General features: G+C 41.9%; 9 protein-coding genes across 19 annotated transcripts in view; 6 read left to right on the plus strand and 3 right to left on the minus strand.

Moving 5' to 3' along the window:
- The first annotated feature begins 6,090 nt into the window (after window positions 1-6,090).
- Window positions 6,091-10,729, plus strand: LOC125374055. The gene is made up of 6 exons (XM_048384794.1): window positions 6,091-6,197; window positions 6,437-6,730; window positions 7,709-7,822; window positions 8,045-8,110; window positions 8,674-8,862; window positions 10,202-10,729. The coding sequence occupies exons 1-6, from the start codon at window positions 6,176-6,178 to the stop codon at window positions 10,336-10,338; spliced, it is 822 nt and encodes a 273-aa protein (XP_048240751.1). The 5' UTR covers window positions 6,091-6,175; the 3' UTR covers window positions 10,339-10,729.
- A 5,552-nt stretch (window positions 10,730-16,281) lies between these two features.
- LOC125374056 lies at window positions 16,282-26,935 on the plus strand. 2 transcript variants are annotated; one of them, XM_048384796.1, is made up of 6 exons: window positions 16,282-16,448; window positions 17,661-17,852; window positions 18,222-18,326; window positions 19,685-19,750; window positions 20,243-20,431; window positions 24,990-26,935. In XM_048384796.1, exons 1-6 carry the CDS (start codon window positions 16,427-16,429, stop codon window positions 25,127-25,129), a joined length of 714 nt encoding a protein of 237 aa, XP_048240753.1. In that variant the 5' UTR covers window positions 16,282-16,426; the 3' UTR covers window positions 25,130-26,935. The 2 variants fall into 2 exon arrangements, with proteins under 2 accessions (XP_048240753.1, XP_048240752.1); XM_048384795.1 differs by lacking the exon at window positions 16,282-16,448 and having other exon boundaries at window positions 17,516-17,852.
- Window positions 26,936-29,970: 3,035 nt separating this feature from the next.
- Window positions 29,971-34,176, minus strand: LOC125374051. The gene is made up of 4 exons (XM_048384763.1): window positions 34,090-34,176; window positions 33,235-33,400; window positions 32,194-32,397; window positions 29,971-31,394 (listed from the first exon to the last, which is right to left on the minus strand). The coding sequence occupies exons 1-4, from the start codon at window positions 34,123-34,125 to the stop codon at window positions 30,565-30,567; spliced, it is 1,236 nt and encodes a 411-aa protein (XP_048240720.1). The 5' UTR covers window positions 34,126-34,176; the 3' UTR covers window positions 29,971-30,564.
- Window positions 34,177-38,690: 4,514 nt separating this feature from the next.
- Window positions 38,691-64,254, minus strand: LOC125374034 (dual specificity mitogen-activated protein kinase kinase 6-like). The gene is made up of 9 exons (XM_048384730.1): window positions 64,122-64,254; window positions 60,432-60,483; window positions 58,297-58,474; window positions 51,451-51,570; window positions 46,471-46,587; window positions 44,104-44,283; window positions 43,195-43,323; window positions 42,691-42,830; window positions 38,691-42,198 (listed from the first exon to the last, which is right to left on the minus strand). The coding sequence occupies exons 1-9, from the start codon at window positions 64,132-64,134 to the stop codon at window positions 42,069-42,071; spliced, it is 1,059 nt and encodes a 352-aa protein (XP_048240687.1). The 5' UTR covers window positions 64,135-64,254; the 3' UTR covers window positions 38,691-42,068.
- Window positions 64,255-73,819: 9,565 nt separating this feature from the next.
- Window positions 73,820-87,504, minus strand: LOC124120967 (protein unc-50 homolog). Its single transcript, XM_046483906.2, has 8 exons — window positions 87,361-87,504; window positions 80,534-80,773; window positions 79,922-79,947; window positions 79,466-79,531; window positions 77,485-77,605; window positions 76,290-76,429; window positions 75,262-75,363; window positions 73,820-74,685 (listed from the first exon to the last, which is right to left on the minus strand). The coding sequence occupies exons 2-8, from the start codon at window positions 80,758-80,760 to the stop codon at window positions 74,549-74,551; spliced, it is 819 nt and encodes a 272-aa protein (XP_046339862.1). The 5' UTR covers window positions 80,761-80,773; window positions 87,361-87,504; the 3' UTR covers window positions 73,820-74,548.
- Window positions 87,505-87,539: 35 nt separating this feature from the next.
- Window positions 87,540-93,017, plus strand: LOC124120957 (cytochrome c oxidase assembly factor 5-like). 5 transcript variants are annotated; one of them, XM_048384791.1, is made up of 4 exons: window positions 87,540-87,600; window positions 89,344-89,569; window positions 90,689-90,793; window positions 91,967-93,017. In XM_048384791.1, exons 2-4 carry the CDS (start codon window positions 89,456-89,458, stop codon window positions 92,006-92,008), a joined length of 261 nt encoding a protein of 86 aa, XP_048240748.1. In that variant the 5' UTR covers window positions 87,540-87,600; window positions 89,344-89,455; the 3' UTR covers window positions 92,009-93,017. The 5 variants fall into 5 exon arrangements, with proteins under 5 accessions (XP_048240748.1, XP_046339838.1, XP_046339839.1 ...); XM_046483882.2 differs by having other exon boundaries at window positions 87,544-87,600; window positions 89,383-89,569; XM_046483883.2 differs by having other exon boundaries at window positions 87,548-87,600; window positions 89,445-89,569.
- Window positions 93,018-105,649: 12,632 nt separating this feature from the next.
- LOC124120945 lies at window positions 105,650-112,041 on the plus strand. 3 transcript variants are annotated; one of them, XM_046483862.2, is made up of 2 exons: window positions 105,650-106,077; window positions 108,614-112,041. In XM_046483862.2, exon 2 carries the CDS (start codon window positions 108,754-108,756, stop codon window positions 110,641-110,643), a length of 1,890 nt encoding a protein of 629 aa, XP_046339818.2. In that variant the 5' UTR covers window positions 105,650-106,077; window positions 108,614-108,753; the 3' UTR covers window positions 110,644-112,041. The 3 variants fall into 3 exon arrangements, with proteins under 3 accessions (XP_046339818.2, XP_046339817.2, XP_046339819.2); XM_046483861.2 differs by having other exon boundaries at window positions 105,650-106,064; XM_046483863.2 differs by lacking the exon at window positions 105,650-106,077 and adding an exon at window positions 106,138-106,277.
- A 15,042-nt stretch (window positions 112,042-127,083) lies between these two features.
- LOC124120966 lies at window positions 127,084-129,705 on the plus strand. Its single transcript, XM_046483904.2, has 2 exons — window positions 127,084-127,264; window positions 128,459-129,705. Exons 1-2 carry the CDS (start codon window positions 127,127-127,129, stop codon window positions 128,855-128,857), a joined length of 537 nt encoding a protein of 178 aa, XP_046339860.2. The 5' UTR covers window positions 127,084-127,126; the 3' UTR covers window positions 128,858-129,705.
- Window positions 129,706-131,779: 2,074 nt separating this feature from the next.
- The window catches only part of LOC124120950 (histidine N-acetyltransferase-like), a 12,922-nt gene continuing 522 nt past the window's right edge, over window positions 131,780-144,179 (plus strand). Inside the window, exons 1-5 of one of the 4 annotated variants that reach the window (XM_046483871.2) lie at window positions 131,780-132,022; window positions 132,702-132,783; window positions 134,114-134,370; window positions 136,008-136,238; window positions 137,159-137,756. In XM_046483871.2, coding sequence (XP_046339827.2) covers window positions 134,128-134,370; window positions 136,008-136,238; window positions 137,159-137,746 — 1,062 coding nt within the window. In that variant the 5' untranslated portion in view covers window positions 131,780-132,022; window positions 132,702-132,783; window positions 134,114-134,127 and the 3' untranslated portion in view covers window positions 137,747-137,756. Of the gene's footprint in view, window positions 132,023-132,701; window positions 132,784-134,113; window positions 134,371-136,007; window positions 136,239-137,158; window positions 137,757-141,882; window positions 142,396-144,179 lie in introns of those variants that run through there. The other 3 variants (XM_046483868.2, XM_046483869.2, XM_046483867.2) reach the window with 3 other exon arrangements.

The following is a 144,179-nucleotide window of genomic DNA, read 5'->3' on the forward strand; positions in this document are numbered from 1 at the left end:
TCCATTGACAAGGTTGGCTATGAATCCACAGACGACCCATTTTAGAAGTGACAAAGAAAATGAACGCGGTGGGCTGAAAGATTCTTTCAAAGTAAATTAAACAATCTACGCTTCTTGAGGTCAGTTATGTCAAGTTTCACCCCTGAAACAGTATCTTGCAGACATGAATCTAGAACACTCATGTTTTGACATTTTGCAACAGCAAAAACAAACTAGCTTCCGTTAGCTGACACTGTTTGGTTCACTCCTGCCTTTCAGATGGTTCAAAGCACCAGTTCTGTCCTGACTGTCACCTACTTCTTCAGTAATAATTAGGCTGAACGACTTTGGCCACAATGACTGTCAAGTCAGTCGTGATTCAGTCAGTACAGACGAGTCCATATTAAGGGAGGTAAGAGAGATATTTGTATACTTGATATTCCATTTAAAATATGAGTGAGTGAGTGAGTATGGTTTTACGCCGCTTTGAGCAATATTCCAGCAATATCACGGCGGGGGACACAAGTAATGGGCTTCACACATTGTACCCATGTCGGGAATCGAACCCAGGTCTTCGGCGTGACGAGCGAACGCTTTAACCACTAGGCGACCCGACCGCCCCTTTAAAATATGAAACATAGCAATAACATGTTGACTGGAAATAAAACAAACACCCGTGTGTGTGTCGGTTTCAAGTGAATTTGCAGTCGTTGTATGACAATAATTCGGCAAAAGTAACAAACGTACCTATTTACCTTCTATGTGAACCAACGCTTATAGTGGAGTAACGCCGTTTCGAACAGACGTTCATTTATTTCACAGCTTTTGGCAGTGTTTAAAGTATATCACGGCGTGTCAGCCTGTTGCGTGAGGAACGCCGGATGTAACGCAGGTCTAAAATGTTTTCGGTGGGTACGGGGAGGGAACTGACAAACCAAATACCAAAATCAGGTATTATCTGAGATTCGAACCCACAATCATTGGAATGTCCCAGGGACGCAGTCTAATGCCACTGAGAAACCAATTTCCACACGACTTTATCAATATGAAATGCTTACAGAAGTATCTGTAGATGTAGCGGCTATAACGTTCCAGAGTTCCGTGATGGTATTCGTCCCACGGACCTTCTGATCCGATGGCGGGCGCCTTGTCCACATGACCAAAGAGGTTAACTCCGTCAGCAAGCTGACAAAGTAAGGATGTCATCTGTGGGATGACTCCACGCCCTGCTCCATACTCCCCCGTCTGAGACATATGTTGCTCAAATGTAATATGAACGTGCTCAGCCCCACGTTGGGCGCCAATGTAGAGGCCATTAAATTTCAGAGTTCTGTGTTGGGATGCAAACCACGGACCTTTGATCCGAGGTCGGACGCCATGTCCACATGACCAAGGAGGTAAACCCCGTCAGCAAGCTGACAAGGTAAGGATGTCATCTGCTGGATGACTCAACGCCCTGCTACCTATAGAAAATAATTTAATCGATTAGAATACAAGTTGTATTTGAGATTGGTAGTTTAACAAAGCTTTGAAAGGTTTATCACCTGTCGGCTTGATGTGGAAGAAAAGTTAACATTGACTCAGGTTGGTGCGTTTTCCTTCTACTTAACCAAGATCCTGTAGAACACGCAAGGCAGTCTTGACCCACGTCGAGCAGATCCTGGTACGGTTGAGCAACCCGACTCTCCTCAGCGAATTTCCGCTTTGGTGAAATCAGCGAGCAATCGGGCCGAATCGGAAGCTGGAACTAAAACCACCTGTACACATACCTTACATTGATATGACAGGTTTGAATTTAATAGCAATATAAAATCGAGAAAGAACATGTGCATCATCATGAGAAGTCGCTATACTAAAAGCAGAGTGCAGTGTACGATTCCGACTATATATTACGCATGTGTTACTAAAGGGGTGATACCAGGACAAGTAAACGCGGCTTTAACGGAATTGATATGGCGATACTAGTATTTTAGAAAAAAGACTCTGCAGTAATTGCACACATACGCACATATGATCACTTACATGTTATCTATATTAATCGACCTTATGCGAATGTTACGTGTAACACCAGACCCATGGAGATCCGGGGTAGAATTGGTGTTCAGCAACCCGTGCTTGTCGTAAGTGAGTGAGTGAGTATGGTTTTACGCCGCTTTTAGCAATATTCCAACAATATCACGGCGGGGGACACCAGAAATGGGCTTCACACATTGTACCCATGTCGGGAATCGAACCCGGGTCTTCGGCGTGACGAGCGAACGCTTTAACCACTAGGCTACCCGACCGACCGCTTGTCGTAAGAGGCGACAATGCGTGTCGTAAGAGGCTACGAACGGAATCGGATGATCTGGCTCGCTGACTTGGTTGATGTTATCGTATCCAAACTGCGTGGATCGATGCACATGATATCTATCACAGGATTGTCAGACCGCCGTCAAATAGATCGAATATTGCTGAGTGCGGCGTTAAACAACAAGCAACGTGTAACACCATAAGCTCACCTCATTATTGACTGAATATAAAATCGATATCACAGGCTTAAGTTTCAAAAAGGTATGACTTATACAAAATTCATACACGTGTTATTATATTAAAACCGTGAATTCATTTTAACATCCATGTAAAAATGAGACAATATTAACGCTACCGGTTACAGCAGACACGCTCTCCCGTTTCGCGAACACCCGGTGTCAATATTGTAATTTACATGAACTTTTTGGAGGCAAACCCGTTCATGTGTCTGTTCCTTTTCGCGTGACAGAAATACACATTTGACTTTTGTAACGTTTGTTAAAAATGATTTATCATCCCAGTACCCAAATGATTCCCATGAATATGTTTAATTCTCAGTTTAAACGGGTCGGTGGGGTAGCCTAGCGGTTGAAGCGTTCGCTCGTCACGACGAATACCCGGGTTCGATTCCCCACATGGGTACAACCATTCGTGACCAACTCGTGTTATACCGGGACAAGCCGAATAGCGACTCGTGCCCCTCTCGTGGCCATTTTTGCGACCGGGTTCCGTCTTAGCGCAAACGGGCATACCTAAAACAATTGTCAACTCGTTGCGTAATGGTTCACACATTTTCCCCATTTATTATATATATTTCAAATGCAATTTAAAGCACATCGGGACGTGCGGAATTATACAGTATGATTGAACACATTTAACTGTGTCTTTGGTATATTTTTAGATGCAAGACATATGTAAAATCAAAAATTATTTCTGAGGGATTCTTTGACGAAGAACTTGAAATCATACGCGCATTCTGATTGGATTGTCGTATTTTCGCATATAACATTCATCGATAGGGGGACGAGTCTTCTTGCAGGTGACGGAAAGGGGCGAGTGGTGACGAATGGGGTACAACGTGTGAAGCCTATTTGTGGTGCCCCCCGCCCTGATATTGCTGGAATATTGCTAAAAGCGTCGTAAAACCATACTCACTTACTCAGTATAAATGCCCATAGCTCACGCACGTGCCTTGCCTTACACCTACCATGACCTTGTAGGCGCAGGAGATAGCGTCACGGGACTGCTGACAGAGCATACGGTACACTCGTGGAACACACACGTAAACACACACTTGGAAAGTAGAGCTGTGTCAATATTGTGTAATACAAGTATCAATATCCCCCTCCAGGCGGCACAAGGAAGTTTGAATTCAGTATTGATAAAAAATACCTGACTTGTTGATCAATAAATTCGCATATCTACGGTGGCGTGGAAGGGACATGGCGTGGGCTAAGAATTATATATGTATGTTGAGACCTCGAATGCCTCGTGGCCATGGCTGAACCTATCGAGGCCATGCCCTGCGTATACCAGCATTCAATTGTCAGTAATATTCTGTCTATGAACACACAATGCAATTTAAAAAGTGGTCAAATGTAACAAATTGACCACTTTCTAAATGGCATTGTGTGTTCATAGCTTGCGGCCATGGGAGCTGTGCCAATTTACACTTGTCAGAGGGGTACACAAAGTACGTGATCTAGACTACCAGTTGTCGAACTCTCATTTTTGTGAAAGCCTCGGTGGCTGAGTGGGTTAGATTGCTGACTTTGTGTGCTGGCGATTAGGTGCCTCACACTGGCAGTGTGGGTTCGAATCCCGGACGGGACTTAAACCCAAAAAAAGTACGAGAATATGTACTTTGCCAAAACGTGTTATCCCAAATATAACATTTGTTACAATGTTCTATCTATTATGAATTGTTAAGTTCCTAACACTATAACTAATAATGATGACCATTGGTATTGTTGTCTATAAAATAAAAACAAACTTAAAACTATATTTTTCTATATATAAAGAATTTCTCGAAAACAGTCGACAGAAAAGAGTCGACATTTCGTGTCAATGATAATTAATATGAGTTGCTTACATTCATCCGTATGTCGTCAAGCAGAGCATGTCAGTTGTGGACAGGGATTAACATTGAAATGTTGGACAAAATGTTATCGAGGTTTAGATGTAAAATGTGTGACTTGCACGGATAAAATACAAACTATACTAGTACACTGATTATAAGTGATTAACAGAGGGTTTGACTGGTTTGAAGAATGTAGCACCTCATGCTGACAGATCAAGTTTGTTTGTTTGTTGTTTAACGCCGCACTCCAGCAATATTCCGGCTATATGACGTCGGTGTGTAAATAATCGAGTTTGGACCAAACAATCCAGTAATTTACATCATGAGCATCGAGCCACGCAATTTGGATACAATGACATGCATCAACCAAGTCAGAGAACCTGACCACCCAATCCCGACAAGCATAGTCGCCTTTTACGACAAGCATAGTCGACTTTTACGACAAGTATAGTCGCCTTTTACGACAAGCATAGTCACCTTTTACGTCAAGCATAGTCGCCTTTTACGACAAGCATAGTCGCCTTTTACGACAAGCATGGGTTACCGTAATGGGATCTTCACGGGTCGACAGATCAAGTATAATTTGTGACCCTGACAGCGAATTGACCAGTGTGCTTTGACAACTGTTTGTTTGTTTGTTTGTTTGTTTGTTTAACGCCGCACTCAGCAATACTCCAGCTATGTGGCGGCGGTCTGTAAATAATCGAATCTTGACCAGACAATTCTGTGATTGACATCGTGAGCATCGATCATGAGGCAGCCACGAACAAAGAACACAATTTCTTTTAAAATACATTGATAGTACAGTTATAACTGTAGATATCTCGAATTCCCAATACAGTTCTAACAGTTCCGAGTTCTTTGTGGTTCCATAAGTTCTTGTTGGCAAACCTGACTAAATAAAAGCGACAAAACCGTCTCCATATTCATCAGAAATCTCAGCCAAAAGCAGAGTCGATTCCAAGATTCCGCCTATATCATGAGCAGTGTTTATGAATCACCATCGAATAGTCATTATACCAGGTGTTCGCGAAAAGGTGAGCTTACCCTGCCACACCGGTGGAACTCATCACAAACACATGCAAAGACAAGTCAATTGTTCACCCGAAAACCCACTGGAACATATGGTATAAGTCAAAACCGGATATCATTGGATATAAATTTGGAAGTGTCATACCATTAATCATTTTGAAAGCTTTACTGAGGCCTTGAATATTGTAACCTTGATCAAACCTCTGATCAAGAGTCGTATGACGCTCTTTGAAATCTCGGTAGAAGGTGCATACTCGATTATACCTTAAAAGGCGTGAAAGGTCACCAAGGACTGGAGCTGCAGGAATATTGCTCGACATAAAGGAACAAATTAGAAGTCATCCATTTTTTCATAGTCTTGTGGAGAGTTTTTTGTCACTCAGAATCTTTGACTTAAATCTAAACATGTGAGTCCGTCTCACTGGCCTCCGGGTAAATCAGTGGAAGGGGGCTGGTTATCTGATGGTTATTGAACGATATCAAATCCTCTATATACTTCAATATTACGTTAAACGTCATGGCCATGTTACCTTGTTTGATGTTGACAATCCGAGCACACATTCCGATTCAGGGTCATAAAGAAACAGATCAGCGGGGAGAGGAGCACAGTTGCTGCAACGGGAATGTTTACTTCCCTAAAGTTTACGACTTGCTGGTCACAGAACCAGTTACAGGTGAGCTAAACGTGATTGGTGAATGTACTACTTCCTTGTTCAAGAGAAGGCGGGGCAGGCGACATAAAGAGTGGTTGTACATATTGACAACCGAATCATTTCAAGACAGACAGCAGCAATGGCAGATGTTGTTGCAGCCGGTGAGTATATGTTTTAATTCTTTTATTAATGTGTGTATGTGGGGGGTTGGGGTTTGGATGGGGTGGGGTTGGGGTGGGATTGAGTTGGGGTTGGGGTCGGGTCGGGTTGGGTTGGGTTGGGTTGGGTTGGGGTTGGGTTGGGTTGGGTTGGGTTAGGTGGGGTTGGGGTTGGGTTGGGTTGGGTTGGGTTTGGTGTTTTTATATTGGTATATATGCGGTTTGCTTCACTTGGCCTACAGGAGTTCAGCGCCAATTTGACCTCGACGAGGATGGGAAGATTTACGGAGTAGAGAGGCACACAGCTGTGGCGCAAGATAACCAGGGCAACACTGTAGGCCTCGTGGGACACATTGGAGTCACACAGGACGACGAGGGCAACACACACACAGCTCAAGTCACACGTGACGTCACGTTACCCGGACAACAGACGGGTACTAGTATTTATACTGTGAACTCTACAACACAGGACGACGAGGGCAACACACACACAGCTCAAGTGACAAGTGTCGTTGCGTTACCAGGACAACAGACGGGTACTATTACTTAAACACTTTCTCCGACACACAAACATGGCCTTGTCGTATGTCCAGCGTTTGGACCTTCCTATGTATTGTAACATTTTGGTTTTGGTTTGAGATCCATCCGGGATTCAAACCCACACTCTCAGAGTAAGGCTTGGCTGAGTGGGGTAGGTCGCTGACTGTGTTTGCTGGCGATTAGGTACCTTAATTTGTGATTGTGGGTTCGATCCCGGATGGGACACAACACACACAAAAACTAGACTGTGTACGTGACTATGGAGGTGTAATCACAAGTATAACATATGTCACATTTGACCACTTTCAGAAAGGCCTTTGTCTATTTCTCTGTTGTTTATTGTTTATTTGATAGTGAAGAAAAGGTCTATTTACGTTTCTTCCCACGAGAAGTACCTTAATGTGTACCTTTAACCTAGGACACCAAGGTACATAGCAATGTGCTTATACATTTCAGCTGCATGTAATGTATACCCCAACTGTAGTTCGGGGAGCGCATGTGCACTTGATGGGTAAATATAAAACGTCAAGGCCAGAGAATATCAGTCTCGATCATCTGGCGAAACAGATTCACTTTGGCGTAAAAGGCAAAATAGCTCTGAAAATTATATGAATGGATCACTGAAAATCAGTGATGACACAAGGTGCTGGCGTTAACATGTCCCGACAGAATTGCGTGTGTTAGGTTGAGATCATAGATATAATAGTAGTTCCATCTCTATCTTCAAAGTTTCAGAACAATTTGTCAAAAAGGAACCCTACGTTCCCGGGTAAACAATTGACTTGCCTAAGCATGTGTTTGTGACGTGTGCCACCGGTAGGACAAAATTACTCACACCGTTTCGCGAACACCAGGTATCTTCACTATTTCACAGTGATTCATAGACACATGACTATAAAAAAAAAGGAATCGCACAATTAACTGAAGAATGTTCATTATGATTATGGAAAGGGTTTTGTGGGTTTTATTTTCAGTACGTCAGCAGCCAGCTCTGCCCCCGCCCTCTGCTACAACTACCACTACAACTACCACTACTACTCCTTCCCAGGATGATGTGACCGTTCTAGACCATGACAGATGCTCCTTAAGTTAGTAAAACATAATAAATATTTTTTATTGAATTCCTTATTCAGAAACCTGTAACTGGTGTAGATGGTTAACCACAGGATCTCTGGTGGTAATCGCATAGCCTTTACTCAGTCTTCAATTGACCATATTTTTAACACAATATTCTAAGCTGCTAAAACAGTATTACTGTATTTTTCAACCGTATTTTCAAATGTGTACGTTTCTGTTGATATTCATTTCAGCGAGTATCATCTTCTTCATCGGATGTATTCTGTTAACTGTCATCCCTCTCTCCATGATGATCTTAGGTAATAATTGTTTATAAATGTTTTGTTGTGCGGTTACATCGTAATATGTATGTGCTTGTATGTATACATCCATTATTACCTGGATACTAATAAACGAGTCTGGACCAGACAATCCAGTGCATCACAACATGAGCATCGATCCACGGAATTGGGATACGATGACATGCATCAACCAAGTCACCGAGTCTGACCACTCAAGCCCGTTAGTCACCTCTTATGACAAAAAAACATAGTCGCCTTTTATGGCAAGCATGGGTTGCTGAAGACCTATCCCCCCCCCCCCCCCCCCCCCCCCCCCCCCCCCCCCCATCTTCACAGGCCTACTTTCTTTTTATGAGGATGTCTCCACACATCATTAATTATGCAATCAATATCAAGTTACCTGAAGTTGGAGAGTGTGAGCCAATAACTATTCCTCTCAGTATGTTTACCTATCAACATATACTTTCTTTTCTCATGGGCAACCCCTCACAGCGCGTGTACAGCTACAAGACATAAAAAACAATTGAAGTAATAAAGCATCTTATGTTAATATACATATTTACGTATGCTTTCTTTTTCAGGGGCCATGCACATCAACAGTTGTCCTGGTGACCTCAAACTGGGGGTCTATATGGTCGTTCAGGGGATTGTCTCAATGAGCATCCCCATCGCAGTTGCCATCTGGATTTGCTGTCACTGTATTGACGGAGAGACCCTCCTGAAGCTCATTGCCCCCGTCGGCGTATTTATCTTCATATGGTTCATTATCGGTAGGTTTTCTCGTACACTTTCTTCTTTAAAAACCAAACACGAAAACAAGAATTCACATAAATTCCTGTTAAATAAATAAAAGGAATTATTGCCAGAGTCTTGTATGGAATTTATTTTAAGGTGTATGCCTGAGTGTACATTACTTTGGACAATATGGTAAATTGTTACTTGGTGTAAGGGGGCACGGGTGGCCCAGTCGTCTCAGGTGCCGCAATTCGCTGTGCAGAGTTGCGTCCCTTGGCTATGCCAGAAACCTATGATTGTGGGTTCGAATCCCGGTTCGCCCCGATTATGTTTCTAGGATTGTCAGCACCATATACCTGCATCACTTCGGGCTTTCCTCCCACAATAAGCTGACACGCCGTGATTTAACTGGAATATTGTTAAAAGCAGCGTTAAACCAAACTCACTCACTCACTGATGTTATATGTTCCTTTACTGATTAGTTTAATTTTCAAGTTTAATTTTCTGTTCAAATTAAGAGAATTTTAATATTATTTTATTTACTAATGCTACTTACCCTGATATAAGGTGAGGTGAAATGGGGTTTAGCGTCGCGTCCAAGTTTATTGTACTCATATAGTGACGTGCATTCGCGCGCGTGCGTGCGTGCGCGTGTGTGTGTTTCTGCTGGTACTAGTCCGGATTGATTCCGATTTATCGTGCTAGCTCACTGAGATATCAACCCGCAGTTTAACATATTTTAGCTTCATTATGAGCGCCAGACAGAGTAAAACAAGTACCATCTTTAAACGTATTTTGGTATGACGCGGACGGGGATCGAACCTTCGGCTCTGCGGGCGGTCACTCTACCACAAGACCACGGAGGCGGTCCTTGATATATAGAGAATCTCACCAGAGTGTCTTTTGATATCAAATATAACAACACGAGTTGATAAAAGTGGGAAAGTCCGAGGCTTGCCGAGGAGTTTTTCCACTTTTATCAACGAGTGTTGATATATTTGATTTCAAAAGACACGAGGGTGAGATTTTATTTATCATCCAACATCATTCTTCCAACTTTTTCAGTTTGTAGACAGTAATAAGCAGTGTCTTAGTCTAAAAAGTACTGCAACAGCTTCAGCAGCAGAGCCTTTAGTGTTGTCATTTGATTGTGACGTCATGTAACCATTGACGTCACAATGGTCTGCAATGCATTGTGATGCAATTTCATTGCAGCGATATCTACAATGTAGATATCGCTTGATCTCACCCAAGCGATATCTCCTGTGTGAGCCAGTTTTGGATGATAAATTCAGTTGTACTGGTAATATTAATATGCAAATACTAATCATTGCGACTGTTTAATGTTGTGCCTCACCCTTTCCTTCCTGGCAGGGGTTGCGTGGATTATTATGTCAGACTGCACGGACAGCACGGTGCACAGACTGGCCTGGGGTTATACTGCGCCTTTCTGGTTTATTCTGTCAAGTGGAATCATCTGTTTGTTGTGCAGCCCGTTTTGTAGTGATTGAGTGTGTTGGACAGCGCACGTCTTTAACGAAGTAACACTCATAAAGATTCAGCGACTGAAACACAACTTAAACTACACGATCTGCCAATAGTATTGTACATGTGTGTGATGTTGTTTTTAATATCGCCAACTATCATTAGTTATATTTCAATTCAGACGGTCCCAGTTTTGTTTGGGTAACATATTAATAAAGATTGTTAATGACATGTAAATGTTTATATCATGTAATTGTTTTAGTTTTTGTTCCGTTGTGAAAGAAACGAATAAAATCCCAATATGAATCAAATACGAGTTAGTCACAGGACGCTTCAGATCATTTAGATCGTTGTGAGTGTTTGTGTATTGTAATCCTAGAATATTATTAATGTTAAATAAATACATTTAGATACTGACTTCAGTTTGGGCTTATAAAGGTGTAAACAACAAACCCGTTGTGCATACCTCGATGATACGGTGTTCCTGCAGGGAAATAAAACTGTTGGTGGTTCCTGATATTGGAAATATTGCGGGGCACTTGGGGAAACTTATTTTTGCCTGAGAATGTTCAAAACATTTCATTCTTTGCAATTTTCAAATTCAGAACCATGCTGTCATTTTTCTTTATTTAGTAGAGTCCGTTTTCACACATTGTTCGACGACGTAAAATTACACAGTCTCACGCACTAATCATAACTCACTAATCTTTGCAATACGTTCTCTGACCTCTAAGAATGTAAACTGTACGTATTATCAATGCTTTGAAAGGCATTTAGAAGTGATACACACAAGGAAGAGAATTTATGGATGTCAACTTCTTTATCATTACTGCATCATCTCCATGTTGATGAAGAAGTTGACATCCATAAATTCTCTTCCTTATGTACGTAGTATGTCTTCTGGGCATGGGCGAGACAGTTGTCTATCCGCTGTGAGTCCCGTTCCTTAGTCGGGCAAGAATCCCATGATCGTGGATTTCAATCCCGATTCTCCCTTGATATGATTTTTTAGTTAGCCTATTATATCAGATTTGTCAGCTTCATACCAGTACAGGTGACTTTCAGATGTAAATCCGCATTGTTCACATCACTCCGTGACATACCGCGAATGAATTAAATGATAAAATGTTCGAAGCCAAACAGACTGACTCACGAGCTCATCTCGGTTATCGCAGATGTAAATTGTATCCTGATCGGTGACAATGTAACGGTTATACTGTTGACGTATTCGTGGTAAAAGGAATGTTAGCACGTAAAGCTCCCCGTCGTTCTGTGTTAGGTTCATATGACATAGAGGGCAGTCTATCGGGTCTGTTTCCTTGTTCGCTGAGCCAAGGATCTTACTCAAATGACAATAGCACATCTTTTAAAATTAATAGGAAGAAAAAGCATATTATATACATATTTATTAACGAGGACGGCATTCATCTATTCCGTTGGTCAACTTCCGTGGAAATCGATTGCTAGAATGTGATAAATAAAGTCCTTGATATATAGATAATCTCACCAGAGTGTCTTTTGATATCAAATATAACAACACAAGTTGATAAAAGTGGGAAAACTCCGAGGCTTGCCGAGGATTTTTTCCACTTTTATCAATGAGTGTTGATATATTTGATATCAAAAGACACGAGGGTGAGATTTTATTTATCATCCAACATCATTCTTCCTACTTTTTCAGTTTGTAGACAACAATAAGCAGTTTCTTAAGTGTAAAAAGTATTGCTAACAGCGTCAGTAGCAGAGCCATTAGTGATGTCATTTGATTGTGCCGTCATGTAACACAATGGTCTACTATGCATTGTGATGCAATTGTGATAACTGGGATAACAAGTGTATATAATTGTAACGGATAATATGTTTGAGCGTTGTCAACCGAAAGGAGTTTGAGACATACGCAGCTGTGGGAAAGTTTCCTAATTCAGCACGAATTGTTGCGCGAATATCGTCATTGGGGATCGACCATTTGATATTCTTTAGATATTCACTATATACTTGATAAATATCTTGGTATATATTCGACTTGTTTCAATGATACCAATTTATAAGTATTTCTTTTTCATTTCAATAACTAATAATAAAAAAAACTGAGGGTGGACATTTCGTGTTAACGACAATGCCTACTATTTCAAGTTTCTTGTACGCACAATGTAGACTGTAGATAATACCAGTCAATGTCGTGTTGCTGCTTTCATATTCTGTTGAAGAAAAAGTCCATCTATGTTAGTCTTTGAAGAAAAAAACCGAATCCAATAAATGGTGTAAAAAACTCTCTTTAAAAAACAGATATTTTTATATTACAACTGTAAGCCTAAATATTCTTTTAAGAAAAACACCTTACAAAAATGTCTTCTTTTTTGTGGCAGATAAACTCTACCCCTATTACTGCAACAATGCCATGTTTAGTTTAACGATATTCAATGTTGTCATTGTTGCCAGTTTATGGTCACCTAGTTCTGGGAACTACTGTTGTGCAAGGACATTTTCTAAGAAAGCTTTGTGGCTCAATTCATAACTATAAGTACATACACGCCGTGTGTTGTACAATGAGTCACAACTTCCGTTATCTATCCTGTATGACAACTGCAAACAAACTTAATGGTTTAGTAAGCGCTACTTACCACCAATACCCCTGTACTAGAATATAGGTGTAGAGCTTTCCGGGGTCTGGGTAGTCAAATGGGAATAACAAAAACAGCAATAGTTAGGTATATTTGATTACATTGTCGTACATTCAGCCCTTTCAAACATACATTTCACACGATACACGATGAATCTATGTAGGCATGAATTTATGCTCTTTAATATGTATATATTTCTTTTTACATTTTATTCACCTTTCATTCTTTCTCACTAACATACATATTTCACATGCAAACATAATAGTAAAACATTCACACGATACACGATACTCCTATGCATATATTCATTTACTCCTCCGTGGTCTAGTGGTAGAGCGTTCGACCGGAGAGCGGAAGGTCCGGGGTTCGATCCCCGGCCGCGTCATACCAAAAGACGTTAGAAGATTGTACTTGTTGTAACCCTGTCTGGTGCTCGGTATTAGGGGGCTCAAACAAGGACTGGTCGGCTCGGAGTCAGTATACTGTGTCTGAGTGAGGTACTGAGTGGGGTATTCATGTTAAACTGCGGCATGGAATCTCACTGGACTAGCACTATAAATCGGCATCAGTACCAGCAGAACAAGCAGATAGGTGCATGTACGTCGCTATATAAGTGCATTAATATTGGACGCGACGTTAAACCCCATTTCACCTCACCTCACCTCACCTCACCTCACCTCACCTCACCTCATTTACGCCCTGTAATATGTATATATGTCTTTGTACATTTCATTCACTTTACATCCTTCCTTAATGAGGTACATATTTCACATACATATTTTTATATTCACAAATCATGCGCTGTCATATACACTTAGCAATTATTACATTTTATTAGTGTTGGAAAGAAATCATGATTTTATTATCGATTTTAGCTTGTCAAATAGTTTAGATCAAAATTGTTTGCTTATTGATAGGGGAAACGTGTATATCCCAGCGCAATAACAAGTCTGGGCTTCAGTCTGTACGTTGTCGGGTCAACAAAACCCTAGTGACATGACCCCAATATCTCAACGCGTGAATATATACGTGTTGTGGGTGTCGCAATGACATTCTATGGAAGCGCAGAAGGGACATGTTATCTCAGTGCATTGAGTTCGTGTCCAAGTGACCTTGAGGGAAACTATCTTCTTGTTAATATTCTGAAGCCATGACTCGGGTATACGGAGTGGTCAGTAAGAATCCGTCTTGTGGAAATGATGTCAGTACCTGATTATGTTACATGTAGAAACAACTGTAGAGACGCATGCTGCGATCTTGTAGCAAAACACTACTAATACTGTCTTACAATGCATATAATACAAGACAAGGTTACACAGCTATTCGAGGTAAGGTGAAATGGCGTTTAACGTCGCGTTCAAGATTATTGCACGTATATGGACGTGAATGCACGTGTGTTTTTTGCTGCTTGTACTAGTCCGGACTAATGCCAATTTTATAGTGCTAGCCCACTGAGATACCATGCTGCAGTTTAACATGGGTATCCCACTCAGACACAGTATACTGACTCCGAGCCGACCAGTCCTTGTTTAAGCCGCTAAATGCCGAGCGCCAGACATGGGACTTCCCATGCGGACACAGGCTTATTAAACATGTACATGCTTTGATAGCCTTCGTCTGTGTAATTCTACGTACATTTGTACCCAACTTTTGTTATTCAAATGTTTGTTTGACGCATGTTATGTCATGTTATGTCATGTTATGGTATTCAGATTCGCCTTTTCTGTGTGTATTTGTACGTTGATCATTTAGAGCAAGTCGTTTCTTTTCCAGCTACAGACGGTACGTCTTGATTATCTTGTATATACCCACCAAAAGTTGCAAATTAACCAAAAATGATACACACATTTCTAATACAAGTCTGTAAACATTGGTAATCGATAAGCCAGCGGTCAAAAGTTTGATATCGATTCCCTGGTCGTGTGAGTTGAGGTGAGGGGAAATGGGATTAAACATCGCAACCTAGATTATTGTACTGATATAGCGACGTGTGTGTGTGTGTGTGTGTGTGTGTGTGTGTGTGTGTGTGTGTGTGTGTGTGTGTGTGTGTGTGTGTGTGTGTGTGTGTGTGTGAGAGAGAGAGAGAGAGAGAGAGAGAGAGAGTTAGTGTGTGTGTGAGAGAGAGTTAGTGTGCGTGCGTGCGTGCGTGCGTGCGTGCGTGCGTGCGTGCGTGCGTGTGTGTGTGCTTGTACTAGTCCGGACTGATGCCGATTTATAGTGCTAGCCCACTGAGCCCTTGTTTTGGCCCCTTAATGCCGAGCGCCAGATAGCTAATCATACAGGGTAACAACAAGTGCCATCTTTTAACGTCTTTTGGGCGGACGCTCTACCACTAGACCACGGAGGCGGTCAACTATTGAAGAAGCAGTTAGTGCCTGATTATGTTATGGCGAAACAACCGAGCTCTACATCCACCACACTCACAGTAGAGATGCATGTTGCGATCTTGTAGCAAAACACGTCTAATACTGTCTTACAATGCATATTATTACAATATAAGGATACACAGCTGTTGAAAGTTATGTTAGTACCTGATTATGTTACATGGTATGTGTCTACAAACATCTCTACTGATGATAATACTCGACCTGCTCTAAGGTTCCAATCCTTAACTCCTTTTTTTTGCCTACTGTTTGTTCAACGCAGCAGGCTGTGGTGATGATAAGATCTGTTTATTACAAATCAATGCTTTTTTGCTACTGTTTATTGTCTGTTGAAATTTTATGAACATTTGTTTGTGTTTTTGTCTTCTTTTAAAATGAAGCTGTTTAATAGTGTAAAACTGAAAATTAAAAAAATATGTTCATGAAGTTTGAGAAGTTAGTGAGTGAGTGAGTATGATTTTATGCCGCTTTTAGCAATATCCCAGCAATATCACGCCGGGGAACGCCGGAAATGGGTTTCACAAATTGTACCAATGTCGGGAATCGAACCCGGGTCTTCGGCGTGGCGAGCGAACGCTTTAACCACGAGGCTACCCCACCGCCCCGAAGTTTAAGAAGACAAAGCGCAATGGGAACAAGCAAGAAATACTCATATCCCTCACCACTATGCCATGTCCGGTTGTGTGCAAGGCAGTAAATAGTGTACGGTGTTCAAGATCTGCTCCCGAAAGGAGTACTACCCCAATTTTCAGTCTAGGTCAAAGTCGTTGCCATGGAAACTCAAATATTTATTTTTTTTAAATCCCAAACTATCAAAAGGCACCAGTTCACCACTAGACCTATCTATGTGTCAAGTGTGATTAAGATATCCCAAAAGGTTTTTGATTTCAGTTCCTGAAACGAAACGTGACGGACGGATAGCACCCATTCCTATATCCCCTTTTCACTTCGTCCAATTCGCCACTTCCTCATATAGTTCCACGAACAGATTCCCAAAATGGCAGGCCAAACCTGATTGGAGACCTCACTACTTCCTTGTACAAGTTTACAGGTGACATTCGCTCAGGAGTGCATATTGCTAACCGATCGCTTTCAAGACAGTCACCAAAATGGCCGATGCTATAGCAGCACGTGAGTATATGTTGGTGAAAGATAATTTTACTATTGTTTAATAGGCATTTCTCAGAAGGTTGACAAAGTAGACACTTTTTATGTCTTGACAAAGAATCTACACCGAAACGTCGCAATAACAGTATAATAAAAAGGTTGTTATTAAATATTTTTGTCTACTTTAACATGTTACTATTCTGCCTATCATACTATATCATTCAAAATTCTTACAATTGTGTGTGTTTTTCTGTTCGAGTCACGGCACTAACCGGGTGACAGGCTACCGTCACATGGCAGGAATACTGCTGTGCGGGGTCAGGCAGTAGATCATTTTTTATGCAAATTGTATGAATGGCGGTTGCCACCGGTAGGGCAGGACATGCTCACCCTTGTTGCGAGCACCTGGTGTCATCACTGATTTCACAATTTCACAATTTCCACAGCTTTTGGACCTTTACGCCAAGTTGAATCTGTTTCGGCAGAAAATCTAGGCTGGTTATTCTCTTGCATTGGCAATTTATATTCACTTTGACAAATGCTGTTTTTACCAATTCATCTGAAGAGTAGTTGTTTTTTCTCCGCCTTGTCCAGATGTTCTAACACCTTTCAAATAAATCTGAACAGTTAGCGTTTACCATGTTGAGAACATCTTCCCGAGGTAAGAGAGTTAACTGACTTTAAAAGTCCAATTTCCACACTTGCCGAACTAGGCTGGAATTCCTGGGCTCGATCGTAGCGCCACCAGTGGCTATTACGAGTTATGTCCCTTCTATGCCTCTCCTATGGACCAATTAGATGCCACCTCTCGTATCACTTGCATTTGCTTCAAACAAAATGGCGGCGCCCAGTCAAGACGATTTAATCGATAATCAAGATCTGTATTGTGATACAACGGGTACATCAAATCACGTCAGCACCTTGATTAAAACATGAAAGGATTTGGAAAATATCTGTTGACAACGAGTTGGCGGTGCACATGCTTTACAAATCCTGCAATCGACCGAAATCTGCACGACAGTTTACGAACCGGATTTCGATTCCGTTGCGCGATTTTGATTGGACTATGCAAAAACTCGTTAGTCCAGCCAAAATGTAACTCCATAATACCAGCCTAGTTCGGCAAGAGTGGAAACTGGACTGCGATAGTCAGTTAACTCCCTTGCCTCGGGAAGATGGGGTATAATACACATGAACATATTGTTGTATATGCGGTTTGCTTCACTTGGCGTACAGGAGTTCAGCGCCAATTTGGCCTCGACGAGGATGGAAAGATTTACGGAGTGGAGAGGCACACAGCTGTGGCGCGAGACCCTCAGGGTAATACTGTAGGCCTCGTGAGACACATTGGACTCACACAGGACGACGAGGGCAACATACACAGAGCTCAAGTCACATGTGTCGTCGCGTTACCCGGACAACAGACGGGTACTAGTATTTATACTGTGAACTCTACAACACAGGACACGCGTACACTTTTGTCGAATGCCTGGTGTCGTTACCAATTTTCAGTGATCCATTCATATAATTTTCACCGCTAGTTTGTATTTTACTCAATGGAATCACTTTCATCGGGTATTCGAGACTGGGTATTCTCTGGCGTTTGACGTTTTAAATATTTGTATGCCATATATTGCCTTAACGTTTTATCTTAAAATATTGATTTTGAAAAAATAGTTTAATTTTGTTTTTCCTATAGAAGCCTTTATGTATAATTCAGCTGATGTAGTTTATTCCTCACAGTTTGGGTAGCGTATGCCTCTTTGTGAGTAGTTCATGAATGTTTGTGTTACACAGTACGCCAGCAGCCAGCCCTGCCCACGACAGCCCGACCCCCGCCAACTATATCTACTCCTGCAGGGGACAATGTGGCCGTTCCAGACCATGACAGATGCTCCTTAAGTCAGTAACAGTTAATTATGCATATTGTAGACTACTTTTATCAGTTTAATGGTTACAATGATTTCTAGTTAGCAGAGAAGTTATTGGCGACATTTAATCTGATGATAAGCTCTTAAAATATTCAACTGCATTTTGAAATGTTCAGGTATTTGGTATACATTGATATACATTTACATCCTTAAATTACGTTCTGAAATCTGGGATGTAGCACGGGGTAGCAGGGGGTTTGGGTGATCCTGGCACAGTCAGGCTGGTTAGGCTCATCATCAGCTCAGGGCCCTTGCCCCCTCTACACGCAGCCCAGACGGCGAATGAGACTTCTCCCAGGAAGCGCTGCCCAGTCAAACCCACCCAGAACTTTTCGTAGAATGTGAAGACTCTCCAACAATGCAGCCTTCTGCATTTCCCAGATTGTCAGAAGGGCTGTATTCCTGGTACAAACCCGGGTACTCCCAATGACAGTCAACAGATTTGGAGGTACCAAACCTAAGGCCCCGAGAACAATGGGGAGTCGGACAACTTGGTACTTGGGATGAAAGGGTAACATTTCGAAAGCCAGGTCCGCATTTTTACCATGTTTTTCCTGAATCTTGTCAATCACATTAGTGTCAAGAGGGACAGAAAATTAAATGATATAAATGATTCCATTGGATTTATCAAAAACGACAAGATCAAGTTTGTTGGCCTGGACAGGTCTGAGACTGTATACGGGCCTGTTCCAAAGAAATTTGTATTTATCATTTTCCCACTACATATTGTGGGTCGTACTATGGATGGACCTCTGTGTCAAAACCAAAAGCATGGCGAAGACGGTAATAAAATGATCGAGCTACTCCATCATTTCGGTTAAGATAATGTGTTGAACAGTCTCATTTAATGCATTGCGTAATCTATATTTCATATTTACATTTTGATGAACACACATCAAATCACACATTGACGATTTCGAGTGGGAAGTGACTGGTCCTGAACAGCAAACAGAAAGCCTTCTGTTTCACTTTTCAGGCCAGCCGACCTCATCCAAGCCAGGGACTCTGCAGGGTTGCTAATCCTCTCAACACACTGCACATTAACGCGATGCAGTGGTCGTTCAGATGTCCCCTCCTTGAAAAACGTAATCTGAGCCGATTTGATATGGCACTTCGCTTGGTTGACACGCATTTCTGTAGTACAGTACAGAACCATCAACAAAATCAACACTGGCATTGAGATTATGTCCCACATCTTTGGCTCGTTTAAGAAAACTTTGGAATGCTTTGTTTTTATTATGACTTTTGACATGGTTCATAAGAGGATTCGTCAAATAAATGTGTGCCAAAGTGCACAATATAATTGTTTCGTTTTACTTTTACTTTCAGGTAGTATCATCTTCTTTATCGGCTGTATATTACTCACTGCCATCCCCTTCTCGATGATGATTGTAGGTAATGCTCTTCACATTCTTTACATGTATGAACGACCCGTGAAGATCCGGGGTAGAATAGGTCTTCAGCAAACCATGCCTGCCGTAAAAGGCGACTATGCTTGTCGTAAGAGGCGACTAACGGGATCGGGTGGTCAGGCTCGCTGACTTGGTTGATGCATGTCATCGTATCCTAACTTCGTGGATCGATGCTCATGATGTCAATCACTGGATTGTCTGGTCCACACTTGATTATTAATAGACCGCTGTCCTATTACTGGAATATTGCTGAGTGCCGCGTTAAACAACAAACAAACAAAACAAAACACGTATGTACAATGCATGATGAAGATAGTGATGTCTGGGTGTGCATACATAGCAACATTATATAACTCTTCAGGTGATGTTTTATAGTCACTCCAACAGCGTGTGTACAACTACAAGAAATAATGAACTGATGATGATGCTTCTTATCCCGTGCATATGCATATTTAAATGAACTTTCTTTTCTCAGGGGCCATGCACATCGACACCTGTCCTGGTGACACCAAACTGGGGGCCTACTTGGTCGTACAGGGGCTTGTCTCAATGAGCATCCCCATCGCAGTTGCCATCTGGATTTGCTGTCACTGTGTTGAAGGACCGACCATGCTGAAGCTCATTGCCCCCGTCGGCGTATTTATCCTCATATGGGTTATTGTCGGTAGGTTCCATCACACCTTTGTTGGCAGATATTTGCTTATCATTAATTGACACAGGTGACTGTTAGAAGGTTCCTTCGTGGTCTCTGTTGTATTAACGGTACCTGATATCCCAAGGAATGAAAAATATAATAGCGGTAGAACGGAATCTTTATCATCATTACAATATAAAAAATTGAAGCGGGGTATTATTTCAGACCTCAAAATTTCTGTATTAGATGTAAAACACCAACCTGTACATATAGGATACTTAAGTGTAACACTCCATATTATAAATAATGGTTGATGCATCAGGCCCTGGAACGCTCAGACAATGTAATACAATTGCGCTTTCCGATCTCGGAGACACAGAAGGATTCGGTAAACCCGGTACCGATGAAAAGTTATACGCTTTACACTTACACGATAATGTATACAAGCGGAAATAAGTTACATTCACGGGTAATCTAGAAGATTTAAGCGATGTCGACGTTGTTAGTAGACTCCTTAAGAAAAACACTTCGTACAATCTTACTCACAACGATGATAATAAATGGACTATGGTCGAAGCAAACATCGAGTGGCTATTGAATATCGTCATTACCCCACCGTATGCGATGACGGGTAAGGCACATAATTTAACTAAGATTATAAATAGTGGCATCGTAGTCGCGGCTTATATCCCATCAAAACGAAAAAGTGTGTTAGTCTCTCCCCTGCCAGAAAACCCAGGTCATATGTTATATAGTCGTCCGGCAATCCAAAACGTTAGTTTAAATTTGGTTACTGAATTCAATGAAATTAAAGTTAACTTGAGTGCAATACCTAATCTTTCTACTCTTATTATTGAAGTCTTGTTCGGAGATGTACCGGTAGATGCCTTCGAATATTACCAGGTCTATCGATTAAATGGCTCAAGAAACACGAGCGTCAACGTTGCAGTATTATTCATATCGGAGCATCGCCCGTTGCAACCCTCGAGGGGGTCCAAATTATTAAAAGTGGTAGTATTTCTCTTACTAAGATATTCTTGCCGTATAATATACATTTGATAAGGTTGATGTTACTCTCAAAACATTTAAGCAAGACCAATTAAAGACTATTATATGATCGTAATATACACTATGGGTTTATATCCAGCGCTCGATGAAGCATTTGAAAAGCTGGATACTGTTGATGGATTTCGATTACATCAAATAAGCGACATAAAACATCGAATAGAGAAGGATAGGGAGTTGAGACTTGGATTGTATAAAAAATATCGCAGAGCCGTTAATGCTCTGGACGGAGTCGACACCGCGCTTGTAGCAGCTGGCATGGGACTCGGTGTAGCGGGTATCGGTTTATTATCAACTATAATCGCCGCGCCTATCGTGCTCGGAATGGAAATAGCGGCTGGAGTCTCGGGACTGGCAGGAATAACAATAAAATTCATTTCTCGTAGGTTGCAAAAGAAAGCTTTAAAACACGATAGTATTTCGGATACTCGCCGAAGCAAATGGGAACAGCATTGAGGATCATATTTCGACAGCAATGGCCGATTGTAAGATATCCGAGGATGAGTTTCGTTTAGTGCTGTCGGAACTCACCAAATACAACGCAATGAAGCATGAGATTCGATCAAAATCTCATCAGACCAGTATTAGCGAAGACGAGAAAAAAAAGTTCATAGAACAGGGGAGGCAACAAGCGCGTCAATTATTCCGTGCCAAAACCAAAGAACTGGTTGGAGACTAAAAATAGATTGCTTACTATCGTTAGATCACATTTAGACAAATGCTTACATAAATATATATAATAATGGAGAATTACAACACAACAATCAAAAAAGCTATTAAATGGAGAGAATTACCACAAGGTTTTTATTATATCAGTGATGTGAAACCAACCAAATACGGTTATCAATTGTTTCTTATCAATTTACAAGAAGAGTGTAATTATATAGTCTGGTCTCCTAGTAAAATGAACGAAGAACTTAATAAAAATGTTGAATATCGCTTTATTGATAAAAATAATAAAGAATATTTTTATTACCATTTAGGCTCATCTAAAGCAATGATTGTCCCCAGGTATTGGTGAGCTGGGACCAATTTAACTTAATCTTATGACTATCGTTGAATCGCATGATCATTTTGGCATAAAAAATGCCATCTGTAGTAGCAGTATAGGTATATAAATCTGGCTCCAGTGGAAGTGGTCCAGAACCCCCATTACCTATACTACTCGTGGCCTCGTGCCGCCGTGGGGGGCACGGGTGGCCCAGTCGTCTAAGGCGCCGCGATTCGCTGTGCAGAGTTGCGTCCCTTTGACACGCCAGAAACCTATGATTGTTGGTTCGAATCCCGGTTCGCCCCGATTATGTTTCTAGGTTTGTCAGCACCATACCTGTGCTCGTGGGTTTCACCGAAGTGGTTAACGTCTGAGACCTGCATCACTTCGGGCTTTCCTCCCACATTAAGCTGACACGCCGTGATATAACTGGAATAATGTTAAAAGCGGCGTTAAACCCAACTCACTCACTCACTCGTGCCGCCGTGGTCCAGTGGATAGTGCCTGTCCGGAGAGCGGAAGGTCGGTGTTGGAAGGTGTCTTGGTATGGTTTGATGGTAGTTTGATCCTTTACATGATTAGATATTGGACGGTGTCTAAGCATGGTTTGATGGTAGTTTGATCCTTTACATGATTATATGTTGGACGGTGTCTTGATATGGTTTGATGGTAGTTTGATCCTTTACATGATTAGATGTTCGAAGGTGTCTTGGTATGGTTTGATGGTAGTTTGATCGTTTACATGATTAGATGTTGGACGGTGTCTCAATATGGTTTGATGTTAGTTTGATCCTTTACATGATTAGATGTTGGACGGTGTCTTAATTAGTATGGTTTGATGGTAGTTTGATCCTTTACATTATTAGATGTTGGAAGGTGTCTTGGTATGGTTTGATGGTAGTTTGATCCTTAACATGATTAGATATTGGACGGTGTCTAAGCATGGTTTGATGGTGGTTTGATCCTTTACATGATTAGATGTTGGACGGTGTCTAAGCATGGTTTGATGGTAGTTTGATCCTTTACATGATTAGATATTGGACGGTGTCTTGGTATGGTTTGATGGTAGTTTGATCCTTTACGTGATTAGATATTGGACGGTGTCTTTCTTGGTATGGTTTGATGATAGTTTGATCCGTTACATGATTAGATATTGGAGGGTGTCTTGGTATGGTTTGATGGTAGTTTGATCCTTTAAATGATTAGATGTTGAATGGTGTCTCAATATGGTTTGATGTTAGTTTGATCCTTTACATGATTAGATGTTGGACGGTGTCTAAGCATGGTTTGATAGTAGTTTGATCCTTTACATGATTAGATATTGGACGGTGTCTTGGTATGGTTTGATGGTAATTTGATCCTTTACATGATTAGATATTGGACGGTGTCTTGGTATGGTTTGATGGTAGTTTGATCCTTTACATGATTAGATATTGGACGGCGTCTAAGCATGATTTGCTGGTAGTTTGATCCTTTACATGATTAGATATTGGACGGTGTCTTGGCATGGTTTCCTGGTAGTTTAATCCTTTACATGATTAGATATTGGACGGTGTCTTTGTATGGTTTGATGGTAGTTTGATCCTTTACATGATTAGATATTGGACGGTGTCTAAGCATGGTTTGATGGTAGTTTGATCCTTTACATGATTAGATATTGGACGGTGTCTTGGTATGGTTTGATGGAAGTTTGATCCTTTACATCATTAGATATTGGACGGTGTCTAAGCATGGTTTGATAGTAGTTTGATCCTTCACATGATTAGATATTGGACATGGTCTTGGTATGGTTTGATGGTAATTTGATCCTTTACATGATTAGATATTGGACGGTGTCTTGGTATGGTTTGATGGTAGTTTGATCCTTTACATGATTAGATATTGGACGGTGTCTAAGCATGATTTGCTGGTAGTTTGATCCTTTACATGATTAGATGTTGGGAGGTGTCTTGTTATGGTTTGATAGTAGTTTGATCCTTTACATGATTAGATATTGGACGGTGTCTAAGAATGGTTTGATAGTAGTTTGATCCTTTACATGATTAGAAATTGGACGGTGTCTTAATTAGTATGGTTTGATGGTAGTTTGATCCTTTACATGATTAGATGTTGGACGGTGTCTAAGCATGGTTTGATGGTAGTTTGATCCTTTACATGATTAGATGTTGAACGGTGTCTTTCTTGGTATGGTTTGATGATAGTTTGATCCTTTACATGATTAGATATTGGAGGGTGTCTTGGTTTTGGTTTGATGGTAGTTTGATCCTTTACATGATTAGATGTTGAATGGTGTCTCAATATGGTTTGATGTTAGTTTGATCCTTTACATGATTAGATGTTGGACGGTGTCTTGGTATGGTTTGATCCTTTGCACCGTATATGGAGACTGGTTGCTTTGATTTGTAAATTCGGTGTCCGTCTTTAAGCCACTGTTTACTCTGTATGTCCTTCCATGGGGTTGGGTCTTACCCTTTATCAGTAATAGCAGCTTGACTATTACGTCTAACATTTTCACTGTTCCCTTTCTTACAGGCTTGGTGTGGGTGATTCAGGCCGAATGCACGGACAGCACAGTGTACCGCCTTGTCTGGGGCTATCTCGTCCCTGTGTGGCTGATTGTCTTTGTGGGCGTGGTGATTGGATGCTGTAAGGTGATTTGCTGCAGTGATTGAGTGAGATAGAGGCATGAAAGTAAAACCACAAATATTCACGGAATGAAATTATTATAGAGAACCAGTCCTCGACTCCCTTTGGAGTGTACGTTCTCAATATCAACCTGTATAATAACTCAGACACACAGCCATCCTTCTGGCTGTGTTGTTTATTGAATATAACATGTTATTGACACTAAACTAGTGGAACCGTTCTGAAGATCCTGCGGCAATATTATTGGCATTATCGAATGGTTCTTAAGCCTTAATCAACCCGATCCACGGGACACCGTCCAGACAACACAGGACATTGTTACGATTTTGATCCGATACAGCAGAATCTGTCACGACATAGTCACGATTGTAATCCGACAAGACAAGATCGGCTGAGATTCCCGAATGTTACGGGACGCACCATACTGTCGGGAATGCTTGGCCGACCTCTCTGGGCCTTTTCCGATCCGTAGAACTCTCTTACGAACGTATACGACTGCGTTCAGAAAATGATAGGACATTCCAGATAATTGAGGATAGTAATCCGACTTTTTCACTTTTCGTGTCGTACAACGTCTACAACGGCAGCCATAATCGGCACTGTGTGAACGCAGCCTTATTGCCAAACAAAAAGTACCATCTTTTGACGTCTTTTGGTATGACGCAGCCAGATGATCGAATCAGCGACCTACCGCTCTCTGGTTTGAAAGCGCTTAGTAAGCTTTATTTAATATCATTATATGGAGCACATATTACAATATTACACATAACTTGTAATGTGCGTGTCTGCGACATGCCTGTTCGTACATATTAATACCTCCCAATTAATAATCATTATACAGACACATCTCTACTTCAAAGATAAAACCAAAATCACTCATGCCTCTACCCCAAGGAATTAATATGACTCGTTCGAATATGCATAGGGTGACCGGAGATCACATTCGTTGTAGCTGTAAGTTTGATTGACGACCTTTCAGAGTCCATGGTGCTGTAGCCATATACTACTACATCATCGATGGACATTCTGTCACGAACTCTCACCAATCATTTCCTTGATTTACTATATTTCTCAAAATTCAACTACAGTAAACTACGGTTATAACGAACACGCTCATAACGGACTGACGGATATAACGAACTTACTTTTTTGGTCCCGACTATTTGCTGTAGTTATGCTGTATATATACTTATAACGAACTCCGGTTATAACGAACTAAAATTAGTAGTCCCCTTGAGTTCGTATAACCGTACTTTACTGTACATTCAAATTACAAAAAAACTCAGGTGAAGTGCTGGTGTACAGGCAATTCATACAGAACGATTTATTCAAAAATAATCTCATTTAAATTGAATCTGACGGAAATGTGTGAATACTAATTCTTTCAAATATTAAACTTTCTTGATAACACAAAGATACTTCAACATATACACAATTATGCTAGATTGTATTGTGAACATCAATGTCCATCTATAAGAAATAATTAGTTATTTAGTGGTACATTCACTCCAAGACACACATCACCTGTGTAAGTTTCGATTGATACTATGACTTTTGATATTAGCATATCTGTGTATATTTGTATAGTTAGGTACAAGGAATGTTATGACTAGTTCAGTGACAGTACGCTATGTATTATTACTATTACTATTATTGTATATGATTACCATAATCCAATCAAACAGAAAATATCGCCGCTTATTTCCGCTGAATAGAGCACTTCCATAAAAACAATTAAAAGAGTTTTCCTAAAAACAACACGCTGTTTATTTGTGTATTCCGTTGACTGGCATTAAGGAAGTTCAAAGGCAATAAAATAATTGAACCAATAACAATTCACTGATTGATGTGCGGAGAATGTTTTCAACAAACTTGAAGGCAGATGACAAGACAAAGGCTGTAGATCTGAGGAGTGTGGTGAAGCCTATCTGTGCGCTTTGGTTCGTGTCGGCCTTTGAGGAAGTGTTGCGTGGGTGGCGGCTGTCTGGATTGCTGGAGTAATCAATATTATGATGCCTAGTTTGACACATGTGGGTAGAAACTCTTGACCCCAGCAGTGATAACTCACCGATTGCTCATTGTGTAATTCCTATTCTTTGAATGCAGTGTTATATACTTGTTACAACTGCTGCTCAATAAACGTGTTTGTGTTTATATCCCAAGTGGTATTTCCGCTATCCAAAGTGTTCAGTGAAGCCGTCTTATGGTTGATAGTCATTTTGGAGACATAAATCCGAAGTTAATTAATGCAAGCAAAGACCACTCGCATTTTCCGAATTCAATTCACGATCGCGTTAATTTCAAGATTTACAGCATATAAAGATATAAGCTTCACGGTCTAGAACGCATCACTTTGGACTTCACACAAAACACCAGGTTCAGCGCAGGAACACATCCAACAAGCACTCAATCATATTGACACATGGGCAAATACATGGGGTTTTAAAATCAATACTGACAAAACAGTAGCCATACTCTTCAAAACACCTAACATGCAAAACTACTCCCCACCTTTGACTCTAAATAAGTCCAAAATCAACTACAGCACACAAACAAAATTTCTAGGCCTAATACTTGACCAACACTTAACATACACATCCCATATCAAACACCTCATCACAATATGCAACCATGATCTCAACTTAATGCGCAGCATACGGGGAACAAGCTGAGGAGCAGACCAACACACGCTACTTACTGTCTACAAAACACTCATCCGACCCAAGTTAGAGTACGCCGCACCCGCATACGACGCACTCACACAAACAGACTCCAAGAAATCAGACTCAATACAATACAAGGCACTTTCAATCTCATTAGGTACAGTATCGGGCACCGCACTGACATCTCTCTTAAAGCTCACTGGGGAAACAGCTCTCCCCCTTAAACGTAAACAAATTACTCTAAACTACAAGGCTACAGCATGCACAAACCCATTGTTTAACAGCCACATGACAGCAACAGAAAATCTACCACTAAGACAGAAAGTCAAACTAATAACAAAAAAGACGACGACTCCCATTTACCATTCAGCTGAACCACCTTCACATACAAACTTAAAAACATAAAACTCACCCCTGCCATTCATGACTAATATCACCTGCCACCTCCTCATACAGACACTGGTCTAACAAACATCGCAAAAATAACATCAAACAAGCAAGAACAAAAAATAATGCCAATGGATTACATACAGCAACACTGGCCAGATTGGACATACAAGAAGAAGAAGAAGAAGAAGAAAATATTTTATTAAGGTGTCGCATGATAAACATACATAAGGACAAACAGTTAAAAACAATTAGTGTAGATCATCCGGCCGATACGGCCTATGGGACACCAAATATCTCACGAGTACAAATAATAGCACATAGTGTGCTAAAAACACAAATGTTAAAAAAAATACATTTGAAATACACGGAGTAAAACGTGTAAGAGGCACGGGGGCGCGACATGTATCCCGCATTAATTAAATGATTGGATAGATATTGGTAAATAAAATAGATGGATAGATACAACTACATGTGCAACAGTCATAGCAATGCGAGACAGACGACGTGCGCCCGGGCCTATGGCATAATTCTAGTTATTGTAAAATTACTATCTTTGTTTTCTTTAGATTAACTTTCAGTTTCCATTCTTCGCAGTATTTTACGAAGTCATTTAGACTATTTTGTAAGTCAGTAGGGTTTCCCGAAAATATTACAGTACCGTCTGCGTTCAATAATAACAGAAGTTGCAAAACAGAGGTTTCAAGGGACACACCTTTAAAATTGTGGACTCTCAAAAAGGTTTCAACATCATTTAAATATATTGCAAACAGTAATGGTGACAAACAAGCCAGGAACTAGATCTAGAGGGAGTAATGAGATACATGCAGGTAAACCTCCTGTGTTTAACGTGCCAGATGTGTTTACTTTTGGTCCCTGGGCGGAGACAGAACATTTTTATTTGACAATAATGCGATTATTATTTGCCTGGCTGTTGTGTCAGTCCCACCAGGACAAACTGACGACGCAAGGAGATATGTATACCCTCTGGGCCATCGGTCCATGGAAACCTACCAGCAACAGCTTAGAAAGACACGCAGAGCATATGTATAGATACTGTCCCTTCAGAGCTTGGAGCACTATTTAATTTAGTTGATGGTTTCAAATGGATCTTATTTTAGTTGGTTTAATGTTGTCACAGCTGATATTGCGTTTTCACTTATAAATCTTTCAGCGACTTCAAGTGGAGACGGAGTATGTGTGTCACTTCACAATAGCGACCGGAGTTACGTTTATGTAACAGAATCCCAATGAGTATTACGAAACGAAACTTGAAAAAATCTTGTTGTGCATGTATGTGAATACTTGTTTGGCCCCGAATAGATGCAATATTGCCGATTCAAACTTTACTCATTCAGTCACTCCAAACATGCCTTGATAGAAGTAATTGAAAGCAGCCCATATTTATGATTGTCATATGAGGCGACATAATAGATTGAGTGAGTGAGTTGGGTTTAACGCCGCTTTTAACAGTATTCCAGTTATATCAAGGCGTGACAGCTTAATGTGGGAGGAAAGCCCGAAGTGATGCAGGTCTCAGACGTTTACCACTTCGGTGAAACCCACGATCATAGGTTTCTGGCGTGCCCAAGGGACGCAACTCTGCACAGCGAATAGCGGCGCCTTAGACGACTGGGCTACCCGTGCCCCCATAACAGATTGAATCCACGAAGATCCGGGGTAGAATAGGTTTCAGCAACCCATGCTTGTCGTAAGAAGCGATTAAGGTGATCAGGTGGTCAGAATCGCTGACTTGGTTGATGCATGTCATCGTATCCAAATTGCGTGGATCGATGCTCATGATATCAATCACTGGATTGTCTGGTACAGACTCAATTATTTACAGACCGCCGTCATATAGCTGGAATATTGCTGAGTGCGGCGTTAAACAACAAACAAACATAACAGATTGGATGTTCAGGCTAATTTGATTGTGCATCATTGTACCCCACCTAACCCACCACTACATGTTAAAGTTAAGTATAGCATAAATGTGTTTGTATTTACGTATTGCAACATTAAAAAACTTACTTCATGTAGATAAATGATAATGCAATTGTGGTAACGTATGATGGATTATAATTTGAAAAGGACATTTATGTAAGGAATCAAAGACAAAATAGATGTCTATAGATTGCAATTCTACTTTTTCACATAAATTCACCAAATTCACGTTTCCAAGCGCGACGAAGAATTTTGTTTGCTGAGAAAGAAAGCACGATAACCAGAACAGCATCAGATGATTGGGAGACAGCGTACACAGAACGTTAGGCATCATAACACAACTGAAGAGGTTGACAATTTCATATCTAAACATGGTTTTAATTACGTAGAGGGGCAAAAAGTGAATGTCTGAAAGTAAGAAGAACACCGGCTAAAGTACCAACCCCGGGCTGGGGCTCGGGACGTCACTACGGAGGTACAGTTCTGGTGGTAGAGAACAACGCTGTGGTCACCGTCATTGCGTCGGCGAAGACGATGAGGAGGAAAGGGAGACACAGGAGCACCAGGCCCAGGTAGCCAGCTGCTGAAGCAGAGGGTCGGGCATCAGGCCTGCTGACCTTCTTCTGAATCAGGCTGGAGAGATTGGTCTTGTCCACCTGTAGTTCTCTCCGGATGTGCTTCTTGATGGCACCAACTGCTTCTGGAGTGATCGCATGAAGACGCTTCAGATTCCTACAGAAACATTTGCAAACCTCCTTTACCACTCTCACTGGGAATGGGTTTCTTGGCGTTGTTGTGTCCACAGCCGATAGATTGTTTTGTTGTATTGAAGATGCAGCCATCTGAGGATTTGAAGATGACACAGCCGTGTGGTATTGGGGTGAGGTGATGGGGATACACGTATTGTCGGGTTTTGTAGCGGATACTGTCATGCTGAACTGAGAGGATGACATGGACCCGGGTGTCATGGTGTCAGCATCCCCTACTGACATGTCATGAGATGTCTGGATCAGAGGAAATAAGCTTGATCTATATGCTTGAGCATGCACATACGTTTTATCCATAAGTATATACTCGGGGCTTGGTGACAGTGAGTGATCGATATATTCCAATGTATCAGTTTGAAATGTTTTTTCAGGATCTACTAGGACATCAGATTGAGACAATGTCTCAAATGGAGCTTCTGAGATCGGAGTTGTTGACTGTTTCTTGTAGATTGATGTTTCGCGGTGAGTAGTCGACGATTCTGGCAACTTGCTCTTTTTAGGGACCCCATGAACAGAATTTTCTATGAATTCTGAAAAAAATTCATCTGCTGATAATGTGTATAGTGCATCCAACATAATTTCTACATTAATGTTATTAAACATATGTCTAATATGTCCATCACTTGTGAGTACACACATGTAGGCAGGCTGTACGTATGGTCGTTACTTGTTCCCATAAACCCCCAGTTTCGTCATCCTATTGTTCTCCTATCGGGGGACGTATCATAAACGGGGATGTTATAATATCCACTACAATCGTTTTCTTTCGGTTTGTAAGTTGGACAAAACACCGTCCCTCGGGGTTTTATGAGATGTAAAACCCTAACCCTAACCCTAACCCTTCTGGTCTGTAAGTTGGACAAAACACTGCCCCTCGGGGTTTTATGAGATGTAACCCTATTCCTTGAATTCTGATAGAAGTTAATGTATTTAAAATGTAGATAACACCAGTGTATTGAGTGAATATTTGCCTGATTGTAGTGATATCTTTACATAACATCAGTGTATTGAGTGAATATTTGCCTGATTGTGGTGATATTTGTACAAAACACTGTCCCTCGGGGTTTTATGAGATGTAAAACCCTTGCCCTAACCCTAACCCTTTCGGTTTGTAAGTTGGACAAAACACCGTCCCTTGTGGTTTTATGAGATGTAAAACCCTAACCTTTACCCTAACCCTTTCGGTTTGTAAGTGTTGGACAAAACACCGTCCCTCGGGTTTTTATGAGACGTGAAACCCTCATCCTCGGGCGTGTTTTCCCCTACACATACTATCGGTGTATTGAGATGGAAACATAGTTTCATTTGATTAATGTATTTAAGCCTCACCTGAAGAAGACTTTAAGTGTGAATTCCTTTCCGTTACACTCCCAAGGAAAGGGGAACTTGGCCCAAGACCAGGACTGTCGCTAGCTCCAGATCCTGAATCCGCTGCTGATGTATCCTGATGTGAGGTTACAAACGACGATTCCGGCAACAGGGATTGACTAGCGCTCCTTATCGGGGCAACGTGAATGGACTCTTCCTTGAATTCTGATAGAAATGAATGTATTTAAAATGTAGATCATTCAGATTAATTCCTGTATGTATGACATGTATTAAATAGTCGATCAGTACACGAGACGGACAAGGGGTAGATGCATCAATGAGGTTATAATGCACACATCTGAGAAGGCGGTCGATACAGCCCTTGCTCGTCGATATTGGTGTATTGAGTGAATATTTGCCTTATTGTGGTGATATCTTTACATAACATCAGTATATTGAGTGAATATTTGCCTTATTGTGGTGATATTTATACATAACATCAGTGTATTGAGTGAATATTTGCCTGAATGTGGTGATATCTTTACATAACATCAGTGTATTGAGTGAATATTTGCCTTATTGTGGTGATATTTGTACATAACATCAGTATATTAAGTGAATATTTGCCTTATTGTGGTGATATATTTACATGACATCAGTGTATTGAGTGAGAAACACACATTTTCCTACTTGTGACGAAATATTTTACACGAGTGAGTGAGTTGTTGTTAACGCCGCTTTTAAGAGTATTCAAGTTATATCACGGCGTGTCAGCTTTATGTGGGAAGAATTGAAGTGATGCAGGTCTCAGACGTTTACCACTTCGGTGAAACCCACAAGCATGGGTATGGTGCTGACAAACCAAGAAACGTAATCGGGGCGAACCGGGATTCGAAACCACAATCATAGGTTTTTGGCGTGCCCAAGGGACGCAACTCTGCACATCGAATTGCGGCGCCTAACACGACTGGACCACCGTGAAACCACCCCCCACCCCCCCCCCCCCCCCCCCCCCACCCCACCCACCCCACACACACACACATTTTACATATTAAGCCTTACTTGAAGATTTTGAGTCTGATTGTCTTTCCGTTACACTCTCAACGAAAGTGGTACTGCTTGACTCAAGGCCAGGATTGTCTCCGCCTCCAGACCCTGGGTTACACCTTGCTCCCCATCGACATATTCTTCTGCTCCGCCAAAAGGCAGACATGGGAATGATTGACATCTAAGTGACAGAGAGAAACATATGGTTATGTTAGGGTATTGAGTGAGCTGAGTTTTAACACCACAGCAATGGTAAATCACGGAATGTCAGCGTTATGGAGGAGCAACAACCTTCCAGTTTTGTTTTGTTTTGTTTGTTGAACGCCGTACTCAACAATATTCCAGCTATATGATCGCGGTCTGTTTTGGGTTTTTTTCTTGTTGAACGCCGTAAATAGCTATATGACGGTCTGTAAATAGTCGAGTCTTTACCAGACAATATCGTGAGTGATATCATGAGCATCGATCTACGCAATTGGGATACGATGACATGCATCAACCAAGTCAGCGAGCCTGACCGCCCGATCCCGTTAGTCGCCTCTTACGACAAGCAAAGTCGCTTTTTACGTCAGGCATTGGTTGTTGAAGACCTATTCTAACGCGGATCTTCACGGGTCCCGTTGAGGAGTGCTCCTTCTCTACTCTAATCAAGGGCGTCGTCAGCAACACAATACGATCCTGAAAAATATATCGAGTGGTTGCATATTCTGTGGAGTAGTTAATGTTGCCACTAATAATAAAACAACATATTTAAAGGAGAATAATAATTCCTTCTGTTTTCTATCATTGAGCTAAATTTAAAAAATAATGATTTGCATGTATCGTGGAAACATTTGAATGTTTTGGGTGAAATAAATATAGTGATCTTACCAATGCAAGCAACAGGAACACTACAAAATATTCCATGATTCACCAAGTGTGTGTTTCCACTTGAGCTTGATCTGATAGACTAGCACACAGTCTCTCTCCTCAGTACCAATAACCACATTCAACATTATTCAACATGTCATGCACACGAGGGGATTGGTTGAAGGCAATCTGAAGACCTTAGGGCAGCTGTCTACGATGTTGCTTCAATAATTTACAGCTTTTTACGCCAAACAAACCACCCATGGTCTAGTCGTCACAGACGACAAGTACTCATTATACGTTCAGACAAATCTCCCTGGGGATTCATTTGCTTGGGGAAAACGATTGTCATGATTAGTTCTTACTAAAGGCTTGTCTGGTAAGAAACGTTTTTGAATAACATCTATTTCACGCAAGAGATACATGAAGATAATCTTTTGTCTAAAAGAAACACACATGGGCACATCTGAGACGACACTGGAACAGTTGGTTGCTGTGTTACTCGTCCAGTCGAAGAACGTTGCGTACATGATAAATAATTGTGTTATGCACTTTGAAAAGTTCGTTTATCGTGTGGTCTTTGTAATGTTATTGATTTGCGTTGTGGCCACATGAGAGTGTGTGTGTGTGTGTGTGAGTGAGGTTTTACGCCGCTTTTAGCAATATTCCAGCAATATCACGGCGGGGGACACCAGAAATGGGCTTCACACATTGTACCCATGTCGGGAATCGAACCCGGGTCTTCGGCGTGACGAGCTAACGCTTTAACCACTAGGCTACCCGACCGCCCCCCGCATGAGAGTGAGTTGCACCAAGCCTGATAGTAAGAATGAAAAGGGGCAGTAAAATGTGGGCACTTACATCAGAATTTAGATAAGTGTGTGTATAAACTAACTGCGTCATACTTGATGTCATAGGTGTAAGAGGCATAGTTACTTCAGTGAAACATCATCTAAAGAAATCTTGACATTAAGAACTCATTACAAAGACTTCTTTGGGATAACAAAACATATTCCAAAATATTTCAGTACTTTGTTTCCAGTTGATCAAAATCCTTTACTCCTTAACACATATGTCGTTTGTAACCAGATCCAGTGTTTGACGTACATCTTGCTTGGATTATTCTTCGTTGTATTGACTGAACCAGTCGGCGAGTGTTATGGACGAGTGCACGATTCACGGAGTACATACGTACTTTTCAAAGGACATCTCAAGAGAACAGCTCATTACTAGTTAAAAAGGTCCTCAGAAATTGCCAGAAGCCCAACATTGATTTAGGAAACTTAGTTTTCCAAAATGGGGAAGAGTAAATATAAATCATGTCATTCCAGTTGAAAATGGAAACTAAACACAGTTTATTGAGTGATAGATAAGCGAAACCAATGTATTATCATAATGGTAGGCCATTAGTCTCAGGGGGCACGGGTGGCCCAGTCGTCTAGGAGTATCAGGACACGATACCTTTGTACAGCACGCGATCTTTATGACAAAGTGGAGCGAAAACATATATTCGTTGTGTGATGCAGAGATCACACCAGCATTAGATTTGTGATGTTGTCCAATCTCGCACTTGCGTACCTTTGGACAGGAAAGTGTAGGAGGAGTGCCACACTCTCCACCATGGGCTGTCGCGCGTTACTGTTCTGAATTCTTGGGAAACGTTAATATTGCAACAGGTAAATAGCAAGTAATTTAACTGGAAACGACGCTTATATGAATGTATATTTTCACAATGCCAAATTGTAGTTGTAAAATGATGCATAAAAAACAACATTTTGAGCACTCTTGATTATTAAGAGCCCGCCTTAGGAAATGTGTTCACTAAATTTGGTTTCATTTCTATTTCCAGACACAGACACTAAATAATTTGTCGTACATTTGACCTGATCACGTCAGTTAGTACTGGTGAGTGCAACCTCAGGATACCAGTCACTGGTACAGTCATTATACAAGTCGACCTCGTTAACATTGGCAACTTGGCCTCAACTTCGGGTATTACATTGGGCGTGTATGACGATTTGAGTGTATTACATTATATCTATATGACGATTTGGTGGTATCACATTGAATCTATATGACGATTTGGTGGTATTACATTATATCTATATGACGATTTGGTGGTAGCACATTGTATCTTAATGACGATTTGACGTCTGTATGGTGTATATTTCACTCATTCTCGTTAGATACCATTTTTACGAAACGAGTGGACTTTCTATGGTATCTGACCGAGTGAAATGAGTGTGGTATTTTATTTATTACCCACGTTAAATATATATTTAAGCATAAATACATAGCAACTTTCGTTCGTTGACAGACCAAACTGAAACCGGTTGCAAAATGTTACAACATGCGCCTGCAGTTGTGTTTGCAAACAGAACAACACCGACGCTCAAGATCCTTGTGGAACAATGTCTTCAGCATATGGTAATTTAAGCGCCATGTTGTTAGTACGCAGGACAGCTATAAGAAAATCTCAATCTGCTTGCATGTCAGAGACAGCTTCGAACGATCGAAGGTCAAGGTCACCACCGGAAAAAGAAAAGACAACCGTGATCTACTCACAGCGTTTTACGCTGGAGATTGGGAAAGTTTTTGTTCACATTTGGGATATTTTGGGCCTCATAATCAGAAGTCAGGCACACTTCTACGGAGTTTTCGAATGATTTGTATCGGAAATGTTCACTTTGAGTGATCTGGTCGTGCAGTCGTGAACAAACAACTCCCGAAACAGTGCCACAAAATACGCTTCGGAGGGGACACTGATGGCACAACAGGATCATCCAAAGTAAGTCTAGATATCTGTCAAGATAGTTTAAACTGACTTCATTTCACCAAATTGAAAGTTGCGAAAGTGGTCGGGTGCGTCACGCTCATGGGGACGCTCGATTTATTGATCTGTAGTCGTACATTGTAAATGGATATAGCTCGATTATATAATGTCTGTAGAAGGTCTCTGTATAACTTATATTGAATGCAAAACGAACTTCATGTGTGTGACTATCTTGTTTGGTGTTTGTAAATATCTCTCGCTCTTTTGAGATTGCTTCAGTTCTGCATATTAGTTGCAAAATGAATGACGCCTCGCGATTTTTATGAATGAAAAATGTAGTCCCGGTGTGACAGAGGTCACGGTTATCCAATCAAAACGAATAAAACAAGGTCAACCTTGTACGACACATGTGTGACGTACGGATTTAGTATCTTACCACCTGTATCTTCACCAAGGTGGGTAATAATACATTGTATCTATACTCTTCAACAAAAGTAGGGGATACACCTAAATTGTAAGAGATATTATAGTTGTGTGATACTTATGAACAAACTGTAGAATTGAGATATATTGTATAATATACTGTTTAAAAAGTAGGGGAAACCCGAAAATAACTCTAAATTTCCAAAATTGTAAGAGTCATTAGTTTCTAGAAATTGTGTATGATAATAGTGAACGAATTGGGAATATATTACAACTGGTAGTGATGTATGACAGTAGATGTTGTGACCGCCAACGAAGGAGGATAGGGTTAAGATGAGTAATTTCAAAATTTACGTTTCTGGATTAGCAGTGTGTAATTACGACATGATTTGTCAAACATTCTTTCACTCGACGAGACATAGTCCGTATGAGTCTCCCAAAGGCGATTTGAGGGAGTCTGTTCCACTCCTCTTGCAGCGCCTAGCCAAGTTCAGCCAACGTGGTCGGCAGCCTATAACGTTAAAACACACGTCTCCCTATCACTGTCTCAGATGTGTTTAGTGGGGGAAGGTCTGGGCTCATTCCTGGCCTTGTCATTCTATGGATGTTTTCCTGAATGTGGTGAGCAGTGACAATCCATGTACGGTGAGCACAGGCGTTGTCGTCCTGAAAGACAAAACGTCGACCCACACGCATTGCAAACGGGACAAAAAAGGATGTCAGTATGTTGCCCCGATAGTTCTGAAGAATAAGGAGCAGAGCTCGTTTAGTCATAGTGATGCCACCCCACACTATCCGTCCTCAGGTCCCATCCACAAAACAAACTATGAATGAAATCCTTTAAGTCACAAATGTATGATAAGCAGAATCAATAAAATTGACAGAAATAATGGTCCACAGAGATAAATCGACCTTCCTTGAAAATGTCAAACTCAGGAATGACACCCTACGCACGTATGTCCCTCTGCGTGAGGTACGTGCAAACTATAGGATGTGTTTTTGTGTTACGTTCTACAGACGTAAAGTTTACGCTTTTGCATAGGATGAATGTCGTCAACACTTATCTTTGTTCTAATACTTGGTTTTAACATTCATATTGCACGATCCCCTACTTGTTTTAAGAGTATATATGACGAATTAGGTCAAAACTCATCAAGTATCATCTGTCTCAGATGACAGTTTAATGAGGTAAACAAAGTTCACAGGTCACCAAGAGGTTAAATTGATTCATGTGAACCCGAGGGCGGAGTGTAAAACATACTCTACGTTATCGCGAAAGTAGCACCAAAAATATTTTCAACGATTACAGCAAACCACTGTATAGATCAATACAAACAGCTCGCATTTCAAAGCAGTCTCCTCCTTATTCAATATTTGCATGACTGTTAATATCGTGAAGTTTGAATTAACGGGCACAACAAAAACAGAGCAGCACAAATATTTTTATTGCTTTTAAAAGAAAATATGACATGTTCGTGCCTTTTGGCAGTTGTGGACAGAAGCAGGGTACCCAGCATTGTAAAAGCGTTCAACATCGGTTCACAGGACCATACAGAAGCCAAGAGCTTGGACGAAATATAGACTGGCATTTGACCCGTTAATGTAAGTTTCCTTTCTGCATAGGAAAGCAGGTGGCCTATGTCATACATAGGGATTATGTCTGGTCTTAATATCTTTCACGGGGAAGGGAAGGAAATTGTAGATTGTCAGGTTTGGTACTATGGGGCCATATTACCAGAAATAACTGGATGGGTTGTGTTTTTTTAAAACTCGGCTGTAAATAGTAATCGGTCATATCACGACATGTCGCCATTGTTCGAAGAAGGCTCAAAGTTCAGTGCAGCCCACGTGCACGTGCTTGGTGCACGGACAGACAAAGGGTCATAATCAGGTCGAATCGGCCATCGAATCATGGTACGGTTAAGGTACGCAACTCTGTACAGTGGGGTATGGTGCGTTGGACCATTGACACTGGTTCCTCCGAAGAGGGAATAATATGGCAGGAATTGACATTTTTGGTATAATTGTATTTTTCCCAAATTATAACATTACAGGATTAACACGGACTTATAATATCTTCTCTGCATAACACTATGATGACCATACACACAGTAACTGCAGGTCGTGGACAATTCGAGCGCAAAACCATCCCCTGACTGCGTCATATCAAAATACATTAAAAGATAGTACTTGTTGTTGCCCTGCCTCGCGCTCGGCATTGGGGAGATAAACCAAGCACTGGGTCTGAGTGGAGGCATCGGACATGGTGTCTTCAAGTTCCGACTAGTAGAAACACACGTCGCTATAGAAGTGAAAATATTTTGAACGCAACGTTAAACCCTATTTCCTATTCAACGAGTTCCGAATCTACATTTTATCTTCAATCACTTTTTGGTACCTCTCATTCCACTCCAACCCTTCACTCATTCAATGCGTTTAATGTCTCCTGTAGAAAATAAATGCGCCTGTTACATTCGATATCCATCACCTGATAATGCAAAGTATATCAACACAAGTTTGATGTCAGGTTATATATTAACATGTTGCATCAGAAACAGCATCTTCCCAAGGCAAGGCATTTAACTGACTATAAAACTCCAGTTTCGTCCCTAGTCCCGACCAGTGGCTATTACGACTTTTGTACCTTCTTTGTCCCTCCTATTGACCAATCAGAATCCACCTCTCATATCTCTTGCATTTGCTTCATACATAAATGGCGGCACCCAGTCAAGATGATCTGATCGATAATCAAGGTCCATGTTGTAATAAAAACGGGTTTTACCTCGCGCAAAGTGCATCAACTAAATTGAGCACATTGATTTAATTTCATGAATTTAGGGGGTGGGGTCTGTCGATGCTCACTTGACGGTACACAGGCTTTGCAATTCCTGCAATCGACTGAAATCTGCAAGTCAGTCGTCATGTTGTTTACAAACCGGATGGCGATTTCGTTACGCGGGTTTTGATTGGACTATTCCTAGACTCGATAGGCCAGCCAAATATAACACAGAAATTCCAGTCAGTTAACTCCCTTGCCCCGGGAAGATGCAGACACAGGCGCGTTATATGACATGCATACAATAACAAATAATGCGTTTAACATCAATGTGTATAACTGGAAAAAAGTAACAATGGGAAGATTGTAGAGTCTGTTCCCTCATACTGCCCAGCATTATGGACAAGAACAAGTTCGTTGTAGAATGTGGAAGTACCATACCATACAAATATGTTATACAAAATTATACAAAAATTATAAATATTACAAAATAGTCCTTTGTAATTTAAGAACTACTGAATGACTGGAAACGAAAGGTTTTGGTTTTGTGAAAGCTAGCTTCCTTGATTTAATTCACTGGTCTAAACTTCATTTTAACTTTTGTCATCGTCTATAACCCAAATTGTATTCAACTCCTCACATGGAATTCGAAGTCACCACAGTATGAACTTAGGACACGATGTACGTTTATCGCTAAAACATCGTTCTGTAAAGACATACATCTGGTCTTAAAGTAATGGTTTCAAGGGTATGCTCATACCGAGTACATACGACCGTACAATTCCCACTAGCATCCATTCTGTCGTTGAAATACGACACTGAAATTGACACAGAAACATCTCTTAAGATTTTATCATTCTAATCAGAACTTCGAATCCATGTATGCAAAATTGTAAAAAATGCGAGAAGGCTTGGTAGAACATACGTCCTTTTCGTCTTTCTTTCATTTTCTGGAGTTATTCTTACCATCGTGTTTGCAGCAATTTACAAATCTCCATTCTAGGCTTGTTAGAAACAAATATCACGGATGGTAATGTTGAGCAATGGAAGGGAATTCAGACATTCACATGAACTTTCTGATCACAAAAAGCACAAGCTGAAAAAGTATATTTGACATAAAACAAAACACAGCCGAGTCACGTGTCAGCAATGGCGGCTGAGCATGTGAAACCATAAGCACACATTTTCTCATTTACAGGATTCACCGTAAAAACATCACTTCCAGGAATTCATGGCAGTACGTTCGTGATTTCAAAACATCAACTTTCAAATATAGACAATCGTATATAGACCATTTTCCTACCTCACTAGTCTGTTAACTTACATAACAATTAATAATTTTATTTACATTACATCTATGCTGGATGGTTGTCGACCAAAATACATGGCAATGTTTAAGCAGCCAAAGCCATATCACAGACATTGCATTTTCTTGACGTAAATATACACTCTATATCACAATAGGTCACTGTTTTACGTACATCAATACAAGATATTTTTAAAGACGTATTTTAAAACACCAAAACCACCTAACAAAGAAGCTCTGGCAAGAAACAGTGACTAATACGCCGAGGCAGAGTGGGTTCTCAACTTCCGGGACAAGCACTTCCGGAGACAGACATCCGGCAATTAACTTCCGGATAACAAACTTCCGGCGATTCACTTCCGGTACTACTTTTGCGGTCAAGTCATCCGTTTGCGAATCCAGCGAATACAAACATTACAAAAGATCAAAACGTAGCTTGACAGCATTAGTTGCACATTAGGATAAATAATAGCATAGAACCAGCAGTACATTCAGTTCCTGAAGACGGTAAGTACACGAAGGGGAACGTGCACCGAAATATATATCTGAGACGTTGCATGTGTTGGACATTCGAACAGTTGCTTCCCATCCAGACAGTACAAACACAGTATCCATCGAAACAGTACGAAAATTAGACTCGTCTTTCTGAAAGCTTCGTGTGCCTATGTTCAACAGGAAATCCACTGCAGTTGTAAGACTGTAAGGACAGCAGTGTTATGCAGTCAACATTTGGCCAGTTCGCCGTAGGAATTCAAGTAGGCCGCCATGTCTATGCCCCCAGATCCGCCTTCGATAAATGGGTGAGACAGGAGTTGCTCAAACGTCGCCCTTTCACGGTAATTCTTCTTCAAACTAAAAGACATAAGAAGTGGTTTTGATATAGAGAATCTCACCCTCATGCCAACGAGTGTTGATATATTTGATATCATAAGATATGAGGGTGAGATTTTATTTAACATCCAAAATCAAACTTCCAATTTTTTCAGATTGTAGACATTAATAAGCAGTGTCTTAAGTGTAAAAAGTGCTGTAACAGTTTCAGGAGCAAAGCCATCAGTGATGCCATTTGATTGTGACGTCATGGTAAAATGGTCTGCAAAGCATTGTGATGCAATTTCATTTCAGCGATATCGCTTGATCTCACCCATTTTTTTCAAATATTCCTTCAAAAATCATTTTTCGGAATGTCATTTTTTCTATTGAAAAACGATTATTCATAGGAAACAAACTCCAAAAGTGTCTAATGATTTGGCAGAAAATACCGAAACGGTCAAAAACAATGGTTTGAACAGATGACAACATCACCAAACGTCCATTACCGTTAAGGAACGACTAGTAACTTACCAAGCTGAAACGAAGTCTTCAAACTCGGACGAAAACTCCCCGGATGTAAGCCGCGGGGGGTCCTGCTCTACAATCTTGACGAGCAGCTCGAACTGTGGCCCGTAGTCGGAGTAGGGATATTCTCCCGTCGCCATCTCAACCTGCAAAGGCATTTGTTAAATCTGGAGTATTTCAAATAACTGTATAAACGTCAACGTCACAGACATCAACAATCCAAGTATTTTCACGTTTTGGATTCCTATGAACAAAATGGCCAATAGGATAGTGAGGGAGCTAGTACTTCTTTAGAAGTATTCCCGCAACATTATAGAAGTGGATACCAGTGAATGAGCCACACGTTGTACCCGTCTGGGGAATCGAAGCCGGTTAGGAGTGACGATAGAACCTTATAACCACAAGGCCGGCTAATCGCCCCTGATGCAGCCTTGTCATGAATATCAACAAATCTACTCATACAGACACTTAGCGGCTATAAATGGCCCCCGAAAACAAAATATCACCCACGAGAATGATCCCTAGGCTCCAAACATCAGCTCGAGGGTCTGTGACCGACAGTCTGGAACAGCGCTCAGTGTGGATGGTGTTTGGAGTTATCTCCCCTGGATCCGGTTCTGGAGGGTCAATTCTGTCCGGCTGCATCGACACACCGTTGAAGAGTGATCATTGTGTTACACCATGTCGTTAATAACAAAACATGGTATATACATTATAATGTTTGTTGTTTGTTTGTTTGTTGTTTAACGCCGCACTCAGCAATATTCCATCTATGTGACGTCGGTCTGTAAATAATCGAGTCCGGACCAGACAATCAAGTGATTGGTATCATGAGCATCAATCCACGCAATTGGTATACGATGACATGCATCAACCAAGTCAGCGAGTCTGACCACCCGATCCCGTTAGTCGCCTTTTACACAAAATAAAAATGAATGTTTACACACAATAATCGATGCGTGAGTGAGTATGGTTTTACGCCGCTTTTAGCAATATTCCAGCAATATCACGGCGGGGGATACCAGAAATGGGCTTCACACATTGTACCCATGTCGGGAATCGAACCCGGGTCTTCGGCGTGACGAGCGAACGCTTTAACCACTTGGCTACCCGACCGCCCCCAATAATCGATGAACGATTAATGGGATGCTGCAATAGCAGTTATAACGTTAATGTCTGATACTGGGTGTTCCGTTTACTTACATAATGTGTATTACATCAACATATCTGACCTTGGCTCAAGCAGTTAATGGGTACCCGGTAGGAAAAGATAGATGACCTAGCGCCTCATAAGGCAACTGAGAATGAAGTTCGAGCAAACTGACCCTTGTTATGATAAGAAATGTGAGCCGTCAGCATGTATCTGCGTGTGGATTCGGCGCAATACAAATGACCATTGTTATTATAAGTATGACTCACGGCCATGTAGGGGCACCTGCCGTTGTCACGTGGTCGCGCCATGGCTCCTCGCTGCGTGTACCGCACCCCGAAATCTCCGAGCTTCACCTCTCCCTTAGAGTTCAGTAAGATATCAGCGGGCTTCAAGTCCCTCTGTGTGACCTTCACCTTCTGGTACAGGAAGTCTAAGCCTTGTATCACCTGGATTAAAGGTCAATTTTAAATCAAAATCAAAAACTCAAAATAATCTGTGATTACTAAACAGTTAATCTGTGACTACTAAACAGTCAGTCTGCGACGACTAAACAGTTAATCTGTGACCACTAAAAAGTCAGTCTGTGGCCACTGAACAGTTAGTATGTGACTACTAAACAGTCAGTCTGCGACGACTAAACAGTTAATCTGTGACCACTAAAAAGTCAGTCTGCGACTACTAAACAGTTAATCTGTGACTACTAAACAGTTAATCTGTGACTACTAAACAGTCAGTCTGCGACGACTAAACAGTTAATCTGTGACCACTAAAAAGTCAGTCTGTGGCCACTTAACAGTTAGTATGTGACTACTAAACAGTCAGTCTGCAACAACTAAACAGTTAATCTGTGACCACTAAAAAGTCAGTCTGTGGCCACTTAACAGTTAGTATGTGACTACTAAACAGTCAGTCTGCAACAACTAAACAGTTCATCTATGACTACTAAACAGTCAGTTTAAGACAACTTAACAGTCAGTCTGTGAGAACCAAACAGTAAGTCTGCAACGATTAAACAGTTAATCTGTGACGACTAAACACTCAGTCTGAGACTACTAAACAGTCTGTGAATGCTAAACAGTTCGTCTGTGACTGCGCGTAAATAACACGCGTCTTACCTCGCGGGGTGCATCAAACCACTTGAGTAAGGTGATTAAAAGCATGAAAACATTTGGAAAATATTTGTCGACGACCAGTTGAAGGTACACGTGTTTTACAAATCCCGCAATCTACCGAAATCTTTACGACAGTCGCCATGTTGTTTACGAACGGGATGGCTATATCGTTACGCGATTTTGATTGGACTATGGGTAGACACGTTAGCTCCGTAATTCCAGCCACTAAAAAGTCAGTCTGTGGCAACTGAACAGTTAATCTGTGACCACTAAAAAGTCAGTCTGTGGCCACTGAACAGTTAGTATGTGACTACTAAACAGTCAGTCTGCGACGACTAAACAGTTAATCTGTGACCACTAAAAAGTCAGTCTGTGGCCACTGAACAGTTAGTATGTGACTACTAAACAGTCTGCGACGACTAAACAGTTAATCTGTGACCACTAAAAAGTCAGTCTGCGACTACTAAACAGTTAATCTGTGACTACTAAACAGTTCATCTGTGACTACTAAACAGTCAGTATGTGACTACTAAACAGTTAATCTGTGACTACTAAACAGTTAATCTGTGATCACTAAAAAGTCAGTATGTGACTACTAAACAGTCAGTCTGCGACTACTAAACAGTTAATCTGTGACTACTAAACAGTTAATCTGTGACTACTAAACAGTCAGTCTGCGACGACTAAACAGTTAATCTGTGACCACTAAAAAGTCAGTTTGCGACTACTAAACAGTTAATCTGTGACTACTAAACAGTCAGTCTGCGACGACTAAACAGTTAATCTGTGACCACTAAAAAGTCAGTCTGTGGCCACTTAACAGTTAGTATGTGACTACTAAACAGTCAGTCTGCAACAACTAAACAGTTCATCTATGACTACTAAACAGTCAGTTTGAGACAACTTAACAGTCAGTCTGTGAGAACCAAACAGTTAGTCTGCAACGATTAAACAGTTAATCTGTGACGACTAAACACTCAGTCTGAGACTACTAAACAGTCTGTGAATGCTAAACAGTTCGTCTGTGACTCCGCGTAAATAAAACGCGTCTTACCTCGCGGGGTGCATAAACCACTTGAGTAAGGTGATTAAAAGCATGAAAACATTTGGAAAATATTTGTCGACGACCAGTTGAAGGTACACGTGTTTTACAAATCCCGCAATCTACCGAAATCTTTACGACAGTCGCCATGTTGTTTACGAACGGGATGGCTATATCGTTACGCGATTTTGATTGGACTATGGGTAGACACGTTAGCTTCGTAATTCCAGCCTTGTCGGGTGGCAAGGGTGGAAACTGGACTGTTCTAGTCAGTTAATTCCCTTGCCTCGGGAGGATGCGAGTGTTCTGTACAATTCCTGCTTTATATCAGAACGAGGCTTACATTACCGCTCTCCCTGTGGCTACACGGGAGATTCTACATAGGGATCCTAACTGGAAATAATAACACCGATGTTCTTCAATTGTGACGTGTGATGTATTCGGGTCTTCCAGTCTTTGGGTATGGGCAGACTACTCACGGGCTGGGCTATCTTTGCGAGTGCGGTTTCTGGAATCCTGTCGCCTCTGTTATAGACTGTTTTCTGGAACTTGTCTAGTGAGGTGTCCATCGGCTCCATACAGACCCACACGTGCCTCTAACAACAAAGAAAGCACAGGAATGTTTAAAAAATATAACATGTTTATACTTACTTACCAAATCGATCCGTTTAATGTAAATTGTGACTGCGCCAAGCTAGATAGAGCCCCTTCAATAACACATGGGTTCTGTGGAACAACGGAGGTATATAAACATTGGTGGGATAGGATATCACATTGGCATGTTGTGCATGTGCAAAACAGTGTATTTGAAGCGCCTCTAAAAGGGTCCAAAAATAATTACGTTTTTAACTCTTCACGTCTCTACTTGATCGATGTCTCAATCGAAAATAACATTTAATAAGGTAAGTGTTCATAGCGGTACTGGCCAGTGTGTCAGTGTAAATGTGGGGTTGCACTTGTTGTAATAATTTCCCTTACATTGTCGTCTCAGTTGATGACAGTCACCACGATAATCACCCGAAGTCAGCAACAATCAATGAAGGCGTGATTCACAATGGACGGCGGACCACTGCGTCATCCAAACAACCACGGGGCTGTCCACACCTGTTTTTTTAAATTCCTACTCGTTTTATTAGTCATAGTGTAATGTCAGCTGCCACGCCGGGACATGCATCAAACCAGATCATCGTCTGATGGGTACTGACCGCCTCCGTGGTCTAGAGGTAGAGCGTCCACCCGGAGAGCGGAAGGTCCGGGGTTCGGCATTAAGGGGCTAAAACAAGGACTGGTCGGTTTGGAGTCATTATACTATGTCTGAGTGGGTTATTCATGTTAAACTGCGACATGGTATCTCAGTGTGCTAGCTAAATCGGCATCAGTCCGGACTAGTACAGGCAGCCACACACACACACACACACACACACACACACACACACACACACGTGCATGCACGTCGCTAAGTAAGTGCAATAATCTTAGACGCGACGTTAAACCCAATTTCACCTCATCTCATCTCTGATGGGTACCGTATTTGTCTCAACCGACGTCTCTATACCATACTTTCTGACAAGCAGCGCTTAGGGGGATAGCAGTATGGACACAACACATTGATTATTGTTGTACGCTACAGCCATTGATTTGATAGTATTTACGTGTCGGTACCTAATGACCTAATTTGTTAAGGGGCCGGTGGGGGAGCGTACTGGTTAAAGCTCGTCACATCGAAGATCCGGGTTTGATTCCCCACATGGGTACAATGTGTGAAGACCATTTCTGGTGTCCACCACCGTGATATTGCTGGAATATTGCTAAATGCGGTGTAAAACCATACTCATTCACTTTGCTTTAAATTGTTAGCGAACAATGAGGCGAAATAAACACTTTGCTCGGGTTTAAGAAAAAGAAAACAATATAATATTATGCTTATGTGGAAGAACGATGAGATATTAACATTATGACAATAGCAAATAACTAAACTCTGTTAGATTTTGAATTACGGCTTATAATAAAACGAATTATTTCCTGAAATTTCTTCCGATCCCAAGCAAATCTGGCCATGTTCTTTTCATTGTAATTATTTTAGTACCCTGGGCCCATTCGCTGCCATAGCTTTAGTAAGGGATGTCACCATCTCATATCTCTTATTTGTAAGGTCCCTAAGACACTCACACCGGACGGGCCATTTTACTAACACAAACCTATGGCAGCGGGTACTAGATATTTATCATAATAGTATGAAGATAAAATACACTTGCTAGATATTTGAGGAAGTGACTAGCGCTGACGTATTGGACACAGGGGTGCTGTTATGGGCCATTTTAATTATTGGAACTCCTAAAAAAGATTTAATCCTTTTCTGGTTTACGCTTTTAAAACAGTGTCATTCGTGATCAACTCGTGTTATTCTGAGAGAAGCCGAATAGCGACATGTGCCCCTCTCGTGGCCAATTTTGCGATTGGGTTCCGTCTAAGCCCAAACGGATAGCTAAAAGACTTGTATATATTCCAGATGTTATTTAAAACACATCGGGGCTTACATTATTATAGGGTATGATTGAATACATTTAACTGTATCTTGGTGTAAATTTAGATGCAAGACATATGTACAATCAAAAAGTATTCCTGACGGATTCTTTGACCGAGGTACTTGAAGTCCTACGCGCATTCTGATTGGTTTTGTTGTATTTTCGCACATAACATTCATCGATAGGGGGATGAGTCTTCTTGCAGGTTACGGAAAGGGGCGAGTGGTGACGAATGAAACAGTGTTTCAGTGCACAGCTGCGTGTCAACCTGGGTGCCGTTGTACAAAGCGATCTCAGCGCTAAGGTGATCGTAACTCCCATACCTTAACATAGGCTTACGACAGTCGTAGCGCTAAGGTTCTTGATCATGACATTTACAGTTTTGTTAAAACCCACGACCAGGGTAATCTGATTGTAAGAAATATTCTGAATTTATACCTACCTGCTATGTTTTATTTCTAATCCAAACGAATGATAAAGTACACTTGAGGGGACGAGTAAATGATATTATTTTCATGTCTATTTTAGGCAACAACAAAGTCATAATTAGATGTTCATCCAGTTTCTAAAAAACAGGTGAGGAGGGAGACAGTTTTAAATTATATTTTTAAACTGTTCAGTGTAACTGTCAACGGATAACCCTTGGTGTGACGACGTAACTTGTGTTTTCATCAATTGAAGAAACAAGGCAGTACACATAGCGATTGTCTTCGTCTGTGCTGGTCTGTACTGGGGGACAAGTCGTGGTGGAAGCGGGGTGGTAGACAGTGAGACGGGTGAGGGTGAAACTATTACAATTTATTCATTATGGCCTGACGACTGACTAAAGTGGAATTGACAGCTCATATCTTAAATTTTCAGTGCATCGATTGTTCGGTCAATCTTGTAAATATAATGGTTTGATCGCAAAAGTTTCAGTTCAATTTAAAGTGCGCAGTTTGATACATGATATCCCCATCTGGTCCGCTTACGTAATGCGGGATAGTCTAACACTGATACAGGTTGCCCCGTGTCATTAATGTACACAAACTTTTATCCATCAGCTTTAGTGAGTCATCGCAGGGCTAAATATACCACTCTCCTCACTGCGCTGATAGATCACATACGCTACTACCTATGTTTTATACGTGTGTTGCTGTCGGCTGCTTCTTGTTCTACATATTCAGGGACTGATCACTCCGGCAATCTCTTTATTCAATAGAGTCCGTAACAGCATCTTTTAAGTGCCACATGAGTAGGCTTTAGGCAGCGTCACACGTAATTTCACTGTCAAACCCACATACAACAATGAAATGTTTGGAGCAGTTGTGCAGCACTGGTCATTAGTCATGCTGGAGTGTTCGTTGATACCTGGTTCACACGCTCTGGGCCGGGGTACGGCGTACGCGAATCCGGGGGTAAGGGGTGAGTCGTGAGGGGTGGGTTTTGCTTTACGCCGCTTTGAACAGTATTAAAGTTATATCAGGGCATTTCAGCTTGAAGTGGGTTGGTTGGTTTGTTGTTTAACGCCGCAATCAGCAATATTTTAGCTATATGACGGCGGTCTGTAAATAATCGAGTCTGGACCAGACAATCCAGTGATTGATATCATGAGCATCGATCCACGCAAATGGGATCGATGACATGTATCAACCAAGTCAGCGAACCTGATCACCCGATCCTGTTAGTCGCCTTTTACAACAAGCATAGTCACCTTTTACGGCAAGCATGGGTTGCTGAAGACCTATTCTACCCCGGAATCTTCACGGGTCAGCTTGAAGTGGGAGCAGAGCCCGAAGTGAAGTAGGTCTTAGACCTGTACCACTTTGTTATACCCACAAGCACGGGTATGGTGTAGGCAAACCAAAACATCCGGGGACTTGAGCCCACGCCTAAGGGACGCAACTCCACGAACTAAACGTCGTCTTCGAAGACTGGGCCACGGTTTCACAAATCCTTCACATGTACAGATCGAATCCAGGACACGTCCGAGATTTGTGAACTTGCTATCTTCTGGGCAGACCCACTATCCGGACAGGAAAGTGGGTGAGAGAGACGACGTTACACAAGATCGACAGTATTGCAGTCAGGCATTCAACATGAACGAACTTCACACATTGTCCGCATTTAAAGAATATAACCCAGGACATCTCAGCGACGAATGAACCATTTAAGAAGCTAATTCAAACCCACAATCATAGGTTTATGGCGTCCCAGGGGACGCAACTCTGCACGGCGAATTCCGGCGCCCTAGACAACTTGGCCACTCTTAGATAACATTGATGAGTTCTGGTCAACACTGTTTTGATAATAGCACGTCCATACATATACCCATCCTCGTGTGTCTGGACGTCGAAATCCCGGGTTAGTCATGGGTCCCCTGGGAGGTGCACGTGGCCTGGTCGTTTAAACCGCCGCAATTCGCTGTGCAGAGTTGTGTCCCTTGGGTACGCCAGAAACCTATGATTGTGGGTTTGAATCCGGGTTCACCCAGATTATGTTCCTAGGTTTGTCAGCACCATACCCGTGCTCGTGGGTTGCACCGAAATTGTAAACGTCCAAGACCTGCATCACTTCTGGCTTTCCTCCCACATTAAGCTGACACGCCGTGATAGAACTGGAATACTGCTAAAAGCGGCGTGGACATTGCTCTTAATTTCAATCACTGGTTTGTCTGGTGTAGAATCGATAATTCAAAACTGGAATATTGCCGAGTGCGACATTAAAGAAAACAAACAAACACTATGCTATATCGACATTTTGAATCGATTCCTATACTTCTCCCTGACGACTGAGCCTACGACTCGTGGTTAAAGGCTCCATATACAAAGTCAAACCTGGATACTTGGTTTCGAACAGGGGACAGGGAACGATGATAACCTTGTGAAACCATGACAACCAACAGATGAGCCACCCCACACCCAAACTTGAAAGTGAAGTATTTCAAGTACGTACATCCCTGAAGAACGCTCCATATATGGACACGATGTCATGACAAGGGCCGCAACTCCGTATAGTCTCGATATCCTGCAGCAGTTCGCTGATTTCCTCTCGGTCCATTCTTACCAAGATTCTCTGTAAAAAGACAAAAACACACATCAGGTGCAGTTCTATACTTCCTATATTTTCCTGTAATATCTAGCGCCAGACAGACTTCACCGGGGCATATGAATCTATCCCGATGGCAAAGCTTATCAGGGAGTCTACACAAAGTCGTATATAGACTCCATGAGCTTGTGCAGTCGCGATCAATGAAGGAAACGGGATGAAGGCCCAACTTGCATCATGTTGTGTGATAGTGCTGTGTTAGAACCGTCGTATATCTAACGACTCCCTTCAGCGATTGACTCAACCGTTACATACATAATTTCCTCTATTCTCTAAGAGGTCAAGATAGCAATTGACTCCTTCTTGACAATCACAAGCTTCAATAAGAACCTGAATAGCAAGCATGGGTCATATACTTCTCAAAAGCAGAAACGCACAAATGATACTGATATACATTTGTATAAGACATAAGTACATAAATCATTTCTTATTAGTATGAATATGTCATTTGTTAACTGATCGGGTCATTCTTGGAAGTATCAAACGCAGCAACGACCAAATACATAACGAAACGTCCTTTTTTAGGAGTGTACCTTCTTCGTTAGGGTGTGCGAGGACATCTTATGGACATCCAACTGTTCCTCATTTTCCCGAGGCAAGGGCGTTAACTGACTTTAAAAGTCCAGTTTCCACCCTTGCCGAACTAGGCTGGTATTATGGAGTTATATTTTGGCTGGACTAACGAGTCTATGCATAGTCAAATCAAAATCGGGGGCACGGGTGGCCCAGTCGTCTAAAGCGCCGCGATTCGCTGTGCAGAATTCCGTCCCGTCCCTTGGGCACGCCAGAAACCTATGATTGTGGGTTCGAATCCCGATTCGCCCCGGTTATGTTTCTAGGTTTGTCAGCACCATACACGTGCTCGTGTGTTTCACCGAAGTGGTAAACATCTGAGACCTGCATCACTTCAGGCTTTCCTCCCACATTAAGCAGACACGCCGTTCTATAACTGGAATAATGTTAAAAGCGACGTTAAACCCAACTCACTTACTCACCCAATCAAAATCGCGTAACGAAATCGAAATCGGGTTTGTAAACTGTGGTACAGATTTCGGTCGATTGCAGGATTTGCCAACTCGGCGTCAGTAGATATTTTCCAAATCTTTACATGTTTTTAATCAAGGTGCTCTCGTGTTTTGATGCATTTTGCGATGTAAGACCCGTTTTATCACAATATAGATCTTGATTATTGATCAGATCATCTTGTCTTGGCTCCGCCATTTTGTTTGAAGCAAAGGCAAGTGATACAAGAGCTAGAATCTGATTGGTCCATAGGAGAGGCATAGAAAGGACATAACTCGTAATAACCACTGGTGGCGCTACGATCGAGCCCAGAAATTCAAGTCTAGTTTGGCAAGGGTGGAAACTTGACTTTTATCGTCAATTAACTCCCTTGCCTCAGGAAGATGGCCGTTCCTGAAACTTATATGACCGCATAATCTAATTCATTGTACGTGTAGTCCGTCGAAGCACGCATGGCAAAAATTGGAATAATTTCCTTCAGAGTGACCAAACCGATGAATCTACCTTTAAGCGATTCCTGTGATGGAACTATGTTTACCGTGTATCGATATATCGTACCTTAACAACCATCGGTAGCAGATAAGACGGGCCTGTGTTTACCGTGTATCGATATTATCGTACCTTAACAACCATCGGTAGCAGACAAGACGGGCCTGTGTTTACCGTGTATCGATATTATCGTACCTTAACAACCATCGGTAGCAGATAAGACGGGCCTGTGTTTACCGTGTATCGATATTATCGTACCTTAACAACCATCAGTAGCGGACAAGACGGGCCTGTGTTTACCGTGTATCGATATTATCGTACCTTAACAACCATCAGTAGCGGACAAGACGGGCCTGTGTTTACCGTGTATCAATATAACATCGTACTTTAACAACCATCGGTAGCAGATAAGACGGGCCTGTGTTTGCCGTGTATCAATATAACATCGTACCTTAACAACCATCAGTAGCGGACAAGACGGGCCTGTGTTTACCGTGTATCAATATAACATCGTACTTTAACAACCATCGGTAGCAGACAAGACGGACCTGTGTTTGCCGTGTATCGATATATCGTACCTTAACAACCATCAGTAGCGGACAAGACGGGCCTGTGTTTACCGTGTATCAATATAACATCGTACCTTAACAACCATCAGTAGCGGACAAGACGGACCTGTGTTTACCGTGTATCAATATAACATCGTACCTTAACAACCATCGGTAGCAGACAAGACGGACCTGTGTTTGCCGTGTATCGATATATCGTACCTTAACAACCATCGGTAGCAGACAAGACGGGCCTGTGTTTGCAGTGTATCGATATATCGTACCTTAACAACGATCGGTAGCAGACAAGACGGACCTGTGTTTGCCGTGTATCGATATATCGTACCTTAACAACGATCGGTAGCAGACAAGACGGACCTGTGTTTGCCGTGTATCGATATATCGTACCTTAACAACCATCGGTAGCAGACAAGACGGACCTGTGTTTGCCGTGTATCGATATATCGTACCTTAACAACCATCGGTAGCAGACAAGACGGACCTGTGTTTGCCGTGTATCGATATATCGTACCTTAACAACAATCGGTAGCAGACAAGACGGACCTGTGTTTGCCGTGTATCGATATATCGTACCTTAACAAACCTCGGTATCCCCCAGGCAAGGCATGTGTTTACCTGGAAAACATATATCGTACCACCTCAGCTATCGCCATTACGACAACGTTACCAAGGGTATAGGCGTAAAGTATATCGATATATAGTATCGATATACCGTACCATAACCACTACGGGTATAGCCAGGTGTCTGTGTGTATAGAGTATCGAAACTTAGTATCGATATATAGTATCACCACGGGTTTCCCCGACGGGGTGTGACTAGTGTTTGGAGCATTGTGTATAATGTAACCACCACAGGCATCGACTGAGTATAGCCTATCGATATATCGTCTTTCCTCGAGGTTGTGTGTGTATAGGGTATCGAAACTCAATATCGATATATCGCACCACCACGGGTTTCCTCGAGGTTGCATGTATGTTGTATTGATATAGAGTATCGATATATCGCAAAACCACGGGTTTTCCCGTGGGTGTGTATATGTTGTATCGATATACAATATCGATGTATCGTACAACCACGGGTTTCCTCGAGGGTGTGTGTATGTTCTATAGAGGATTAACCACTGTGTTCGGTTGTTACCGAAAAATCGCTTGATTAATCTGTCACGATTAGAACGAGGATTTGCAAATGTTATTAACCCAATTAAGAGGAAATTAAATATTGTCTTAAATATTGTGAAATATTGTTAACGAAAAACAAGGGCCCAAGGAACTGTCGGCAGGACTGATCAGGCAAGATTCTATAAATACCAACTCAGGCAACTGATCAGCTGATTAAATCTTCTCAAATCCATCAATGAATTGTAATATTTTGGCACGAATTTTCCTCTTTAAAACTAACTTTACAGTGAATAATTTGATATGTAAAATGATGATTATTTCATGTCATCTTTTTTCTTTTTTTTTGTTCCTGAACATGGTGAGCACATGTGTTTTTAATAAAAATAAAATAAACAAACTTATTCAATGGACAATTTTTTCTTTGAACATAATATTTAACATCATGACACCAAAATTGTTACTAAATGAGTCATCTAATTTCCCCATATTTGTGAATGACAAGAAACTATTTGAATTTGACAAGCACAATAATTTATTGTGTGTGAAACATAAATTTATAGGATATATGTAAACAATAAATTATTATTTCAGTAGTTCTACAAATACTTGCATTTTAATACCCTTGTAATTTTACATTGTTATTGTACTGCAACAGTTGCCTCCAAACTTTATTCTTTTGTTATTTTATCAGATTAGAAGTTAAGACTTACTGATAATAGGTAATTTAAAATTATCATTTTCTTCTTTTTATCTTCATGAAAACAAGACATATAATAAATATGTATTTTAGTGACCTGTTCATATGTGATTTTTCTTTTGAAAAAAAGGATTAACATTAAAAGTAGATATTGCTAATGTAAAGAAATGAGGTTTATGGTAAAATGTTATAAGAGGACCTCTTGTTGGTCATTTCTTCATTACCCATCAATTTAAGTTTTTCTTTACTTACCAGTTCTGAAAATTTACACATTAGAATAATTTAAAGTCTCTGATTAAAACAGCGACAAAGCTTTATACTCCCAGGCAGCCAATTAGATTATGTCAAAAACATAAACCACAGTAAACCTTGTAATGGGAGAATATTAAATAAAAATACATTTCTTATTTTGTCATATGTCCAGTTTATCATCCAAAGAAATGCTAAATAATTATCATTACAATTAAGCTAGCTTTGTATATTGGGGCTCTTTATCTGCTATGATAATATAACAATTGCATTATTAAAGAAGGGTTTCTTCAGTAAACATGGAAAATAATAAATCTTTAGTTTAAAGAATATACTTGAGACAAACCTAATTCTACATGTCTTAATACTCTGTATTGTCTGTTAATTCTGAAAATAAGTAACTGTGATATTGAGTTTCTACCTAAAACTAATATTATGAAATTAATTTTGAGCTTATTTCATCCTATCTAAAATACCATATATATTTTAAGATGCATAAATGTACATCATTGTTGAAAAAGAAAAATATTGTTTTTGAAAAAAATACCTAATAAGGTTGATTGGTGCCCAACATCTTTATCTTCATCATTTTGTCTGCTCCCTATAAGAAAAAATCTAAATACATATATTACTTTCTTGAGTTTATATAGATTTAGGTATGACTGAATACATTCAAGTTTCAACGGGGTAATGGTGTTTTTTCATAATAAGTTTCTTAATTGTCCTGAGATGGTATGTTTAAATAATTGAAGTCGTCATGTTTAAAAAACCCAAATAATTATAGGGCAAAATACATTAATTATATTGATCTGGATAAACTCCACCCGTTGAAAGGGGAAACAACTGCTGTGGTTGCAAAACATCTTGGTCGTGAGATGTACGGTCCGTCCGGCAATGATTGATCGTTGCCTGCATTAAAATTGAGTATTGCTTTAGATCCAAATTATCTGAGTGTTTATTTTCTTAAAATATGAAATTTAAGTCTCGATTATTTTATTATAACTGTGAAATATGTTTTTGATCGATCGGCTCTAGATCAACACTTCGTTATAACGAGACATTTCTTATGTGGTTGATAGTTAAATTTTTAAAAAGACCAAACAATATGGTTTGTTTCACTATTTCATCGGTATTTTTACATGAATTAATTAACTGTTGCATTAGCTTTGTTATTAGCCTTGAAAACGCCCAGTAAAGAATGTACCGGAGTTGCTCACCAGGGCCCACTTGCACAAAGCGATCTTAGCGCTAAGATGATCGTAACTCCCATACTTCAGCATAGGCTTACAACAGTCTTAGCGCTAAGATTGCTTTGTGCAAGTGGGCCCTGGTCCCGTAATATCGATGGGGTATCTCGCTTCGGTTACCGTCTTCTCATTCTGCAACTAAATATTGTACATTGGGCAGCCGAAATTCTGATATATCTCCACATATCACACCCCTTCTTCCCCTACAAATTTTCTCTCGGTCACCAAATTTCGGAGTTGGAAACATCGTCACTACGGTAATTTTTGCCAGCTGGGGATTTCCTGTACTAGACGACCTCGGGTATCCCCGACCCGAAAATAGTGCCGTCAATTATTTTTAGCCAGCCAATCAAAACGGGATGACACAATTCACCTCCCTCAGCCAGCCAATCTGATTGGGTGAAAAAAAATAAACCACTGCGAATAAACCACTACTGGCGATTGAAGATAAAGCCCTGTTATGGGAAAATTGTTATATCGTACAACCACGGGTTTTCCCGAGGGTGTGTGTATGTTTGTTGTATCGATATAGAGTATCGATACATCGCACCACAGTGGGTTTCCTGTATAGTGTATCGACCTTGTGTGTGTAGGGGTGACCACTAGGGGTGACTATTGGTCTGGAAATCACTATTGCGATAACTATTGATATTGAAAGAAACTATTGCGATAAATATCGATAGTTTTCAGTGTATCATTTTAGATGGATATTTTATTGATATGGTAAGTACAATCGAAACTATCGATATTCCTAACTGAAATCGATACTATTGATCGGAAAGTGATTAAACAATCGATTTATTGACTTTCAGTGCTTACCAATAGCAATATAGCAATATTTCGATTTATCGTGACACCCCAAGTAACCACCACAGTTATCGCCAAGAGTCTGTGTATAGTGTATCGCTGTATCGTGGAGTTTCCTCGAGGGTGTGTATGTGATGTATCGAAGCACAGTATCGATCTATCGTGGAGTTTCCTCGAGGTTGTGTATGTAATGTATCGAAGCACAGTATCGATATATCGTGGAGTTTCCTCGAGGCTGTGTGTGTAATGTATCGAAACACAGTATCGATATATCGTGGAGTTTCTTCGAGGCTGTGTGTGTAATGCATCGAAGCACAGTATCGATATATCGATATATCGTGGAGTTTCCTCGAGGCTGTGTGTTTAATGTATCGAAGCACAGTATCGATATATCGTGGAGTTTCCTCGAGGTTGTGTATGTAATCGATATATCGTGGAGTTTCCTCGAGGGTGTTTATGTAATGTATCGAAGCACAGTATCGATATATCGTACCTTAACCACCACAGGTATCCCGGAGGGTCTGTGCAGCATGTAATCCACATCTCCCGAGTCGCCCTGCCCCAGCGAGCTCAGGTGCTCTAGGTCCCCCGCATCACATGGCACGCGCTCCCCTCCCAGGGTCAACGTGCCTTCTGTCTCTAGATCAACAGGGATAACTTCTTGAGGCGGTCTGAAATTTAGAATAATGTTGATAACAGTCCCATAGCCTTATATCGAGGTGGTATAGCATGTCAGGCCGTCATTCACATTCAGAGATCGATACATCGTAGTCTGCATTTGTTCTGAGAGGCAGATGTTTGAATCTGGTGCATTCGTCAATAAATCTGAGCCAGGAGTAGGTGTAATATATATTATGAAAGAAATAAAAAGACAAACGAGTGAGCGAGTTTGATTTAACCCCGCTTGGCACATCTTCCCGAGGCAAGAGAGTTAACTGACTATTAGGGACTATTAAAGTCAATTAACTCTCTTGCCTCGGGAAGATACGTATGGCATGACTTCCAATATATTTCGCTCGCACATTAGTGCAATTTGATTGGACGGCAATACAGTATTTAGCGATGACATTCGAATTGGACTGGACTCAAAATAAAGCTTTGGAAACAAACGGGTCCATGGTATTTAGCATAATGATATAAAGACATAAAGCACTGAGAAATAGACGATGACGCCCCCTTGACATACAGAATATGGAGGTTCCTTGCTCCCGAGATACACACATGCTTTGGCGCTGCATTTCTATGAGTCTATGGACAAGTGTACCGTCTGTCCAGACCTATAGCCGTAAAATAGCCGTCTTCACTTAAAGTGCTGTATTCAGCGTAACTTTCCAAAACGATAACCAACCACAGCATACTGGCTTCATAGGGTTGACCACAGTAATATATCATGATTAGCTATGATTGTTAAGACTATGTAGAGAAAACCGAAGACCATCAAGATTGAACTTACAAACATGGGACATAGCATCAGACTGTTTAAGACACTTAGCATCATTGAAGCATGACGATGACAGTCGTATGGATGAATTAATTATATCTTTCATCATACAATGAAGCCATTATGCGAGTGACTCAGTTGGGATGAACACCGACTTAAACAACAGTATAGGTTTATAAGAGATGAAGGTCCTAGGCGTTTACTACCTTCGTGAATTCTATGAGCATAGATATTGTGCTGACAAACCAAGGATCATAATTGGAGACAATCTGGGATGCGAACACCTGATCACCGAATCCTGACACACAATGGAACGCAACTCTTGTAGCGCCATACACAACGTGGCCGTTCGTGCTGATTGGTGAGTGCTGAAGGTAGCCTAAAGGTCATTCACGTTCTACGGAACAATAACTGCCCAGTTTCAAAGATAATGTGGTAAAATCAGCATGTGTGGATTATTGTTCATGCATGTAAGACCCGTGAAGATCCGGGGTAGAACAGGTCTTCAGCAACCCATGCTTGCCGTAAAAGGCGACGGTGCTTGTCGTAAGAGGCCACTAACGGGATCGGGTGGTCAGGCTTGCTGTCTTGGTTCATGCATGTCATCGATCCCAATTGTGTGGATCGATGCTCATGATATCAATCACGAGATTGTCTGGTCCAGACTCCATTATTGACAGACCGCCATCATATAGCTGGACTATTGCTGAGTGCGGCGTTAAACAACAAGCAAACTCTTGCTTACGACCCTAAGGTCGCTCCCGAAGATATGTTTGCAATATTTCCCCAAGGGGACATCGCGTGTGAATTCCCAGCAGAATTGGACCCTTGGGCCGCATGCCAACCATACGAGCCCCAAAATCGGTATCCGGCTCTTAGTGGCCTGGGTAATGGTATAGCATTCGGCTACGATTGCGTGGACCGCTGCTCATACATACATCATTGGATTTGCCTGGATTTACAGCATTCACATGCTTCCCAGCGCTGACTGAGCGCAAACAACGTCCATTTACTCAATGTTCTAGTTTAGTAAAGGTGAGCTGAATTCAATCAAGACATGTCAAACTTGTGTGTATTTTGTCACTTAATTAGAGAATATAAAATTATTTTGACAAGGTACTGTATTAATACACTCTCTCGTGTCCATTTGTAAGCACATATAAGCACTGCTGATACTAAATACTCACTGTATAGGCAACCTTAAGCACCGGCGTATTTTCCCCTTTTGTGAATTCTGACCTGAAAAAAAACACATACATCGATACATCCAAAACATCTCCAACAGCCGTGTTCAACCCACAACCGAATTGTTTTGCAAATAGCATTGTCGTGAACATGACCAACAGACGTAATAATGATAATAAAGAACATAATAAAGCCTTCATATTCCTACTACAATATATACAGTGTTGTGATCAAGCTATTCCAGCCCACCGAGCCTGGCATACCAAAACATGTCGATACAACCGAGCCTACATCCTTCACACTACAGAGATGAAGCATTGAGACGGGCAGGTGGGATAATATTTCTCCATTGGGGAAGATGAAAAACATTTTCTGTTTGTCCAATGTATAACTGTTACAGAGAGAAATATCTACATCCATCTTACATTAACTTATGTATCAATACTGTATTAAACACGTGTAACATGGGAATGGAAGCTTGGAAAGTTTTTATCAATTGGAAGAATTGGATAGATGCATGTTTTTTTATGTATGTACTGAGGATGCAAATGTCTCATATTTATGAATGTTGTTTCAAACACAGCATGTCACTTTAAGCCACTTGAATTTGTAAAGGTATAAATTTAAACATTATGTTATGTAATCACTCGGGACAGGCAACTGCTGAGAGGTAAGCAGTATGTTGTATTTTGTTTAAACACATTCGTGATGGCAATTACGATAATGAATTATTATTTATCACGTGAAGTGAGAGTTATGGGCCGAGGGGCCTACATACTGAGTAAACTGATATTGATTTAGAGCACGCTGCATTCTAATGCCAAGCTCTTCTTGTACTGTCTTACAATGCATGCAAACAAGATAAGGCTACACAACTACTTCACGTTGATGACGTAACTTGGCATGTCTTCAAACATTTCTACTGCTGATAACACCCGACTTCATCCAATCATGCCAATTCATACGTATTTTCATAAAATTTCTAATATTTAAATATATCAGAAACAATTAAACACTTTCACCATGTATAACATCCTTCAGAGAGTGATCATTTCCTGCTACAAATCAATGTTTTAAATTAAACAGTGTAACGCTCTCTCTCCCTCTCTCCTCTCCCCCCTCTCCCTGTCCGTCCACCCTCTCTCCTCTCCCTCCCTCTCCTCCCTCCCTCCACCCTCTCTCCCTCTCTCTCCTCTCCCTATCCCTCCACCCTCTCCTCTCCCTCTCTCTCCTCTCCCTCCCTCTCCCTAACCCTCCACCCTCTCTCCTCTCCCTCCTCTCTCTCCCTCTCTCTCCTCTCCCTCCCTCTCCTCCCTCCCTCCACCCTCTCTCTCCTCTCCCTATCCCTCCACCCTCTCCTCTCCCTCTCTCTCCTCTCCCTCCCTCTCCCTCCCTCTCCCTCTCCCTCCACCCTCTCTCTCCTCTCCCTATCCCTCCACCCTCTCCTCTCCCTCTCTCTCCTCTCCCTCCCTCTCCCTCTCCCTCCACCCTCTCTCTCCTCTCCCTATCCCTCCACCCTCTCCTCTCCCTCTCTCTCCTCTCCCTCCCTCTCCCTAACCCTCCACCCTCTCTCCTCTCCCTCCTCTCTCTCCCTCTCTCTCCTCTCCCTCCCTCTCCCTATCCCTCCACCCTCTCTCTCCTCTCCCTCCCTCTCCCTCCACCCTCTCTCTCCTCTCCCTCCCTCTCCCTCTCCCTCCACCCTCTCTCCCTCCCTCTCCCTCTCCCTCTCCCTCCCTCTCCCTATCCCTCCACCCTCTCTCTCCCTCTCCCTCCACCCTCTCTCTCCTCTCCCTCCACCCTCTCTCTCCTCTCCCTCTCCCTCCCTCTCTCTCCTCTCCCTCCCTCTCCCTCTCCCTCCACCCTCTCTCTCCTCTCCCTCCCTCTCCCTCTCCCTCCACCCTCTCTCTCCTCTCCCTCCCTCTCCCTATCCCTCCACCTCTCTCTCCTCTCCCTCCCTCTCCCTCTCCCTCCCTCTCCCTCTCCCTCCCTCTCCCTCTCCCTCCACCCTCTCTCTCCTCTCCCTCCCTCTCCCTCTCCCTCCCTCTCCCTCTCCCTCCCTCTCCCTCCACCCTCTCCCTCCCTCTCCCTATCCCTCCACCCTCTCTCTCCTCCCCCCTCCCTATCTCCCACTCTCTCTCTCTCTCTCTCTCTCTCTCTCTCTCTCTCTCTCTCTCTCTCTTAGAATTTACACAGCAAAAACATGGATGTCTTCAGGGCATAAACTCAGCCATCATTCAACCAAGTCAGGTCACAACACAAGCTGTAAGCATACCACACAAAACAAACTTTCTGTACACAACACACGTCAATATACCAGACAACAACCACGCTCAGTATAAGCAAATGGTACACAAAGATCATATCAACAGCACACGGAGACACGCACGGAAAACAACAAAGAAAATTGCCATGTATGTAAGCCAGTGCTGGCTATTTGCTCTCACCCAGAACCCGGGCGGTGTAATGGCTCAATTATAACGTGACCTTTCTCCCTTCATAAACAGTCATTCCACACTGTATATACAATACTTCCCTTTTCTAATATGCCGGCATGACACACCGCCGTGATTCATACACATTACAGTAAACACTCTAGGCCTGTGTACGGATAAACACAATTTAAGCGTGACGTTTTGTCCTAATTTATATCTTTAAAAAGAACCGGGAACATTAACAGCAATATATTTTTTTTTCTGATACAGATTGTCATTCATATTCCGAGACCATGATACATGGTTCTCTGTAATCGATTTTTCTCAAGTTAACCTAAACATGTTGACGTTGAACGATCAATACTCGATGCAACTGCCAACTGTGATTTGTAATCTTATGAAATTACTTAATTCAATACGTGAGGGGGGAATGAAATCAGACTCGGAAAAACTTTATAATCAATTTTTGTGTGCAAAATACCATTATTTGGAGCGGTTTCGGATAAGGCGGATTTTATCAAACATGTATACTATCAAGCGTTATTTGCAACGTCAATTATGAATGATCAAACAGGTGTTTCTTGTGAGACAGCCTTATCGCAAACGTGTGTAATATTATGTAATAATATCATGGTAAATAATTATGTGAATGAGGTTAATATATGCTACTGGGTTTGGTTCTGAACATAATATGAAATATACGCCGTAAAACTTGTGACTACATGTATGTAATTAAAGATGCTTGTCATCGGCCCTCAAATGACTCACGCTTTAGCCAATGGCAAAATCTTCTCCAATAAAATATCTGAACGTCTTTAATGAACAGCCTAAATCAGATCAACGATACTATCCGCTGAGAAATTCAGATATCACATGCAGTAGACGTCGATATATAAGCATACCCATATAGATAAAATGGCACTTCATAAGAAAAGACGAATAATGACTCGCAGCATTATGAATGGCGGAACAGCTCAGGCTGATAAATTAAAAACATTGACCACAGATTACAACGGTGTGATAATTCTGATCCAAAAATCACTGCAACGAAGCTGGTGTTGTTTACACGGCAGGTAGGGAATGGTTCGTGTAAACAACGCTATGTCACGTTGGTCTTATGCATTCCTCTTCGCGAGAAAGCCATCTGCGCTCTGCTGGGGGTCGAGGCTAGACAGTCAATATGGTCACCAAGACAAAAGGTAGCTAGATGGTCGAGAATTTACAACGTGATTAGTGAAATAAAACGAGTGTCGTATTTACCGTCGTCCTGCATGGTGTGAGCGAGCCGGTGTGGTATTCTGCACAGACGTGTCTGTATGGATCCGCATCGTTGTATTATGAGTCAACAAGTGGAAACCGGCTGCTATATTTAGACGCTCGCATCATGTCCGAGGCATTTTCAGGCGCTTCTGTCATTCCCCCTGCCGCCTTAAGACGGAAATTATCGATTCGTGTCGAATGTGACATAATCAAAGAAAATATTGAGGATCTTCTGGACAATGAAAAATATTTCTTGTTCTCATCACCGACGGTAACATTGTTACCGTTCCCAGATAGCTGTGAGTGTGGATTTTGGGCGAGGTGGGGTGGGTGGGTGGGTGGATGTTGGTTGATAGTCGGGGGGAGAGTTGGCGTCCTATTGCTGGTCGTAGGAGGGGAGTTAATGGTGTTGTGTGACCAGGCTGTAACTCGGCTTAGCCGTGTCATTGTGCCTCGATGACTATCGTTCCTAAATCTTTCAGACAATGGTTTGCCTGGTCCAGGCTCGAACATTTACAGGGCGTTATGGTACACCTGGCATATTACCAGCGTTCAATTTTAAACAAATTCATTCAGTACGCTCATGTTAAAACCAAACTGGACATCTTGCTGAAACCACATATAAAATAAAGATAAAAGCATATGCCTGACCCAATTCATCGTCCCGAGGCAAGGGCGTAAACTGTCGACAGAAGTCCGGTGGACTATTATAGTCAGTTAACGCCCTTGCCTCGGGTAGATGGACCCAATTTGTTTTTGACGATTATAATATGTTCATCTTATGTTTGTCATTGGTCAGTTTGCTGTTAAACGCCGTTTTCAGCAATGTTCCAGCAATATGACGCCCGCCTGTTTGTTTGTTTGTTGTTTAACGCCGCACTCAGCAATATTCCAGCTATATGACGGCGGTCTGTAAATGGTCAGGAGAACCCAACTTATACCCAATGATCATAATCGAGAAAAAAGATCGAGTTTGTCTGAAGCGGACGTGTACGGCATGTGTTGCTGCGGGGATAGCATTCCCGGCATTGAAGGATGGGTGTCTTGCCGACTGCAACGCGATGGGTACCTTTGAAGGTGGTTCAACAGTATTTGGCCATAGTGCACTTGATTGCCATAGCTCAACGGAATATGATAACGTCTGACATATTCCTGGGATATTTGTAGACATGGATGAGGATAAAAGTCTTATCTGGGAACTGTAGCGAGTGTGGTGTGGTGAGTTGATGTCAGTGTGAGGATCATATTTCATGTAATGCTGTGAATATTCTCCCAATGCATCTCTTATCCACTACGGCATCGAGTTCGAATTTCTCCGTCGAGAAGGGTCGGGTAGCCTAGTTGTTAAAGCGTTTGCTCGTCACGCCGAAGATGCGGTTCGATTCCCGACATGGGTACAATGCGTAAAGCCCATTTCTGGTGTCCCCCGTCGTGATATTGCTAGAATATTGCTAAAAGCGGCGTAAAATCATACTCACTCACTCCGTCGAGGAGGCTCTCTACTGGGGGTCATGAGGGAACATTTCAATTCTCAGATATTGTACCTTGTGACTGCATAGCTAGCTACCTTACAACATACTTATTTCGTACTTCTTTTAGTTCAAATCAACCTTGAACTGTTTATCACATTAAGTTACGTTGTGGTACTTGAGATATTCAGTGACCATCTTTCTCGAACTAGCGCGTTCATTGTCAAAATTATTTCAAATTCCCATTTACTGAATGTTCTGAAACTGTTTAGGTTGAAGACTGAGTCAGCAGGTTGAAGACTGAGTCAGTTGGTTGAAGATTGAGTCAGTTGGTTGAAGATGGAGTCAGTTGGTTGAAGATTGAGTCAGTTGGTTGAAGATTGAGTCAGCAGGTTGAAGACTCAGTCAGTTGGTTGAAGATGGAGTCAGTTGGTTGAAGACTAAGTCAGTTGGTTGAAGATTGAGTCGGCAGGTTGAAGACTGAGTCAGTTGGTTAAAGATTGAGTCAGCAGGTTGAAGACTGAGTCAGTTGGTTGAAGATTGAGTCAGCAGGTTGAAGATTGAATCAGTTGGTTGAAGATTGAGTCAGCAGGTTGAAGATTGAGTCAGTTGGTTGAAGATTGAGTCAGCAGGTTGAAAACTGAGTCAGTTGGTTGAAGACTGAGTCAGTTGGTTGAAGATGGAGTCAGTTGGTTGAAGATTGAGTCAGCAGGTTGAAGACTGAGTCAGTTGGTTGAAGATTGAGTCAGCAGGTTGAAGATTGAGTCAGTTGGTTGAAGATTGAGTCAGCAGGTTGAAGACTGAGTCAGTTGGTTGAAGATTGAGTAAGCGGGTTGAAGACTGAGTCAGTTGGTTGAAGACTGAGTCAGTTGGTTGAAGATGGATTCAGTTGGTTGAAGATTGAGTCAGTTGGTTGAAGATGGAGTCAGTTGGTTGAAGATTGAGTCGGCAGCTTGAAGATTGAGTCAGTTGGTTAAAGATTGAGTCAGCAGGTTGAAGACTGAGTCAGTTGGTTGAAGATTGAGTCAGTTGGTTGAAGATTGCGTCAGTTGGTTGAAGATTGAGTCAGTTGGTTGAAGATTGCGTCAGTTGGTTGAAGACTGACATATTTGTGGACTGACGTTGGATTATTCAAATAACATGTAACACTGCGTGCACGTACGTAACAAACTTCAGTGTAATACTCACTACCGTGTATGGAACGTGATGTACGGGCTCAGACAGAGACCACACAAGGATTTTTACCATAGTGCTAAGGTTGGTTACCTTCATAGTGCTAAGGTTGGTTACCTTCATAGTGCTAAGGTTGGTTACTTTCATAGTGCTAAGGTTGGTTACTTTCATAGTGCTAAGGTTGGTTACCTTCATAGTGCTAAGGTTGGTTACTTTCATAGTGCTAAGGTTTGTTACTTTCATTGTGCTGAGGTTGGCCACTTTCATAGTGCTAATGCTGGCTTATTTCACAGTGATAAGGTTGGCCACTTTCATAGTGCAGAGGTTGGCCACTTTCAGAGTGCTGAGGTTGGCCACTTTCATAGTGCTAAGGTTGGACACTTTCATGGTGCTAAGGTTTTTCTACTTTCATAGTGCTAAGGTTGGCCACTTTCATTGTGCTGAGGTTGGCAACTTTCATAGTGCTACGGTTGGCTTCTTTCTTAGTGCTGAGGTTGGCTACTTTCATAATGATGAGGCTGGCCACTTTCATAGTGCTAAGGTTGGACACTTTCATGGTGCTAAGGTTTTTCTACTTTCATAGTGCTAAGGTAGGCCACTTTCATTGTGCTGAGGTTGGCAACTTTCATAGTGCTACGGTTGGCTTCTTTCTTAGTGCTGAGGTTGGCTACTTTCATAGTGCTAAGGTTGGCCACTTTCATAGTGCTAAGGCTGGCCACTTTCATTGTGCTGAGGTTGGCCATTTTCATTGTGCTGAGGTTGGCCACTTTCATAGTGCTAAGGTTGGCCACTTTCATTGTGCTGAGGTTGGCCACTTTGATGGTGCTAGGGTTTTGCTTTTTTCATAGTGATACGTATGGCCACTTTCATAGTGCTAAGGTTTGCCACTTTCATAGTGCTAAGGTTTTGCTATTTTCATAGTGATAAGGTTGGCCACTTTCATAGTGCTAAGGTTTGCCACTTTCATAGTGCTAAGGTTGGCCACTTTGAGAGTGCTGAGGTTGGCCACTTTCTTAGTGCTAAGGTTGGCCACTTTCATAGTGCTAAGGCTGGCCACTTTCATAGTGCTAAGGTTGGACACTTTCATGGTGCTAAGGTTTTGCTATTTTCATAGTGCTAAGGTTGGTTACTTTCATTGTGCTGAGGTTGGCCACTTTTATAGTGCTAGGGTTTTGCTATTTTCATAGTGATAAGGTTGGCCACTTTCATATTGCTAAAGTTTGCCACTTTCATAGTGCTAAGGTTGGCCACTTTCATAGTGCTAAGGTTGGCAACATCATAGAACTAAGGTTGGCCACTTTTATTGTGCTATTGCTGGCTACTTTCATATTGCTAAGATTGGACACTTTCATAGTGATAAGGCTGGTTACTTTCATATTGCTAAGATTGGACACTTTCATAGTGCTAAGGCTGGCTACTTTCATAGTGCTAAGGTTGGCTACTTTCATAGTGCCAAAGTTTTGCGACATTCATTGTGCTGAGGCTGGCCACTTTCATAGTGCTAAGATTGGACACTTTCATAGTGCCAAAGTTTTGCGACATTCATAGTGCTAAGGCTGGCCACTTTCATAGTGCTAAGATTGGACACTTTCATAGTGCTAAGGTTGGCTACTTTCATAGTGCTAAGGTTGGCTACTTTCATAGTGCTAAGGTTGGCTACTTTCATAGTGCTAAGATTGGACACTTTCATAGTGCCAAAGTTTTGCGACATTCATAGTGCTAAGGATGGCCACTTTCATAGTGCTAAGATTGGCTACTTTCATTGTGCTAAGGCTGGCTACTTTCATAGTGCTAAGGTTGGCCATGTCATAGTGCTAAGGATGGCCACTTTCATAGTGCTAAGATTGGCCACTTTCATAGTGCTAAGGTTGGACACTTTCATAGTGTTAACGTTGCCCACTTTCAAAGTGCTAAGGTTTTGCTATTTTCATAGTGTTAAGGTTGGCCACTTTAATAGTGCTAAGGTCAGCCATGTCATAGTGCTAAAGTTGGTTACTTTCATAGTGCTAAGGTTGGCTACTTTCATAGGGCTAAGGTGGGCCACTTTCATAGTGCTAAGGTTGGCCACGTCATAGTGATAAGGCTGGTTACTTTCATAGTGCAGAGGTTGACCCCTTTCATAGTGTTATGGTTGGCCACTTTCATGGTGCTAAGGTTGGACACTTTCATAGTGATATGGTTGGCCACTTTCATAGTGCAGAGGTTGACCACTTTCATAGTGCCATGGTTGGCCACTTTCAGAGTGCTGAGGTTGGCCACTTTCATAGTGCTAAGGTTGGCTACTTTCATAGTGTTATGGTTGGCCACTTTCATAGTGCTAGGTTGGACTCTTTCATAGTGATATGGTTGGCCACTTTCGTTGTGATAAGGTTGGGCACTTTCATAGTGCTAAGGTTGGCTACTTTCATAGTGTTATGGTTGGCCACTTTCATAGTGCTAAGGTTGGACACTTTCATAGTGATATGGTTGGCCACTTTCATAGTGCTTAGGTTGACCACTTCCATAGTGCCATGGTTGGCCACTTTCAGAGTGCTGAGGTTGGCCACTTTCATAGTGCTAAGGTTGGCTACTTTCATAGTGTTATGGTTGGCCACTTTCATAGTCGTAAAGTTGGACACTTTCATAGTGATAAGGTTGGCCACCTTCATAGTGCAGAGGTTGACCACTTTCATAGTGCCATGGTTGGCCACTTTCAGAGTGCTGAGGTTGGCCACTTTCATAGTGCTAAGGTTGGCCACGTCATAGTGATAAGGCTGGTTACTTTCATAGTGATAAGGTTGGCCACTTTCATAGTGCAGAGGTTGACCACTTTCATAGTGCCATGGTTGGCCACTTTCAGAGTGCTAAGGTTGGCCACTTTCGTTGTGATAAGGTTGGCCATGTCATAGTGATAAGGCTGGTTACTTTCATAGTGATAAGGTTGGCCACTTTCATAGTGCAGAGGTTGGCCACGTCATAGTGATAAGGCTGGTTACTTTCATAGTGATAAGGTTGGCCACTTTCATAGTGATAAGGTTGGCCACTTTCATAGTGATAAGGTTGGCCACTTTCATAGTGCAGAGGTTGACCACTTTCACAGTACCATGGGTGGCCACTTTCAGAGTGCTGAGGTTGACCACTTTCATAGTGCTAAGGTTGGCCACGTCATAGTGATAAGGCTGGTTACTTTCATAGTGCTAAAGTTGGCCACTTTCGTTGTGATAAGGTTGGACACTTTCATAGTGCTATGGTTGGCTACTTTCATAGTGTTATGGTTGGCCACTTTCATAGTGCTAAGGTTGGACACTTTCATAGTGCCATGGTTGGCCACTTTCAGAGTGCTGAGGTTGGCCACTTTCATAGTGCTAAGGTTGGCCACGTCATAGTGATAAGGCTGGTTACTTTCATAGTGATAAGGTTGGCCACTTTCATAGTGCAGAGGTTGACCACTTTCATAGTGCCATGGTTGGCCACTTTCAGAGTGCTAAGGTTGGCCACTTTCGTTGTGATAAGGTTGGCCATGTCATAGTGATAAGGCTGGTTACTTTCATAGTGCTTAGGTTTGGCTACTTTCATAGTGCTAAGGTTGGCCACTTTCATAGTGATAAGGTTGGCCACTTTCATAGTGATAAGGCTGGTTACTTTCATAGTGCTAAGGTTTGGCTACTTTCAAAGAGAGAAAAGTTGGCTACAATTTAAAGGCCACATTAGTTTGAGTTCTCCTCCATCTACACATGTCAATGGTGAAAAGGGGTTTGACCTCATGTGCAAGATTATTCCACTTATAATGAGAGTGAGTGTGAGTGAGTTGGATTATACACTGCTTTTAACAGTATTCCAGCTATATCACAGCGTGTCAGTTTAATGTGGGAGGAAAGCCCAAAGTGATGCAGGTCTCAGACGTTTACATCTTTGGTGAAACCCACCAGCACGGGTATTGTGCTGACAAACCTAGAAACATAATCGGGGCGAACCGGGATTTGTACCCACTATCATAGGCTTCCAGCGTGCCCAAGGGATGCAACTCTGCACAGCGAATCCTGGCACCTTAGATGACTGGGCTACCCGTGCCCCCTATGCTTGGTATATGTGGCTGGTTGTACTAGTCCAGACTATATTTCAACATCTGTTGGTGCACGGACGTATATACAATCTTTGGTTGGTGTGATGCGGCCAGGAGATCCAACCACCATCCTTCCTCTCGTCAGAAAGACTACCTCCTACAAAAGGGTGGTGGTTAGCTGGCCGAAGAAAAGAACACTTTCGCAACCAAAGTTCCTTTGTTTTGGGGTAGTGAGAACTAAGATCTGATTTCAAAAGATCATTTTAAAACTCTTATTCCAAGTACATACAAAAATATAGCCAATGTTTCCCACTTTTATTTACAAATATATACACATAATTACATAATTCATACATAAGAGTATGTACATACATAGATTGTGAAACAGCAATTTACAAAGAGATATGTGGATATGTACAATGTACATGGGGGCCCAACAAGACCAGAGGGTCTCCCAAGACCTATACAGTTAAATACTCGGAATAATTGATACACAATAAGACAAACACATATAACAGAACAGGCCTGGATTGTGGTAAATAAATAATAGTGATAAAGTCATATTTCAGGTAAATAATATTTCCAAAATAATAAGGTTTAATTAAGCATCTAGATCCTTCTAGATACTAGTTTCACAAACCCAAGCATCTGTAATATGAGAATTTAAAGTGCATTAGGATTTCCTGTGGATATTATTAAACAAGCAGGTAAATTTAAAGTCATCAATTGACTTGGTCTTAATCAGGAATGCCAAGATTCAGGATTTGTCTCTGAAATAAACTTAATGCCATGATTAACTTCTATCACACACTGTGTTGAGTCCTAGGAACATTAGTCTCAGGTAATCAGCCAAGTTGCTGTGTTAAGTCATGCCTACATCGATCTCAGGTAAGCAGCCTGGTTAATGTGTAAAGTCATGCCTACATCGATCTCAGGTAAGCAGCCTGGTTGCTGTGTTAAGCCCTGGCTACAACAGTCACAGGTAAGTATCCTAGTTGCTGTGCTAAGTCATGCCTACATCGATCTCAGGTAAGGAGCCTGGTTGCTGTGTTAAGCCCTGGCTACAACAGTCACAGGAAAGCATCCTAGTTGCTGTGCTACGTCTTGGCTACTACAGTGACAGGTAAGCAGCCAAGATGCTGTGTTTAGTCATGGCTACTACAGTCACAGGTAAGCAGCCTAGTTGCTGTGCTACGTCATGGCTACTACAGTCACAGGTAAGCAGCCAAGTTCCTGTTAAGCCAAGGCTACAACAGTCACAGGTAAGCAGCCAAGTTGCTGTTAAGCCATGAATACAACAGTCACAGGTAAGCAGCCAAGTTGCTGTTAAGCCATGAATACAACAGTCTTAGATAAACAATCTTGTCACAGATCAATCCTCACAGATAAGTGGTCAAGCACTAGTAGCTGCTGCGTGAAGCCCATAGTCTCAAACAAGCACTGTAGTTACTGTATCAAGCCCTGAGAACTTTAATCTTATTGCTCAGATCATAGAGGCAAGTTTCCAGCAACTTATGAAAATTACAATGATAAAAAGCAAACAAAGAACATAACAGCAGCTGTTGGTAAAATTATAATCTCGAAAAATACAAAATTAAACAAAAAACAAAACAACTTTTATTTGCTTTGAAACAGTGTCTTGGGATGTGGCCAAGCAGATATGATAATCAAAACCATAATCAAACTTATAACATATGCAATTTCTTTTCCCCATGTGTGTAATATCCCCTATATCTGCTGTGTAATATCCCCTATATCTGCTGTGTAATATCCCCTATATCTGCCGTGTAACATCCCCTATATCTGCTGTGTAATATCCCCTATATCTGCTGTGTAATATCCCCTATATCTGCTGTGTAATATCCCTTATATCTGCCGTGTAACATCCCCTATATCTGCTGTGTAATAACCCCTATATCTGCTGTGTTATATCCCCTATATCTGCTGTGTAATATCCCCTATATCTGCCGTGTAACATCCCCTATATCTGCTGTGTAATATCCCCTATATCTGCTGTGTAATATCCCCTATATCTGCTGTGTAATATCCCCTATATCTGCTGTGTAATATCCCCTATATCTGCTGTGTAATTTCCCCTATATCTGCATGCTGATCAATCTCAGTCTGCAGTCCCTCGTCTTCACAATCTCACACAGCTGTGTACATGATGTATGAAGCAAACAACTATTCGTGTACTCTCAACAGACAATCTAGAACACTGCTTAGCTCAGATTTCACCAAAAGTGTCTATGGGCATGGTAAAAGTTCATATAAGCCCCACTGTCAAAACTCATTCCTCAATATGGCTGAAACAAATGCTGATGTGACATCACATTTGAACTCACTTGCTCAGTGACCCCGATCCCTTCAACTTACACATGCAAAATATATCCAATGCTATTTTTAGTACAAAAAATTCCATCATTAGATAGCAATTCCTTTAAATCCTAATAAAACAGTCTGCTGACCTGCAAACCTAATCCAAAGCAATGTTCTGAAAGTCAATAGCTTCCAGTTTTTCAGCCCGAGATGAGACAGAATGTTTCCCAGAGCTTCTCCACTCTGTAACCCACTAATCAATGCTGAGAACACCAGCAGCACGCTCTGTGCCACAAGGACAGCCTGACCCAGAGGAAGGAAAAAGACATGCTTATATTATCACATGCTGTCTGGACTCCAAAACTCTGACAGGTAAAGATCAATAAATGATACATGATACATTCTCAGTCTGCTCGGTATATCATTGACTTTTTTACATCACAGTCAATACATATAGGTCATAATTCACCAGCTGTTCACATCCAGCTGTTCACAATATGCATCCATGTGACACAGTATATCAAAATTCCCTCACATTAGTGCAACCCTCATACTGATGATGATAATAATGATGATGATGATGTTTGTTGTTTAAGGCTGCACTCTGTAATAATCCAGCTATATGACGGCAGTCTGTAAATAATCGAGTCTGGACCTGACAATCCAGTGATTGACATCAAGAGCATCGATCCACACAATTGAGACACGGTGACATGCATCAAACAAGTCAGCGAGCCTGACCAACCGATCCCGTTAGTTGCCTCTTACGACAAGCATGGGTTGATGAAGACCTATTCTACCCCGGATCTTCACGGGTCGCAACCCTCATAACGCTCAACAGTAACCAAGTACACACACATGTTGAATGAAAACCGTCGACACATATTCTATATTGTCAGACACAAAGTAATTCAGAACAGTGGTCAGTTTCAGCACACTGGCTAAACTAGTCATCTGAAGCAGTGAATGTGGAAATATATCGTGTAATAATAACCCACATTCTTCAAGTATAAACAGATAAATGAAGCAATAGAAAGAGTGTCTCCTTAACATGTTCATGTGAACCACTTTGTAATGACGTTTCCATGCCGTACCATGACAGCACTGCCTTGTTCTTAGGACACATTTGAACACTTAAAACGTTCATCAAATCCACCTGACCTCTCCCCCAACATGTGAGACAATATCAATCACAGTGCAACAGGTGACTCCGCAATGCCTTACTCCACATCCTCTGAAGAAACATCAGTGATGGTATCGACAATCTGCCCCAGCAGAACTACACTGACCTGGGAGTCATGGTAACAGGTTGCAATGATATTGATGTGAGGGTCAATGGACCAGTATCCCACAGGTCACTCGTGTTTGCATAACTCAGGTTCCGCATGGCTCCGCAGGGCTCAGCTGGGCTCCGCGGGGTTGGCCTACATGACCCGGTTGCGGTAGAAGCTGCAGAGCCCCCAACTGAAGTTCCATTGAAAGATGAGGGACAGGATGTACACTAGCACCATGCCTGTGATGGGGTACAGTAACAGTCGTGTGTTCTTCAAGAAAGGCAATGCTAAAAAGGAATAATAATCATCATCATAAACAGCAGTAGAAACTAACATTTTTGTTCACAAGTCCTTATAATGATAACATATAGCAAAACCCTTGAAAAGGGCAAATTTCTACTAGTCCTTATGATACCTTAATTATTGGGCAGTTTGGTAAGGACTACAGGACTAGTGTTGATTTTTAACGCAAAATAAATGTGTTTCAAGTTCCTTGTCATAACCATAATGTTAAAACTTAGAGACTTAGGTGGTTCAGGGTTTGTTAGTTTGTTTGTTTAACGCCGCACTCAGCAATATTCCAGTTATATGACAGTGGTCTGTAAATAATCAAGCCTTGACCAGGCAATCCAGTGATTGATGTCATGAGCATCAATCCATGAAATTGGGATATGATGACATGCATCAACCAAGTCAGCGAGCCTGACCACCCAATCCCGTTAGTCCCCTTTTACAGCAAGTAAGGGTTGCTGAAGACCTGTTCTACCCCAATTCTTCACAGGTACAGTGACATTCACAATAGCATTGATGCATACAACCTATTGGCAAACTAACCTAATGAGGGTTAAATAGATGGGACTTACCACTGTATCCAAGAAACGTTATATAGATGTAGTAGCCAATAGCTATTAGCCATAACGTGTTTCCAAAGAAACAAGATAAAAAATAATCTTGGTTGATGAAATCTGAAATGAGAGTTGGATAACATGACCATCATGACCAAGTCAAGTTCAGCATCAAAACAAAGCAAAACCACTTCATCCCAACACACATGTTAACATACTAACTATCAGATTTTGTTTGTTTCCGAATATGTTTTTTGTTTGTTTGTTTTGTTTAATGCCGCACTGAACAATATTCCAGATATATGACAGCGGTCTGTCAATAGTCGAGTCTGGATCAGACAATCCAGTGATTGATGCAATTGGGATACAATGACATGCATCAACCAAGTCATTGAGTATGATCACCGAATCCCTTAAGTCGCCAATTACGACAAGCAAAGTCACCTTTTACGGCAAGCACGGGTTGCTGAAGACCTATTCTACCCCAGATCATCATGGATTCTATCAGAAGACAGCAACAGTAGCTTATGTGTCTTGGAACAGTTTACTAAGAAGTGAGTGAGTGAGTTGGGTTTAACGCCACTTTTAACAGTATTCCAGTTATATCATGGCGTGTCAGCTTTCGCCTAAAGTGATGCAGGTCTTAGACATTTACAACTTTGGTGCTGATATGGTGCTGATAAACCTAGAAACATAATGGGGGCGAATTGGGATTCAAACCCACGGGTGAGTGAGTGAGTGAGTATGGTTTTACGCCGCTTTGAGCAATATTCCAGAATATCACAGCGGGGGACACCAGAAATGGGCTTCACACATTGTACCCATGTCGGGAATCGAACCCGGGTCTTCGGCGTGACGAGCGAACGCTTTAACCACTAGGCTACCCGACCGCCAATCAAACCCACGATCATAGGTTTGTGGCATGCCCAGCAAATTGCGGCGCCTTAGACAACTGGGCCACCAGTGCCCCATCAACAAGAATGGTGCAAAAGGCTAGAAATCTCCCAAGAGAGGAGGACTGTAAACATGATGAAGAAGACACTTACGATGCAGAAGTGGCAGCTGGAAAAAATGAAGGATGAGAAGTAGGGGGAAGAAAGCATTGAGGTGGACATCGAACGCGTAGCCCCACTCAACATCCTGCCCTCGAGGAGGTGCTGTGATCATGTACTTGTTTGTCAAATACCTGGGGAGAAAGTAACAAGCTCAGCTAACTGGACAGAGTCACAGCACAGGATTCATGTCACACAAGTCTTGGCCTTTTCAAGCTTTTTTCAAGGCTCCATCCAAAAATTCAAGTCCCTGCCAAATATATTTTCAACATGATTATTGGATTTTATTGTGTCACACTAACAAACACCATCCTGCCATTTGCTACACTTATGAAGAAGTGCTTGACTTATGTTCAATTTGATACAGATCTGAGCATATTCAAATCTTAACTGAACAGCTGATTATTTAAAGGGAGATAACTCTATGGTTACTGATAATAAATACATAATATACCAACAGCTTTCTTCCAATCTCATTAAAATCAGATCTTAGTTCTCGCTACCGCTAAACAAAGATCTGAGGACATCCCATTACGGGTCCGACCTTGCGCGAACTTTGACCGATCAATGAAATGACCAATCAGAAGGCAGCTTTCTCGTGCTTTACGGCACTAATTTCAAATTGGCGACTACACTTCGAAACATATTTTGACAAATTCTCGATTACAAATTTAAAACCTGAACAAAAGAACATTCTGGAATGGCTAATGGATGGTCTAGATTGTATTGATTCAGTCTTTAAACCAGAAACTATTGTTCGGAATAAAGTTTTCGAGGCTGCATGATAAGAAATCACATTCTGACTGTCACTTTCATAATCTGGTAAGCGACGCTCTGATTGGTCGGATGAAAGGTCGTTCTGACGTGACCCCTAATGGGATGTCTTCAGATCTTTGTTTAGCGGTAGCGAGAACTAAGGTCTGATTTTAATGAGATTGGCTTTCTTCAAATAACAGGTTTTAACCAGTTTTAATAGTGTTTCTTATTAAGGTAATTTACATGAGAGGGGGGGTGTTCACTGTATTTTCAAGGCCAACATCAGGTCGAATGCATATTTAAGGCCTTTCCAAGCCTACACCATGTACCCGAACTTGTTTGCAGGAACATTACTGTGTAGAACAGGGCCAATGAGCTTTCATTCCTAATATTTTACTGTGATTAATATTTGGGTGTCATCCAGTGTACTCACCAGAACAGGGTTGCAATGACCAGTCCAACTCCGATGCAGTCCAAAAACACGACCCACAGGAAGAACTTGATGAAAGCCACAACACTGAGGCCCAGCACAGCAACAAACCCAACAGATGATGCTGAAACATGATCCGATGAAGATGTTTGTTTGTTTGTTTGTTTGTTGTTTAACACCGCACTCAGCAATATTCCAACTATATGATGGAGGTCTGTAAATAATCGAGTCTGGACCAGACAATCCAGTGACTGACATTATGAGCATCAATCCGCGCAATTGGGATCAATGACATGCATCATGATCAACCAAGTCAGCGAGCCTGGCCACCCGATCCCGTTAGTCACCTCTTACGACAAGCATAGTCGCATTTTACTGCAAGCATGGGTTGCTGAAGACCTATTCTACCCCGGATCTTCACGGGTCCCGATGAAGATGACTACTACGCTACCATACACACTTTATTCATAATGTATCTGTATTTGCTTCACAACAAAACAACACTCTTTAGGGCTGACCATTTGATGTTCTTGATCATGTTGATGACACTGGTACTTTTCACCAAAATATTATTTGCTTAGAAAAAAACTAAAAACAGAACAGAGCAGGAAACAAGAAGAGCCAGCTGTACTAACAACCATCTTACAGTTTTAATCCAAAACCCTTGTAGAGTTTTGTGGAGGCAGCTCCATTACCTTACACTGCAGTATGATGGCCCACATCATGCACAAGAAAATGCATACCAGATCAAAATGGTGAAAGGTATCAACAAGGCAACAACAACAAAATAGTCTTGGTTCTCAGGCACCGCCCACATGATCATAAAGTCCACCGCATGTTTCGTTTTTATTTCCATTAAAAAAAAAAGTAAAATCCTTAAATATTTAAAACCCAACAGTAGTCAAATACAGTATTCCAGTATTTTACTTGTCAAGGAATACATTTATGTAGGGAGGCCCTTTCCCAGGTTGATGGTACACAACTGTGTATTTGGTTCACATGGTTCAGGTTACACACCTGTGTCTTTGGTTACATACTAGTTTGAACAAACAAAAAACATAAAAAAGACACCGCCAGTCTGCTCTATATTTTCAAAAACCATTGCCTGAGAACAATTGTTTTATTTGTTCAAGCCTTATGCATACCAGATCAACATGGTGAAAAGTACCACAATCTAGCCCACACAATGCATGTCAGTAACAGATATTTTCAAATTTCTTGCATGTTTTCACTCAAGTAGCTCCCATGATTTGATGCAGTTCGTGAAGTGTGAAATGGGGTTTAACGTCGCGTCCAAGATTATTGCACTTATATAGCGACGTGCATGCACGTGTATGTGTGTGTGTGTGGCTGCTTGAACTAGTCCTGACTGATGCCGATTTATAGTGCTAGCACACTGAGATACCACGCCACAGTTTAACATGAATATACCACTCAGACACAGTATACTGACTCCGAGCCGACCAGTCCTTGTTTTAGCCCCTTAATGCCGAGCGCCAGACAGGGTAACAACAAGTACCATCTTTTAACGCCTTTTGGTATGACGCGGCCGGGGATCGAACCCCGGACCTCCCGCTCTTCGGGCAGACGCTCTACCATTAGACCACATGGGCGGTCTAGTTCGTGAAGTAAGACCCGATGTATCACAATATAGATCTTGATTATCAACATGATCGATGCGACCGTCTTGTTTGGGAGTCGCCATTTTGTTTGAAGCAAATACAAGTGATATGAGAGGCGGAATCTGATTAGTCAATAGGAGGGGCATAGAAGGGACATAACTCATAATAGTCAATGGTGGCGCTACGATCGTGCTCAGAAATTCCAGCCTGGTTCGGTTCGGTTTATGCACAGTTACCTCCCTTGCCTCGGGAAGATGTGCACAAGATCCAAATGGTGAAAGGTATCCATAGTAACACAATCAAGCCCCCACAATGCATGTCAGATTATTTGTCATATGAGATATGGATGTGTAATGCCCTACCTAGAAGCCAGAAGCTGAGCAGCACAAGGAAGGCAGGATCATCGCGGGCCCACTGATCCTTTGTATCTGAAAGAAATATCAAATGTCTCTTACAGAAGACAGAATATCTTGAAGGATGGTTTGAAAAGGATTCATCACATGTCAAACATATGCAGTCAATTTTTAAAAATATTTCTATAATTTTTCTATTTCCATAAAATTCAGAGCTATTTTTAACATGTTTAACATTCCATATATGCAGCAACGTACAACTACAAAACCAAGCATTAACGCTTCTTCCTTTCTATTACTAGTCAACTCTCCATAACTTTAGTTATAACCATAACAACATAAGTTTTGAAAATTATTTCATTCCAATTTGGTAATTTCCTGCGAACTTGGGACTGAAAATCAGCCTCTGAGCTCGCCTAGACAAATCCCCACATAACACCAACACATTCCATTAATAATACTTACGTTTCCTATACTGGAAATTGCGGTACCTGTAATTAATAACAGATGAACAAGGTAAAAATAAAATACAATGAAATAAAATCACAATAATAAGGATTAGATGGATCTGTGAAGATCCGGGTAACAATTGGTCTTCAACAACCCATGCTTGCTGTAAGACGTGACTAAGAGGATCTTCAGACCCCCTGGCTTGACTGATGCTATTTAAAGAGCAAGTGAGTGAGAATGCTTTTACATCGCTTTTAGCAATATTCCAGCAATATCACGGCGGGGGACACCAGAAATAGGTTTCACACATTGTACCCATGTCTGGAATCGAACCCGGATCCTCAGTGTGACGAGCGAACGCTTTAACCACTAGGCTACCAGACCGTCCCTGCTATTAAAAGACTGGAATGCTGCTGAGTGCGGCGTAAAACACAACAAAAAATATGTTTGTCGTACTCAATACTGCTGATAGGATGTATTGATATATTGATCATTTTGTACTTTGGGAAAGAAATGGATGAATAAAAGTCCTAAATCTTATTTCCATTTTTTCCATTATATCATTAGCTGATCATTCTGGAAGCAAGCTGATCATCTTGATATACATTAACTTACTCAGATACTTACACTTTTTGTGGTGACGAAAACAGAAACACCATCTGCCAGAATGCATATTCAAAGTCCATTTGACGAAACTTGAACAAGCGTCGGAAATATTTTCGTCTTTTTGCTGTTGCTGTCAGTCTAGCCTCTGACTTAGAGGGCCCACTGAAGCCGTTTCCATAGCTACTGAGAGGTGAGGAGGGTGGGGACCCCGTCGGGGATAGAGGGGGAGACATCTTCGTGTAAGACATGTTTACCAATGATCTGAAAATATATACAGATTGTGCCATGTGTAGTTGCTAAAACAATTAGTGATGAATGAAAATTTTACTTTGTATTTTAAACCCCAAGTAGCTTAACTATTCATTTTTATTCCTCATTTTGACTGAGGACCCATTCTCTACTTCACACTCATCTGCAATCCGTCCGGGGCGTACAGGGAACGACACCCAGTAAGTTGTACGACTCTGTATTTCCACCATCGTCGCGCCACATCCGGGAACGACACCCAGTGCTGTAATTCCAGCATTTACTTACCATATCCATCACACAGTATTACTGGGCCCCAGTCCATGTTTTTTCTACAATCGTTCTTGCCTATGTTTTACATGCTTTTTACAATCGCAGGGGGGGAATGATGTCATACTTTTATTTGTTAGCTTAGCTAGGCATCTGTCCCCCAGTTTTTTGTGCCAAACATAATAAATCATTAAATTTATAGTTTCTTTTGTTGTCTCTGCATAAACTGAAAATATATACAGATTGTGCCATGTGTAGTTGCTAAAACAATTAGGGCTGAATGAAAATGAGGACAGATTTCATGTGTGTGAGTCGCGTGGGGAATATGGATACGTCCATGATTATTGTTTCAAACAGAATAACAGTTGAATGAACAGAAAAGTTTACACATTATTATTAGCCTAACAAAGTAATTTCCAACAATTACCATGGTTACACAAACATCCACTAGAAAATATCTGTGATGTCTATAGTTCAATATGCTTATGTGTGTTAAGCATATGCTATCAGAGTTTGTCCAATGTTTTCCACTTATCATGCTCATCACTATTAGATACCATAAGATCATCTGATCATTACTGTAGGTTTTAAACTAGGGGCGACCATGGCTGCTCTGCAACAGAGTTGATCGCCAAGATGGACCCTACACCATAGTGATAAAAGTGAAGATGGTTACAAGCTGCTGCGCATCTGGAATGATGCCATACATTTGCTGTGAACAGGGCATGGATACCTTTACCATGCATACTGGACAGGTTCCTGTACCTTGGAAAGGGATTAGATAATGTGTGCATCATTTTCACGAGGCAAGGATGAAACTGACTATAAAAGTCCTGTTTCCACCCTAAGTCCCTTGCCGAACTAGGCTGGAATTCCAGAGTTACATTTTGGCCGATCTAACGAGTCTATGCATAGTCCAATCAAAATCGCATAATGAACTAGACATCCGGTCTGTAAACAACATGGATTTCAATGTGCTGATTTCAGTCGACTGAAGGACTTGCAAAGCATGTGTATCACCACCTAAGCGTCGACAGATATTTTGCAAATCTTTTCATTTTTTTAATCAAGGTGGACAAGTTATTTGATGCACTTTGCAGGGTAAGACCAGTTTTATAACAAATTACATCTTGTTTAGCGATCAGCTGGTCTTGACCGGTCCATTCAGCATGTAGGGGTGACAGGACAAAACATACGCTGGTGTTGAGTTTCCATGTCCCCACACAACCATTGCATTCACATTCATGAAGTCAACCATTCATTCACTATAACAATCACACTATCATCAACACACAACCATTGCATTCACATTCATGAAGTCAACCATTCATTCACTATAACATTCACACTATCATCAACACACAACCATTGCATTCACATTCATGAAGTCAACCATTCATTCACTATAACATTCACACTATCATCAACACACAACCATTGCATTCACATTCATGAAGTCAACCATTCATTCACTATAACATTCACACTATCATCAACACACAACCATTGCATTCACATTCATGAAGTCAACCATTCATTCACTATAACATTCACACTATCATCAACACACAACCATTGCATTCACATACATGAAGCCAACCATTCATTCACTATAACATTCACACTATCATCAACACACAACCATTGCATTCACATACATGAAGCCAACCATTCATTCACTATAACAATCACACTATCATCAACACACAACCATTGCATTCACATACATGAAGTCAACCATTCATTCACTATAACAATCACACTATCATCAACACACAACCATTGCATTCACATACATGAAGTCAACCATTCATTCACTATAACATTCACACTATCATCAACACACAACCATTGCATTCACATACATGAAGTCAACCATTCATTCACTATAACATTCACACTATCATCAACACACAACCATTGCATTCACATACATGAAGTCAACCATTCATTCACTATAACAATCACACTATCATCAACACACAACCATTGCATTCACATACATGAAGTCAACCATTCATTCACTATAACATTCACACTATCATCAACACACAACCATTGCATTCACATACATGAAGTCAACCATTCATTCACTATAACATTCACACTATCATCAACACACAACCATTGCATTCACATACATGAAGTCAACCATTCATTCACTATAACAATCACACTATCATCAACACACAACCATTGCATTCACATACATGAAGTCAACCATTCATTCACTATAACATTCACACTATCATCAACACACAACCATTGCATTCACATACATGAAGCCAACCATTCATTCACTATAACATTCACACTATCATCAACACACAACCATTGCATTCACATACATGAAGTCAACCATTCATTCACTATAACATTCACACTATCATCAACACACAACCATTGCATTCACATTCATGAAGTCAACCATTCATTCACTATAACATTCACACTATCATCAACACACAACCATTGCATTCACATTCATGAAGTCAACCATTCATTCACTATAACAATCACACTATCATCAACACACAACCATTGCATTCACATACATGAAGTCAACCATTCATTCACTATAACAATCACACTATCATCAACACACAACCATTGCATTCACATACATGAAGTCAACCATTCATTCACTATAACATTCACACTATCATCAACACACAACCATTGTATTCACATACATGAAGTCAACCATTCATTCACTATAACATTCACACTATCATCAACACACAACCATTGCATTCACATACATGAAGTCAACCATTCATTCACTATAACATTCACACTATCATCAACACACAACCATTGCATTCACATACATGAAGTCAACCATTCATTCACTATAACAATCACACTATCATCAACACACAACCATTGCATTCACATTCATAAAGTCAACCATTCATTCACTATAACAATCACACTATCATCAACACACAACCATTGCATTCACATACATGAAGTCAACCATTCATTCACTATAACAATCACACTATCATCAACACACAACCATTGCATTCACATTCATAAAGTCAACCATTCATTCACTATAACAATCACACTATCATCAACACACAACTATTGCATTCACATACATGAAGTCAACCATTCATTCACTATAACAATCACACTATCATCAACACACAACCATTGCATTCACATACATGAAGTCAACCATTCATTCACTATAACAATCACACTATCATCAACACACAACCATTGCATTCACATACATGAAGTCAACCATTCATTCACTATAACAATCACACTATCATCAACACACAACCATTGCATTCACATTCATAAAGTCAACCATTCATTCACTATAACAATCACACTATCATCAACACACAACCATTGCATTCACATTCATAAAGTCAACCATTCATTCACTATAACAATCACACTATCATCAACACACAACCATTGCATTCACATTCATAAAGTCAACCATTCATTCACTATAACAATCACACTATCATCAACACACAACCATTGCAGTCACATTCATGAAGCCAACCATTCATTCACTATAACATTCACACTATCATCAACACACAACCATTGCATTCACATTCATAAAGTCAACCATTCATTCACTATAACATTCACACTATCATCAACACACAACCATTGCATTCACATTCATAAAGTCAACCATTCATTCACTATAACAATCACACTATCATCAACACACAACCATTGCATTCACATTCATAAAGTCAACCATTCATTCACTATAACGTTCACGTAACTTCACACTATCATCAACACACAACCATTGCATTCACATTCATAAAGTCAACCATTCATTCACTATAACGTTCACACTATCATCAACACACAACTATTGCATTCACATTCATGAAGCCAACCATTCATTCACTATAACATTCACACTATCATCAACACACAACCATTGCATTCACATTCATAAAGTCAACCATTCATTCACTCTAACATTCACACTATCATCAACACAAAACCATTGCATTCACATTCATCATGTTCATAAAGTCAACCATTCATTCACTATAACGTTCACACTACATTGTATCATCAACACACAAACATTGCGAGCATTAAACAAGTTTTATTGGCAAGTAATGAGTGAAATGTTTTGAATGTTATACTAATCTAAACCTAAACATTGCCAAATTAACATGATTAATATATTATAAACATAACATAATTTATTAGACAGGGTTATGAAATTACTTCTATCTGGGTGAAAAAAATTCTCATTTTAAGGGTTACAAAGTTAAAGCATCTGCTATGCAGCCACACTTTTATATATTTTCTGTTTCATGGATTACTTCCAGCTTTTCCACACAACAGTCAAAATAAAAATAAAAAGCTATGTCAATCATTTATTTATATGAAAGTCATTCAGCCATGGAGTTAAAACAGCAGCTGGCTTCTTGAATCGCTGAGAGCGATGTAGACATGGAATTTATATATAACATTTCATATTGTATAAGAGGGTCTATAGTACTACATGGTCCTAGCTGGAGACATACAGTTAATGTTTTTATGTTTAATTTATTTCATTTTTAGCTGCTTTCAGTGTGGGAGGTGGGACATAGAAACAGAAAACAAAAAATGTGCGCCCTAACCATGACAACAGTAGCAATAAGCATGATAAGTAAGTGATAATGAGGAAGAGGTGAAGTTAAGTATGTCGATGGTTCTGAGTGTTTATAAATCATGCATAAAATAATTTCTGATTGTGACATCACATGCCCAATTCGCAAACCAAAAGAGCTCCACACAGTGATGATGACAAAGCAAGTACTGTGGAGATTCAACTGATTCAATACTGTTTTTCATTGGAGGCTATCTGAAGTAAAAGCTTGCATGTTTTTCATACAGATGAGTTACAAAACACGAATTGTCAACTTGATTTGATTAGTAGCTACTGCTTATCAAAGCCTAGACTACAATATAGATAATGATATACATTGGTCGCATGAGTTCCTTGCGGCCAGATTCATAACCTAACTCTGTCACGGCGTCACATCTTACACAGTCCATTCACGTGTTTTTCATCCATTTCATGTTGGACGAGTCTACATCTAGATAAACATAACTTTTATTGAGCATGTTGAGAAAATATCCTAAAACGTGAAAGATTATTTCCATTTGTGTATTTATCCTCCACATGATGTCATCAAAGCCCCATCTTCCCAACACATGCCCAAGGCAGGAGGGTTAACTGACAACAAGAGTCCAGTTTACACCCTTGCCGAACTACACTGGAATTCCATGGCTCGATCGTAACGCCACCAGTGGCTATTACAAGTTATGTCCCTCCAACTGACCAATCAGATTCCACCTCTCATCCTCATAGCACTTCCATTTGCTTCAAACAACATGCCAGCGCCAGTCAAGACGATCTGATCGATAATCAAGATCTATATTGTAAGAAAACAGGTCTTACCTCGTGAAGTGCATCAAATCATTTGAGCACTTTGTAAAAATAGGAAAAGATTTGCAAAATATCTGTCGATGTCCATTTGATGGTACACATGCTTTGCAAATCCTGCAGTCGATGGAAATCTGCACATTGAAATCAGAACCGGATGTCTAGTTTGTTACACTATTTTGATTGGATTATGCATAGACTCGTTAGTCCAGCCAAAATGTAACTCCGGAATACCAGGCTAGTTCGGCAAGGGTGGAAACTGGACTTTTATAGTCATTTAATTACCTTGCCCTGGGAAGATGTCAAAGCCCTACACAGAGTGCTAGCGATACAGTCACTTCGATGTGTAAAGCTATATTGTCATGCACCTCACTGTCACAGTTGTAGTAGTATGTCTATTTATTTATGCAGAACAATATGTAAAGCTCACTGAAAGGCTTGACATTGGGCCTGTCTCTTATTTTAGAATAAGTGCGTTTATTTACAAACAAGAGACAAGTCTGGTCGTGTGATAAGCCTAATAATTGTTTGGGGGGAATAACTGTTTGTCATAATCATAATAAGTATGATCAATGAGATTTTTGTCGGTGTTGCAAGCGCACTGTGATGTGCAGCGAGCTGTTTTCTCCAGCAATGTTGGTGCCGTTTGACATCGTGATGTTTCTAGTGGATGTTAATGATGTATCATGGCGGATAGGCCTATCTGATGGTGACATCGAAGTTCACATAACTAAACGATGAAGTAAAACACTATTAGCACAGTTGTAGAAGAAACGCAACATGGAGACATGGATATTTGGTGAAATCATAACAAGCCACGTCGTCAACACAGATAATTCATCAAAACGCTGGGATGGCTCAGTACATAATCTTGTCGAAACAAATGTATACTTACATCAGATTAAAATAAACGTTCTGCTGCCCAACAACTCTGCATTAAAGCGAGTGAAAATTCATAGTTATGATAAGTGTCACTTGTCACAACTTCGCAGGAACAACAAAGCGGAAGTTGATACAACTCATAATTTCATCAACGCGCATGCTCACCGATCCCACAATTCCCTTTTCTTATCTAAGGGGGATAACTCTAATTGCGAGTGCTTGAAGAACACATTGCTTGAGCTGAGTCTGTCATGTATGTCAGTGCATTTTGAAACTCAAAGCATGCATTTCACTATTGTGTAATCAAAAACACTCTATCTTATTGATATAATATATATAAACATTATATTTATAAAGAAAACACATGAACACGATAATTATCAACTGAGCTTGAAAATTTGAAGTTTACATGATGTGTATTATATCGATAGATCTACAATGATTCATCACAATTGTTGGAAAACATAAACATGGCTTTTGCAATGAGGCGTTTAGGCTGACCGTCATCTATAATAAAAAAAAACGAAAATGCAGCCTGAAATCAGTAACACATCTTGTAAATGTTGCTGTGTTACTACTATTATGAGACCGCCTCCGTGGTCTTGTGGTAGAGCGTCCGCCCAGAGAGCGGAAGGTCCAGGGTTCGATCCCGGGCCGCGTCATACAAAAAGACGTTAAAAGATTGTACTTGTTGTTACCCTGTCTGGCGCTCGGCATTAAGGGGCTAAAACAAGGACTGGTCGGCTCGGAGTCAGTATACTGTGTCTGAGTGAGGTATTCATGTTAAACTGCGGCATGGTATCTCAGTGAGCTAGCACTATAAATCGGCATCAGTCCGGACTAGTACAAGCAGCCACACACACACATACACGTGCATGCACGTCGCTATATAAGTGCAATAATCTTGGACGTGACGTTAAACCCAATTTCACCTCACCTACTACTATTATGCACAAAATAGAAGAAGATAAGAGTCGACCTATTCATGAACCCGTGAAGATCCGGGGTAGAATAGGACTTCAGCAACCCATGCTTGCCACAAAAGGTGACAATGCTTGTCGTAAGAGACGACTAACGGGATCGAGTGGTCAGGCTCGCTGACTTGGTTGATACATGTCATCGTATCCCAGTTGCATGGATCGATGCTCTTGATGTCAATCACTGGATTGTCTGGTCAAGACGCGATTATTTGCAGACCGCCGTCATATAGTTGGAATATTGCTGAGTGCAGCGTTAAACAACAAGCAAACATGAGAATATTTTCTAAACATTTAACTTTTATTAAGGCATATACATATATCAGACTAGGGTTTAGTCGTCAAACATCATTTCCTACTTATTTGACTTTATAACCAGTTACAAACAACTTACAGAAAGACCATAACTGATATTTGGTATTATGAGAGAAGTTATTAGTTTCCTTTCAAAATTTGTAGAAGTCATTGCTGAGGTATTGGAATTTAGCTACCATTGGAATTTAGCTACTACGGTAACAACGCAAAATATAGTGGATGAACTTTTTCAGTAGATTGTAATTGTAACATGTGAACCATATTCAGCTTCTTAGCTAGAGCAATATATATCCTAATGAACAAGGCTTTAGTCAAAGTCCACCATGGGCATTCAGGGATGGAATAGTTATATCTTTTGTATGAGGGGGTTGAGGTGGATACGATGTTGTATAGGGCTGATTGTGTGTCATTCTGCCCCAGTGGCCAGATTATGTAAACTTGATCATTACAGGCCACTGTGTGCTGCACCGTTACTTATTTCTGTTTAGGGGTGGTCGGGTAGCCTAGTGGTTAAAGCGTTGGCTTATCACGCCGAAGACCCGGGTTCGATTCCCGACATGGGTACAATGTGTGAAGCCCATTTCTGGTGTCCCCCGCTGTGATATTGCTGGAATATTGCTAAAAGCGGCTTAAAACCATACTCACTCACTCACTCACTACTTTTGTTTAAATCAACATTCACTCACTGACTGACTGTGTATCAGATCCTGTGGCCACTCACTCACTGACTGACTGTGTATCAGATCCTGTGGCCACTCACTCACTGTGTATCAGATCCTGTGGCCACTCACTGACTGTGTATCAGATCCTGTGGCCATGCCCAAGTACTACCCGGACGAGGAAGGGGAGGAACCGAAGCAACAGCTTGCCTGCTCTGGCATCCGAGAGGACCTCTTGGATTGTCTGCTGAAGAGTGAATGCGTGATGAAGGTAGCGTAGAAAGTTGATCGGCAGATAAATCAGTTTTGATAGTGACTGGGTGACCCTGGAATTGTTTCTGAGCATCATGGCATCTACAAAGTAAATGCTGCACTATCAGGGTTTGTGGTTTTTGTTGGTTTTCTTTCGTTCAGACAGAAACTGCTTCTGACAACAGATCAAGTCTACAAAATTGAGAATGTAGTGCAACCTAATCATTATTAGAAAGCTAATATCTGATAGGCTAAACACTCTTTGGGGGCGTGGGTGGCCCAGTCGTCTAAGGCACCGCTATTCCCTGTGCAGCTTTGAGCCCCTTGGGCACGCCAGAAACCTATGATTGTTGGGTCGAATCCCGGTTCACCCCAATTATGCTTCTAGGTTTGTCAGCTGATATGAGGCCGTTTTGACCTGCTCCACTCTGGCAAATAAATGCAACTTTATTTCTTTGTATTTATCCCCCGCCCAACAAAGTTGGCGGGGGATATAGAAACGGGCTCCTTCCGTACATCCAACTGTCACGTTTCGTTTCCGGAGCATAACTCAGAAACCGTTCAATATTTTTTCATCAAACTTTGCAGGTCTGTCAAGTACATGTGGAACTGGTGCCTTTTGCTTTTTAGAAATTTTAGACATTTTTATTTTTTACGTTTCCATGGCAACAAGATGAACTTAGGTTCTGTGAGGGTAGGGTTCGTTTCTGCAGCATAACTCATAAACCGTTCAATATTTTTTCATGAAACTTTGCAGGTTTGTCAGGTACATGCTGAACTGGTGCCTTTTGCTATTTAGAAATTTTAGAAATTTTAGAAATTTTTATTTTTTACGTTTCCATTGCAGCAAGATTGATTTTGGTTCCAAACTCTTCTTTTTTTTACAATTTACATGACAAGTTCCACCTCGGTTAAAAAAGGATAGGGTTTGTTTAGATTTAATATTGTCATAAATTCTGCAACAGGGTCGGGGGATATAGCAACTTTAGTGGCAAACTCTTGTTTATTTTATGATTGAGGCTTTTGGCTTGGTTCAGTTGAATCAGAAAACAGAAAAACAAACAAGTTGCATTAAATTGATCACTGAATGATTAAAATGATAACCCATCCTTATGACTTCCACCTGATCCACTTGCAGGATGGTAAGACCCCCAGGGAGTGTCTGCAGCTCGGCCGCCATCCTAGCATACCAAACAAGTGTCATAACCTCCGAACAGCCTTCTTCGAGTGTAAACGATCAATTGTAAGTGTTTATTGTTATATTTGCCTATTAGAAGTTTGTAATAACAAGACATTTGTAAGATGCATGGATGGCCACTCACTGTTGTGATGGTTCAATATAGATGTAAGTGTGTGTGATAATGGTGCTAGCATCTGTACTGAAACATCGCGTTGTTGTCATCCGTACAAATTGCTTGTTGTTTGACAGTGTGTGCCAAACTCTTGGAGTCTTCATGCTTAGACATGTCGCTTGACTTTGTCTGAATGTGTGTCGTGTTCCACCCATGACCATAATCAATAAATGTTGTAGCGATAAAAAAATCCAAATTTGCCCACACAGAATTGTTTAATGATGGCCCTTTAACCACAGATTACTTTATTTGTATATATGTGAGTGTTTCATTGCTCCAATTGAAGGTCCGGGGTTCGATCCCCGGCTGCGTCATACCCAAAGACGTTAAAAGATGGTACTTGTTGTTACCCTGTCTGGCAGGATGCATTAAGGGGCTAATAGAAGGACTGGTCGGCTCGGAGTCAGTATACTGTGTCTGAGTGGGGTATTCATGTTAAACTGCGGCATGGTATCTCAGTGAGCTAGCACTATAAATCGGCATCAGTCCAGACTAGTACAAGCAGCCACACAAACACACGTACATGCACGTCGCAATATAAGTGCAATAATCTTGGTTGCGACGTTAAACCCAATTTCACCTCACCTCCAATTGTTTGACTAAATAATGTACATGGTATCTGTGTTCATTATAATAAAAACAATTATGATAAGGAGGAGAATATATGGAAGTCAACTTCTTCTTTATTATGAGGAACACAACGTTTCGGAGTATATGCTTACTCCTTCAACATTCACCTGATGAAGGAGTTAGCATATACTCCGAAACGTTGTGTTCCTCATACTAAAGAAGAAGTTGACATCCATATATTCTCCTTCTTATGGGCATCACTTCTAAATGCCTTTCAAAGACCCAAAATGATGATGCCATGAAGTGAACATATTTAACGGCATCCTTGGTATAGGTTGCTTTTCTTCCAGTTCTATACGCTGTAAGATTCGTTTGATGTACTGAAAATAGCAACAGAACAATATTGCAGCAACACAACAAATTCTTACTTTCACAGCTAAGACCTTAAGTGTTATATAGATGTTAGAGGAATGACGACTCTCCTCTTGTTTCAGCTTGACATGCGCAGCAGGTTCCGTGGAAGGAAGGGCTACTGAGGTTGGCCGTGTGTATGTGTGGATGGTGTGGGAGTTGTGAGCAAGGGGTTCTACACAACCACCAAGTTCTCTTATATCAGCACTGCCTAACCTGAGACACGAAGACCACTAAGAAGGTGTGGTGTAGAATTGGACCTGTGTGAATCTGTGCCTCGTTGAAAGATTACTCATTACAGTTGATTATTCTAAGAAATATTGTCAGCTTAAGATATTCATTAGTCTGTTTAAACCTTTATCTGGAAATTGAATTTTATTGCACCTGGTGCTGTAAAACATTCATTTTGCCTTTTAAAAAATTATATATGGATAAAAAATATTGTACAGACATGACAACCTTTGAAACATGTTTCACCCATGAGATCACATTTAATGAAGTGATAAGGAAAGACTTACTTAAATACTCGTTTTGCAGATTCATATTCCAAAAATACTTGAAGAGATGAAAGTAGATACTGTTTGAAGTATAACTCATTTATGTTTCATACACATCCACCCATTGGGGTTCATTTCACTGAGGAAGGGAAGGAAGGGGGATGCTATCCTCTAGCTTTCACTGAAGTCTTTGCTGGGGGAGTAGGAGAGAGCAAGCATACCAGTCAACCTGTTAGTGTAACTGTAAACTATGAGATATACTGTACTACTCAAAAGAAGTTAAGGATCACCCGATTCTTTCATATTGGTAATGTTAATCTGTCATGGCATGAGAGATTAACTATTGTAATATGGAAGAATCGGGTGATCCTTAACTTCTTTTGAGTAGTATATAAGGTTACAGTTATTTCCCATTAGAGAATGTTTTATATTTTTTTTAATATGGCTAAGATGTGATCAGTTCATTTGTAAAACAAATAATTAAAATAGCCTGGCCTGAGTCAGAGACATTTGTACAGTGATTGTAATGTATAGTTTTTCACCATTGACAGAAGAAGAAATATTTAGATACGGATGTCTTGTATGTTGTGCAATGATGTTTATATCAGTAGTGAGAGATAAATATGTATATGAAATACGTTGTCTCTTTGTTATTTATTATTATGACTAGGGACTTAGCAGCGCCATTGATGTCTGCAAAAAGGAAGTTTGTCCCAGTTCAAATTATTTGTATTTGTATCATGTTTGTAATCGCTTGTTAACAACCAGAAGATTTCACAGAAAATAGAAAACACCATTGCCATTTTTAACATTACAATCATTCGTTACCATATAGAATTTATATACAGTGTATGCAGAATAGAGAGTTTGTTTGTTGTTTGTTTCATGTGCACTCAGCAATATTCCAGCTATATCATGGCTGTCTGTAAATAATTGTGTTTGGACCAGACAATCCAGTGATTGACATCATGAGCATCGATCCAAAAAAAATTTGGAAAATATCTGTTGACAACGAGTTGGCGGTGTATATGCTTTGCAAATTCTGCAATCGACCGAAATCTGCACGCCAGATTACGAACCAGATTTCGATTTCGTTGCTTGATTTTGATTGGACTATGCATAGACTCGTTAGTCCAGCCAAAATGTAACTCCATAATACCAGCCTAGTTCGGCAAGGGTGGAAACTGGACTTTTATAGTCAGTTAACTCCCTTGCCTCGGGAAGATGATTCTTCCCTGGATCTTCACAGGTAGAAAGTTTGTGGTACATACCATGAGAAACTTTTCTGCAAACATACGCCTGCGGTCTTTCATTTCAGGTTTCATCCAGATTTCACCCAAACACAGCACTCCCACTCCCACTCCCACTCCCACTCCCACTCCCACTCCCGCACCCGCTCCCGCTCCCACTCCCACTGTCCACTCCCACTCCCACTGTCCACTCCCACTCCCGCACCCGCTCCCGCTCCCACTCCCACTCCCACTGTCCACTCCCACTCCCACTGTCCACTCCCACTCCCGCACCCGCTCCCGCTCCCACTCCCACTCCCACTGTCCACTCCCACTCCCACTGCCTCTCCCACTCCCGCACCCGCTCCCGCTCCCGCTCCCACTCCCACTGTCCACTCCCACTCCCACTCCCACTCCCACTCCCACTGCCACTCCCACTCCCACTGTCCACTCCCACTCCCGCACCCGCTCCCGCTCCCACTCCCACTCCCACTGTCCACTCCCACTCCCGCACCCGCTCCCGCTCCCACTCCCACTGTCCACTCCCACTCCCGCACCCGCTCCCGCTCCCACTCCCACTCCCACTGTCCACTCCCACTCCCACTGTCCACTCCCGCTCCCGCACCCGCTCCCGCTCCCACTCCCGCTCCCACTGTCCACTCCCACTCCCACTGTCCACTCCCACTCCCTCTCCCGCACCCGCTCCCGCTCCAACTCCCACTCCCACTGTCCACTCCCACTCCCACTCCCACTGTCCACTCCCACTCCCACTGTCCACTCCCACTCCCACTGTCCACTCCCACTCCCGCTCCCACTCCCACTGTCCACTCCCACTCCCGCACCCGCTCCCACTCCCACTCCCACTCCCACTCCCACTCCCACTGTCCACTCCCACTCCCACTCCCACTCCCACTGTCCACTCCCACTCCCGCTCCCGCTCCCACTCCCACTCCCACTGTCCACTCCCACTCCCACTGTCCACTCCCACTCCCGCACCCGCTCCCGCTCCCACTCCCACTCCCGCTCCCACTGTCCACTCCCACTCCCACTCCCACTGTCCACTCCCACTCCCACTGTCCACTCCCACTCCCACTGTCCACTCCCACTCCCGCACCCGCTCCCACTCCCACTCCCACTGTCCACTCCCACTCCCACTGTCCACTCCCACTCCCACTGTCCACTCCCACTCCCGCTCCCGCTCCCACTCCCACTGTCCACTCCCACTCCCACTGTCCACTCCCACTCCCACTCCCACTGTCCACTCCCACTCCCACTGTCCACTCCCACTCCCACTGTCCACTCCCACTCCCGCACCTGCTCCCACTCCCACTCCCACTGTCCACTCCCACTCCCACTGTCCACTCCCACTCCCACTGTCCACTCCCACTCCCACTGTCCACTCCCTCTCCCACTGTCCGCTCCCACTCCCGCTCCCACTCCCACTCCCACTGTCCACTCCCGCTCCCACTCCCACTGTCCACTCCCACTCCCACTGTCCACTCCCACTCCCGCTCCCGCTCCCACTCCCACTGTCCACTCCCACTCCCGCACCCGCTCCCGCTCCCGCTCCCACTCCCACTCCCACTGTCCACTCCCACTCCCGCACCCGCTCCCGCTCCCACTCCCACTCCCACTGTCCACTCCCACTCCCACTGTCCACTCCCACTCCCACTCCCACTCCCACTCCCACTGTCCACTCCCGCTCCCACTGTCCACTCCCACTCCCACTGTCCACTGTCCACTCCCACTCCCACTGTCCACTCCCACTCCCGCACCCGCACCCACTCCCGCTCCCACTCCCACTCCCACTGTCCACTCCCGCTCCCACTGTCAACTCCCACTGTCCACTCCCGCTCCCACTGTCCACTCCCACTCCCGCACCCGCACCCGCTCCCGCTCCCACTCCCACTGTCCACTCCCACTGTCCACTCCCACTCCCACTGTCCACTCCCACTCCCACTGTCCACTCCCACTCCCACTGTCCACTCCCACTCCCGCTCCCGCTCCCACTCCCACTGTCCACTCCCACTCCCGCACCCGCACCCGCTCCCGCTCCCACTCCCACTGTCCACTCCCACTCCCACTGTCCACTCCCACTCCCACTCCCACTGTCCACTCCCACTCCCGCTCCCGCTCCTACTCCCACTGTCCACTCCCACTCCCGCACCCGCTCCCGCTCCCACTCCCACTCCCACTGTCCACTCCCACTCCCACTGTCCACTCCCACTCCCACTGTCCACTCCCACTCCCGCTCCCGCTCCCGCACCCGCTCCCACTGTCCACTCCCACTCCCACTGTCCACTCCCACTCCCACTCCCGCTCCCACTCCCACTGTCCACTCCCGCTCCCGCTCCCACTCCCACTGTCCACTCCCACTCCCGCTCCCACTCCCACTCCCACTGTCCACTCCCACTCCCACTGTCCACTCCCACTCCCGCACCCGCTCCCGCTCCCACTCCCACTGTCCACTCCCACTCCCGCACCCGCTCCCACTGTCCACTCCCACTCCCACTGTCCACTCCCACTCCCGCTCCCACTCCCACTGTCCACTCCCGCTCCCGCTCCCGCTCCCGCTCCCACTCCCACTGTCCACTCCACATCAGTATTGATATTCTATGTTTCACAGTCGAAATATAAGTATTCTAACTTAAGTTGCGTGGCAAATAAAACACACGGGAATGAAGGGATTCAGTTTGGATATTTTGTAGCGCCAAAGGTCCATTGCGGTTTTTAATATGAAACCCCATATCTTACCAGAGCTACGAACGCTAATAGCCCAGGGTGCATAGTCAGCAAACATTGGGGGACACATACGGTGACATTTTTCATATTTTCTTGTGTGTCATTTCCCCAAAACAGAGCTGTGCAGAAGGGAAGGGTATTGGTCAAGTAAACAATCAGTTATGAACGTTCCCCAAAGCGGAAACATTACCGCTAGCTCAACAGACCAGACATCGCATGGCAAGAAATACCTAATAATAACGCCCGTTAGTCCATTCTGTTACTCTGTTATTGATTATTAAATATTACAAAGCGGTTCGGGCTTTAAGTTATTAGTTAATTTCATTTATTGTTTCCAAAATTTCATTCTGTATTGTGAGCACGAATCTCGGCAAAATCATGTGTGAAGGGACCATCAGTACTAACATCCTCCCGAGGCAAGGGCGTTAATAAAGTTCTCTTCCTCGTGGGTTTCACCAACGTGGTAAACATCTAAGACCTGCATCACTTCGGGCTTTCCTCCGACATTTAGTTAACTCGCCGTGATATAACTGGAACACTGTTCAAAGCGGTGTTTAAACCCAACTCACTCACTGACTCGCTCATAACGCAATATTGCGTTTTGTTTTATGCAAACTGTTGTAATGTAACATGATGTGTTATATAACACACTCGCCAACATTCGAAACTACAGTCGCTAGCTTCAAATCTTTTAGAAGCGCACGTAAAATACCTGTCACCTGTCAGTCAGACTTGATGGATATGTGATGTGTCTTTGTTGATGATGCAGGGTCATTCGTTTTTCGAATAGCTATAGTATATGAGAGCTTGTTGTCTAGCATTGTGTTTAGTTTTTCAGTACTGTTTCGATAAACCTAACCAGCGGCAGGTCTAGACAGTCTATCTTCCAACCGCTATTTATTTATTCAGTACTTTTTAATATCTGAAACCTGACCTGCAACGCTTACGTATCGCGCAGCTTACCCCATTCGACCAACTTGACAACTTTCGGGGACTTCGACTGAATATCAACTCGAGGAACGTCACTCTGATCTATGGCGGGACACTGATCTGGGGCGGATTCTCAGATCTATGACACCACAAACGGAAGACATTTGCTTATACTCAGATCTGTAGGAGATTATCATATAGTATCAATAATTGTTATTTTTTATAGTTTAATAATTTTCTAAGACCTTCCGCACTATTCTATCGTTTGCCGGAGTTCACGCTCCCCCACTTTGAATTCAGAGCCTTTACGCGAGTTACTTCATGTATTTTTTAATAATAATATTGAAATGATTCGGCATTGTTTCGATTGATCGCTGTGTCTATCGGTAGTACGATGACAATGAGAATCTGCCATGGATCTGAGAATCCGCCGTGGTTTAGAGTCCCGCCATGGATCTGAGTCCTACAGATATATATAACATTGTCCCTTATTGCGCGATGAAGAGTTGCGTCCCTTAGGGCAACGTCCAAGATGCGCTGTTTGTGGTGACGAATCCCAGGTTCGGTCTGATTATGACCCATGGTCTCTTATGTTCGTAGAGTTGAAAACGCCATGACCAGCGTCAGTTCCGACTTTCCTCCCAAGAACATTTCCACGCCGTCACACAACCGATCCAAGAAACGAATCGAGTTTTACGTATTTGGTGATATTGTGTTGTAATGAAAAAACATGTTCTCTATACGTCTCTAATCGCTGAATACCGCGTTAGGGACCTACCTTTTATCATTCTTGATATATTTTTGTTTATTTCTTTGGTAAAAGGCCGTTAAACAAAAACATTTCCCAATCCTTGAGCGAAGATCACAAAACTTGCGGAACAATAAATGACACCCGAGAATGTATGATAGTTTATGTGTTTAATATACATATTAAAAAAATACACACATCTATTAAAACACGAGTGTGCAATATGAATAAATTTATAAATAACTACATCTGTCACATACAAAAATCATTTTTACAAAGCACTGATATATAATCCTTGAAAGGGTATGACTAGTTGTAATCTTTCCAGGTTGGAAAAAATACCCACCGTTGTCAAGAGACATGCGTTTTGTGTATGCATGAGCCGCGACATTGTATGTTTGTAGTGTAAGATTTACTCCTTGGCCCGTGGTTGAGACACGATTCACTGTGGAGGGTAAGCCATGTGTCCAGTGGCTGTGCGTGACAGGTTGATGGCTGCGTTTATTCACCAACACAGCCAACCATGTCCTGGATGCACGTTTCGGCATAGCTTTGCTTTAATAGTTTCTCATGTGGAAAACCTCAGCATTATTCATCCGTTTTCACGACAGCTTACAGATGACTTCCGTGGCTGGATCTGATCATTACATGGCAACAGGCACACGCAGCAGCATGCCATTAATAAGAAACTGAATCTCAAGGAATGACAGGGAACGAGGTATAGCAATGGCGCATTTTGGTCCACTGAACTTTAAAAACTTTGATGTACGAGGTGAGGTGAAATTGGGTTTAACGTCGCGTCCAAGGTTATTGCACTTGTATAGCGACATGCATGCTCGTGTGTGTGTGTGTGGCTGCTTGTACCTGTCCGGACTGATTCCGATTTATTGTGCTAGCTCACTGAGATACCATATCGCACTACCCCACTCAGACACAGTATACAGGTACCATCTTTTAACGTCTATTGGTATGACGCGCCCGGGGATCGAACCCCGGACCTTCCGATCTCCAGGCGGAAGCTCTACCACTAGACCACTGAGACGGTCTTGATGTACGAGGGCAGGTCAAATATTTATAAGCTTAACAACCAAAACCAGCTATTGTGAAAGTGTTTTTCAACATAATCTCCCCGATTTTCAATACACTTCTCATATCGACAGTGAAGCTTTTCAATTCCAGTCAGGAAGGTTTCTGAAGCCACCCAGAAAACCCATTCACGACAGCCTTGGAGTGCAGCGTTAAACAATAAACAAACAAACAAAACAACACACACACGTGCGCGTGTCCTCGTCAACATTCAACCTAGGATTACAATGTTGCCAATAAATAACATTCTACACCAAATGTTATAGACAGTTTATTGGAGGTCTACACTAGCACGTCTTTTTAAATGAACCTCCATCGATGCCACGCTAGAATTAAAACAATGAAAATTGTCCATAGTATTAAAACATTATAATATAATACCAAAACGTGTATACTTGTTCCCTTGACATGAACCCGGTGAGCACTACATTTGTGTATTTATTAATCATATACATGATATATGATGAATACCATAGTGACCTGCCAAATATTACGTTTTCAAATTTGCTTCTGTGAAAAATTCAATATATGAAAAATAGACTTTAGAGATATTCTTTTTTCAATTGACGTAGACGCTACACTTTTTTTATTTACGTTACATCCGTGCATCATCTTAACGCCCTGCAAGTTTTCCATCGTACAAAACTTAACTTTCCGATCCTATTTTCATTCATATGCTATGAGGAGCATACATCCATTCTTTCCACACGGTAGGCGTTGATCGTCGCCGGCACTAGTGGTAAATATATATAGTGCAGTGGGTAATATATAATGGCACATTTGAACTATACAACCCTACACATGATGTTTAACACCTGGTAGATATACTTTAGGCGACACACTTTCTGAAAAAGCATGGCAAAATACAATAATGCGTCACACAAGAGGCCACTGAACTCGGTTAATCAACATTTTCAGTGTTAAGGTTTTGGGGTTTTACGGTATGTCTCAAAACTTAAGGCATCGTGTTTTTAATTTGGCTTCATCCAATTATCTGAATAGTACTTGTTATCTATTCAATGTTAATCTGCTGCTTATCACAACATGTCATGCACATATACCCCTCATCACTTGGTCGGTGTCACTCCAGCTTGATAACGGGGTAAGAATCTACGTCGCTATATGCAATATACCAGAAGTTCTTATCCATAAAGTTGTACGTCTTTCTTACTACGTTTGCCAACTTCTAGAATGCCAATCAAACAGTCATTATTTTTTAAACCCGACATTGAATTTTAGAACCGGTCACCAAGGTAAGTACTATGTTCAACGCCATGTTACTCTTTAAAGATGAATGATTATTTAAAATAACAGGATTAACCAGTGTGATTGTGGTGATGAGATGCTAAGCCCCAGGCGCTGTAACCAGCCCGCGTGTGTTGCCATGACAGTCAGGTGATGGCCGGTGACAGCCGCCTTTGTAGTCGGGGATCGTGTTTGTGTCAGTGACGTGTGCGACCGTCCTCCAGGTGTGCGGAATGCCACAAACATGGTTATTAATTTAATACCACTCTACATGTTTCGCATTCATCAACATGTCCTCCTAAGACCACCATCAGCTGTCCCGATAGTCTGACCCGTACAACTCAGGTGGTTCTATAGATATATGGCAAACATCCAACTCTCTTACAGTTGTATCAATTTAAAGGGGCCTTGGCTGCAGTTAATGTGCTGTCCCAGCATTTTAATTTGAGTCACTGAAAAATGGTATATTCTCTGTTTGCTTATTTAACGTTAACGACAACGTCAGATAACGTCAGACCAAGGCTGGGAATTAGGTACAGTTCTGTGGAGCATTACCCTCCAGCCACCCCCACCCACCCCTTTCTAAACCAGCAGAACGTTGACGTTTTGCCCTGGCCTGCCCACTCACCCGATATGAATCCCATTGAACATCTGTGGGACCTTCTTGACAGACATATTAGAGCACGCCATCAGCCTCCCGCCAACAGACAAGAATTGCAACAGGCCCTGAGAGTGGCAAATAATTCCAGTCCACGTCATCAGAAGACTGACGTCATCGATGAGGCGGCGTATCACAGCATGCATTGAATCAGCTTGAGGTCATGCACGCTATTGAAGGCAACTGTGTCGACAATGAACTTGTAGTGTGTCTGACAATTTTTTGGTGACATTTCAGACAACTTTTGAAAATGAAATTTCTTACCCCATCATTGTTTACCTTGAGCTTACATTACCTGTGATTGCACAATTTCATTCAAACTGTGGTTGATCAATCATTTGTTACCCCTCCCTAGATTATATTATAATTCACAACAAAACCTCTTCTTGTTATTTTTTTATCGATCATGGAACTCGACCTATACTTTCTTTTGCCGCCCAGTTTAGTTTCACCCTTTCAAACACATCATTCCCATCCATTACTCAGTGACTTCCCTTTCGAAACTAGATGCGTAGATATTTTAGCATGACAGACTGAGGGTAGATTAATTGTAGGAATGTGTTAGTCGCCATATGTAGAGTTGCTTCCCTTAGCCGTGTCCGGATACGTTGGTCATGGTTTCGAATCCCAGATTTGTCCAAATTTCGATCTTCCGTCTGTCAGCATCACACCCGTGCCCGTGGACTTCACCACTACCCAAGCTGACGCCATCATATAATGATATACCCGTGAAGATCCGGGGTAGAATAGTTCATCAGCAACATATTCTTGCCCTAAAAGGCGACTATGCTTGTCGTAAGTGGCGACTAACGGGATCGAATGGTCAGGATCGCTGACTAGGTTGATGCTGTCATCGTATTCCATTTGTGTGGATCGATGCTCATGATGCCAATCACTTGACTGTCTGGCCCAGACTCGATTGTTTACAGACCGCGGTCATACAGCTGGACTATTGCTAAGTGCGGCGTTGAACAACAAACAAACCAACATATAATTGCAATACTGTATTTGTCACTGTTTTTGCTGACTACTATGTGAAAACGCCATTTCCTTACTCAGTCAACTATAGGTGAAGTTTTACATGTTTGGTCAGAGTGTATTTTATTGTGTTGTTAGTTGGAAACATTCATGCTTTATATATTTGGTGGTGTAAGGTGTAAGGTGTAAGGTCGGTGGTTCGATCCCCTGGCCGCGTCATCCTAAAGACTTGAAAAGATGGTACTTGTTGTTACCCTGCCTCGCGCTCTGCCTTAAGGCATAGGCTTGAGTCATGGTAATGAGTCTGAGTTAGGCGTGCAGGTTAACCTGCGGCATGGTAGAGCTAAACACACCGGTACAAGCAGCAATGCACATATGCACGTCGCTACAAATAAATTTCAATAAAAAACTTTCGTTTGAAATCGATTTAAACATTACTGAAAGAATAATTTGATAGATGATGGATTGTGAAAACAAAATTTTCGAATTTTCTCAATCATGCCAGTCATTTACTCATTTGGTTTAAAATTTTGAATAAAAAGCCAACATTTTAAGCTCATAAAAGTAAGATTGTTTACCCGAGAACTCAAGACACGTGGTCTGTCGGTGGGAGTTCATTGTCCTGGAGTTCGTAGTTAAGGCTTCTGTGAAAGAAGACAGTAAAACATATGTGTCTGTTTGACTACTTTACAAGGCTGTTACATCTTTAGTACGTTTTGGTTGTGGTTTAGTGACATAAGGTATTGGTATTGGTTAGACCATCCGACCTTTCATACATACCACTGGCGTTGCCGAGCAAGAAGTTCTGAATGTAAAGCTATATCCTGTATTGTGGACCCTTACACCTTCCTAGCTCATACACTGTTTTAAATATTCATGTGTTTTTCATTGTGATGAACGATGCTGGGGATTGCAGGAGGGACATGAAAAAATGACATAAAACAGAATGGGGTTATTGTCTTGTATACTCATGGATAATAAATCCGACCCACCCCGCAAACACCCACCTTAAATCATATTGCGCCTTGTGGCTGACTTCTGTCATGGCAGTAAAATGTTGTTGCTGGTGCGGGAGATGATGGGGTGAGGTGACGTGAAATTGGGTTTAACGTCGCGTCCAACATTATTGCACTTATACAGCGACGTGCATGCGTTCGTGAGTGCGTGCGTGTGTGTATGCTTGTGTGTGCGTGCGTGAGAGTGCTTGTGTGTGTGCGTGCGTGCCTGTGTGTGTGCGTGCGTGCGTGCGTGTGTGCCTGTGTGTGTGCGTGCGTATATGTATGCGTGTGTGCGCTTGTGTGTGTGGGCGTGTGTGTGTGCGCTTGTGTGTGTGTGTATATGGCTGCTTGTACCTGTACTCCTTGTATAGTGCTACCCCATGCTTCCAGTCCGCAGTTTAACATAAATATTGTGATGATGATGATGATGATGATGATGATGATGATGATGATTTGGGATGATTATATGCAAAGTCATTCCCGAAAAACTGTTTCAGTGCAACGCACCTTTAAGGAAACAATGTTTTGGAGTGTTGAACAAAACCGCAAACAATTGCTCGCTGATTAGGTATACAACTGCATCCATGGAACACTTACATGTTTTTTACCCAACTATTGTTATGGCTAAAGGAAACACGTTCAGGTGAATACTGCCCACCTGGCGAATAACATGGCGATAACCCCAGGCCTTACCAAGCCCTACTGTGGAAGTAGATGGCATCATGACTTGCTCATGACGTGGCGCCTTTACCGACTAACGTTGTTGCAGTTTTATCACACATTGAAGGAGATTAATGGCCATTTATCACATAGCTTACTAATCCTAAAGTGTTCCTCGATGAGTTATTACTAGACATCCTAAGCCAAGCCTAAACGAAGATATTCCTTATCACGACGAGCCTTGTCTTTATAGTATCTCTTGAAAACAAACATGTGACTGACTGGAACTGGGTTGCTGTTGAGAGTCGAGTCTGGTTCTACAGGATTCAGCTTTACGACTGTCGTCGGTCTATGTTAATGCGATGGTCACCCGCCACATACTACCCATACTCAGCAGCCATAGTGGCCTCCCGATCCCCATTGTACGAACTTTACGACATGTATGCTGTACTGGGGTCCATATCTTAACCTTCACGGAAATACTAAGAGAAGCTCGTAACCCAAATAGCAGTGCATTTAAGATCCTCCTTGGGGTAGAGTAATGAGAAATTACACACTCCGTTTAGTATAATACACATAATCTAGACCTACGAGGTTCTGACGGTCACCAAAATATGTAACTAATTTGAAATTTAGATCATAATTAAATATTAAACCCAAATGCCTAGCTTTTTACGTTTGTTGATATACGGTACATCGAAACTGGCCGATTAGCAGGGCAAACTTGCAGTTTCAGCAAGGCTGCCATTTCAGATGAAAAAGACATCCTTGTATCAGGAATGCGGAGAGTAAATTCCCTCTTGTCAGGGAAATATAGTGTTGTGAGGAGAGCTCTTGAACAAGTAATTCCGACATCATCTCACAATTCACCAAACTGAAGAATCTTAAACTTGTGTCGCTTTTACAGCCCCACCATACGGTGTATTTTTTTAATAAGAATTTATGTCTTACTATTTTACTTAACACAAATAAGATCTGTTCTATAATGCAGGCACGTGACGATCATGATGAAAATAAGGTCGTGATGCTATCGCAACTTGCCCTTGGGCACGCCAGAAACCTATGACTGTGGGTTCGAATCCCGGTTCGCCCCAATTATGTTTCTAGGTTTGTCAGCACCATATCTGTGCTCGTGGGTTTCACCGAAGTGGTAAACGGCTAAGATCTGCATCACTTCGGGCTTTCCTCCGCATTAACCTTACGCGCCGTGATATAACTGGAATATTGTTCAAAGTGCCGTTAAACCCAACTAAACACAACTAACTCACCCACTCACTCACTCTATCGCAACTGAAGTGATGACAAGCAGCTTCATTATCCCATCATCATCATCATCATCATCATCATCATCATTATTACATTTCACCGCCTTCGTGGTCGAGTGGATAGAGCGTATGCCCGGAGAGTGGAAGGTTGGTGATTCGATTCCCGGCAGCGTTATAGGTTTAAAAATGGTACTTATTGTTACCTTGCCTGACTCGGCATTCAGGGGCTAAACAAGGACTGGTCGGCTCGGAGTCAGAAAACTGTGTCTGAGTGGGTATCCATGGCATACCAGCATGTTATTTTAGTTGGCTATGGCCATACAACTGACACGTCGACAGTACGAGCACGCACGCGCAGGCACGCACACACACACACATACACATGTATGCATGCACGTCGCAATATTTAAGCAATCATCTAAAACGCGACGTTACACCCCATTTCATCTTACTCATATCATTACGTTTAACAAGTTTTAATTATTTTTTAACAACTCGTGAAACACACGAGCGTTAAAAACCACATCATGTAAGGTTTGCGTAGGTACATATCCTGTCTGTGATCAATATTTATGATGTCATATCTTGACACAGTCACCAGGTGCGTGTTTGTTTCAGAGTCGTTCTTCCCTGAGGGTGCGCTCCTGGAGTGCGAGGTATATAAATGATGTATCACTCCAGCCCCAATGCTTGAAGACCCCGACTTGTGGAGCTAACGGACCATTGCTCGCTGCTGTGTGGAGCTATGCGTAAATTGTTCTCGTATGCGCACGCGCTATATACTTGAGTCTTCGTCTCGTGACTTGGACAACATTGTCACATGGTTGAAGTGCAGCGGAAGTCTTCAATAAAGCTGGAAATATCCATCCGTCGAGTGGTGTCAGTTTGCCAACAACTCAACAAGTGTCAGTTTCAGTATCAAGGTCCGTTGTTGTGGAACTGAACCCTCTCGGGAAATCTACATTGTTGTATAACAGTCAATGAGAATGTCGTCTGCTCAGTAACAAGGCCTGTGTAGGCTTCTCTGACGGACCAAGGACTAAAAATAGATTTAGCTCTGTACAAACACATGTGCAGCTGAAAGTATGTTGATATGCTTCAGCGCCCCGCGGTGACGACGCTAGGCAGACGACATTTTCTCGCAGGTAGGTGGCAGAAGTACGAACTTGTTTTTAGCATGAAATCCTTGTAGTTCAAACCGGTTTCAGATCAATGCGGCGATGAAACAACTTCCGTCAGGTTAACTACCTGTTTCCCTTGATGAATAGCTTTTCTAACTGAACACTTTTAGTACCTAGTAAGAGGCAGCGATTACTTGGCCATAAACGTTTGGATGTACACGATTGATGCAGTAGTTTGTAAGTATATTCGACACTACTTTATCATGTAAAAAGCTGGATAGTTTAAATATTCGACCTCAATTCTAGCGTTGTCACACATTTGGAAATATAATGACCGAATAATGTTATACTTACAAAGAAATATATGGTAAACCGTATTCGTTTGTTTGTTGTTTTACGCCGCACTCAGCAATATGCCAACAATATGACGGCGGTCTGTAAATAATTGAGTCTGGGTCAAACAATCCATTGATTGACATCATGAGCATCGGTACACGCAATTAGGATACGATGACATGCATCAACCATGTCAGCGAGCCTGACCACCCGATCCCGTTGGTCGCCTCTTACGACAAGCATGGGTTGCTGAAGACCTATCTTTACTGGACATAAGCCTTATACTTTCCATGTAGATAGATTTATGCTATCTGACTTTACGTTCAATATTATTAATAATTCAGTAGTGAACAATATTAATATCATTTCTTTGTTTCACAGTAAATACATTTTTAAAAATATAATTGGAAACCATGAAAAGGATTGTATGTGTAAACGCTTCACCCATATACCGTTACTTCTCTGTGTTGTTTTGCTTTGGACACAGCAATCTGAGACTTATCTCACTCTATCAAAACAGGAAAAGGGTCATTAGGTGTAACTTGCATGAACATAATTGTTTATTTCCTTAGATCCCATTGGGCAGAATTTCGCACGGTTACTTACATTGAGGCCTTGTCCAACAGTAAAGCGCGTGAAACAGTTCCATTGTGTATTACTGTACTTTCGACACAGACGTATTCACCTCGCAACAAGACCACAAGTACATGTTTCAAATGTTCTGTACCAGACTACACTGATGGGCGTATACACAAGTGGTATTGTTGAACAATGCTTAGCTCAGTGATTGTTTATAAGTATACAGACTTATATTCTCGTCCTATGTACCAACGGTAACTGTATCTCCGTTTAAATGTGTCCAGGTTTTAAAAATAAGATAAAAACTGCAATATCACAACCATACAGAAAATAACTCTAATTTTAAATTTGGTAAACATGTCAAATTATGCCAACGAACAGATCTAGCAACGCGTGCTTTGGGATTTCTAACAAAGTAAATAAACAATGACATGGGCCGTGACAAAACTCCTTTGTGGGGCGAAAACATAAATTGCGGGATTAAAACGAAATGCTTGAGTCACGAATGCCGACAATTAATCCTCCCCTGACTGGGAAATGTATTGTGTTGAAAGGATAATATCTCACAAATCCCCTCGCAATTCGTCCCACTGAAGGAATTTATTATTATTGTTACCTTTATATGTTCTTTTCCCCAAACGTAGTTAATATTATAATATATTTTACTACAAAACAGTTTATCTGAACACATACCAATTATATCTCTAACACTGATATATACTGCAACGCGCGTCATTAATATGACGCTGTATATTTGTATAGTTTCCTTACTATGACAAGTTTATTAGTTAATAGTTCATCTCTAAGACGTTTTAACGCCAGGTATGCTTGGGTACTTAATACCCGCGGTGACGAAGCGGTCACAAGGTGCGCCTCGATCATACCACCAAGGTTCATTTCCTTGTTTAAGTATCAGAAGTGTTTAACAGAAATGCAGTAAGTGATAAAGCAAGTGTGTATATGATGTCAGCGTATTCGTGAATACACGAGGTGTGCTTTGTTTACATTGTTAATGTTTTTTAAGTGAGCCTTGTATGTCTTCCTGTCGAAATATTATTCATTCTAAAATATGTTGGGTTTTTTCATTTAGGATAGTGGTAGGGGCAGCGTGAAACCGATGTTTAACGGGTCAAATTCGGTCGACCATATGTCATCTGAATGAGAAAAACATAATTTAACTAGATTTATATAATACAGGTCTGAAGAAGTTTTTATTGATTCACGCGATCTTGATAAAATACGATGTATCCTGCCTTGAAGGGAAATAAATTTCTCAGCGGGAGAATAAATCCCTTAAATCCCGCCTCGAAGAAAACAGGCTGCGCGTGGATTTCACAGCGGGAGAATAAATCCCTTATACACAGCTTCGAAGCAAAGATCCGCACGCATTTTCCGAGTCAGTGACATAGAACAAGTTAACCTCAGCTTAATTAAACAGCTATTTTCTATCAATTTTGAATTTGTTTTATTGCTTTTACAATATCCCATTAAAACATGTCGGTAAGATAAATTCGTTGAAGCAGGATCACTCGGGGTACATTGGGTTTTTATGCCTCCATCGTTGGGTTTAATACCACTCGCCTCCGGTGGTGACATTAGGACAGAATGGGGCACATGAGATCTATTGTCCATAATTTATTAAATTATTTGTTTTTCAGGTATACGGAAGACTTGGATTAAAGTCATTTCTCATGGAAAACAAGAACGCCAGTCGTACGCGGCCGGAAACGAAGGTGAAGGTCAAAAGTTGAAAAAGAAACTTTGAAGAAGTGTCAGCAGTCTCGTTCCAACGACCAACATGAAACCTGTTTTGCTTGGCAGTATTATTGCCTGTCATATGATCTCGGTCTTGGCAGTGAAGCTCTCGCTTGGAGCCACCGGTGCCAGAGGCAATCACGCCATCCATCATCGATCAAATGCCGTTACTGGAAAAACAGTTTTACTAAGAAACGGAGAATATTTATCCTTTTACTTGTGTCTGAGACAAGATACGTCCCTCCGCATCAGCAACGTCAGATATTCCAACGACGGCGGCCCTGACCTTGTTTCCTTAACTATCGACAACGTGGACGCCGGATCCTTCTTAACCGGGAACAGATCCGATTGGGGGAAGCTCTGGAATGTGTTCCATATATCGGGGCCGGTTGGGAGACAGTGGGTTTTCAGGGAGGGTTTGCATGTCTTGTCCCTTCTCGCAAAGGCCGCCAATGGGATTGAGATTGATTATGTTGAGGTGGAGCTTTCAGATCAGACCATAACCCATGATATATTGACCTGCGCACTTATGTGTTCGAACGTTCTACCACCCGTTCCCCCAGTAAACCCGAATGTGCTGGAGAACGCTACCCTCTTACAGACCAGCTATCCAACGAAGTGCGCAGAAGAAGATAACGTCAAGATACCAGTGTTCCTGAAAAACGTCGTATCTTACACATTGACGGCAACGTTGCCAGATTACAAGACGTTCATCAACGATCGTCATCCCAACACAACGGGGTGTGTATCTCTGCCTTCCGTGTACTGGAAGATTTCCCATTTCGTGATTCCACAACCCCTCAGTCGGGCCACGTTCGCCGGAGTTAGGATGGACTTCTTATTTGGTAGGAACAAACCCTTCACCTCTCAGGTACTGCAGATAGTGTTCAGACTTAAAGGCCGATCAAAAGGCTACATAGATGCTGATATTGGGTCTAAAGCAACGATCAGGATCCAGCCTGTCAAGTCGAAAGTGACAATGAGAGTGTTGTACCAAGGACGGGCTAAGAAGGTCTTGGGACTGGTCGATGAGGTATTCAAACCAGGGGAGACAACTAAGGAGTGGCACATTCCTGATTTTTCGTGGACGGAATATGATGACAATGTTCTTCTTGTTTCCATAGTAACATCTGAAATAAGCTCTCTGACAATTGATTACGTGCAACTTGAGCGACGGTACATGAGGCCGGATCGGCCATTTTCAATTTTCAGGTCAGATAATCTAATAATTGAGGGTATAGACGTTGACTTCTGGTGGCGGGCACCAGAGACAATGAAAGTCCACCGCTTGGACAATGGGAAGGTTTTTAACAAGGTGGACTACTTCCGAATTTCACGTCCAGTTCCGTGGACAACAGGCTTTGCACAGATATTTGTTTTATATCAAGATGGAAACATCCGACTCTTAGAACTTCCTCCACCAGGGCTGGACTGGATACCATTTGGTACCTCTGTCATTGTGGGACAGTCTGACGCGGACGCCTTCAGACCTTCCTCCCCTATTGTCAGAATGGACCTGGCCCCTGTCAATCTGACTATGACCTTATATTATGCTGATGGGGGGTCAGCAAGGCTAGATCTCAAAACAACTATCCCGGAAACATCGTTGAAGGTGTCCAGCCTCATTTTCAAGAAAGACACTACACGGTACCCGTTTGCCAACTTCCGGTCCATGCATGTCAAGGACGGTAACTCTGATTCGGACAGTGTCCTGGTCGACGGGAAGACTGCTTTTCACGTCATGCACGGGTGGACGTCTTTAACGGGGAGGTCGTTCTTGTTGTTCCGACGCTGTCAGTCGAAGCATCTCACTCTGAGTCCTGACATACGACTGGACATTGACCAGACCACATCTTCACAGTCTAGTCAGGTCATGAACAGCCAACTGTGGTCTGAATTTGTAGAATGGAGGCGACTAATGGGGTTCCAATGACTGTAATGACATCACTTTTCATCATGTCATTTATGAAACTACAGTATGTGTTGTCCATGCATCTTTCAAAGAGTATCTTGTCACTTATTGTAAGCCCTAGCAGGTCAATCAAAAGTACATTCAATCAGTATCTGGTCACTTATTGTAAGCCCTAGCAGGTCAATCAAAAGTACATTCAAAGAGTATCTGGTCGCTTATTGTAAGCCCTAAAAAGTCCATCAAAAGTACATTCAAAGAGTATCTGGTCGCTTATTGTAAGCCCTAGCAGTTCAATCAAAAGTACATTCATTTATATTTTTTTAAATGATATCTTTCCCGAAAATGCTCCGAAATATCTTCTGTCCTTTTTTGACGGAGATACATACATTTACACTGGAGATGCTGGATGTGCAGAAATGAAAAGGATTGGTTGGCTCCACTTTTGCAGAGAAAAATTTAGATCTTGAGAAACAAGCTGAAAAATATAAAACAACGTACACATGAATCATCTTAAAGTGTGTGTGTGTGTGTGTGTGTGTGTGTGTGTGTGTGTGTGGCTGGGGGCTTTAATTTCATCACAAATGACTACAAGAAGCTCGACCCCCTTAAACATAAACTTCCCTCACTATTACTTAGAGACAACCATGGGAAACAAAGTTTTCTAACTAAATCTAGAGTAAGCTGGATGTACCACGTGATTTCCCCTTGACCTGAGGATGTCCGCAGTTGCCTTTGTGTGGTCTATTTATGTAAATGTTTCACGGACGATTGTGTCTCATGACTGCCATTGCCCTGTCGGATTGTGGTTACATGTTTTGTTTGGGGTTTATGTCCGTTTGCCTCATAAAGTGTCTGTAGTAACTTGTAAATTGAAATATATCCCTTTTCCCTGCGTTGTGTCAAACCCGTGTAGCACCAGCATGCCTGAAGTCATGTATTCGGTGTCTTGTTACGAACATGCAAAGTGTTGTGTTTTGTGCATATATTCTAAATTCATATTCAGAAGACGACAAAAAATTCAAATTGTAATTTTTCTTTGCTATAGTTGGAAAATTATTTTGAAATAAGATGGTAAAGTATCGAATCTGTGTGGAAATCTGATTTATTGAAACTGCGAGACCATTGACACCCGGGCAACGATATCGTAATGTTAATGTAATCCATGAGTCTCAACACGTTCAATATGAATGACAGAGATTGTACGGAACACTGGCAGCTGTTCGTCTATTACTCATTTCCAGCACAGATGTTTATCCTGTAAAGGGAATGTCATTTGGGCGGCTGTTATAAATAAATGCACGATTTGTTATATATTGTGTATATCTTGGGTGAACCGGTGCGTTCAAAATCTTTAACTTTTACTGTGTGTATTTTTATATTTTACTGTATACATATTTTCAAAATAAATTTAAATCGATGTTTGTAATGTTGTCATAATTCTCTCGGCGTATGTAATGAATGTTTCATGTTAATGCGACGCACTGTCACTTGAGAATGTTCAAAGGGGGACAACTGCAGCATCAAGTACAATGACAACAAAACCACAAGCACGTTTTTCGACAAAAGCATAAGTCAGTTGGTCTTTCAGTCGACCAAATCTAAAAGAATTATGTTCAAAACCCAAATAAAAAAGTAGCCTAATTTCTTTTCTCAATAACCTGGTGAGGTCAGGTGAAATGGGGTTTAACGTCGCGTCCAAGATTATTGCACTTATATAGCGATGTGCGTGCGTGTGTGTGTGTGTGTGTGTGTATGTGTGTGTGTGTGTGGCTATTACCAGCCCACATGTCGCTGTTTAACATGAATACCTCACTCAGACACTATACTGACTCCGAGCCGACCAGTTCTTGTTTTAGCCCCTTAAAGCCTAGCGCCAGACAGGGGAACAACAAGTACCATATTTTAACGGATTTTGGTATGACGCGGCCAGGGATCGAAACCCGGACCTTCCGCTCTCCGGGCAGTCCAATAATCTGGTGCATTATGAGCGTTGTACGTCAATATTTCAGACAACGATATCACACAAACATTATTATGCGTCACTTTAAACCTATTTACTCGAAAGGCAATGACCTTTTACATCAGTTAATGTTATGGGAGAATTTTCCTGCACTATAATTTTATGAGTTTGCCATCAGTTATCATTCCGACACACATTCCCCGCTACAAAGGCCCTGTGACATCCATAGAGCTGTGAGGAGTGGTCGGGGCAGAACACTCACCTGTTTTGTACACCACAGTTAGATAAGACATACCTATAGCGTCTCAATCACCTGGGGGGAAACGTGAGTCTGGGACTTCTGGTTGGTAGATTGATTGAAGAGAAGACTTAATTTAAACAGTTAATCATAATCATCAGTGATCTGACAGCTGGTCATTGAAAACAGCAAATGTTTGTTTAATTAAACGTTTTAGATCGGGGAGGGGGTGTGAGCGTTAGAGCAGTGTGTATACTCAAGTCACAAATTCGCTGAGTTTGCGTCCCTCGGGCACGCCAGAAACCTATGATTGTGGGTTCGAATCTCGGTTCGCCCCCATTATGTGTCTAGTTTTGTCAGCACCATACCCGTGCTCGTAGGTTTGACCAAAGTGGTAAATGTCTGAGATGACTGCATGACTCCGGGCTTTCCTCCCACATTAAACTGACACGCTGTGATGTAACTGGAATACTCTTAAAACCGGCGTTAAACCCAACTCACCTCACTCTTATATCTAACTTAGCACATTATTTCCCTCGCTCGCGAGGGTAATTTGATTGGACGGCTTTTTTAGCGTCGTGATCTTCCAATCGTAGCGAGTGGGTCAGGGTACTCAATCAAATAGAGTCGAGATTTAATATACTTCATCATCGAGGACCCTTGAGTCATTATTCTTTTGTGCATTATACAATAAATCACATAATAGTTATTTCCTCTAAATTTCATAAGTTACTCTCTGACCCAATCAAACATTTAGCAGATATATAGTAGACATGTAGAGAAATACAAACGCCATAATCATGACCCACCGATGGCCCAGGTGAGGGAGGTGGGTGTGGGGGTGGGGTTGGGCGTGGGGGTGCTGCCCCAGCCCACTAATTCATCAGACTTTCTGTCTGCCTGTGTCTGATATGCAGTCCCAGAAGTAGGTGTTCTGTTGATGTACGTGACTTGTGCGCCACCTCTGAATCCTTGATCCACACCTGACATATTCTAACCATGGGGACATTCTCTTTGAGACGCTCTCAGCATACGGGGATAATCCCACCTTATTAACATCTTCCATCAGAAAAAGAACATCTAAAGTGATAATATTTCAGTCTTATCCACTGAAAAATATAATATTATGGAGCGACTGAGTGAATAACTCTTTCTTAACGCATTCGTCACCACATAAGTTCACAAACTAAAATGGGCGTGAGTGAACAGGTTAAGTGACAAAACTGATAGACACCCCCCCCCCCCCCCCCCCCCCCCCCCCTCTCTCTCTCTCTCTCTCTCTCTCTCTCTCTCTCCCTCTCTCTAAAATCATGAGATCGTTATCAGAATCTGTTCATTTTACATAATATATCTAGGTTGTGGGTCATGTTCAAACGAGATATACTACAATATACTTCTGAATAAAAACTACAGTCTATGCGTTTCGTCCTGCTCCGATTCCATGAGTTGGGGTAATTACGACCCGTGAAGATCCGGTATAGAATAGGTTTTCAGGAACCCATGCTTGCCGTAAAAAGCGACTATGCTTGTCGTAAGAGGCGACTAACGGGATCGGGTGGTCAGGCTCGCTGACTTGGTTGATAGATGTCATCGTATCCAAATGCGTGGATCGATGCTCATGATGTCAATCACTGGACTGTATGGTCCAGACTCGATTATTTACAGACCGCCGTCATCTAGCTGGAAAATTGTTGAGTGCAGCGTTAAACAACAAAGAAAAATGAATAACGGAAATTTTGACAAAGTGCAAGGATGAGCCTGATGTCTATCTTTTCTCTGACGCCCGTCTACTCTGTCATCTATCTACTCTCTGTCATCTGTCTACTCCTTCTCATCCGTCTACTCCCTGTCATCCGCCTACTCTCCGTCATCCGTCTACTCCCTGTCACCTGTCTACTCCCTGTCATCCGTCTACTCCCTGTCGTCTATCTACTCTCTGTCATTTATCTACTCTCTGTCATCCGTCTACTCCTTCTCATCCGGCTACTCCCTGTCAGCTGCCTACTCCCTGTCACCTGTCTACTCCCTGTCATCCGTCTACTCCCTGTCATCTATCTACTCTCTGTCATCTATCTACTCTCTGTCATCCGTCTACTCCTTCTCATCCGTCTACTCCCAGTCACCTGCCTACTCCCTGTCACCTGTCTACTCCCTGTCATCCGTCTACTCCCTGTCATCTGTCTACTCCCTTTCATCTGTCTACTCCCTGTAATCCGTCTACTCCTTCTCATCCGTCTACTCCCTGTCATCTATCTACTCTCTGTCATCTATCTACTCCCTGTAATCCGTCTACTCCCTGTTATCCGTCTACTCTCTGTCATCCGTTTACTCCTTCTCATCCGGCTACTCCCTGTCACCTGTCTACTCCCTGTCATCCGTCTACTCCCGGTCATCTGTCTACTCCCTGTCATCTGTCTACTCCCTGTCATCCGTCCACTCCCTGTAATCCGTCCATTCCCTGTCACCTGTCTACTCCCTGTCACCTGTCTGCTCCCTGTCATCTATCTACTCTCTGTCATCCGTCCACTCTCTGTCATCCGTCTACTCCCTGTCATCCGTCTACTCTCTGACATCCGTCTACTCCCTGTAATCCGTCTTCTCTCTGTCATCCGTCTACTCCCTGTCATCCGTCTACTCCCTGTCACCTGTCTACTCCCTGCCATCCGTCTACTCCCTGTCATCCGTCTACTCCCTGTCATCTATCTACTCTCTGTCATCTATCTACTCCCTGTCATCCGTCTACTCCCTGTCATCTGTCTACTCCCTGTAATCCGTCTTCTCTCTGTCATCCGTCTACTCCCTGTCATCCGTCTACTCCCTGTCATCCATCTACTCCCTGTCATCTATCTACTCTCTGTCATCTATCTACTCCCTGTCATCCGTCTACTCCCTGTCATCTATCTACTCTCTGTCATCTATCTACTCCCTGTCATCCGTCTACTCCCTGTAATCCGTCTACTCCCTGTAATCCGTCTACTCTCTGTAATCCGTCTACTTCTTCTCATCCGTCTACTCTCTGTCATCCGTCTACTCTCTGTCATCCGCCTACCCTCTGACATCCGTCTACTCCCTGTCATCTGTCTACTCTCTGTCATCCGTCTACTCTCTGTAATCCGTCTACTCCCTGTCATCCGTCTACTCCCTGCCATCCGTCCACTCTCTGTCATCCATCTACTCCCTGTCATCAGTCTACTTCTACATCCGTCTACTCCCTGCCATCCGTCTACTCTCTGTCATCCGTCTACTCTCTGTCATCCGCCTACCCTCTGACATCCGTCTACTCCCTGTCATCTGTCTACTCTCTGTCATCCGTCTACTCTCTGTAATCCGTCTACTCCCTGTCATCCGTCTACTCCCTGCCATCCGTCCACTCTCTGTCATCCGTCTACTCCCTGTCATCAGTCTACTTCTACATCCGTCTACTCCCTGCCATCCGTCTACTCCCTGTCATCCGTCTACTCCCTGTCATCTGTCTACTCTCTGTCATCCGTCTACTGTATATGATCTGTCTATTATCTGCCTGCTGTTACGAGCACATATAATGACAAGTAAGTAACTATATACGCGTAAGACATCTTAGCGTGATGTCCTTTTTCCTTGAGCAAGTGACGTCTGAACTTGTGAGTTTTGTGAAAACATCTGTGCTTCTAAGACGACGAATCTACTACGTACACAGGACAATGATTGGAAGCGCATATACGAAGGCCCGCCATAAGAAACTTCTCGATCGCGATCAAGATTATCTCTACGTGGACTGTCTCCAGTTGAATGTTTGATCACTCGACGTGGAATCCAAGAGGTCAGAGGTCACACTTACAATGTGATAATAGTCCCCCGATGTGTCAACGGATGTTATATGACCGCAGTAAGTTGGTTTTTGTACAATTGCGATTCTTAACTGAATATGTCTGAGAAATATATTGTGGAAAATATTTAAAACTGAGAACTACTTGTCAGTTGTTGGGTCGTTTTTTTAATTTAATTTTAAGATTGCAGCTAAAATAATTGAGAAGAGTTGGATGTTATAAAGACATTCTAAAGGAAACATTTTTTTTATATCAGAAAGGTTCAATATATTTTCAAGAAGAATAGGCGAAGGCGACTGTGCCTTTCTGTACTGTTAGACGCGGGTAGAATATAAGGTATCGTTCTTGTGATCATACGATGATATGGATTGTCAGTTGGGCGCGGGATATTTGTATGGGTATTCTAAGACCTATGTCCTTCACAGACACTGCACATATACGTGATTGAAGTGGACGTAAAATCCCCAGAGAACTCCTGCAATTCGCCGTGCTTGCAATATCGCGCGGGATATAAACTACATATTCTGAAATCGAAATATTGTTTGGATTATGTAATTTTGTTCATATATTAGAAGTAAAAGCATTTTTTGAACAGTCGAACAATGTTGAATATGTACACAGACATTAAATTGAGTTATGTCCATTCTATGGACCAATCAGATTCCTCCTCACATATTCACATGCATTTGCTTCAAACAAAATGGTGGCGCCGTCAAGACGATCTGATCGACCATCAAGATCTAAATTGTGATAAAAAGGTTCTTACTTCGCGAAGTCACGTGAGCACTTTGATTACGAACATGAACAGATTTGGAAAATATCTGTTGACAACGAGTTGGTGGTGCAGATGCTGTGCAAATCCTGCAATCGACCGAACTCTGCATGACAGTTTACGAACCGGATTTCGATTTCGGTGCGCGATTTTGATTGGACTATGCATAGACTCGTTAGTCCAGCCAAAAAGTAACTACATTATACCAGCCTAGTTCGGCAAGGGGGGAAACTGAACTTTTATAGTCAGTTAACTCTTGCCTCGGGAAGATGAACAAGACTATCTCCTTTGTAGACTTCCACAGAGTGATCTTAAGCCGAAGCCCTGTTAAAACTGTTTTAGATAAGGAATGTCCTGCCCTTTTCTCTGACCTTCTATCGTAAACTTGTACATGTTCGAATCTCTGAAATCACGAAAAGCCGAACTTTCGCATAACTGATCCTAATTGCATAACGTTTCTCTCAATATTGTTACCCCCGTTTGTCATTATTTATTGCACTTCTTCACCATCTCTGAAGACACATGAAGATCCGGGGTAGAATAGGTCTTCAGCAATCTATGCTGGCCGTAAAAGGCGACTATGCTTGTCGTAAGAGGCAACTAATGGGATCGGGTGGTCAGACTCACTGACTTGGCTGATGCATGTCATCATATCCCAATTGCGTAGATCGATGCTCATAATGTCAATCACTGGATTGTCTCGTTCAGACTCGATTATTTACAGTCCGCCGTCATATAGTGCGGTGTTGAACAACAAACAAACAAACAACATCTATCAAATCCATGATTCGGAAATTTCGAAGAAACCCATCACAGAACATAAATGTTGCCTCGAATGTACAGCCTTTTCGGATGTAGATATATCATGGCGCTCATAGAGAACAGGGTGTATCAACTATCCACAACAATATATACAGCGCAGCCTCTATTACTTACTATTGGGACTTCCCGTTTATGTTCATAACTGCCCGGACGTTAAAAGATGGTACTTGTTGTTACCCTGTCTGGTGCTCGGAATTGTGGGGCTAAAACAAGGACTGGTCGGCTCGGAGTCACTGTGTCTGAGTGGGGTATTCATGTTAAACTGCGGCATGATATCTCAGTGGGCTAGCACTTTAAATTAGCATTAGTCCGGACTTGTACAAGCACACACATGTGCACGCGCACACACACACGCGCGCACACACACACACACACACACACATTGTTCCTTACACGCTATTATGCAAATACCGAAACTGGTCCAGTATTCATCAGGAGCGTGATTATGAATGCGTACACATTTGAATCTGGGCTCCGATTGTCTTACCTTTAATACTGTTTAGCAACAGGAAGGTGGGTGTTTGCTTGAAGCCTGTCCTTACAGCAACTGGGTTCCGCCATATGTTTTAGGTTGGGAGTAGCTGGATAGTATTCTCATACTAATCTATTCCGGAGACTTATCTCAATCTTAAGACTAGATAAGTCACTATCTTTCCAGCTGGATGTAAGTATGCGTTACATTCAACAGTCCCGCATATGAATTTCACCACAAATTATGTTTCTGTATAAAGCTGGGTTTGATATGACCTGTATAGTCAATAACTAATGCTATTTTACGACGATTCTGTTTCTAATTATGTCATGGGTGAATATAGTTATGTACAGATACAAATCTGCTGTTAATATGACCTGTGTAGGCAATAACTAATGCTATTTTCCGACGATTCTGTTTCTAATTATGTCATGGGTGAATATAGTTATGTACAGATACAAATCTGCTGTTAATATGACCTGTGTAGGCAATAACTAATGCTATTTTACGACGATTCTGTTTCTAATTATGTCATGGGTGAATATAGTTATGTACAGATACAAATCTGCTGTTAATATGACCTGTGTAGGCAATAACTAATGCTATTTTCCGACGATTCTGTTTCTAATTATGTCATGGGTGAATATAGTTATGTACAGATACAAATCTGCTGTTAATATGACCTGTGTAGGCAATAACTAATGCTATTTTCCGACGATTCTGTTTCTAATTATGTCATGGGTGAATATAGTTATGTACAGATACAAATCTGCTGTTAATATGACCTGTGTAGGCAATAACTAATGCTATTTTCCGACGATTCTGTTTCTAATTATGTCATGGGTGAATATAGTTATGTACAGATACAAATCTGCTGTTAATATGACCTGTGTAGGCAATAACTAATGCTATTTTTAGACGATTCTGTTTCTAATTATGTCATGGGTGATTATAGTTATGTACAGATACAAATCTGCTGTTAATATGACCTGTGTAGGCAATAACTAATGCTATTTTCCGACGATTCTGTTTCTAATTATGTCATGGGTGAATATAGTTATGTACAGATACAAATCTGCTGTTAATATGACCTGTGTAGGCAATAACTAATGCTATTTTCCGACGATTCTGTTTCTAATTATGTCATGGGTGATTATAGTTATGTACAGATACAAATCTGCTGTTAATATGACCTGTGTAGGCAATAACTAATGCTATTTTCCGACGATTCTGTTTCTAATTATGTCATGGGTGAATATAGTTATGTACAGATACAAATCTGCTGTTAATATGACCTGTGTAGGCAATAACTAATGCTATTTACCGACGATTCTGTTTCTAATTATGTCATGGGTGAATATAGTTATGTACAGATATAAATCTGCTGTTAATATGACCTGTGTAGGCAATAACTAATGTTATTTTCAGACGATTCTGTTTCTAATTATGTCATGGGTGAATATAGTTATGTACAGATACAAATCTGCTGTTAATATGACCTGTGTAGGCAATAACTAATGCTATTTTCCGACGATTCTGTTTCTAATTATGTCATGGGTGAATATAGTTATGTACAGATACAAATCTGCTGTTAATATGACCTGTGTAGGCAATAACTAATGCTATTTTCCGACGATTCTGTTTCTAATTATGTCATGGGTGAATATAGTTATGTACAGATACAAATCTGCTGTTAATATGACCTGTGTAGGCAATAACTAATGCTATTTTCCGACGATTCTGTTTCTAATTATGTCATGGGTGAATATAGTTATGTACAGATACAAATCTGCTGTTAATATGACCTGTGTAGGCAATAACTAATGCTATTTTCCGACGATTCTGTTTCTAAATATGTCATGGGTGAATATAGTTATGTACAGATACAAATCTGCTGTTAATATGACCTGTGTAGGCAATAACTAATGCTATTTTCAGACGATTCTGTTTCTAATTATGTCATGGGTGAGTATAGTTATGTACAGATACAAATCTGCTGTTAATATGACCTGTGTAGGCAATAACTAATGCTATTTTCCGACGATTCTGTTTCTAATTATGTCATGGGTGAATATAGTTATGTACAGATACAAATCTGCTGTTAATATGACCTGTGTAGGCAATAACTCATGCTATTTACCGACGATTCTGTTTCTAATTATGTCATGGGTGAATATAGTTATGTACAGATACAAATCTGCTGTTAATATGAACTGTGTAGGCAATAACTAATGCTATTTTTAGACGATTCTGTTTCTAATTATGTCATGAGTGAATATAGTTATGTACAGATACGAATCTGGTATTAATATGACCTGTGTAAGTAATAACTAATCTTATTGTGGTTAATGTGGTGGCACGTGACCTGTGTACAGGGCACAGGTCATGAATCAGGCAACGATGGCGCGGAGAGTAGGTGCATGGGTGACCGTGTTTGACAGCTAGACTGCAGCCCCACAGTGAAGCACGTATAGCACATGTGGCGTCTCCTTGGGGAAATGACTTTGTTCGAAATATGTTTCTGTTCACCCATCTAGGACAAGGGCTAGGGCTAAGGCTAGGGTGAGAGCTAGGGCTAGGGTTAGGACAAGGGCTAGGGCTAGGACAACGGCTAGGTTTAGGACAAGGGCTAGGACAAGGGCTAGGGCTAGGGCGAGAGCTAGGGCTAGGGCTAGGGCTAGGGCTAGGGCTAGGGCGAGAGCTAGGGCTAGGGCTAGAGCTAGGGCTAGGGCTAGGGCTAGGGCTAGGGCTAGGGCTAAATGATCTAACCCTAACCCCCAACCCTGACTAAATTGTATCATTCGAGAAGTCAGCTTTTACAAGCATGGTGGCGGTCGGGTAGCCTAGTGGGTAAAAGCATTCGCTCCTCACGCCGAAGACCCGGGTTCGATTCCCCACATGGGTACAATGTGTAAAGCCCAAATTCTAGTGTCCTCCGCCGTGATATTGCTGGAATATTGCTTAATGCGGCGTAAAACCATACTCACTCACTCGCTTTACAAGCATGGGGGCGGTCGGGTAGCCTAGTGGGTAAAAGTGTTCGCTCGTCACGCCGAAGACCCGGGTTTGATTCCCGACATGGGTACAATGTGTAAAGCCCATTTCTAGTGTCCTCCGCCGTGATATTGCTGGAATATTGCGGCGTAATATAAAAATATAAAAAAGCGGCGGAAAACCATACTCATTTACTTTACAAGCATTGGGTACTGCACCTTCTGCTTTAAGCATAGATGTCTTATGAACATGGAAATTGTTTTGTTGCCCTGGTTTTTCTACCTTGGAATCACATAATTGACGATACATGTTTCGCAGTTGTTACAAATACAATATGGGGGCACGGGTGGCCAACTCGTCTAAGGAGCCGCGATTCGCTGTGCAGAGTTGCGTCCCTTGGGCACGCCAGAAACCTATGATCGTGGATTTGAATCCCGGTTTGCCCCAATTATGTTTCTAGGTTTGTCAGCACCATACCCGTGCTCGTGGGTTTCACCGAAGTGGTAAACGTCTGAGACCTGCTTCACTTCGGGCTTTCCTCCCACATTAAGCTGACACGCCGCGATATAACTGGAATACTGTTAAACCCAACTCACTCACTCACTCACACAAATACAATATACAGTTTTGAAACACTTATACAGAGAAGCCGCCCTCATACAGTTACGTCATTGTTGCGAATTATCTTAATCACTCATTCCATATATCTTAAACTTGTTGAAACTGTTTTATAGCCTGTATTTGTATGAAATTTGTTTTCAGAAACAGCCATAAGCCATGATGATAAGATGCGGCTTGCAACAACTATCCACCAGACTCAGATATGGACACAACCGACTCTTCTCTGCGAAGACAGCCAGTGTCAGTGTGAACTGTCGGCGAGCCACTGTGGACGACTTCGAGGCTGTGGTGAACATTAATGAGAACGTGCTGCGCGGGCGAGACTACGTCCCTTCTACATACCACAGCATGCTGACAGACCCAAACATATCTGCGTATGTTGGTGAAGTGGAAAACAGAATAGTAAGACTGGAGTGTTAAGATTTTAATGAAAACAGTTCATGTACTAGTATATTGCCATGCCTGTCCTTTGCCCCTGATATTACATAGGGTTCTACTGACTTACAGTAACGCCAGCCTGCAGTGTATATCCAGAGGATAACAAATCATCCGTTGTAGGCAAGAGCGGATCCAGGATGAGGAAGGGAGAGGACCGCACAGCTTTCTGGAAAAGGGGGATGCACTTAAGATACATGCATTCTTGCACCAAATTTGGAAAAATGCGTTTATTAGCCAAACATTAGTCCATAAATTGTTACTTTTGTTGTTGTGATTCAGTTATTTGTTTTTTTATGCTTTAACATGTCTGTTAAGTATGCATTAACCAAAAAATCCTCCTTGTTACTGGATTCCAAAGCTCCATAAAAAACCGTCCTGCACATGTCCCCCCAAATCCCTGTCTCAAAGACTAACCATAATCCTTGATACAATCTTGGAAAACTTTCTTTATATTCACAGAAAGTATTTGAGACAAGTTAAAAACTCAATCTGAGAAAAGAGCCATTCTGTCAAAAAATGTGATTTTTCAACTTTGTACACCACTATCCCAAATGACAAACTTCATTCCTTGATCCATGGGTTTTTGTTACAAAACGTGGTGAACACAGATACAGTGACGTATCTATAGTCAGAGGTTCAGGACAAGTTGTTAAAAATGAAAGCAAACGCCCTCTGAAGTTTACTGAGAAAACAATATGTGAAATCAAGTCTTAGAAAGGCATTTAGAAGTGATACATTACTTACTTACTTACTTTGGAGATTTAACGTGCGCTTTCCGACTGATGCGTATTTCGCACACGGGCCCGGCCAGGCCATTTAATGTGTTTCCGAAAGGGGCGAAGGTGGTCTGTGCAATCCAAGAGGGGGGTTTTAGGGGTTGCTTATATAGAATTTGGGAATTTTGAGATTTGGAATAGATGCCGATGGGATTGGGGAGGAGAACAAAGGCAGCTGGGTATGGTGGATGTTTGTTTGTTTATGTGATTTTGATTTGGTAGGTTAATGTGTTTTTAGATGCGTTTTATTAGTTCCGTTTTTATTAAGAATACGCCTAAGGCCTTGAAGTTTTCTAGTTTATTTTGTGGGTTTAGTATTGCTTCTAGAGTTAGAGCCTTGTTTAGATTGAGGGTGGTTTGTAATGCGGTTCGATGTGTTAGGTAGTGTGTGCAGAAGTGATACACATAGGGAGGGGAGTTTATAGATGTCAACTTCTTTATTTTGAGGAACACAACGTTTCGGAGTATATGCTTACTCCTTCAGGTGATTGAATGCTGTGTATATATATACATGTAACAACAAAAGTAAAAAGATAACAAAAGGTGGAAACTTAACGAGGGAAGCCAACAGATAATTAGCGCTGATAGGCGATTAGCATTAGATAATGGAAGCCAACACTTTACAGTAATTAGCGCTGATAGTTATGGACAACTGAAGCCAGGATTAAATTATCACTGATTGGTAATTGACAATGGGCAAACGGGAGGCCGGGGGTAATTAGCACTGATAGGTAAACGGGAGGCCGGGGGTAATTAGCACTGATAGGTAAACGGGAGGCCGGGGGTAATTAGCACTGATAGGTAAACGGGAGGCCGGGGGTAATTAGCACTGATAGGTAAACGAGAGGCCGGGGGTAATTAGCACTGATAGGTAAACGAGAGGCCGGGGGTAATTAGCACTGAGAGGTAAACGGGAGGCCGGGGGTAATTAGCACTGATAGGTAAACGGGAGGCCGGGGGTAATTAGCACTGATAGGTAAACGGGAGGCCGGGGGTAATTAGCACCGATAGGTAAACGGGAGGCCGGGGGTAATTAGCACTGATAGGTAAACGGGAGGCCGGGGGTAATTAGCACTCATAGGTAAAAAAAATTAGAAATAGCAATGGGCAAATGGAAGCCAGATGGATAATTGGCACCGACAAAGATCAAAGCAGTAAGTTCCAAGCACTAGGCACGGTTCATGGCTGGCTGACGTCTCCTGATGTCAATGGCTTCTTGTAGTTTTCTTTGTCGCCAGTTGTTGGTAGACAGGACTTTGGTGGCCTCCCACATGATGTTATGGTCTTAGTTCTAGAGGATGTGTTCGGAAATAGTGGATTTGACAGAGGTCTGACGTTCATTGAGTCTAGTGTCGGGGGCCTGAGGGTTTTTCCAGCGGTCACAGTTGCGTGGCATCTTGTATATACACCCTCGGGGTTGGGACTTATACTGCTTGTGTAATTGTGCTTCTCTGAATGCAGCTCCTAGACGTGATACACGTACACATTACAATGTTTGAAAGTGACATGAGAAATAGCATATAAAATTGACATAAAATATAATTATTGTTCATAAGTGTTTTATTACTGGATTATCTCTCGCAACTACAGCTACGTTATTATTTACGTCCAGCACAACAACATCGCAGTATCATACAGCAAAGCCAACATCTCAGACAATCCCTAAATCGGCAAGAAGATAGAATAAAACTGTGCACTGATTTCAAAATTTCAAGATTTGTTGCAGTCGTTAAATGTGAATTATCATTTAGAATTGAATTTAAATCGTAGCCTTTTACGAATTAATACATATTTTGCCTTACTGTACTGTTTAAGAGACACGTAAGAAAGAAATGAAGTGCATCTTCCGAGTGATAGCCACAACAACATCTCGGGCTTTCGTACAAAAATCTGGCAAATTTCGCGGCGTTTAGATCACTGCAGCCAAGCCTGAGACGGGAGTGTATAACCTGACAGAATCTTGATCCATAATTTACATCAAAGTATATACCATTCCTTGCAGATCTGACAGCATACCGTTCTTATCATTGCTTTTTGTAAAACTTTTAAAACTTCCTAAACTAATGGCATTAGTTTATTCAATAGGGAGTTAGTTCCAAATATTGGCTGTATCTGGAATAAATGATTTGGCATAATTATTTGTTTTACACTTTATGTTTTGCAGCTGTGAGCAGTTTCTCAAATGATAATCACTTGCATCCGACACTCTATTTGGAACTAAGGATGAGAGATAATCTGGTACTAGAGTGTTAACCATTTTATAAAAGATATTTAACTGCTGAAAATGCCTTCTTTCTTCTAATGAGGTAAGATTTGCCTCTATATAAAAGTGTACCGTGACACAAGTACCACGAACAGCACCACGAATAGTTCTGAGTGCATCTAGATTCAGTTTTTCAAGTAGTAACGCCTGTTCTTTTGTGCAGTTGTCCAATATGTGGCAACAATAGTCAAACAGCGGTAATATGAAAGATTTATACATAGTTTCCAGTGTTTTTCTATTTAAACGATACTTGAAACTCCTGAGACAGTGAATCATTGGACTGACCTTCTTGACTAGGCTATCAATGTGATCGGTCCACATACAATCTTCTTGGCGAGTAAGTCTGAGATGTTTATGAGAATGAACTTCCTGAACTGTAGTGTTACTCATATTCCAAACTGGTTTTACATTAGGAGGAATCTTCCGGGAAAATTGAATAGATACTGTTTTATTAGGGTTGAAATCGACCTGCCAGTCTTCTGTCTAAGAAAACCGCATTTTTCGAATATCTTAGCCACACAACACGTGAGAGCTATAGGGGACATCTGGGGGAATGTGTCGTCTACTTCCCGGTACCAGCAGTGGGGTTGGAATGGTGCTGTTGAGAGGACTGATTCTTCAAAGGATGTCATGACGATTTCAGTGATGAGTGGAGATAGAGGGGAGCCCATAGGCAGTCTGGGATTTGTTTGTTGATCTTGTTGTTGAAAGTAAAATATGATGCGTTCAAAGCAGCTGACGGCTAGGCTGATGATGCTGTCTATGGTGAGTTTTAGGGCTAGGTCGTGGATTCTATTATGTAGCTTGTTGCGGAGGATGTCAAGCGCTTCTTGTAGAGGGATGTTGGTGAAGAGGGCCTCACGAACCAGGACCAGTGACCAAAATTATGTCCGACACAATTCCCAATTTTGACGTGTACCCTTTGTTCCAGTATTTTATCAGGTGAACAATTGACTTGCCTTTGTATGTGTTTGTGACGGGTGCCACCAGTGGGGCAGGAACTGCTCAGCTTTCCACGAATACCTGGAAGCATCACTATTTCATAGTGATTCCTTAACACATGCTAATGATAGAGTCAGAATCGTACTGTCGACTCTGCTTTATGCAGAGATTTCTAATGGTTATGGAAACGGTGTTGTCGCTTTATTCAATTAAAAAGGGGTGGTGGTAGTGCGCGCGCACACAACTACACAGCCGATTGGATCTGTGGATTGTAGGTCCCCTTCATGTTCACGTATTGTCCAATCAGGTTGCCTTTGCATGTGCAAGACTCCTGGATGGAGGAAGAACCTTCCTGCTTTCAGCCGGGCGTGTGAACGTTGCTCACCAAGGTCAAGGCATAATGGGACAGCTCCTTCGCCACATCAAGGCAAGCTACTCCAGCAGGACGGGCATCCTTAATGATATTTTCGCAACTGATGGAGGACACCCAATTCTGTCTCAAGTCAGCAAACAGTGTATTTCTGAGGTATTGACAAGGGTAAGGTGTTTCTCAACATAAAACACAGAATGATTAGTATAACTATTTTTTTTAAACGTCTGATGGAACCAACAGGACACAATGTATGTATCAGCCGCCCCAGCAGAGAACAGAGATACCACGCTGCTTAAGTACTATTGCTAGGTTTAATCAACATATGTCGTCTTGTGTTGAATTACATCCTCAGGACGTGCGAATACCCTACCTACCCAGCTACATGTACATCATAACTGTTCGAATTGGTTGATTATTCGAAGTAAAAAGGAAACATTGTCCACCATCTATATTAGACCATGATTTTGTTGATGACCACCGATGCGTTCGGTTTTTAATCAATAAATCACATGTACCTACAATGTAAGCTATGTAAATCATCTGAAATGAATACTCACTAGGACTATCTTCTAAATGAACAAATAAATTAATAATTCCAAAACACTGCGGCAAGGAATGTAACAAGGTCCCGTGTAGGACACACATGCTCCGTGTTACGAGCCTTTCACTTACCCTGCCCCTGTAAATGGCACTGCTCCATCTTATCTCAACGAGTGAGTGAGTGAGTGAGTATGGTTTTACGCCGCTTTTATCAATATTCCAGCAATATCACGGCGGGGGACACCAGAAATGGGCTTCACACATTGTACCCATGTCGGGAATCGAACCCGGGTCTTCGGCGTGACGAGCGAACGCTTTAACCACTAGGCTACCCGACCGCCCCTTATCTCAACGACGTTGTCCATATGTACCAAGCAGCTGGGAACTTGCGGTCTGGTGACAAAACTTCAGCTGGTCATTCACACATGGAAACTTAAATCCTTTGGTGCCCGAACGTTTTAAGTAATTCCTGAAATGATTTAGAATGCTCTTCCAATTTCCCTCAGTGCTGCCCCATCTTGATATTTTCAAGACTCGAACCTTTTGGTTTGACAATTCAGTCATTTAACTCTAATGCACGTGTGTTGTCAGCGCTTTGAGCATGCTTTGATGCGTAGAAGCCAGCGCATTATAAGATATTTTTTTTCTTATAATCAGTCTTTACCAAGTCCCTATGGGAATGAACACAAAAGAAGAAGAGGTAATTACATGTAACTCATCTACGTTCGAATCCTTTGAATTGAATATTCAGTAAGATTATCTTTTAAATGAATGAATTAATTAATCATCAATCTTCTTCAATGTTTCATTTCCTTCCAGCGTGTCCACTGTTTCACCTTTCCTGTGAACGACCTGCCGGTTGAAGCCCTTCCCCTGCAAAACACTCAGGTTTCTACGTCAACTCACCAACATTTAGTAAAGTTGATGTCTCCCAACAAACCCAATAGACACCTGTTTCCTGGCGGAAGACTTGTTGTGGACTGGATCCCTCTCAGAACTGATCCCCATAACGTTCCTTTCATGAACAGTAACGCATGTTATCACACTGGCAAGTATCCCGAACAAGAGTGCCTGTCCTTTGGGACCGGCTACCAGTGTAAACTCGGCCTGGCGTATAACCTTGACATCTATGGAAGTCACCCCAAAAGTCTCAGAGCCCATGTACACAGGCACCTGCTGGAGATAGCCCACAGTGTACAGCGTAACCAAGGACATTGAAGTGATGTTAACAAAGCACAAAGCGCAAACCTTGATCAAATACACCTCCTCATATTTACTTGTATGTCTGTTGACACTGCAATTCATGAGACCCTCCACAAATTGGGATTCAGCGAGTCAGAATGGCCAGTCAAGACACAAGTTGTGATGGAAAAGTGCTTCACTCAGGAATAGCCGTGGTGCTTCTGGGTCACAACTAAGACTGTAGTATATTTAACGCCGCACTCTACATTGTCCAGCGTTATAACAACAGCCTGTAAAATAATCAAGTCTAGACCAGATAAACCAATGGTTGATACATCGATCGACATCCATTCGCTGCCAACTAGTGCCATTTCTGGACAAACTGAACGGAGACTTGCGTCCCTCTCGTAGAATCTCGTAGAATCTCATATTGGCTATAACCTCGGGAACTACTTCAAACAAGAACGATAACTCTTATTGCATACGCTTTTTATGGTAAAACGTAGGCGCTGTCGTATTCCTGTTTTTAAAGTTAACTTTTCTGATATAGATATATTCTTTTGCCAAATGTATATTTGGCAAGCATCTCAACTCAATTATTCTCAGCTGTTCATCTGGTATTTGCAGGTTACTGGGGTTTTTTAATTTTATATGACATGAAAATAACTCACGAGACAAAAGCGGTTTTCGGTTTAAAATAAGGTTAACAATGAATTTCACTGGCATATTTAGTTTAGAGTCGCAATTTTGAGTTTGTCATTTCCTTGCCAGAAATGAAAATTTAAAACGGATGTACTTTATGACTGAATTTGTCCTTTCATGGACAGCATGAACAAATAGTATACACAGTTCATATGTGTACCTTGCAGTCCTATCCACCATGTCTAGAGATGTATTTCTATATATGCACATGGAAATTATTTATTACCCATGAAATAATAAAGGACACTTATAGAAATTATTTTTAAAATTTGTTTATTTTTCTAGAGCATTTACAGGGTTTTGCATGACAATATATTCACAGAAATACAGCATGGCAGCTTGACCAAAGCTTGTTAAAGTAATCTCTATCACAATTAATGACGGAAGTATGCTTCGTTAACTTATAAAATTCAATGAGCTCCTTTAAGAATTGAACGACAGTTTGGATGGGTTCATTGAAGTGTGAACGATTTAAAAGCGTTGGTTAAACTGTGTGAACCTCCGAGCTGGCAATTCTTCATGACTGTAGCTGGACATGGCAGACGATCTCTACGGTGATAGCTACATCCCAAACATCCTGAACCGAATATTGTAATTTGACAATCGACGGGTATTTACGGATGCCAACGCAAAGCCCCATCGTTCCCGTGCTGTGTCAGAATTTCTGGTGAAAACGCTACCGACCCGTTGCACTGGTCCCTCCCCCCTGAGGCCAGATTTTAATTTATACCCGATCAAACAACAGTCCAGACTTATGGTAATGGTGGTTCACGTTTTGACTCAATTACAGTACTGATGAAACTGTCACGCAATAAAACTATTGAACATTGTCTGTGTTTTCGTTGGTTAAGAGCCTCTTCTATTAGGTGGATGAGCCGAATTAATTGAAACAATATATCGGGATGCTGACCGACGTACCAATATCCTGAGGCGCATACTTCATTGCTTGTGCGGTTTCGATCCATGGCGGCCATCGAGAGGGAGACGAGTCTTCTTGTAGGTGACAGAAAGAAGCAGTGGTGACGAATGGATTGACATCCTTCGCCATCGGGTACGATCCAGTCAAGTCACATAGCTGACCATCCGATCCCATTGTTCGACTCTTAAGGCAATTATGGGGCACGTATTCTGAGCCGAGGTCGCCAAGGGTCAAAGCCATGTGTACTCAGTGAACTTCGCCATATTGCCCATAAATAAAAATTATAATATACAGTATGACAACAATGTGAATTCCTATATTGCGCTACCTTTCAACAAAACTTGGGTATTGTCGAGGTGATGTTCAATAGATCTCGTCGCTGTGAGGCTGGGGCTTTGTCGAGGTGATGTTCAATAGATCTCGTCGCTGTGAGGCTGGGGTTTTGTCGAGGTGATGTTCAATAGATCTCGTCGCTGTGAGGCTGGGGTTTTGTCGAGGTGATGTTCAATAGATCTCGTCGCTGTGAGGCTGGGGTTTTGTCGAGGTGATGTTCAATGTTAACTGACTCATTCACTTACTCGTTCAGCCATTCCACAACATGTAGATACTTTTCAACATTTCGGAGGCATTCGTCACTATTATTTATGAAACGCGTGGCTATCAATGTAACTTTTAATGTTTATATAGGCCGTAACCAGGTAATGATACATTTGTAATGTTTGAGTGAGTGAGTGAATATGGTTTTACGCCGCTTTTAGCAATATTCCAGCAATATCACGGCGGGGGTCACCAGAAATGGGCTTCACACATTGTACCCATGTCGGGAATCGAACCCGGGTCATCGGCGTGACGAGCGAACGCTTTAACTACTAGGCTACCCGACCGCCCCTTGTAATGTTTGAATTAAGCTCAGGAATATTAACGTGGAGACGGTATGCAATCTCATCCAACTGTGGACCTTAATAGCATGGCAACATAAATAAAACATAAAAAATCACTCTTTATATCAAGATGAGAATTAGCTTAATACTTATATTAAACATGGTGTCATAACGTGGTTGCCGAACAACAAGACAACAAAAGATGATCATAACAGCAATGGTCTTTGTTGCCATGAAAGGGATAATTCAGACGAAAACAACGCGTTATGACAATTACCAAACCCCAACGTGATATAACTGAAACACTGTTCATTTTAACATTTAAGTCGGTCCTGTCGGGGTAACATTACACGATATAACAACCCTAGATGGTACAATGTATGTTCAGCCGCTATAAATATAACACACGTCAGATGACACGTGTAGAAAGGGCGGCACAATGTGTGGAGGACGACAGTAGTGGTTATTGGCCTGATATTGCTAGTGTCGTACGGTGTGATGTAAAACTATTAACTAGTATACATGTATTGTCCCTGCTCTGTCTTTACTCTAATAATTAGCGCAACCAGACGCAGTGGTAAATAAAGTCTAGCCACGAGCGAGCGTAGCATTACATAGCCGTCAGGCTTTGGTGATACTCGGTGATATGCATGTTACCATGACCTGGTTACACTGAGGAGCTACAGTGTATTGCTCGAGGTAAGTACGAGGCGTGTTGTAACTAGTTGCGAACCAGAAGTCTTAGATTATACGTAGGACATTATATTATTCTGGGACATCACTTCCACTATGTATCAGACATGCTCAGCTTAGTTTGTCTGCACGAAATTACAAAAGTGGGCGAAGTATGGGAAGACGTGTATCTAAGATCGGGATGAAACGAAACCAACTAATATTTAAAACGGCCAATGGGCGACTGGTTAAATACGGCGAATGAGAAACGCCCCGTTTTTTCTTTCAGACGGTCAATGGGGTTGACGAGATCGGTCACTATAGTTGGGTGAAGGAAAGGGTCAGACTTCCGACTTTCATGAGAAGTTTAAGGTCGGAATGCGGAGAAAACAGCCTCCGACCAAATCTGTCAACGAGAGATTAGTAAATACGGCCGCTTGTGTTTTCGACAAAACGTGTAGATGAATGGTTTGGAGAGAATAGGAATGTTTGTTTGTTTGTTTGTTGTTGAACGCCGCACTCAGCAATATTCCAGCTATATGACGGCGGTCTGTAAATAATCGAGTTTGGACCTGACAATCCAGTGATTGATATGATGAACATCGATCCACGCACTTGGGATCGACAACATGCATCAACCAAGTCAGCCAGCCTGACCACCCGATCCCGTTAGTCGCCTTTTACGACAAGCATAGTTGCCTTTTAGGGCAAGCATGGGTACCTGAAGACCTATTCTACCCCGGATCTTCACGGGTCTGCAGACAATAGACAGCTTATAGATGTTGCAGGTGTGTGTCACGGTTAAGTCGCAGGAGGTCGCCCCTGATAACCGTGGTTTTGTTTACAGTTCTTTTATCTAAACAAACTTGTTCAGGATCAGCTCGCCTGATGACAGCATTATCACTACGTTTGGGAATGTTGTTTCAAGAGTACAGTAAACTACGGTTATAACGAACTCAAAGGGACCATTAATTTTTGTTCGTTATGACCGTAGTTCGTTATAAGCATATATATACAGCATATATACAGCAAATAGCCGGGTCTAAAAATAAGCTCGTTATATCCGTCAGTTCGTTATAAACGTAGTTTACTGTACATTACTTTATAAGGTATTTGGTTAAAACGATGACGCATGAATCGATTGTAACAACAAAACATTACATCAAATTGTTTATTTCATAATTTACATAATAACAAGATATTACAATTACATTGATATATCCCTAACAGATAAATAATTCTGACATTGCAAATAGTTGAAAAATGTATATTGTGAATGTTACCATCTGCACATTTGACATTATGGAATGATAGAAATCTCTACACCCGCTCTTGTTTTATAGTCACTGAGCACATAAATGATAATAATGGGTGAGCACAACTGCGTCTTAAACTCAGTTCAGCACAGTAATAGTAAAAGTATATCGTGACAGTTCTCGGAGATGCTCCATTGACTGAACCTCTTGCAACAACAACTTTTAATCCTATTAATTAAGCGTCCTGCGAAGACACCGTGTAGCATTTAGTAGTACAAGGAACGCATAGCTCATGCAGCCCCTAATTGTCATTGTAATAAAAGAAGTTGTTCATCCATAAATCTTATCCTTACTTAGTACTCCAACTTCTAAATGCCTCTCAAAGAAGCTAATGCACCCTTGATATAATAACTGTAATTAACAATAGTAACTGGATTACAAGAATTCAAAATTTCAAAATGTGTATTAAAGTCCCTGTTGAAGTGAAGAAGTATATACTTAAGATATTTATGACGAAACTCTGGTTACACAAGGCAAATATATAAACAGTTATGTTATATATCTGATATATAGTAGAAATATTTTGATTGTCTTGATGAAAATACCTTGATCGAAGATCAGATTGTAACTGATCTGAAACACAACCTTGTCTGACTCCATATGAGTCAAAATATTCTGATATAAAAATAACTTGACACAAAGCCTTTATCTTACAATACAAGTCTTTCATACTATTTAACATACATCCATGAATATTATGTGTGGCAACAACGTTCCATAAAAGATCTCTACTGATTGAATCGAAGGCCTTTCAAAAATCGAAAAATAAACAATAATATTGTCACTCACCTTTTCCTCGCAGACAAACGAGCAGTCATGATACGAAACGCCTTGCAACGATTCGCAACGAGTCTGAAGTACGCACACAACCGGCACTTCTGTACCAGATCTTCCGAGGTCAAAGTAAGCTTCCGGAAAGCCACAATCAATGATTACGAAGGTGTGATGAAAATTAACGAGAATGTGCACCGGGGACGAGACTATCTTCCAGAAGGATTCCACAGCACAGTCACAGACCCAAACTTATCAGCACACCTTGGTGAAGTCGACAACCGAATCGTACGTATACAGGGTGGTGTAGACCGTTTAGTTGTAGGCACTAGACTCCAGCAAAACATCAGACGAAGCATGTTTGTGGAATAATTTACTGGTCTGTTGGAATATTTTTTCACCTGAAACCTGTTATTATGACTTTGAAACTTGCCATCTTTCTATGTGAGCGTGCATGTGGACGGGCGTGGGTGTGGACGTGGGCGTGGGCGTGGGCGTGGGCGTGGACGTGGGCGTGGGCGCGGGCGGGCGTGGGCGTGGGCGTGGGTGTGGGCCTGGGCGTCTCCAAGACATCGTTTCATACGGAAGGAGCACTTCTAAGTGATCTAAGGCGCCACAGTGCCTTACCTTAATCTCGTGAGAATCCGTTAATTGCGGAATCCAATTAGCCCTGATTATAGTTCTTCGTTAGGCATCACCGAACCCAGATGGGTAAACATCTTTGGCCTAAAAACAATGGTCTTTCTGTGTATACATTCATGTCCAAAAGAAACGATACCAAGTGTTTGAAAGGTTATGGAAGAAAAACAAATCTATACAGAAAATTCATAGTGGTATATATCATTAGAGGAATCTTTCAACATCATGTGTACAAAAATTCATTTCAATCAAGACGCGTGAGATCAACAATGAAAGCCACAGTCATAACACATGACGAGGCAAGTGTGTAAAATGTCATAATACTCATCATAATGTCACGTTAATATCGGGTATGTCCACCTTGAGCATTAAGGCACGCCAGAAGACGTCGACGGGCCGATGACGTCAAATGTCTGAATGCATTGCCATTCGTCAAGGAGTCATTGTTCCAACTGCCGGCGGTTGACCGGAGCCACTGGGCGACTTCTGACGTGGCGATCGAGGTGGTCCCATACATGTTCAATGGGGTTCATATCCGGCGAGCATGACGGCCATGGCAAAACCTGAATATTCGCGTTGTTAAGGAAGTTCTGCGTCAACCATGCGAATGCGGCGTCGCATTGTCGTGCTGGAAAATGATTCCACGGGACTGTTGCTGGATGAATGGCTCCACAACTGGTCTCAAAACTTTATTTCGATATCACTATGCATTCATGTTTCCATGAATAACCACGAGCCTCGTTTTCAAGACACTGCAGGTTCCCAACAGACCATTACGCCTCCGCCTCCAAATACCTGGACTAGATGAATGCAATTCGGTGCTGGATGTTCACCAACTCGTCTGTAAACACGTTGCCGACCATCGTTCCTGAAGACAGAGAATCTGCACTCATCGGAGAACATAACACGTGCCCTGTCACGCAGTCTCCTGGTCTATATTTCTGTCGAGGCGATGTTGAGGTGTCAACACCCACGCATCGGTGGGGTCGATGTGCTCCTGTGTCGCAGTGCCGTCGCTGCCGTTAACGTCGCCATGACGAAGCGGTTTCGAAGGTGAATTGTCCGGATGTAGCGGTCTTGAATGGGCGTGGTCACCCGTGGTCTTCCGCTTCTCGGCCTGTCTGACGTAACCGTTGCATCAACCTGGCAACGGTAAATGGGCGCATCCAAACGTTCTGGCAATGACGGCATGCGTCGCGCGTCGCTCCCTGTTGGGCCATTCCAAGCTGATCCTAAAAATATGATTTAAAGCAGCGTAAAAACAACTCGGTTATTATCTATTGCAGATGATGTTCGCATGTGCTAGACTCCTGGATGGCGGTAGAACATTGCTGTTCACGGGCGGACGTACACACGCATCCTACAGAGGTCAGGGCGTCATGGCCCAGCTCTTACATCACATCAAGTCAGGTTATTCCAGCAATAAGAATATCCTGTATGAAATGTTTGAGACAGATTATGGGCACCCGATGCTGTCGCATCCATACGCGCAGGGTTCTTCAATGGTTTTGGAAAGGGTAATGTACATTTCAACATAATTGTATGGGTTTTTTTTAGCTGTATGTATTTGACATTAGAAGTATAGGATTTTGTTTTGGGTTAAGAAACATAAGTGTGGTGTACGTTTTTACACTACTGTTTACTAATTTTGGAACAGGACTAGTGTCTATCTGACCAGCGAACACACTAACCACTTGGCTACCCTTGCGCCAAACTTCAGTTTAACCCCTTACCTTTGTCCCTATGTTTCGGAGGTCAAGGCGTCATGGCCCAGCTCTTACATCACATCAAGTCAGGTTATTCCAGCAATAAGAATATCCTGTATGAAATGTTTGAGACAGAATATGGGCACCCGATGCTGTCGCATCCATACGCGCAGGGTTCTTCTATAGTTTTGGAAAGGGTAATGTACATTTCAACATAATTTTATGTCAACCTATAAAGCTGATTTCATTGGCATTAGAGCTGAGGTAAAATGTGGTTTAATCTCTCATTCAAGATTCATTATTTTATTATTTATATATATTTTTTTACATTATTTTTTTTTATTATTTTCATTTTTATTTATTTATTTATTGTGGGGGTTTTTTGGGGGGAGGGGGCAAAGAAACAAAAGAGTATTGTATGTTTTCACACTGTTTTTGAAACAAAGCATGAAAGCCTTCACCCAAAACTCCATAACTTCAAACGTTTCTTCAGTAAGTAAATCTATATCCAAGACCAATTCAATGTCAAGAAAATCCCTACCAATATCATACAGCCCACTTCTAAAGATTCCATATTTATTTTTTATAAAGCATAATCGTAGTATCCATTTGGATAATATACATTTTACATTTAATTTATTCCAGAAAGTTCATCTCAGCATATTGGTTTGGCTTGTCTGATGTCCTGTGTCCTGTAAATGAATAATTGACCAATGCTTTGCTCCTTCCAGCCTATCCATTGTTTTCCCTTTCGTGTGAACGACCTTCACCTTAATCAGCTGCCTCGTAATGAGATCCAGTTCTCGATTCCTACACAAACTGACTTGGAAAGACTTCTGTCTGATAAACAAACACATGGCTACCTATTTCCAGGAGATCGAATTGTTGTGAACAGGATTCCATTCAGAGCTCATCCTCAAAACGTTCCTCAAATGACCACCGCAGATGTTTGTTTTCACACTGGTGAATCTCCATATGAGTGTCTTTCCTTTGGCAAAAGCCACTCGTGTAAACTCGGCCTAGCCTATAATATTGACATCTACGGAGACCACCCTGTAGGCCTGACAGCCCATGTGTACAAGCACCTGCAGGAGATAGCCCACATTGCACAGATGCGCCGAGTTCATGACAAAGGTGAAGATGCTAGTCATAGAGAGACGCAGGATGAAGTTGACGAGAGAGTCCACCTCCTCATCTTCTCGTCAGTGTCTGTGGACATGAGTGAGGTCTACGAGGCCCTCCGTACATTAGGCATCAACCGTGTGGAGTGGCCAGTCAAGGCACAGGTCGTCATTGAAAGAGACTTCAGGGTAGACTAGTGGCGTAGAGGTGAGTTGCTGCTGATACGGTGGGCCTTTGTCACCCACATTATGTTTACCAACTAGAAAGTAGATCAACTTACAAAACGAGAATCAGTCTCTTCAGTGCCGTTTCTGGAAAAGGATGAGGACATTATATTGTAATATTCTAGGGGCAACTCCCAGCATATTCAGCCTACAATTATCTTTTTAAATACCGGAAGCAAAGTATTTTTTCAGCATATTCTGGGAAAATGTTGTTACGCCCTGTTTGGGGTACATCCACACAATCTTTAGAGAGGGGATCACGAGTACTTGAAAACCCAGAAGGAGCCACTTCACCGAGTTTCTGGAAGGCTCCAAAAGTGATGGGGACTTACCATTTAATGATATGGGGGCCACGTCCAGCACATTCAGGCTACAATTATTTCTTGAAATACCTGAGACAAAATCATATTACAGAATGTTCTATGCATCTAGTTATCTTGATGAGAAACTAATATGCTCTTCTGGTTCAATGACATTAATTCCGGTTCAGGAAATCACATCCCAAGCGCAGTACATCTTGTCCCATTCCTCACACAACATTATATGCAGGTACAACGCCACTCCAGTTAAAGGACCTTGATCCTCAGTTTCACGCAAAATTAGTTAGTGATTTGGTTCAATCCTCAAAGAAGTAAACCAGACCTGGATCAGATAATCCAGTGATTGACATAATGAGCATCGACCTACTCAAATGGATTACGGTGACATCAACCAAGTCAGCGAGCCTGACCACCTGATCCCGTTAGTCGTCCCTTACGACAAGCATAGGTTGCTGAAGACCTATTCTACCCCCGATCTTCACGGGTGGGTGAGGTGAGGTGAAATGGGGTTTAACGTCGCGTCAAAGATTATTGCACTTATATAGCGACGTGCATGCACGTGTGTGTGTTTGTGTGGCTGCTTGTACTAGTCCGGACTGATGCCGTTTTATAGTGCTAGGCTTCGAGATACCATGCCGCAGTTTAACATGAATACCCCACTCAGACACAGTATACTGAGCCAACCAGTCCTTGTTTTAGCCCCTTAATGTCGAGCGCCAGACAGGGTAACAACAAGTACCATCTTTTAACGTCTTTTGGTATGACGCGGCTGGGGATCGAACCCCGGAACTTCCGCTCTCCGGGCGGACGCTCTACCATTAGACCACAGAGGCGGTTCATCTTCACGGGTCTCGCCCCATGTAATCATTCCGATGGCCGTGCAGGTCCCTTCGTTGAGTATAGCCTCATGGTAAAACTGGATAGTTGATACTTCATGGTCATTGTGCAGAAAGTGGTTGGCTGATTGTTTGCCACGATGCCTTGATGATATGGATCGTTGTTCGTTTTTCAATCACAGGTTTGTCTGGCCCAGGATCGATAAGGAAACTTGTCAGAAAAAAGAGTTACTGAGGCCCCGGGGGGTACATGTTAGCCGTGGTGTTATTTCTACATATTCAGCAAGTTTCTAAATTCAGTGTACATTACCCTTTAATTTCCTCTGTCACCATTCCGACAAGTCAATGGGACTTCCATAGATTGTCTGTAAAAATTGAATGAAGCGGCCGGTAAATCTCTTCTGAGCATCTCATTTGCGGAGTTCGATTTTCGGTCTGAATTTGTACAAAATTGTCGTCTATTTTCAATACGTACCAACAATGATTGACTGATGTAGTATCAGAATATATACACAATCCTTGCTTTCATTGCGCAATTTTCTATATACTGAATATACTTCTTTTAGTCTTCCATTCAAACAATGCAGGCTCCCCAGAAAGATTGAAAGGAGCGTTGATAAAGTCTAGAGGTTAAGGCGTTCGCTCGTCACGCCGATGGCCGGGTTCTATTCCCTACATAGGTATAATATCATTTCAAGTCTCCCCAGTCGTTATATTGCTGGAATATTGCTGAAAGTTGCGAAATGAACGACGTAGAAGATCTGTGGTCAGCCCGAATTAATCTTCGATTATCCAGCTTATTGTGTTTTGGAGAATGGATAATTGAGGATGCCCCAAACACTGTGTTGGGTTTATGTATTTAAACACTAGAACCAGTACATACTGACGAAAATAGCGATAACGCTGATATTTCAGGGGTTCGTAGATGGTAATCACGAAAATATTTCATCACAGAAATATTGCTGTATTTTTAGTCGCATTCGAATGTAATGTGAGTTAGTCGTGGCTTTAGATTTCTGTGAGTATCGCCGCACAGCTATACGACAAGGTGATGTGTTAAAATTTCGCCAGATAAATCGAAATACGATGAAACGCAAACCGAGTCTTAATTTGTTTTCTTCGTATTCACATCCCTAATCACCAAATTCAACCTTTCATATTCCACACCTTCGATTTACACACTTACACCTTCGACACCATCACACAAGACCCGTGAAGATCCGGGGTAGAATAGATCTTCAGGAACCCGTGCTTGTCCCCCCGTGAAGATCCGGGGTAGAATAGATCTTCAGGAACCCGTGCTTGTCCCCCCGTGAAGATCCGGGGTAGAATAGATCTTCAGGAACCCGTGCTTGTCCCCCCGTGAAGATCCGGAGTAGAATAGATCTTCAGGAACCCATGCTTGTCCCCCCCCCCCCCGTGAAGATCCGGGGTAGAATAGATCTTCAGGAACCCATGCTTGTCCCCCCGTGAAGATCCGGGGTAGAATAGATCTTCAGGAACCCGTGCTTGTCCCCCCGTGAAGATCCGGGGTAGAATAGGTCTTCAGGAACCCATGCTTGTACCCCCGTTAAGATCCGGGGTAGAATAGATCTTCAGGAACCCGTGCTTGTCCCCCCGTGAAGATCCGGAGTAGAATAGATCTTCAGGAACCCATGCTTGTCCCCCCGTGAAGATCCGGAGGAGAATAGATCTTCAGGAACCCATGCTTGTCCCCCCGTGAAGATCCGGGGTAGAATAGGTCTTCGGCAACCCATGCTTGCCGTAACAGGCGACTATGCTTGTCGTAATGGTCAGGCTCGCTGACGTGGTTGATGCATGTCATCGTATCCCAATTGAGTAGAACGATGCTCATGATGTCAATCACTGGATTGTCTGGTCTAGACTCGATTGTTTACATACCGCCGTCATATAGCTGGCATATTGCTGAGTGTGGCGTTAAACAACAAACAAACAAACAAATCCCACACCACGCTGACATGTCGTGATATAACTGGAAAACTGTTAAAAGCGGCGTTAAACCCTTACTCACTCACTAACTCTTGCAATATCTCCTACTTTTAACACTTCCAGACTCGATTGTTTACACACCGCCGTCATATAGCTGAAATACTGCTGAGTGTGGCGTTAAACAACAAACAAACAAACAAAGCAAAACACCATCACACCTTTACATTCAACACCTTTTTTCATACACCGCCACATACCACCTGAGACCCGGATCCTGAGTCAGCAATGTCACACGTATCCCATAGGTTGATAGTGTGAGCACCAACGTAATGATAGATGTGAGGTGGGGTGAAATGGGGTTTAACGTCGCGTCAAAGATTGTTGCATTTATATAGCGACGAGCATGCGTGTGTGTGTGTGTGTGGGGGGGGGGGGGGTCTGTGTGTGTGTGTGGGGGGGGATCTACTTGTACTAGTCCGGACTAATGCCGATTTATAGCGCCAGCTCCCTGAGATACCATGTCGCAGTTTAACATGAATATCCCACTCAGGCACAGTATACTGTACCTCTAGTCCCTTAATGCCGAGCGCCAGACAGGGTCACAACAAGTACCATCTTTTAACGTCTTTTGATATGACGCGGCCGGGAATCGAGCCCCGGACCTTCCGCTCTCCGGGCGGACGCTCTACCACTCGACCACGGAGGCGGTCCGAACGTCCCATGCCCAAGCACTGCTATACTCTGCATCCATTGTGACCATTCGATCCTCATTTAAGTTGTTAATAGCGATACGTGTTTCATTCACTGTCGTAATGTAAACCCTCGCTTGCATTACATACTCACATATTACCGGCTGGATCTGGTCACAGGTTTGATTGTGGGCCCATAGTTTATAATTGGAAGACGTTCATTTACTATGTGATAACTACAATAAACATACAAAGTGTTATTATTTATTATAGATAACAAAAATATTTCCTGTTTTCCGTCATAATCTTTTCAGACCGCGCTGTGTTTTTCAGCGTTCTGGTACACGACAAGGGCAAGTAACTCTAACACCCTTCAGACGCAGGGCAACGTGTGACCAGTATTTTCTTTGTTCGCATTCTGTTGTGCGCTATACCATTTGAAAATGTACCTAAGCAAGCATGAAATGACGTTCAACCTCATGTCTATGCGTGGTTGCTCAATAGAACTGGAAACAAGAGAATCTTCATTTTTGTTTTACCTTGAATGGATTGACGAACCTTTAAGAATATTTTTTATTACAATGTAGATCATGCCTCGTAGCATGACGAGCAAAGTAACAACGCACATGGACGATTACGCAAATCGTGATAGACCTGAAAACTGTTCAAGGCGGCCTCAGCTTACCCCAATCACTTGCCTCTATTCAAAAAGTAAAAGGAAAATATCCGGTGCCTACCATACTTCATTTTCTTAAATCCTCTGCCAGTTATTGATAGACTGAGCACATTTCATGTTGAACATCTAATAAATCGTATGCACATTTCAATGTTTTTAATTAGTTTTGTTTAAACTTATTTCAAAGTTAATGTGATAAAGATATGATTTGTTTGTTTAACGCCGCACTCAGCAATATTCCAGCTATATGACGGCCGTGTAAATAATCAAGTCTGAACTAAGCAATCCAGTGATTGATATCATGAGCATCGATCGACGCAATTGGGATACGATGACATGCATCAACCAAGTCAGCGAGCCTGACCACCCGATCCCGTTTGTCGCCTCTTTTCCGGCAAGCATGGGTTGCTGAAGACCTATTCTACCCCGGATCTTCATGGGTCCATAGAGATATGAAGGGTCTTTTTAAGGTCTTTTCATAACTTGATTAGATTTACACAGTGGATTTTATCTTTCTGGCTGACAACGATTGACCTTTCCACCCCAGACATTCGAAGCTCTACACACAAAAATATGTTTTCGTAGGATGCATGGAGCATAAAATGTTTTTTTATGTGTATTCCATTGTATCAATGTTGACACCACTTAATTGTTATTTCCACATGCTTCTACCCAAAAACATTAAGTTGCTCTATGCCGAGAATCTTCCACTGAAAGTACACAACCGTTCGAGTTGTATAAGTAGGTTAATCGAATATTGGACAAATTAGGTCAATCACAACTCTCATCTCATCTCGGGTGTAAACATGTCAATATCCCTACAGGGTAGCTGTAGCGAAGCCTACTTGTTATGCAAAAATGGAGTGACGCAGGGGAACTGTCCCTACAAGAAAAGAAGGCGCTTCTTGTACTTGTGTTCTAGGTCATGCATCTACCCACAAATCACCGAAGCTTCTCAATGCCCGAGTTTACTCAGTTGTTTGTGAGAGAACGTGTCCATTGACCAGCGTTAAGTAATCAGCTGACCAGGGTCACCTGAGGGTCAGTCCCGAGGCTGACGGAGGGCGCGTCTATTTACATGGCAATTGGAACCTCGTTTAAAGCACAGCGCTGTTGAGAGCTTATTTATCCCCGGTGTCACGTTTCACTGCAGACAGCAATGTTCATCCACTTAACGCAGCCACGTTTTTGTTTATTTGGTCATTCTAAACTTAAATTATTCACTTTTAGAAAAAAGAAAAATAGGCGACTTTAAGTTAACGCTACTGGGTCACCGTGACCTGGTTTGACTGATGAAGGTAGCTGACCTTTACACCTGCACGTGTGCAGCTACTCCCCGCGTTCTCATAAATCAGAGGGGACAGTTGGAGCGTTTATAACACCATGGATATCTCAAGGCCAAGCAAGTCCTCGGGTATAAATTAACGAAGAAGTTGGATAAAGTGATTTAAGGGGAATAAACTCTGAATATATGCACTAATATAGAGTTTAAATAGCCTATAATATAAAACCAGAGACTATATATCGGTATATGGTATGTGATAAAACCATAATTATTTTGATGGGGTTGATGGGTTCAACGGCGGTTTTAAGCAAGGGACCTGGTGGACATTTTTATCAGTACGCCTGGTTTCCTGTCGAGGTCAAGTTTGATGGTCCTTGGTGAAAGCGAACCCTCGGCAGACTGGAAACACTAGTTCGACTTTCCTACTCGGAATCGGTCTGTAAAGCTTATTCTTTGCAGAAACCTTTTAGGGCCATTTGTTTTTGGGATTTTTTTTCTTGAAATATCAAGATACTAAGTTGAAATTTCAAGATACTAAGTTGAAATTTCAAGATACTAAGTTGACATTTCAAGATATTAAGATGAAATTTCAAGATACATAAGTTGAAAGTTCAAGATAATGATCTTGACATTTCAAAATGATAAGTTAT

Source organism: Haliotis rufescens, unplaced genomic scaffold (genome assembly GCF_023055435.1).
Source record: "Haliotis rufescens isolate VD_foot unplaced genomic scaffold, xgHalRufe1.0.p SCAF_50, whole genome shotgun sequence".
In the NCBI taxonomy this organism is placed as follows: Eukaryota; Metazoa; Mollusca; class Gastropoda; order Lepetellida; family Haliotidae; genus Haliotis; species Haliotis rufescens.

Coding starts and splice junctions, on each gene's coding strand:
- LOC125374055 (XM_048384794.1), top strand. CDS start 6,176: ATGGCAGATGTTGTTGCAGCCG. Junction 7,823..8,044: donor CCATGACAGATGCTCCTTAA/GTTAGTAAAACA, acceptor TATTCATTTCAG/CGAGTATCATCTTCTTCATC. Junction 8,111..8,673: donor TCTCTCCATGATGATCTTAG/GTAATAATTGTT, acceptor TTTCTTTTTCAG/GGGCCATGCACATCAACAGT.
- LOC125374056 (XM_048384795.1), top strand. CDS start 17,600: ATGGGGTATAATACACATGAACATATTGTTGTATATGCGGTTTGCTTC. Junction 18,327..19,684: donor CCATGACAGATGCTCCTTAA/GTCAGTAACAGT, acceptor TTTTACTTTCAG/GTAGTATCATCTTCTTTATC. Junction 20,432..24,989: donor CCTCATATGGGTTATTGTCG/GTAGGTTCCATC, acceptor CCTTTCTTACAG/GCTTGGTGTGGGTGATTCAG.
- LOC125374051 (XM_048384763.1), bottom strand. CDS start 34,125: ATGGAATATTTTGTAGTGTTCCTGTTGCTTGCATTG. Junction 33,401..34,089: donor TGTTCCTGTTGCTTGCATTG/GTAAGATCACTA, acceptor TCTGTCACTTAG/ATGTCAATCATTCCCATGTC. Junction 31,395..32,193: donor ACACTTAAAGTCTTCTTCAG/GTGAGGCTTAAA, acceptor AATTTTTTTCAG/AATTCATAGAAAATTCTGTT.
- LOC125374034 (XM_048384730.1), bottom strand. Junction 42,831..43,194: donor GGAGCCTAGGGATCATTCTC/GTGGGTGATATT, acceptor ATGCCTTTGCAG/GTTGAGATGGCGACGGGAGA. Junction 42,199..42,690: donor GAAGACTTCGTTTCAGCTTG/GTAAGTTACTAG, acceptor TATGTCTTTTAG/TTTGAAGAAGAATTACCGTG.
- LOC124120967 (XM_046483906.2), bottom strand. CDS start 80,760: ATGTCTTACACGAAGATGTCTCCCCCTCTATCCCCGACGGGGTCCCCA. Junction 79,532..79,921: donor CAATTTCCAGTATAGGAAAC/GTAAGTATTATT, acceptor TATTTCTTTCAG/ATACAAAGGATCAGTGGGCC. Junction 75,364..76,289: donor CCAGCTGCCACTTCTGCATC/GTAAGTGTCTTC, acceptor CTCTCATTTCAG/ATTTCATCAACCAAGATTAT.
- LOC124120957 (XM_048384791.1), top strand. CDS start 89,456: ATGCCCAAGTACTACCCGGACGAGGAAGGGGAGGAACCGAAGCAACAG. Junction 89,570..90,688: donor AGAGTGAATGCGTGATGAAG/GTAGCGTAGAAA, acceptor ATCCACTTGCAG/GATGGTAAGACCCCCAGGGA. Junction 90,794..91,966: donor TCGAGTGTAAACGATCAATT/GTAAGTGTTTAT, acceptor CTCTTGTTTCAG/CTTGACATGCGCAGCAGGTT.
- LOC124120945 (XM_046483862.2), top strand. CDS start 108,754: ATGAAACCTGTTTTGCTTGGCAGTATTATTGCCTGTCATATGATCTCG.
- LOC124120966 (XM_046483904.2), top strand. CDS start 127,127: ATGGGACAGCTCCTTCGCCACATCAAGGCAAGCTACTCCAGCAGGACG. Junction 127,265..128,458: donor TTTCTGAGGTATTGACAAGG/GTAAGGTGTTTC, acceptor ATTTCCTTCCAG/CGTGTCCACTGTTTCACCTT.